Source organism: Natator depressus, chromosome 25, assembly GCF_965152275.1.
Source record: "Natator depressus isolate rNatDep1 chromosome 25, rNatDep2.hap1, whole genome shotgun sequence".
In the NCBI taxonomy this organism is placed as follows: domain Eukaryota; kingdom Metazoa; phylum Chordata; order Testudines; family Cheloniidae; genus Natator; species Natator depressus.
The window spans coordinates 8,094,208-8,205,496 of record NC_134258.1 but is presented as its reverse complement, the minus strand read 5'-3'; the positions used below and the strand labels follow the sequence as shown (position 1 = coordinate 8,205,496).

Sequence of the window (111,289 nt, the reverse complement as noted above, 5' to 3'; positions counted from 1 at the left end):
CCTAGGGGCTGCTTTCCCAGGCCATTTCAGACCCTCCTATGCAGTGTACAGAGAAACCAGGCAGCGAGCCGCCCACTCCTGAGTTTGCCCATTGCAAGGAGACGTGCAGGGTTTATAGTGCAATGCCACGCTGGTCTCGCGGCACCGCCAGGGCAAGAGGGTCCAGTAACGCAGCTGGAGCTCTCGCTGCCCCTTAAAAGAGCATGCCCCAGTAATCACAGACTCATAGAGTATCAGGGTTGGAAGGGGACTCAGGAGGTCTTCTAGTCCAACCCCCTGCTCAAAGCAGGGCTAATCCCCAACATGGTCCAGTTTTATACACACACTCCTCTGCCGTGAGCGGGAAGGGTTGCCAACCCTCCTGGTTTCGCCAGGAGGCTCCCGGAATCAGGCTCTATCTCCCGGAGGCTACTGAAGCCAAACCGGGAGATTTTAGGCCTGGCCCTGGGAGATTTTAGGCCTGGCCCCGCGCTGCTCCTGAAAGTGGCCCGCACGTCCCTGCTGGCCGTAGGTGGGAAGTCAGGGTGTCTCTGTGTGCTGCCCCCAGCACCGAATCTGCAGCTCCCATTGGCTGGGAGCTGTGGGGAGGGTGGGGGTAGGTGCCTGAGGGCATGGACAGCGTGGAGCCCCCCCCTCCCAGAGGCTGCAGGGATGTGCTGGCTGCTTCTGGGAGCGGCGAGGAGGGGGGGCGAGGGCAAGGCTGGCAGGGAGCTTGCCTTAGCCCCATTGCGCCACCGCCCAGGAACTGCCCGAGATGAGTGCCACCTGGCTGGAGCCCGCACCCCTCGCCCCCTCCCACACCCCAACCCCCCCGCCACAGCCCTGAGCCCTCTCGGGGAGCAAGTACCCCTTACCCCCTCCCGCACCCCAATCCTCTGCCCCAGCCCTGAGCCCCCTCCTGCACCCAAACTCTCTCCCAGAGCTTGCACCCCACACCCCCTGCTCCAGACTCAGCCCGGAGACCCCTCCCATACTCTAAACCCCTCAGCCCCAGCCCAGAGCCTGCACCCCAACTCTGTGCCCCAGCCCGGTGAAAGTGAGTGAGGGTTGGGGAGAGCAAGCAACGGGGGAGGGGGGAGGAGTGAGTGGGGCGGGGCCTTGGAGAAGGGGCAGGGAAGGGGCCTCAGGGAAGGGGTGGGGTAAGGTGTTTGGGTTTGTGTGATTAGACAGTTGGTAACCCTATTAGCATGTCTGATCCAGTATTGCCAGTCCCAAGCCTTCCAAAATCACGAGGTGGGTTCTGAAAATCATGAGATTTAAAAAAAATACATTTGGGGACCTTTTCATTTGCCTTCCCGTTTTTGAGCCTTTAGGATGTACTTGGGTCACACTTTCCTGCTTTTCTCTACAGCTCCGAGGACTAGAAACTGTCTTTAAAAAAAAATTAAAGCCAAGATTCTTATGTATTCACATCACTAGAGCTTCTGGGGCTTTAAAAAACAAAGAAACAAGCAAACAAATCCCATTAAAGCAAGATTTGTGATAAAATGCAGAAGTTGGCAACACAGCTGAGCATACCCCAAAATGAAGGCATGGCCTCAAACATATCTTATTAAGCCAGAAGGGACGACTGTGATCATCTAGTCTGACTGCTGTCTAGCCAGGCTTGCAAGGGTTGGATTTGGTATTGGTAAATGCCAGTAACTGTTGATTTCACCGTACCCACACAGATGAAAAATATTTCTATCAATAATAATCAAAATGTACAAAGTCAGAAAAATGATCCTTGAGAACTTAGAGTTTGATGTAAGGATTAGGGTTGCCAGGCTGGTTTTTGACTGGAACGCCCAGTTTGAAAAGGATCCTGGCAGCTCCGATCAGCACTGCTGACTGGGCCATTAAAAGTCCAGTCAGCAGCGCAGTGGGGCTAAGGCAGGCTCCCTGCCTGCCCTGGCTCCACATAGCTCCCAGAAGCACCCAGCATTTCCCTTCAGCTCCAAGGCAGAGGCGTGGCCACAGGGACTCTGTGCACTGCCCCTGCCCCGAGTGCCAGCTACACAGCTCCCATTGGCCAGGAACCGCAGCCAATGAGAGCTGCGGGGGCAGTGCCTGGGAAAGGGGCAGAATGCAGAACCGCCTGGCCTTGCCTCCTCCTAGGAGCCGGACATGCCAGCTGCTTCTGGGAGCTGCATGAGGTGAGCGCCACCCAGAACCTGCACCCCTCACCCCCTCCTGCTCCCCAACCCCCTGCCCCAGCCCTGAGACCTGTCCCACACCCAAACTCCCTCCCAGAACCCACACCCTCTCCCACACTCTGAACCCCTCAGGTCCAGTCCCACACCAGAGCCCACACCCCCAGCTGGAGCCCCTTGTGCCCCAGCCAGGTGCCCACCTCCACATTCTGAACCCCTCTTTTCTGGCCCCACCCCAGAGCACGCACCCCATCCCAAAGTCCGTCCCCCCTCCCACACCCTATCCCCCTGCCCCAGCCTGGAGCCCCCTCCCACACTCCGAACCCCTCATTTTTGGCTTCACCCCAGAGCCCTCACCTCCTCCTGCAGCCCAATCCCCTGCCCAGCCTGATGAAAATGAGCGAGGGTGGAGAAGAGTGAGCGACGGTGGGAGGGGGCATGGTGTGAGTAGGGGTGGGGCCTCGGAGAAGGGGCAGGGCAGGGGAGGGGAAGGGCAGGGGGTGGGGCAGGGTGTTCGGTTTTCTGCTGTCGGAAAGTTGGCAACCCTAGTAAGGCTATTTACTTTGTATATTTACATGTGATGTTGACAATTTGTGCTCTCATGGTTATAAAGCTTTAACTTTTTGAATCTCAAAGTCTATTGTCGTTAAATAATTATTGTTTCCCATAACCATGAAAATGTAAATAGATTAAAAACTGGAAAAAATGCTTAAAAATAAGCAGCAATATTATCCATCCAAATCATAACAAAATCAAAATCGAATGCTGCCAAACCTATGTATAACACAGGCCTTAGGGCATCCCTGAATTAATTCCTGTTTGAACTGACACATATCTGCTAGTGCAAATGTCCAATCTAGATTTAAAAATCAAATTTAATCTTACGAGGACATAAGAAAGTCCTTATAAAATATTACTAGAGCAGGCCAAAACGCGGCCCTCACGCTAAACTGTAGTTTCAAATGGGTATGGTATTCTTACTTCTCCCTGTTCTACACTCTTGTGTCAAACAACCACCAGGCGCCACCCCAGAGGTGGCTGCATTCAGCTCTCCTCAAGTAGAGTATTTTAAGGCCTGATCCTGCAGACATTCTCTGCCAGGCCCAGCGCTCTCTAATGTGAGGCGTTTACTTAATGGGATCATTCGTGATAGTAAACAATCCTACGCACAGCAGCAGAAGCTTTGGCAGGGTCAGGCCCATAGGCTGAGATGCTCCAGGGCACTCATGTACTTCCCTTTATACACACGAGCAGCCCCTCTGGTGTCTTACTAAGTAGGCGTGTTAAGTCTTTGCAGGGTTTGGGGCTTAGACTGTAAAACACTTTAAGGAGTGGACACTTTGCAACGAAAGGTGCGATTTAAAAGTAAGATTTTTTTTTATCTTCTTTGTTTGAACAGCCTCTGTCTCTTGGCAAAATCTAATAAAATTGAGGAGGAATAGAAATGTGATACACCTAAATCCCCAAAGCCGAAAGGTACATCAGCCAGATTATCGCGTAATATAAATGAACTTTATTTCTTTTATCCATTCGCTTTTTGATTTCTCTACAGTACACATTCTGCATTAAAGAGCACGTTCTCGGACAGAATGCCGGAGCATTCTGACTTCTTTGGCTAAAAAGTGAGTGAGTATTTTGGTTATTCTAAATATGTTTAACCTGATTACAAGATGCCCTGTCTGTAGGAAAATCCGACATATAAGCGATGCCTGTGGACACGGGATATTCCTATCCCTGTGACATCAACACACATGTCAGTCGGTTACAAGGTCAGCTGCTAAATTCGTGCAAAGCCAGAAAATACGTGCATAGTTCCAAGGCACTGACAGATGGGATGTTAGAAGCTGGTGTCACAACACCATGATTTGGTCCCATAGGGCCTCCCGTGCTGTCTCCTCTTTAGGAGTAGGATGGTGGGTCTGGCACAGAGGATGGGGACACAGGGAAAGAAAGGCATCCATCGTGGGGGAGGATGACAGGAAGGGAACTGGCCAGAGAAGGGGCAGGAAACCAGAAGGCCCTGGGCCCTGGGAAGAGGGTCAGCAGGCCAGCGGGTGGGGAACCAGGCTCGGGAGGAGGATCCGCCATTGACAAAAGGGGTGTTTGAAGTGAACTGGCCAAAGCCAGCCTTGAGGCAGGGGCCCTGGGAAGGAGTGGCAGGCACTTCCTGCCGCCAGCTTGGCTTTGAATCAGGAGCTGAACCATGCTTTGTCCGAAGAGCAGGATTTGGGCTGGAATTTAGCCCCGGCTCTCTCGGGAACCATGTTCTGAGTTGGCCCGGCTAGCAGGGGATGGTTAAGTGAAACAGACAGGGCAGGCGTGACAGACACCCTGGGGACCTCCCGAGCTGCTCTGGAGATGGGTCTGTACCAGACTCATGTCCTCGGTGAACCGGCCCAGAGCGGGCCTTGTCCCACACGCCAGTCAGTGCGGCACGTACTTCCTCTGCTCCAAGGAAACTCATCCCCAGCGTCTGAGGCTCACAGCAGGTTGAATCCGGCAGGAGCCCTTAGTGGGTAAAAAAGGTAACAAGGAGGATCATAGCATAGGGACCCTCTCCCATCCCAACCCAGCTCCTGTGTTTTCTGTCAGGTGAATTGCAGCGGCCTGAGCAGAAGGTGAAGGCAAAAGCAAGTCAAATCTTGACCCCGAGAGCTTCCGGCCGCGCCAGACACCCCCTCCGCTCACGGCTGCGTCCAGGGGGTGCCTGATACCAGCGGGCTCCAGGTGCTGTAGTCACCGTAGTCCGTGAAGTCCTTGGCTGCCACTTGCACATGGTGGATGGTTCTGGGGCGGATCCCAGTCAGGGTGAAGGAGGTCTGCTCATATGGCCCGATCTGGGAGGCAACACACGCAGCAGAGGTGGGGTTAGGCCAGGAACATGCCCCTCAGAAACTCTGCAGGGCCACATGCGAGCGGAGGTTGCTTAGTAGACTGGGAGGCAGGAAACAGAGCTCCTATACCTGGCTCTGCCACGCACTCACCCCGTGAACTTGGGCAAGCCGTGCCCCCTCTCCGAGCCTAGGTTTGCCCATCGGCAGCGTGGGTTTGATGATTCCAGCCTGCCTTTGGGAAGGGCTCTGAGATCCATTTCGGGAAAGGGCTGTATCAGAGTTACATGTTACCACGGATGTGACGCTCTGGGGGTCCCCAGCCGCCTACTGCTTCTAGGGGCAGTTTGGGGGTGAGGGGGTGGCAAAGCGAAGGTACATACGAGGAAGCACCGTGCTCGGCGCTGTACGAGATGCTGCGCAGAAAGACAGAGGAGGAGGAGCAGCTGCTGGATACTTAGGGCACCAGAGGAATTGCCTGAGTGGATCAGATCTGGGGCCCATCTAGCTCAGCTTCCCGCCTGAAACAGTGGCCAGCACTCGCTGCTTCAGAAGAAGGTATAAGAATCCCGCGGCAGGCAGCTGCGGGATAATCTGCCCCCAGGAGGAACAGAGCCAGGGGATGGAGAATTGGGGGGATAGGGATCCCCCCACCTCCCCATGAATCAGCTCAAAGGCTCTTCAGAATGCTCAGAAAAGCAAAGGGGCGACTCTCTGCCCTCGCGCAGACCCTGCAGGCCCGGTGTGGGCAGCGGGCAGGACGTGATTGGAGCAATTTCTATGCCAAAGCAAATAACGGCCTTGACCCGGACCTGGACCGTCGGCCCTGGGAGGGCAGAGAGGGCCTTTCCAGTGGGTGGAGTGCACTGGCTGCCCTCAGTGCCATCCGCGAAGCAAAGCGAACCACCAGCAACCCGCAAGCTGCTGGAGCCAAGAGCACTGGGGCGTCGCGGGCACTCACCGTTCGGTTGTTGTTGGCTCCTGCCCTCGCGTAGCGAATGAGGTACTTGAGCGGGAAGTACTGTGGGAAGGGCCAGGAACTGGGCGGCTGCCACTCCAGGAGCAGCTTCTTGCTCTCCCCAGGGATGGGGGAGACCCTCAGGTCTTCCGGGGGATCTGGCCGGACTAACAAGACACACAGAACAATCACACCCCGGAGCGTCTGGCGAGGCCGGCAGCCTGAGTCCTTCCGCGCCAGCAGCAGCTGCTTTGCCTGGCAGCGCCAGCTTAGGAGCCCAGCACAATGAGTGTCCCAGGGCTGCGCTCTTTGATATTTACCAGGGGCCCTGCTGGGGCCCCTGAGACCCCAACGTCCTCATGGTAAGGCCTGGAGCTGGAGACTGGCACCATACGGCGGGGGCAGGGGAGGTTTCCCAGGCACAGCCCCCCATGAGGGAGTCTCACCCCAGAGCGAGAGGGAGCACTTCTAAGCATGATCTGTCCAGTCCCGGCCTGCGGTGATGAGCTTTGGGAAGTAGCGCCTGCCCCTCGCACAGCAGGCTGAGAGCCAACAGCTCATTGCACAAAGGCCTCCAAGCAGCCAGCAGACCCGGGGGACTTTCCATCCCAGGTGAACCAGCAAGGACCCGGCCTGTTTTGGCTGGGATTTCCCATGGAACCCAAGAGGGGGTGGGTCTGTCCCGTAGGTCTCCTTTGAGATTCCCAGCCTCCAACCCCAATCCAGCCAGTGCCACTGGTATCTGAAACGCGACTGTCAGATTCACTGAAATAGCTTCTCTTTCTCTGGTGCCCCACACTCCATTAGGTAACCGTTCACCCTGGCCCCATTACCTGGGTCACCAAGTGCAGGGAAAGCACAACAGTGGAGGTGGCATGGAACCCAGGAGTCCTGACTCCCACTCCCGCTGCTCTAACCAAGAGAGGTTAAGTGATGGGCTCAGGGTCAGGCTGCAAATCACTGGTAGCTCTGAGAACAGAACCCAGGAGTCCTGACTCCCAGGGCCCAGCTCTAACCATGGTGCCATGCACCCTTATGCCCTGGAGCCCTGCCCCCCAACCCCCGGGGATCCCTGCCCTACTCCACCCATGGCGGCGTATCCCGAGGGGCCGTGAACTCTTACTGATCTGCTCCACGATGAAGGGGAAGAGGTTCATCGTCGCGCCCAGCGGGTTCACGGCCGTCACGTTCAGCACATAGGGGGTGATGGAAAACATCTGGATGTCGCTGATGGAGCAGCTGCTGGCCCCGGCCTCCGGCTGGACACACTTGTTCTCCTTGGCCCCCAGGCCATGCCTGCAGTGTGGACGGACGCAGTTCAGCGCCCTGCTGTGGAGACGCTGCTTTCTGTCCAGTGGGCTCCTGTTGCTCATAGAGGGTCTCAATCCTCTGCCCACAGACATACCCCGTGGGCTTTGGGCTACCACAGCTCACCAGGGCAAGCTGGGAGTCTGCGCTCGCCTCTCACCCCAGCTGATAAGTGACGCCCCAAGAGTCGACTGATTGCACCTGGGGACTGAACTTGGGGTGCACCTAGAGGTCAGGTCCTTTCTCCCTCCCTCACCTCCTTGTCCCCAGCTGGCCCCTGAAGGATTTTACCTGTACGTGGTGATGAAATAAGTCTCCAGGCGCGGTTCAGACTTCAGCTTCCAAGTACAGTTGACAGTCTCAGGGTAACTGACAGCCCAGCACTCAATGGCAGGCTTCTCGGGGGGCGCTGCAGGAGCGGGAGGGACGGACAGTCACACAGACATCGCAGCGGGAAGTCCAACTACATCCAGGGCAGCTCAGTCCTGGAGCAACACACGTCACCCACCCCACCCAGCCTGGCACTCTGTCCCTGGCGGGGCCCCACTGATCAGCCTGCCCCAGCCTTCGCTAACAGAAGCTGCTCTTTTAGCTCAGTTAGCAGAGGCATGTGCATCTAGAGCCCGAGGTCCCAGGTTCGATTCCCCCACTCCTGACAGCCTGTGACACAGCAGCTGTGGGTGCAGGGGCAGAATGAGAGACCCCCCCCCTCCAGGAAAGGAACAGCTCACTCACAGCCCACCCGCAGCCGAATCCTGCGCAGGGTCTTCCCAGTGCCCGGGTGGTGGCAGCTGTACTCCCCCTCCTGGGCCAGGCTGGCGTTCCGCAGCAAGAGCTGGTCCTTGTCTCCTCCCGCTGCGTCCTCGGACACGGCCACCTTGGTGCCATTCACTCTCCATTCCACCCTGGCGGCCCCCACGGGCCCGTCGCAGCGAAGAAGCAGGTCGGTGCCGAGCGCGCCGTGGTGGACGTGGCAGAGGCCTAGAATGCAAGGACCAGTTGTCACAGGGTGCCCGGCATGTTACCCGGAGCTCGGGCAGGCAGTGGGTGCTGCTTTGGGGTGGGGGTTAAAAGCCCACAGAGAAGTGAGGTGCTCAAATCCCATTACAACGTAGGGGAATTCAGAAGGGAGCAGGAGATCTGGTCTGATCCGCTGGGTATCACAGGCCGGAGAATTTAACCCAGTTACCCCCATCGTGAGCCCGGTAACTTGTTTGGACAAAGCATCTCTTCCAGAAAGGCCGCCAGAGTTGATCTGACGACATCGAGAGATGCAGAATCCACCGCGTCCCGTTAGTTAATCAGCCTCTCTGTTAGAGCTGGGGCCCCAGTTCTCACTAGAATGTGGCTGGCCTCTGCTCCCAGCCGCTGGGTCTTGTCCTGCTTTCCGCTGCTAGGTTGACTTGCCTAACTCCCTCAGCTGCTTTTGAAACCCTCACCCCAGGATTGTGACCCAGTGGCCAGGACACCAAACTGAGGAACCAGGACTCCTGGGTTCTCTTTTTGCCTTTGCCACTGACCTCATAGTAAATGACTGGCCCAGCAGGGGGAAGTTCCCAAGACAGGTGGTGCTGCCCGGTGTGATCCTGGCTGCATGGGGCCCCGACTCACTAGCTTGCAAAGCAATGTGACCCCCCCACCCAAAGGAGGCAGCCTCCCCTCCTCCCCGCCCTTCTCATTGTTAACCTAACGCGTCCAGCATCAGTCCCATGCCTGGGGTTATCCCCTTATTAGGGGCTGCCCACCCGCCAGCATCAGGCACAAGCCGATCACCAGCTGGGGTCAGGAGAAATTCACCTCCCCCCCCCCCCCGAGTCAGGCGCTCGGGGGAAGAGGGTTTGCTGCTGTCTCTGTTGCATGAGTCATTGGCTGGGTCCGAGTCAGGCGACTGGGGGAGATGGCGCATTGGAGTGCAAGGGACCATCTGCTCGGCAGATCCTGGCACCACAGAACCAACCCCGCAGCCCAGGGGCAGGAGAAATACACAAAGCCTTGCCGGGGAGCCACTGGGAATCGGCCCTTCCTCCTCGTACCCTCCTCTCCATCGCTCCCAGCCGTGCTGCTGCAGGGGGCGGACCAGGCCGGCAGGACCAAGGCGACGATCACCATCCACTTCATCTCCCAGCGGGCGCCGGTCGGCAGCACGGGCGCCTGGAGAAAAAGCCGTCAGGAGCGGAGCAAAATCAGGGCCTGAAAGTGGGTGTGGCTGGGAACGGACGATGTCTTCCCGAGAGGGGCTCGACCCTGGGGGGTTGGTGCGAGAGATTGATGTCATTTATGGAGAGGGTTTGGGCTGCACGAAGGCAGCATCGTATAGTGGTTAGAAGAAAGGCCCTGGGACCTGGGTTCTATGCCCAGCAATTGGGCAAGTCCGTTCCCCCTTCTGTGCCTCAGTTTCCGCTCCCCCTCTTTGTCTATTTAGGCTGTGAACTCTTCAGGGCAGGGCTCCTCTCTCTCACTGGGTGCCCTTCAGGGCAGGGCCCTGCTCCGGGTTGGGCCTCCTGCTTGCAACCGGCGTACGGCTAAACAACAATCCTGCGGTGAGGAAAAGCATCCTGCCAGCCAAGCGCGGCAGATCTGATGCTGGGGACGAGGCCCCCAGCTCGAATCCTGCGCCAAACGGCACATGCTGGCGGTTGTGCTCCAGGGGAGGGAATCCATCCGTCAGGCCACCCCACCCGGCTTCCACTGGGGTCGGGCCCCAGCACCTCTGCAGGAAGCTGCTGAATTTGTGCGAGTCCCATGCTCGGTGGCTGCTGCTTTGCTAACAGAGCGGGTCCCCAACAGGCCTCCCCCGGGGTGAAGCAGGTGTGTACTGCGGCAAGCCCTTTAGCCCAGCTGGGCTTCCCCCCACCGGAGGGCCCTGCAGCGTCTCCTAGGGAAGAAGAGAGGCTGGGCTGGGAGGAAACTACCCTGGGTCTCCTTCCACGGGGATCTGGAGACCCCAGTCACAGAGGGGACTTCGGACCACGCGCTTCCCCACCCCTGGCTTAACCCAGACTGAGCCCTAGACCCGCAATTTAACCCTTTCCAGACGACGTTGGCCAGCGCCCAAGGGGTTAACGGGTCCAAGGGGAGGGTGTGGTGCCGGCAAGAAGGAAACAGCACCAAGCAGGAGCTAGAGTCACGCGTGCAGGGCAGGCGTCTCCGCCGGGGTTTCCCAGGCTGGGTGAGTGGTTGTGGCTTTGTGGCCGAGAGGGGGCCCTGCGGTAAATGCTGCTCTTTGGCAGAGGTATGAAGAGCCTGCCGCTCTCTGCTAGGGGCCAGGATCAGGACACACCAGGCCAGCACGTGGGCCCCACAGTGAGGTCGGGTTGTTTTCCTGGCAGCCCAGCAAGGCAGGGACAGAAAAGGGGATTTTTTTGGCTGACACCGTCTTCTCGTGGCGAAACCACTCTTGGAGGCAGCCTGACCTACTGGTTAGAGCTCTGGCCCCGGGGGACCTGGGTTCTATTCCTAGCTCTGATGCTGGCCTGCAGGGAGACCTTGGGCAAGTCACGTCCCTGCTCCGTGCCTCAGTTTCCCCCTCTGTACAATAGGGGTGATGACAATGACCACTGAGGTTTGAGCTCTACTACTGGGAAATGCTAGATAAGAGCCAGGGCTCAGCATTAATGTTCCCCTGCGGCCCCGGAGCTCTGTCGTTTAGCGGGATGAATTCAGAGCTAGGGGCTCTGGTGGACAATCCTGCCTCTCTGCTAGGCAGGTCTCATGTGGACAGCAGCTCCCGGAGCAGCTGTTCTGTTCTCTCGTCCAGCCTCCACAGCCCCTTCTCCCAGACAGCCCTGCCGCCGCTACCCCTGCTCTGCCCGGGCACTTACCCCGCGGTGAGCCCACGTCTGAAAGCCTCCCCCCCAGTCAGGGATTTTAGCTTCCCCGGCAGGTAGGGTTACAGCCCGGGGCCCCAAGGCACCGGGTAAGTGAAGGGGCACATAAGGGGTCTGTAGTAGAGATAGGAATTGAACCCAGATCTTCCCGAGACCCAGTCCCATGCCCTGGCCACTAGACCACGCTTCCTACCCCATTCAGGAGGACAAGTGGCAGGGGGGATTTTGTCCTGCCTGGCACTGAGCTGAGGACCCAGCCCACATCTATGAAATCGCAGCAGTTTTCAGTCCCTGCCAGATCCAAACAGCTGGTGACCTATTTCAGGTTTCAGAGTAACAGCCCTGTTAGTCTGTATTCGCAAAAAGAAAAGGAGGACTTGTGGCACCTTAGAGACTAACCAATTTATTTGAGCATAAGCTTTCGTGAGCTACAGCTCACTTCATCGGTGACCTAGATTCTTACCTGGACATTCAGGGTGTGTGGGGGGGGGATCTGTCACTGGCCACCGCCCCCAAGCAACTCCACCACTGCGCTCAAGGGCGGACAGCAGCTCTGAGCAGGGCTAGAAGCCAGGACGGTGAGTTACTCACCCCTCTCCCGGGCACAGAGGAGGGCGTGAACGGCAGCGAATGTCATGGCTTCGCCCCGCGATGCTTCACGCCAGCCGCCCGGGCAACAAACAGCCCCACCTGCCACCAACGCCCAGAGGAAACCAGAGACTCACCTGACGCGCACAAATCGGCGTCCTGATGCCGCGCCGAACCGGAGGCAACTGGAGTCGCCTTGGCTCGGGAAGCAAAATCCCCGTCTGACCTCAGCCCGGCCGCTGCTCACTTCCTCGCACACAACACGCTCAGGAAATGCACCAGCCGTTCCCACCACGGTTCCCGGAGACAACTCGGAACAAACCCCAAAGCCCGCAAGTCCCCGCCCCGGGCCAGGCGGGGTTTTGGTGGCTGGGGTGCGTGGGCCCAGGTCTCTCTCGGAGATGCGGGGGCAGCTGGGGGGGGGTGTTTAGCTGGTCTTTGCCCTGCTGCCGCGGGGCAAAGCGTTTTTAAACAAGGGTTTCAGAAAAAGGCAGTGACCGGGTTATTCAGAGGCCTGTTGCTTGGACAAGGTTGGACCCTGCCCCTCAGGAGCCAGTGGAAATTATTGCCCTGAAACAAGAGGGAGCGGGGTTGTATGCACCGTAAGGTGGGGTTCGTGAGTCCAGCCCCCCGGCACGGGCAAAACTGTACTCGGGGCAGACCCACCCCAGGGGCCTGGATGTGTCTCGGGACAGCGCAGCCACTTGCGGCCAATAGGATTTTTGCTCAACTTTCCTTTTTTTAACTAAGTTGTTTTTAACTCCCAGGTGTGTCTGGGGGAAGCCCCTTCCCAGGTGACCCTCCCCCCCAAAATGGCTAGTCCTGGAGGAAACCATGAGCCCCCAAAATCGCCTTCTGCTCCCGAGTTCTTGCCCAATCAGCTCTCCTTCATCAAAGCCTGTCCCTGGAGTCTCCCCATACTTGCTTATCTGCCTGCTAGCACTGGGCTCCCCCACCTCGGCGGGGTCGGTCCCCAGCTGAGAGCTCCCTTGGAGCAGAATGGGGCCCAATCCCCCGCTGGGAGTGCATCCCCTGGGCTGATGCCACCGGGATCAATCCCAAAGTTTCCCAAATGTTGCCATTTCGTGGGGTGCTGTTCATGACGTTTCCCAGCTGGCCGAGTGGAAAAGGAGCATTTTTCGGCCACAGACAAAATGAGTTTGGCAGGGTCTCAGCCTAGTCCCTGCGAAAGGAGCCAGCGAGCGCTGGTTAACAGTCCAGCAGCACCGGCAGAGTCTGCTTGGTTGGGGCCCAGAGTGTGGCAGAGGAGGGTTGCAGCTGCGGGTCGGGATTTAGGGGCCCTGACAGAGCTGGGGTGACTTGGGGGGGAAGGGGGCTGCAGGCCGATGGACATTGGCAGTTAGTGGCGTGGGAAGGCTACAGAGGAGGCCAGGACTGGAATAACAGGTGGAGTGGGAGCTGCCGTCCAGGAGCGAGCGATGGGCTGAGCTAGGGGGGAAGAGTCCTGGGCTGGAATAGCCCCAAGCTGCAGCCCCCACCACTATTCCAGCCCTAGGCTCCCCCCACCCCCAGCTCTGCCAGCGCCCCTCACTCCTGACCTGCAGCCCCCCTGCTTTTCCAGCCCTAGGCTCCCCCCACCCCCAGCTCTGCCAGCGCCCCTCAATTCTGACCTGCAGCCCCCCTGCTATTCCAGCCCTAGGCTCCCCCCACCCCCAGCTCTGCCAGCGCCCCTCACTCCTGACCTGCAGCCCCCCTGCTTTTCCAGCTCTGCCAGCACACCTCAATTCTGACCTGCAGCCCCCCTGCTTTTCCAGCCCTAGGCATAACGCTGTCAGTGCACCTCCGCCCTGGCCTGCAGCCCCCCCCGCACCGTGGAGGTCCAGACAGGCCCATGTCAGGAGGGGCTCCAGCCTGGAGCAGCAGGTGCTGCAAGGCAGGAGGGCAGCAGTGGGACATTCAGCCCAACAGCTGCCTGCGTTTCCCTGGCACCAGCTCCCACGTGTACGACCCCCCACCCCCGCCCCCGCACGTGTCCCTTCCCCACGCAGGAAAACCAGCGAGCCTCTGCTGAGTGAGTATAAAGAGTTTATTGCTGTGGATGCTCTGCTGAGAGACGCAGGCAGGAGCTGGTGAGTTATCGCAGCCTCTCCCCATCCCTGCTCCCTCCTGCCCACGGAGCGAGGATGGGCCCCTCGCCCCGTGGCATCGCCCGGTCAGGAGCCTGCCTCCCCCATCCCGTCTCGGAGGCTGCCGAGGTGAAAGCACCCGTGGAAAGAGTCGTGTGAGCTGGGCCTACACCTTGCCACGAGGCACCTTCCAGCCACCTGCCCACGGGCACCTCCCAGCACAGGCTGCCCAGGAACAGGGAGCAAAGGTGCCGCCCCAGGGGTCACCCAACACACGTGTGCCTTGATCTTGGTGAGGAGGTGCGTGCAAAAAAGGGCCAGCTGGCCACAGGGCCTCGCCACACCGCTTGACGCTGGAGTCCAGCCGGTTCCGCGTGCGAATCCACTCCGCGCCCCTGCTCAGAACCAGGAACCGGGCCGGGCTCCCTCGCCCCGGGGAGCTCATCTGCCTTGCTCCTGAAGCCTCTGCATCATCAGGATCTGGTACAAGAGTCTCTGCACGTCTTCGTCCATGTGGCCCTGCAAAGGAGACGGAGGCGGGGAAATCACAGCGGTCTCCCCGAGAGCAGGTCAGCGGGTGCCCTGACTTACACCCTACACCAGCCCCACTGGCTAAGGCAGGGCAGGACTGTGCCGATTCCAGAGGCAGCCATCTCAGCAGGTGCCTGGCAGAAGCACGTGGCCATTGCCGGATGCTCAGTGAGATAATTCCTTCGTTTTGCTGGATATGGGCTCAGGGTGCAAGGTTCAGCTCCAGATCCCAGCTGCCCCAGAGGCCAGGGGGGGCCCAGAGCTGGGGAGCTGGTTCTGGCCCAGCACTACATTTCGGGAGCTCAGATGGAAAAGGTTGTTCCAGGGTTGGTTTCCCTGCTTTTCACATACACTGTCACAGCACGCACGCCTTGGACACGCTGTGCGTCCCGGGCACGGAGACGCAGACGTCGCCACGTGTGCACCACATGCCTTGGACACGCGGCGCGTCCCGGGCACAGAGACGCAGGCGTCGCCACGTGTGCGCCGCACGCCCTGGACACGCTGCGCGTCCCGGGCACGGAGACGCAGACGTCGCCACGTGTGCGCCGCACGCCTTGGACACGCGGCGCGTCCCGGGCACGGAGACGCAGACGTCGCCACGTGTGCGCCGCACGCCCTGGACACACGGCGCGTCCCGGGCACGGAGACGCAGACGTCGCCACGTGTGCGCCGCACGCCTTGGACACGCGGCGCGTCCCGGGCACGGAGACACAGACGTCGCCATGTATACCACAGGCCTTGGACACACTTCACGTGAGAGACACACCGTGGCAAGGAGCGTGCACTCGACATGCACGTGCACACCGGCATACACATGGCTCACAGGCTCCTGCCTTCTGCACAAGTGTCCTTCCACCCAGCATGAGCCGCCAGCTCCTGTCCAATGTGCACGGAGACCCTCCGCCCTTCCTCCAAACTCCCACTTGAGCTTCAAGGGACAACGGCAGGATTCCCCACCCCCAAGGGCATGGCACTTCCAAGGTCATGTCGTTCACGTGCTGGGGAGCTTGGGGGCAGGGACGGGAATGGAGGGAGACCAGGATGTCATTTCTGTAGGTCCAAACAGGCCTATTAAACACTGTCTGAAATGCTTGGAATTCAGTCACCCAATACACCCCCCCACGCCCACTTATATTGACACACCCATGTGCAAACACCCCCCCACTTCCACACACACGTATGCAAACACCCACCCACATATACTGACACACACTTATACTGACACATGCATCCACACACTTACACACACCCATGTGCAAACACACCCACTTATACTGACATACGGGTGCAAACACACTTATACTGACACACCCATGTGCAAACACCCACCCACTTATACTTACCCACATGTGCAAACACACACCCATGTATACTTACCCACGTGTGCCAACACACAGCCACTTATACTGACACACCCACATGCAAACGCACACTCACATATACTGACACACAGGTGTGCAAACACACACACACTTCTACTGATTGAGACACACGGACGGACACACCCGGAACAGCGAACACACATGCCCAATCACTGCGAGACGCTGCGCCCCCAGCCAGCCCTGCCCCCACGCACTGACCTGAATCGCACAGAGCAGATGGTTCCGGTAGAGCGAGACGACCTTGCGGTGGTGCGTCTCCGTCTCCTGGAATCAAGGCGAGAGGGGGGGGTCACGCTGCGGTCCCAATGGGACTGGGCCACTCTCCGCTCACGGCACCTCTGACCAGTGCCCCCCCGCCAGACACGGCACAGAGCTGGGGGAATCGGATCCTGCTCTGGCTCTCACACCGAACGCAGCCGAGGGGAACCGGTGTCACTCCCCTTCCGGCACCCGGCTAAAGCAGCTCCCTCAGTGCCGTAGAAAGAAGCGGATGTTTTAGCGGAGGGGTTACTGCTGGACCTCTGCTGTGACCAGGGACGGAAGGGCAGAAGGCATCGGGCCAAGACACACTGGCCCAGATCCTTAATGGTATGTAGGAGCCGAACTCCCATGGGAGTTAGGAGCCTATTATACCTTTGTGGGGCTGGGCCCCCGAGCCAGCATGGTCCATGCAGCCCTCGGAGCCACCGTCCCAGCGACTCCGCTGCTTCCACCTGCCCGGAGGGTGCCCCCAGGTCCCGAGCTGCACGTCACTTTCCAGACTCAGCCGAGCTCAGCACTTAGCCCCTGCTGTCCCCGAGCCCAACAGGGGACTAACACCACAAACCCCAGGCTCTGCTCCTCCCCGCTCCCCGGTCCCGCTGGTCCCGGATACCCACGGCCAGCTGCTGTTCCAAGGCCTTTATCGTGCTCTGCAGCTTCGCCACCTCTTGCAGATTCTGTGGGGCTGCCTTGGGCAGGGCCCCCACCTGGCTGGCGCGCTCAGACAGGCTGTTCAAGGCCTCCTTCAGCTTGAAGACTTCCTTGGACAGCTCGGTGATCTGCAAAGGCGAAGAGATCGGCCGGTCACGAAGGGCTGGCTGAGTTCACCGGGGCGGGTTCGAGTCTAGGGCAAAGTCTCGCACGATGTTAGGACACGCAACACAAGGGATTCCAAAGCCCAGCTTCCCAGCCCCCCCCCCTGCCCCGGCCAGCCCTCCGCAGACACGCACCCCTCCACAGAGCCAGACCTGCATCTTCATTCTCCCTGGGGCTGCTCGTTAACCCCTGGGTTGCTGCTGCTTCCTCCTTTGGGGGCACCCGCATGCCACTGGGGCATAGGCCCTTTGGGCATCAGCAGGGCATGATCTGCTCTGGGTGGCAGATAAACAGCTAAAGAACCAGCCGAACAAATGTCTGTTGCTGGCCAGCCAGCTCCTGTCCCTACCAGAGCTGGTGGGGGAGGTGGGTCGGTCTCTTTTGCCACAAATGTGCCAAACGATTTGTTTTCTTGGAGGTTTTTTGCTCTGTGACCAAAGATGGTGAAAAATTCTGTTTCATTTCCCGGGGGGAGCCTCCCCCGCTCGCTTTCTCCCCCCTTTTGGAACCTCTTTCCCGTGCAGTGTTCCTCCTTCGAAACAAACGTACATTCGGGGAACGCTGCACTGTCCCCAGACCCACCTCTCACCCCCTGACGTGGCTCTATCTCGGGCTGGGATCTGGGATCCCCAGACCCACCTCTCACCCCCCTCACATGGCTCTATCTCAGGCTGGGATCTGGGACTGCCAAACCCACCTCTCACCCCTCTTGAGTCCGGGCTGGGCGATGGGGTTGCCAGACCCAAATTTCACCCCTGTCCCATGGCTCTATTGTGGGCAGGGATAGGGGGTCCCCATCTAACCTGGCTCTAGCGTGGGCGGGGTGATGGGGAAGCCCAGACCCACCTTCCTGTCCTTCTCCTTGACCAGTTTGGCCGAGTCCTCGATGTGGCCGTGCAGCTCCTGGATCCGCCCGGACTCGGCCCGCAGGCTCTGCAGCTGCTTCTCCGTGGCGGCCAGCTGGGCCTCAGCCGCGTGCTTCTCGCTCTTCATGAAGAGGGCCTCGCGCTGCACCTGGAACACCTCCATGCAGGTCTTCTCGTGCTTGCGCTCCAGGTCGCTGAGCTGCAGGCTCAGTGCACTCGCCTCCGCCTGCAGGCTGCACCGCAGCTGCTCGTGCTCCTCCCTGGGGACCGTGCCCTCCCGAGTGCTGGCCAGCTCGCCCTGCAGCCGCAAGGCCTCCTGGGCTTTGGCGGCCAGCTCCTGCTCCAGCTGCTGGGCTCTGGCCTTCAGCTCCCGGACGCTGCCCTCCAGGGCCTCCTTGGCTCGGGCGTGCTCGGCCGGCGGGACCCAGTCCCGCCTGTACCGCTCCGCCGCATGCTGCAGCTCCCTCACCTCCCTCTGGGCGGCGCTGTGCCTCTCCTCCAGCTCCAGCAGCTTCTTGTTGGCCTCGGCCAACGACCCGCCCAGCTTCCCCGCCACCTCCTCCTGCTCCTGCCTGGAGATGCTCTCGGAAGCCAGTTGCTCCTTCAGGCCGCTCAGCTCCTCCTCCCTCTTGCCCTGATCCTCTTGGAGCTGGGCCTGCACCTCCTCGTACTGCCCCCGCAGCTCCGCCAGCTGCTCGCGGAGCTGCCGGCTCTCCTCCTCCAGCCTCTGGCTCTCTGAGAGGCGGCCCATCACTTGCTGCAGCTCCCAGGCTCCCTCCTGCACGCTCCTCCTCAGCTGCTCCGCTTCTGCCTCCGCGTGACGGCACCTGTCCAGCAGCGCGGCCTTCTCCGCCGCGGCTTCTCCCAAGGAGACGCCGAGGGCCGCCCTCGTCTCCTCGGCGGAGCGGCCTCCACCGGCTGCTTCTTCCCGGGCATCCAGGCACCCCTCCAGCTCTTTCACCCTCTGGTCTCTCTCCAGCAGGGCCTCCTGGGCTTTCTGCAGAGCTGCCCTCACCATCTCCAGCTCGCTCCCGGAGCTCTCAGCCGCCTCCGGCTCCTCCACAGACAGGATGCCCAGCTGGATCTGCTCCCGCAGGAGCCACACCTCAGCCACAGCCGCCTCGTGCTTCTCCCGCGTCTCAGCCAGCGTTTTGGTCAGCTCTTCCACAGCCGCATCTCCAGCCCCTCCTTCCCTGCTGCTTCCTTCTGCCTGCACCCCAGCCTGGCCTTTCCCCTCGGGTTCAGCTGGGGCGCTGCTCCCCTGCAGCGCCTGCTCTAGGGCCTGGATCTGCATCTCGTATTCAGCCTTCAGCTGCTTGTAAGCCTCCACCGGGACTAGCTCGCAGGAGGCCCCGTGGGGCCTGCCACCTTCCAGAGCCTGCAGGGCAGCCTGGGCCTCAGCGTGCTGTTCTCTGAGCTGGTCGAACTCCGACTTGAGGGAGTTGTAGAGGACGATGGGGACGAAGACTTCAGACGGGCAGACGTCACTCTCGTCTTTCTCGTAATTCTCCAGGATCTGCCAAGGGCGGGGGGGGGATAAAACAATGAGATTTCCTCACTGGGATCCTGAGCCCCCCCCTACATGGGGATATTACAGCAGCACCACACAACTGTGCCTGCCATACAGAGCTGCTCAGCTCCCCTGGCCCCGAGGTCCTGTACCCTCCGATGCTTCCTAGGGCCTGATCTCTCCTTCCTTCAATTACACCAGTCCAGGTCCACTGATGAGGGTGGAGTCACCCTGGATTTACACCAGCGTGGGAGGAGAAGCAGGCCCTGTAGTTTAACTGTACAGAGGGCTATGATACGGAGACAAACAGCAGGGCCTTGGAGCCGAGCGGGTAAGTACAAGGCAAAGGAGAAAAGATTAGGCTTTGATACGAACAGTAGGAGTTGGCAAAGGGAAGCCACCTAGAAAGCCTGCTCCAGAGGCCAGGAGCTGCATGGGAGAAGGCTCTTGCACCGTGACATTACAAAGATTGGGGGCAGATGGGGGAGAGAAAAGAGAAGAGGCTGGAACATGACTTCGGAAGCCGTTCCCAGCAAGTTCGAGCTGGATCCTGCAGTGCAGCAGGGAGCCTGCAGAGCCATTTGAGGCGGGTAACGGGGATGGCTGCATGGTCTGATGTCTCTGCACACGCAGTCAGGCAGGTGGCGGCTTCCTGCACCTCCCTGAGTCTGGAGAGATCATGGAGGAGGGAAGAGCCATTGGTGTCATCACCGGAGGGTCTGGAGGGCTCCCCCCGAGATGGAGCAGGCGCCGTGGCGACAGCAGGAACGCGTGCAGGCAAAGGGAACGGGGAGGAGAACTCAGTATGAAGAACACTGCCAAGGTTACAGACAGAGATGGGGAGAGGCTGAGGTCTTTGCCGTGCGCGAGGGGTGAGAAACCTGCCGTCCGCGTCTGTCACAAGGCAGCAGCCGCTGGCTCACCCACCCCCAGGCCCGTTGGGCCCCAACCTGGAACCGGCACACTAAGGAGATGCTGACCCTGGGAGGGGGGACTAGAGAGGGCCTCCGGGGGATGCTAGCAGGGGAAACCCAAAGCGTGCACCTGGCTGAAGGGGGGGATGGGCTGGTACCTGTATCTTCTCCAGCAGCTCCTGGTTTTGCATGGTGAGCGACTGCACCTGGCCCTGCAGCGTGGCCAGCAGCTCCTCCGTGGACAGACTCAGGGTCTTCCTGGACAGCAGCAGCTCTGCCCCTGAAAGAGCAGCAGAACCCCCGCCCCGGCCCCACAAAGACCCATCACTAACTAACCCTGGTCCTTGACCTGAACAGCCCCATCCCCACCCTGAGAGCTGCCCCCTGCCACACCAGGGCACTTCCCCCTCCACCACCTGCTTCCTGCAAAACCTTCCCAGGCATTAACCAGCACAAACCCAATCCTGCAAGGCGCCAAGGGCCCTCCTCTCCCATGGGAGCCACTCATGGACCCAGTGCGGCGCTCCACCCCCTGGCAAGGGCTGGGCCGGGTACACTGGTGGAGGGGTCTGCTACGTTCTTGGCGAATACAGCTGCGTCTCTCAGCCCAGGCAGCAGGAGCTCGTGCTTAAAGATTCGCAGAGCCCAGCGTCAATCCCCCCTCTGCAGGATACGCTCAGCCCCTCGCTGGGCCGTGCCCTCGGTGCGGAGCAGCACCGGCACCTGGCGGGCACAGGCCGGGCGCGATGACCAACCTGGGAATTCCAGCAGGTCCCCCTCTTCGTCCTGCAGCGTGTCGATGTCGTAGCTGGTGTTCTCCTTCTCGGTCTGGGGCACAGACAGGCAGGGAGTCAGGGACCCCCCCCAAGATCACAGCTCCCCCCCACGTTCCCTGCGCTCTCCCACGGCGCCAGTCACCGATACATGCAGCGGCTGATGCCAACATGATAGTGCCAAGACAAGGTCAGCGACTGGCTGATGCATTAAGACAAGGCCGCACTGTCCCTATCACAGCTGCGCCAGCATCAGGGAAAGTCCCACAATTCACTGGCCTCCTGCGTGACTCGGTAAGACCTAAAGCTCCCTGTCCCCTTCTCTCCTACCTCCAGCAAGGACAGGCGGCTCCGGAGCACTTCAACCTCCTTCCCCAAATGCTCCTTTTCCCCCTCACTGTCTGCCAGTTGCTGCTGGAGTTCCTTTAGCTGGATCAGAGAATTAGACACATCATTAGATCCGGACACTCGCGCCAATTCCCATCCGTACCTTCCAAACCAGGTGGGGTGGATCTTTCACAAGGCTCCATCTAGTCTAGTATCTTATTCCAATGGTGGCAGATCCCAGATGCTTTGGAGGACGGGGTAACCCCCACCCCGTTATATCCCTAACCTGGCACTGGCATCCCAAAATTTCCTCCTGACCCCCAGCTGATGACCAGCGTATGCCCTGAAGCATCCATATGAAGCCATTTCCCCTTCCCATCCCCCATTCAGAGCTCTCCGAGTCCAGTCTCCGGAGACATAACACCTGGCCTACCTGCTTCTCCATGGAGCGTAGGGAGCCCTCCTCCAACTCCAGCTGCTAGTGGGAACACAAGGAGAGTCCAAGACGGTTAACTCTGCAGCCTGGTCCTGCCCATGGTCACGCATCAGCAGGTCTGACCGTGGGCTCAGAGCCGCAGAATGAGCAGCCAGGCATTCCCAGCCACAAGACGTCCTCTCTCAATTTCCTCCCCACCCACCTTGCCAGTGCAAGACCCTCTGGCAATAGCCAAGGTGATGCCACAAGCAGCTCCCTTCCTTCCCATCCTCCTTCCACCAACCCGCCCAGTCACCCGGCTCCTCCCGGGGCGGGGGAATCACATCAGTACCTCCCGCTTCTGCTTCTCCTGCTGCTGTTCTAAGCCCTTGATCTTCTGCAGGAACCGAGCCCGTTCCTGCCTCAGCCGGACGATCTCCTCGTAGGCCTCCCTGTCCTCCTGTGGGGAATCCCAGAGGTGGGGCAGTCAGGGTAAAGCAGTGGGTACCCAGCCCACCCCATCCCGGTATCCCTGCCAGGGGATCCTCACCGTGTCAGCTGGGGTGGGGCGAGCCCTGGCAGGCTTGGCGGTGACTATCCGGCTGCTCCGCTCTGTGGAAGGGGAGCTGTGCTCCAGAGAGCGTGGGGCGCGCTTGAAAACAGTAACAGTCGTCACACAGAGAGAACGAGGAGCCGCCAGAAGGGCGGCTGGCTTAGCCAATAAGCCCCCAGCTCCGTTCCCGCAGAAGTCCCTTTATGCCTTCCACCTCCCCCCGAAATGGACAGAATGGCTTTACACACAGGTGCAGGGATCATTTCACCCGATCCCCCGATGCAGCCAGCTCTAGGGGGCAGCGGGACAGCTGTTTCACACCGCACGTTGGTTATGGAAATAAAAGCAGAGTCTTGGACCCAACTGCAACCATGAGGGGGTGGCCCTGCCAGCTGGAGTTTGGCCATGACACTGGGACTACTGCTGCGTAATCAGAGCACTGCGCTGGGACTCAGGAGCCCTGTGTTCTGCCCCGATCTTCTGGGTGACCTTGGGCAAATTGTGCCTCAGTTTCCCCCCCTAAAATGGGACAATGATACTGCTGACCTCCTTAGGTCTACACCTAAGTTTTGACAGATGGTACTTCCAGCAGCATGGGGCCTGCTAATGAGAGACAGACTCAGAGAAGAGCACTTCCTATTGACTCACCATCTCCCATCCAGCCACTGACCAGGCCTGCCCCTGCTTAGCTTAAGCGACATGGCAGGGTTACAACACTCAGTGGCCGGGCAGCTGGAGCCAAAGAGGGGCTCAGACAGCACTGGGAAATCCAGAGCAGGGGAGGGGGCTGGAGTTCTTGTTCTCCCCCAGAACCCCGTCATCAGAAAGACACTGAGCGGCGTATCCAGCCCTTGCCTGCTGACGCCACCCCCACCACCAGGAAGGGGCATTTACCCAGTGAACAGCATATGGGGAAACCCTCTTTGCAGACAAGCAACCGGACCAGGGCAAGAGAAATTAACTAGAACCCCCCATGCCCATAAGATCGACCCATGGCCCGCCAGTGCCAGTCTGCGGCTGGACCATGCCCCTTTGTCAGAGCCAGGGGCACAAGCTTCACAGGCTTCCTGTCTCTCTCTACTGCCAAGGGACACAAGTCGATCACACCCTTAGGAAAGGCCTGGGGGAAGAGCTCGCCTGCATTAGCAAGGTCCCATGGGGGCAGGTAAATGCCTTAGGGCTGCACAGGGGAAGGATGGCACAATGATTAGGGCATTAGTCTAAGGCTTGGACGGCCCCGCTTCAATTCCCTTCTCCGCCACAGACTTCCTGGATGACCCTGGGCAAGTCACCCAGGCCCAGGTCCTCGAAGGTATGTTGGTGACTCATTCCCACGGGAAGTCAACAATTTGATCTTGAGGGAGCTGGGCCTCAGTCTCCCCATCTGTAAAATGGGGCCCACAGCATGGAGGTGTCGTGAGGATAAACCTGGTAAGGATTGTGAGGTGCCCAGATGCGAGGGGGGTGGCGGCCAGATAAGCACCTTTGCAGCTCTATGGTCAAATCCCTTTACGTAGTCCCCCCCCCCGCAATCGCTACATCCTGGTTGTGCACAAATGCTGCAGCTGGCTTGGTTACTAAAGGGTGTGTCACCGCCACTGAGGAAGCTGCCTAGACCATGAAACACCAGAGCCCCCGGGAACGTCACAACACGCTCGGGGACACTCTCCTGCGGCTGCCTGCTGGGGTGTGGGGAGGGGAGGGGGAGGCAGAGCCGGTGGCCACCTCACCTGGCTGGAGGTGCCGGGGGGCGGTGGAGGGGCTTTCCTCTTTCTCGGGCTGCCGTTCCTCTCGTTGGGCGGAGGCTGGCTCGGCGACGCCGTCTGCGGAGACACCGACGGGAGAGGGCTCCGGAAGCTCTCCCAGCAAAACCCGACTGGGGAGGGGGCAGCAAGGACGGGAGCATCCCCAGGGGCTCCTAATCCCTCCAGCCACCCCGGCCCCTGAAAAGCCTCACGTTCCAGGAGGACTTCACGGGACCTCTGTTCTCCCGTGAGCCCGACGAGGGCAGCAGTCCGAGCCCGTCGAGCCCGTCCTCTGCCCTGGGACGCGGCCAAGCCGGGTCAGGACGGCCCAAGCCCCTGAGTGGTTGGAACGCGGGGCTCTCTGCTAGGCCAGGCCCCCTGCGTCTTTACCTGCGATGTTCGCTCAGCCGACTCCTCTTCTGTGGGCGGCAGAGGGGAGGAAACAGAAACCAGCAGGAGGTTAGAGAGGCCAGGGGCACTAGGCCACCCGTGGCCTGGTCCCCTCAGCTCGAGGGGGAGCAGACAGACAGACAGACAGACACCCCTCTGGGGCTCCGGGCTCCATGGTGCCATGTGGCAGATCCAAGCCTGGGACCCAACTCCTACCCTTCAGCTGACAGATGCACTCTCAGCCCGTGGGAAGCAAGTGCCGCCCGTCGCTCTCCAGCACCCCCCTCTGGCCAGTCCAGGGAGAGGCACTTCCCATCCAGAGTTTGAGCAGCAGGGCGAGTAAAAGGAGGGGTGCCCCGGGTAACCCTCACCCCCAGGGAAACACCATGCTCCCTGACCCCACCCAGTCACCCCACCTGCAAAGCAGGGACGTTGCCGCCTCCCCCTGGGCAGGGGCGAGACGCTGCCGCATGGGTGATCGCAAGGTGCTCTGAGACCTCGGGAAGGACGTGGCCAGGGCACCTTACCGCTGGCCCAGGAGTGGCGCTGGGAGGCGTCCTGCAGGTAGTGCTGGATCAAGGCGTTCCCCGTGGCCAGGCCGTAGCGGGCTGCGTCGTGGCCCCTGGCGTCCACCATGCCGACCCGCGCCCCGGCGTGGATGAGGACTTCCACCGTCTCCACGCTGCCGTTCTCGCAGGCCAGCATCAGGGCTGTTCTATAGCGGGGGTGGGGGGAGAGATGGCCCCACTCACCCTCCAGAGCCAGCGGCATGAGGCTGGTGAACTGGATGGGAACCCCCTTCTCTGCTGGGGCCAACTCTCCTAGCCCTTCTCTCCCCCTGCTCCTGCCCACTCTCCCCTCTCTGCCCTGAAGCCAGGAGTGCCCAGGTTTGCAATCAGGCTTGGGGCAGCCAGGATATCCCCCAGCAACAGGCCGGGAGCGAGAACCCCTGCCAGACTCCAGCAGGCATTGCACGGGGGAACCCCATCTCAAGGTGGGGCGTCACCCTGCCCACTCGAGGCAAAGGCAGGATCTACGCAGGCCATTTAGGTTACGGCTTTGTAAGATGCTTCCTCGCAGAGCCTCAGCCGGTGCCTGCTTGACTCATCCAGACCCCCCCACCCCACGTCAAGAGGGATCCAGGCCCTGAGCAGCTCACCCAGAGGTTGCCAGCTGGAGACCTCTAGCCCCTAGTCAGACCCAGGCGCTCACCTGGTAGGACTCACTTCTCTGCCATGAGTCTCCCCACCCCCAAACTTTAACCCTCGCCTCTCCAGCCCCCCTTCCTTCCAGGGCCTTTCAGAGCTCACCTGCCTTGCTGGTCTCTGCTGTTCACAGCAGCTCCGTGATGCAGCAGGTACAGGCACAGCTCTGAATGGCTCATCTTAGCTGCCAGGATCAGAGGGGTGGAGCCATCCTAAAGTTGGGGCATGGCGAAGGAACGTCAATGGGGGGGACAGGGTAAATGAGCAGCAGTGGGTAGCCTGGCTCAGATATAGTCTAGTCAGTTCAGGTTCTTGTACAGCCCTCCTCGCTGTCTGGTACCCGCCTCCCATCCGTCCAGAGCCAGACCCCACTGCAGACAGACAACGAGCCCATGGAGCACGCGCTGTCCCATCACCAGGCAGGGATGGACACCAACCCTTCCCTTAATCATAATGACACCTGGCTCTTCTACAGCACTTTCCAGCTGGGGACCTCAAAGCATTTCACAATCTTTAACCACCCCCCATGAGGCAGGGCAAGGCTATTATCCCACAGTCCAGGAAATCTAAACGACTTGCCCAAGGTCACACGGGAGGTTTGTGGCAGAGAAGGGAACTGAACCCAGGTCTCCCAACTCCTAGGCTAGTGCCCTAACCACTGGGCTGTCCTTCCTGATGCTGGACAAGATATTATTTTGTAAGGTGGACACCATGTGCAAAGAAAGCAAACTAAACAGAGACGTAAAACCCAGGGCCTGCTGCAGCGCATCTGGTGAAAACCCATCTCTGCGAGGGGCATAAGCTACATCGGCAGGAGAAGTTCTCTCACCAACATAGCGCTGTGCACATGAACGCTTATGGCAGTATGTCATAAATATAAAGGGAAGGGTAAACCCCTTTAAAATCCCTCCTGGCCAGAGGAAAAATCCTCTCACCTGTAAAGGGTTAAGAAGCTAGGATAACCTCGCTGGCACCTGACCAAAATGACCAAATGAGAGACAAGATACTTTCAAAAGCTGGGGGGAGGGAAAAACAAAGGGTCTGTCTGGGTGATGCTTTTGCCAGGGACAGAACAGGAATGGCGCCTTAGAACTTAGTAAGTAATCTAGCTAGATATGCATTAGATTATGATTTCTTTAAATGGCTGAGAAATTAAGTTGTGCTGAATAGAATTAATATTCCTGTCTGTGTGTCTTTTTGTAACTTAAGGTTTTGCCTAGAGGGATTCTCTATGTTTTGAATCTAATTACCCTGTAAGGTATTTACTATCCTGATTTTACAGAAGTGATTCTTTTTTACTTTTTTACTTCTTCTATTAAAATCCTTCTTTTCAGAAACTGAATGCTTTTTCATTGTTCTTAAGATCCAAGGGTTTGGGTCTGTGGTCACCTATGCAAATTGGTGAGGATTTTTACCAAACCTTGCCCAGGAAGTGGGGTGCAAGGCTTGGGAGGATTTTGGGGGGGAAAGACGTTTCCAAAGATGTTTCCAAAAGACGTTTTATCCTAATAAAAATAAACCCAGATAAACGTTTGGTGGTGGCAGTGGAAGTCCAAGGGCAAAGGGTAAAATAGTTTGTACCTTGGGGAAGTTTTAACCTAAGCTGGTAAAAGTAAGCTTAGGAGGTTTTCATGCAGGTCCCCACATCTGTACCCTAGAGTTCAGAGTGGGGAAGGAACCTTGACACAGTATAACTTATGTCACTCAGGGGGGTGGAATATTCACACCCCTGAGCGACATAAATTTTGCCAAGGCCGTAGTGTAGATATAGCCTTAGATGCAAGATTCCTCTTCGCTTCATGTCCTTTAACACCGGGCATTATTCTGTCTATCTCGGGTACATACACAGCAACATCCATTAGGAGCTGAAGGTAAAATAGATATATCTGTTATTGTTGTGTTCTGTTAAACAGCTGCTGCGTTCCACCCAAGAGGTGGCTGCATTTCAATGGTGGGTGAGGTGATCTCTGCACATCTGGTTCTCTGCTATATTACACCACCTTTCCAATGGAGCGGAAGGGGCACCTAGGCTTGTGCTGACTCTCTGTGCAGGGGAAATCAACCCCCTGAAGGTCAACAAAGCATAAACCTGATGGAAAGAACTGCCTCACCTTGTCCTTGGTATTCAAGGAGGCCTTGAAATCGCAGAGAATCTCTGAGCATGAGATGCAGCCACTGACAGCTAGAGAGGAAGAGAGGAACCGTGAACCCCTGCTCACTGCCCCTCCATAGCCCTCCCCCATGCCAAGATCTGGCCCAGAATGGCAAATACTACACTGGAGAGAGCGTACTCTTCTGTCTAGGCAAACTGGATCCCCATGGCTCCATCAGCATGGAATCTGGGCACATTCCTGGCCCTTACTCCCCTGTGCATTCACCCTTCTGCGCAGCCACCTGCCTTTGAAATCCTCACTACAAGTCAAGTTACCAGCAGGCGGTTTACCCAGCTGATTTGACACCAGCGTTTAAGATGTGGGCAGGGGGGAGTGGAGGATGCTCTGCTGACCTGCATGGTGGAGCGCTGTCCGACCGCTGCTGTCGGCTCCATCAACCGGGCAAGATGCCTAATGGGCAGAGAAGATGGTGAGAGAAGAACAGCTGACCACTACCTTCCCGGTGGGGTAGGGGTAAAAAAAAAAGAAGTGGGTAATTTGTCAGAGGCACCCCCGGGGAAGTACTGTGTGTCAGCAATTCTTACTCACTAGACCTAACGTACCTTTGTCATGCTATACACCCGAAAGGTTGCCTGTAATACATCCATGGAAAACTCATAACTCACTAATCGTTAAGATGTACGGGGTGTGTACAAAGAGTTATATGTACCAGAATTACATGCTTAAAGTGTGTTGGGCAAGCAATCCATAAGACCAGTCTGCTTTAGATAAAGGAACGTGTATTTGCTTGTCTGACCAGCCTGGTTGTCAGGCAGAGACAACGAAGGTATGTTTACATAACAGGTAAACCAAGCCATCAACCTAGCAAATGGGGGAGATAGCGTCCAGTGCAAAGACAAGGTGTCTGAACCTCAGATGATAAGCAGTTGACTCAGCGGATTGTTTACCTTACTGTATTATAAAAGTGTAGCAGGTACGGTCTTTTATGAAAGCCTGTGACAGGAGAGCAAACCTTGGTCTGGGCTTAGTTGTCAAAGAATACATTGCGAAGGTTTCCTGGATTATAAAAAGAAAGGGGAGAAAACCCCGTAGTGATCCATCACTAGGGGGATTCAAGGGGGCAGAGACCGTGAAATCACAGAAAGTTGGGTCCTTCAACCAAGGGGGCTGAAGTTCCTGGGAACTAAGTTTAGGTGAGAAACCTACTTGGGCCAAGACTGTAACTTTCTCAAATCAAGGTTTAGTCTTAGAGGCATCTTTTTATTTCTGTTTTGTTTATCTTTATTCCTTACATCTGGGATCACCCAAGCCTCTGACTTTTTGTTTAATAACCTTGTTTTACGTTTTCTGTAAACCAGTGCAGTGCTGTGATTGAAATCAGAGTGTTTGTCAAACTCCAATTCCATTAATGAGCTGCCGCCTATTGACTCTTCAGAGGGGCAATGAAGTTAATAATTTCTGTGTGTTCCAGGAGAGGGCTGGATGCTGGAGAGGCAGGTGGTTTGGGGGAAATTCAGGACTGGGGTCACTCTGCAAACAGTAACGGGGAGATGGAAGCCAGGGTGTGACCCACATGCTTGTCTGCTGGCTATCAGCCACAACAGTGCAGCATTCCAGGCACCCAGCGTTGCAGGGCCCCCAAAACGTCACAGGTAAACTAACCTGAACTAAAAAACACATTCCCCACATGAGAAGTGGGAAAACTCCCTTTTCCCGCTTTTACTCTCGACTACACTACTGCACCGTCCCCTCATTCACAGCACCAAGGCACTGCTGCTCTACCGTGACACCTTCTGCAAATCCCTGGCTGGCTCAGCAAGGCCCTGTCTGAGGTCACCCACACAAGGAAGGGTAACTGGCGAGGATCAAGGTTCCCTTTTCCATGCAGGTGCCCACAGTGTAATGCTAAGCTGTGGAGTTCTGCTGTGTCCAGTCACTCGTTGCTGGGTTCAATAGGGAAGGCAGAAGAGAGAGGCTGAGGGATGGGAGGTATTGACCTACACTCTATCTTGCTGACCTATTCATGTAATAGCCTCCGGAGGAGACCAAACAGCTCAGGGGGGTCATTCATGGACTGGACAGAGCTGGTCAGAAAATGGGTATGTTCCCATTTTTCTCACCAAAAATTTGCACGCTGAAAGATTTTTATTGAAAAATTTAAATGTCTCAAATGCTGCCACTGTGCCTCATGGGAGCTGTAGTTTGGGTGCCCCATGCTCGCATTCTCTTCTATAGGCAGCACTCCCTGGTCGGACTACATCTCCCATGATGCACCATGGTCTCCCTTCTTGGCGAGAGGCAGGCCCATCATGGGAGTCCCCGGCCATAGTGCATCAAGGGAGACATAGTCTGGCCAAGGAGCTCAGCCTATAGAGGAAAATAGGTACATGGCAACTGAACTATACCTCCCGTGAGGCACTGTGGCAGCATATCCCAATCAAAATATTTTGGTTTTTGAGGGATTCCGGTTTTTTACACACACACAAAAAGCCAAACAAACAAGTTTTCCCCGGAAAGCAGACACTTCACAAAACACTTGGTCAAAATCCCAATTTTCCATTGAAAACCAGTTTAGATGGAAAATGTTTGACCAGCCCTAGTATGGAGATTTCACTTCCAGATGGCAATTCCAACCCTGCCTAGGTTGTTCCCTAGACTGAACGGTCACAGGGACAATATCTCTACATGGCCAGGAGCATCCGCAGGAGGTGAATCTTATGAGGGCTGCTCTATTCCCCACAAGCTCCCTGTACCCTGATCTCCAGTGCTTCAACACCAACAATGAACACATCCCTCCCTGTTGAACTCCAGGCTCCCACTGCTCTGCTCTGCTCTTACCTGCAGCAGTTTGCTCACGCACTGCGGGTGGCCGTGTTTCGCAGCCAGGTGGAGCGCGTTGTACCCTGGAAAGAGACAGACTGGCAGGTCAAGAGGTAATCATAATGATGGCGATCCTTTATATGTGCACCCAGGGAGATCAAAACAAATCGTCAGCATGAAACAATTTATTCTCCACCCCCGCCCCCCGCCCCCCACCCCGAGGCAGGTAATCGACATCCATGGATCACGTCACCCACCACCAAATTGCAGCCACCTCTGGGGAAGGACGCAACAGCTAGTTAATACAGTAGTTCACAGCAGCGCTACGGGGTGGCTTAAGAAATGGGGACTCCTCTATCCAATAAGAAGTGCATGAGAAAAACAGGGAGACAATGTAATTTGCCAAGCTGGAATCTGACTAGGAATCCAGGGTTAACTCTCCTAGCATGAGGAGAAGCACCATGGAATCAGATCCGGAATCGCTCTAAGTGGTCAGGAGCCAAACAACAGGAAATCCAGCAGCACGGCGCCCCCTAGCAGCCAGCTGGGGCACTACTTTATTATCAGCTTGGGAGAAAGAGAAGAACATTCACTGAATCGCCAATACCCCTTTCCTGAAACACCTCAGTGGCCCATGGAGGTCTCCCATTCAAAGAGCAAACTAGCCAGACCTTGCTTAGCTCATGAGATGCAACAAAAGCCCGGCCCAAAACAGGCTGCAGGATCTCATTGAAGCTATTCCTATAGGGACAAGTTTCAGAGTAGCAGCCGTGTTAGTCTGAATGCATCCAATGAAGTGGGCTGTAGCTCACCAAAGCTTATGCTCAAATAAATCTGTTCGTCTCTCCTGTTCTTATTCCTACAGTGTACATTTTAAAATATTGAGACCATTTTTATTTTGAGTCCAAAGCATGCAGAGGAGACGCCCGTACCCCTCCTAAGAGCACAGTAGAACACGCTAGTATGTGGAAGGAGGCAGGTCCCGGACATGGCTTTTACACACACTGCCAGAACCACTGCCAGCAATTAGCAAGTGCATGATGATTCTTGTCCACTGCTCTAACCATTGCCGTTAGGACTGCCGTGGAATGCAGGGTCCCAAGATGCAGCCGGACTCTGACAGACACAAGATTTCTCATCACCCCTTTTGCCCGTGCTCAGCTCAAGCCTGCAGGGGAGTTTTTAAAGTAAGAATGGTGAGCGGCTTTGACACCTTCTTTCCGAGGATCACCAAGCTTACTCAGCCGCTGAGTCAGAGATTGCAGGGATTTGGAGAGATCCGTCCCTTTTATCCCGGGGAGGGTTGGCGAACAACCAGGAGATTGGACTAAAGGATCCCAGAGGAGCCTGCCACCCCTCAGAAAGGGGAAGCTTGGCAGCTCCACAGGAATGGGGTTGATCCTATGGCTGGGAAACACAGAAACTAGACAGGGCAGAGATCCATAAGGTCCCATTTAATTCCTATGCCCCTTGCACAGTACAGGAGCGGTCTCAGCAGGATGTTTTCTACTGCTTTGTCCAGCTCAAAATGGCCCAAGTCAACGTCCCCACTGTCACGTCACATAAGGGGGAGTCAGACCACGCTGCCTACCGGAGCTGTCTGTGGTCATGGCGTCCGCTCCATGAGCGAGCATCACTTCCAGGCAGTCCACGTTCCCTCTCATTGCAGCCAGGTGGAACCTGTGGCACAACCGGGGAGCTCCCGTCACCATTCATACTCCAGAGACCCCTCCCGCCACCACCTCTGCTTAAAAGGCTAGAATCCGAGAAGTTTCCATATTTAAAAAAATCCTTTAAAAACCCCAACTTGTTACTAATCTGTTTCCTTGCCAGTCTCTTCCTCTCTGGTTTATTTTTGTAGGGTTGCTGATCAACTCTTGGCCATGCCCACTGGTTTGTTACCATAGGGCCACTTGTGAATAGGGGAGCTGTGAGAAGCAAAGTGTGAGAGAGAGCAGCCTTAGGGTTGCTCTCACATACGCCACAGCCCAGGCAAGGCCCCACACTATGGAGAGGACAACGGTGCCTTAAAGCTATCACCCCAAACCCAGAGATGGGGGGAACTGAGACGCTGGCCCAGTCTCTTTAGCAGGGGAAGTGACTCACGCGGATTTGCCCTCCGAGTCCAGTTTGGTGGGGACCAGGCCCTTGCGGAGGAGTAGAGCCGTCACCTTCTCGGGGTCGTTGTAGTCCACGGCCTGTAGGAGCTTCTCATCATTCTTACCCCAGTTGTGGCTCTGAAACCCAAACAGGGGCAAAATCAGGGACTTTGGAGCCCTACTGCAGCCCACCAGAGGGGGAGGAGAAAAGGATACATCCAACAGAGGAAGTTGGGATGCTAGCCGGGGAACTAGGAGCTCCAGGGTTGATTCCCTGCTCTGCCACAGATTCCCTGTGTGACCTTGGGCAAGTCACTTAGGCCTAGATCCTGCTGTTAGGCACCTTTATACCTTGGAGGACCCGGGCCCTCTGCTCCCCATCGGTGCAATGAAATATCATCACTGCCCTACCACAGGGGGGTGCCGCGAGGATAAACACATTAACCCCGGAGGGGAGCTCACAGTACTGCAGGAATGGGGCAGATGAGCTCCGTAGGCAGGCTGATTGCAGGCTGTTCGGCTGAGCTTCCTTAGCCATAGTCGGATCTTAAGAGGGAACTGACACACCCCAAGCACGAAGGATTCCACTCAGTGCCACAATGGAGTCCCCACAATTGGCGCACGACATGGTCTCCGCAATGCACAGAAATCAGAAATGGAAAAGACTCCTCGACCCATCTGGTGCAGTCCCTCAACCAAGGCAGGGCTGGGCTGTCCCCTCTATTTTCTCAAGCTTAGTCCCATCTAGTTTGAAAGGGCCCGGATGATGGGGCTCCTTTCCCTGAGGGAGACCATTCCGCAATCTTAGAAGATTGTACTGATATTTACCCTACATTTTCTTCATTTTATCCAATTCCCCCTAGTGCTTTCGCCCCCTTCTGCTGGTCTAAATAATTCTGCTCTTTCCCTGGTGTTTACGCCCTTCACTACGTGGGGTTTCTTTCCTTGGGTGCCCTGAGACAGTGGTGACAGGCAATGGGTAAGAACCCAAATAAAGAGAACAACACAGGGGCAAAACTCTCCTTGAGTTCAGAGTCAGGCTCAGGCCCCCTTAGCCAAACTAGCCCAATTTGGGCCAGCTCTGTCAGAAGTGTCGGCTGACTTTGGGTGCAACAGCCCTGTTCCACACTGCACATCTAGATCAGCCTAGGTCTGGTCTACACTCGGAAACAAGGTAGTATAACGACCTCACAGGTGTGAAATATCCACACCCTTGAGCAATGCAATTAAACTAACCTAACCCCCTGTGCAGATAGAATTCTCCCATCCATCTAGCTACCGCCTTTTCACACCCCTAAGTGCCGTAGAGTTAAGCTGACCTAGCCCTGGGTCTACACGTAGTCGGGTCGATGGAAGAATTCTTCCACCCACCTAGCTGCTGCCACTCGGAGAGGGGGATTACCTACATCGACAGACGAGCCCCCTCCGTAGCCGTAGGAAGCGCTGTATTTTCCCTTAGCATAGACATGCCACTGCTCTTTCATTGCACAATTTCAGACACCTGGGGCCTGATTTCCAGAGCTGCCCAGCACCCGTCACCAAACCCCTCTGGAAATCAGAGGGCAACCAATAACCGAGGCCCTCAAAATCAGTGACTGCTTTTGAAAAACGGCTTTCCTTCTTTGACGCAGTGCTCACAAGACAGTCCCTCCAGCCTCTCTGCAGGTTTGCTGCTCTTCTCTGAACTCCCTGCGGTTTGGCTGGCAACCTGGTTCCGGGGAATCCCAGCTGACATCACGCTTTGATCTCCGTGCCTGCCAGAGAAGTTTTCTTTTTGTCTTGTAACCAGCTTTGCGTTTTACTTTTCTGTAAAACGCTGAGAATCCACTGGTCTGCGTTGCAAGCCGCCACCAACACCTGGAAACCAAGCGAGCTGAACTCTACCCAGAAAACTCACAGCAGAATTCATGGAAATCTGTGGGAACACGCCACTTTTCACCTCGCTCCCATTCCAGCAGATTAAAGAACACCTCTCATAGGTTTCATCCCTTGCTTGTCTCCCTGCAGTCAAGATGCAGCCACAGTTCCCCATTAAGGTCCTGATCCTGTAAAGCCTTACATATGTGCTTACATTTGCACATCACGGTGCACGCAGCTAAGCATGGGCACAAACTTTTGCAGACTCAGGGCCTAATCACAATCACCACCACCCCATCGGGGCTGCAGGGTTCCACATTTGCTCTCCCCGGGTACTGAAGTGCCGGGGTGCAGGTTTAATTCAATGACACCAAGTACTGGTGGAGGGGGAAAGCACTGAGGCTCCTAATTAAATCAAGAGAGTGGCTGCCTATAAAAGACGATTCAGCTGCGGTGAAAATGGAAGTCACCTTTAGAGAGCAGGGAATGTCGTCTATCCCTGCAGACCGGCTCCTAAACTACTCCTAATCCCAGGGCCCATGCTACCACTAGCCACCTTTGATGGTCCAGCCCTCAGAACCCCGGGCCACACTGACACCACCAAGCCGGATGGGTGCTGAGCCCCGCAATTCATCTTGAAATCAACAGAAGCCACAGACACCCAGCTCCTCTGGGGAGCACATCCCACGAGGAACAGCTGCCTTGTTCCTAAGGATCTCACTGACATGAACTCACGCTGGTTCCAGCAGCCTAGAGTAACCCCTGGGCAGGTAGGTAGATAGGGGGCAGGGAGTGGGGGGGATCAGCCTCCCGGGGATGAGGAAATTGATGGGTAGGCTGGAGATATAACCTGTGCTCCCCCGAGGTCAGACAGGGGCAGGGGCAAGACAAGGAGCCTAGGCCAGGGCACCATCTGATAGGGTGGGCAGGAGAGGGAATTGCAGGTGTGCTAGCAGGGATGGGATCCAGCTGATCCCCAGATAAGGCAGGCCCTGAGCCAGACCCCATGCTCTCCCCCACCCTGGCACAGGGGGAGCAGGTGGGGGGAGAAATGCAGCAGGTGTAGGTCTGGCCCAGGGGTCGGGGGTAGGAGGAGATGCAGGGAAAGGGGTGAAAGGGCAACCAGTGAAGCTGGGATCAGGGGCAGGGGGTGCACGGGCAGCCCAGCCAGGGAGCTGGGGGACAGGGGGCAGGGGCAGCCCGGCCGGGGAGCTGGGGGGCTGGGGGGGCAGGGGCAGCCCGGCCGGGGAGCTGGGGGGCTGGGGGGGCAGGGGCAGCCCGGCCCGGGAGCGGGGAGGCCGGGGGTGCATGGGCAGCCCGGCCGGGGAGCCGGGGAGCTGGGGGGCCGGGGGTGCATGGGCAGCCCGGCTGGGGGGCCGGGGGTGCATGGGCAGCCCGGCCGGGGAGCTGGGGGGCCGGGGGTGCATGGGCAGCCCGGCCGGGGAGCTGGGGGGCCGGGGGCAGCCCGCCCGGGGAGCTGGGGGGCCGGGGGGGCGTGGACAGCCCGGGGAGCTGGGAGGCCGGGGGCAGCCCGACCGGGGAGCTGGGGGGCCGGGGGGGCGTGGGCAGCCCGGGGAGCTGGGAGGCCGGGGGCAGCCCGGCCGGGGAGCTGGGGGGCCGGGGGGGCGTGGGCAGCCCGGGGAGCTGGGAGGCCGGGGGCAGCCCGGCCGGGGAGCTGGGGGGCCGGGGGGGCGTGGGCAGCCCGGGGAGCTGGGAGGCCGGGGGCAGCCCGGCCGGGGAGCTGGGGGGCCGGGGGGGCGTGGGCAGCCCGGGGAGCTGGGAGGCCGGGGGCAGCCCGGCCGGGGAGCTGGGGGGCCGGGGGGGCGTAGGCAGCCCAAGGAGCTGGGGGGCCGGGGGCAGCCCGGGGAGCTGGGGGGCAAGGGGTGTGGGGCAGCCCGGCCGGGGAGCTGGGGGGCCGGGGGTGCATGGGCAGCCCGGCCGGGGAGCTGGGGGGCCGGGGGGGCGTGGGCAGCCCGGGGAGCTGGGGGGCCAGGGGCAGCCCAGCCGGGGAGCTGGGGGGCCAGGGGTGCATGGACAGCCCGGCCGGGGAGCTGGGGGGCCAGGGGCAGCCCGGGGAGCTGGGGGGCAAGGGGTGTGGGGCAGCCCGGCCGGGGAGCTGGGGCCGGCCCGCGGTGCGGCAGATGCCCAGCGGGAGCCGGCGGCGGCCGGGCCAGGCAAGGTCGGTCGGGACGTACCGCGAAGGAGGCGGCGGCGCAGAGGCAGATCTGCTTCATGGTGCCCAGCAGCGGGCGGGCCGCCATCCACCCACCCAGCCAGCCCGGCCGGCCGGGACCCTCCGCCGCCGCCGGACCCCGGCGCTGCCGCCCCTCGGAGCCGGGCTCCAGGCGCAGCGGAGGATCCGCCTCCCTCCCTCGGCCGGCGGCGGGGGAGCCCGGCGGCGCCTGCCCCCTGCCTGCGGAGAGACCCGACTGCCGAGCAGAGCCGCCACGGGCGGGGGGGACTCCCCCAAACCGACCCCCCCACAGGGCCAGGGAACGGAGAACCCACCCACCCCCAACCGGGGAGCAGAGCCTCTTTCCTCCTCTCCCCCCCTAAGCCAGAGGAGTGGGGACACCAGGCATCAGGGACCTCCCCCAAAGCCAGGGAAGCAGAGGGGATCAGGAACCCCAGGCAGAAAGGACGCCCAAACCAAAGCCGGGGGAGCAGTTGCACACCCCCCCCCCCAAGGCAGGGGATCAGGAACCCAGAAAGGACCCCCAACCAAAGCTGGGGGAGCAGAGGCACCCCTCCTGCAAGGATTCCCACTCCAAATCAAAGGGACAGTGACCCCAGGCCATAGGGATGCCCACCCCCAAATATGAACGATTGCTTTACTAACAGCAACATCGGCTTGTTACCCTGTTGCTGACACTGGGGTCCCTGTTTCCATGTGGCTCTGAAGAAGGCTGAAGCAGTTTGGATGCCTACTTTGGCGTGATCAGAGTCAGGGGGCCAGGAATCACGGGCTTTGGCTGGTAAAATCCCCCTAAATCATGGTGTGATGGGATGCACTGGGACTTCCAGGACCCCGGTGAGCAAAGAGTTAAGCTCAGCTCTGCCTTGCACAGATGCCAAGGGGAAGGACCCTACATTAGTCGCTAGGAAGGAGTTGGGGGGAGAATGTCAGTGGGAAGGGAAGACTGGGCTTCCTGTCCAGAGGCACAGGGCTTGTCATGAATGTTACCCTTTGAGGAGAGGACCTGGCTGACAACCTCTTGTTTCCTGCTGAGCCATCCCACCGGTTAATAGCTTTAAAGGGCAATATTTCAAATTAACGGGATGTGCCTTTAAATGCCCACTGCGATCCCCACGCCTAGCACTAGGCATGCTTGTAATCCATAGAGCTACAAAGGAGGTGCGTATCTTTATTCCCCTTATGTAGACTGGGGAAACTGAGGCACAGAATTGCTAAGTGACTTTTCCAGAGGCAGACGGTGAGTCAAGGAGAGGGCTGAGACTAACATCTCAGGCACGTGCATCCTGCTTACACTATGCTACTCCACCTGGAAACTTTAAATTAAAAAAAAAATTAAAAAATAGTACCAACGTGAACCTATTTCTGTGGAATGTGAACTCCGTATTCAGTTCCTCAGATGAGAGCTCTGTGTCTGCTTGGTATGAAATCTGCAGCCCTGGCACCCAGACGCCAAGGTTAGAGTGCTCTCTCTCTGCCTTCTAATTTGAGGTTGTGTTTTTATTCCGAGCTCCATTCCTCTGCACATATGGGTGATCCACAGACAGCCTCCTCCTCCAAAAAAGGAACAGGAGGACTTGTGGCACCTTAGAGACTAACAAATTGATTAGAGCATAAGCTTTTGTGGGCTACAGCCCACTTCATCGGATGCATAGAATGGCACATATAGTAAGAAGAAATATATATACATACAAATAAGTTGCCATACAAACTGTGAGAGGCTAATTAGTTAAGATGAGCTATTACCAGCAGGAGAAAAAAACTTTTGTAATGATAATCAAGATGGCCCATTTAGACAGTTGACAAGAAGATGTGAGGATACATAACATGGGGAAATAGAGCGTCCCTTCTGCCTTCATCTTACAGCTGGGAGGGGAAGTGCCCTTTTATCCACACGGCATGCACAAAGCTAAAGCTGGCGCTCTGGAGTCCTCCTCTTTGTTGCTAAATAATTGAAGAGTGTTGATTTTGCCTCCTAGGCTTACTTCCGCCCCAGTGGAAACCTGACTCGCTTGGCTCTGCAGATCTGGAAACCTGAGTGAGAAACCTCTCCTGTACCATGGCAAGCCGGCGACCCTGTTCTGTTGGATGGATCCACCCAGAGCTCTCTGTGCCAGGTGGAGAGCAGACATAACTGCACGTCTGGCTGCTCAGTGAGTGCGTATCCATGATCTTTGACCATGCATTCTCGCTGTGTGAATGCAATACAAAATCCCCAAACCTGCAGCTGGCTCTGTCAGGCACAAGGATCTGTCCATGCAGAGTCGGCTGTAGAATCATGGCCTAAAATTCCACCTCCGCTCCCCACGCTCTCTCTCCTTTACTCTGCTTTGTCTTTCTTTTCTCCCCCTCTTTATTTCTTCCCCTTCTTTCGGTTCCTTTCTCTGGAACGATCCTGTTTCCAGCTGGAATTTGATCCATTGCACAGAAGCAGCCACTTCTGACAGCTGAATCAGTGATGGCACCCTGTCGCACTGCGATATTATAGAGAATGACCCTCTGTCAGGAAAAACCAGTCTATATGCTGGACTCCACAGAGAGTGGGAAGAAACAGCTTCTTCAGGCCATTGGCATGAAGCCCAATGAACCAAATCCTGCTCACCCTACTCCCAGGAGTGATGAGAATACTTCACACTTTTAGAGCATTTTGCATCCATTGGTCTCAAAACACTTGGCAAAGGTGAGTGAGCAGTATTATCCGCATTTTACAGATGGGGAAGCTGAGGCATAGAGGGGCAGTGACTTGCCCAAGGTCAAACAATGAGTCAGGAAGCTAACTGGGAACAGAGCTAGGTTCCCCTGGCTCCCAGCCTGGTGTCCTGTCTGCAGTAGTCTTTGTGACTTCAGTGGGAGCACAGTTGGGCTGACTGACTTCGATGGGACTACTAGCTGAAGTGTCCCACCCTGTTTGCAGATGTTAACCCTTTCCCAGCAGGATCAAGGGGGTTCTACTGGCTCATTGAGTCAAGGAGGTGGGAGTGGATCTTTCAAGAGAGGATCTAGAGAGTGGGCTGAGCACTCTGCAGGGAGGAACGCTCGGACCAGTCAAGCCCGGGCAAAAGGCACGATCTGAGCTTTGTGGTGCTGTTGTTAGTGTTTTGCTAATAAAGCCAAATCTCAGGGAGCAGGGTGGTACCTTTTGTAGAGCAGACTGGGAAAGAAACTTGCTCACACGACAGATGTAAAGGCCACAAACAAGCCTTGTGAGTTGTCTGCCTTTCTCTGTTTCCTGTCACTCTCCCATTGCTGTAGTATCTACACTGAAGCAGTGCAGCTGTAGCATTTCAAGTGAAGACCAGGAGACTCGCCACTGCCCAGAGGAGTCCAGCTACCCCTGGGCAACCCCATGGCACTCAGCGGAGTGCAGGGAGGTAAAGGAGGGCAGCGTTAGGCAGTGGATTTGGAATTTAGCAAACAGTTCGGTGGCCACGTGAGACAGCACAGATGCTGGCTGTGCCCCAGAAGATGGAAGGCCAGAACTAGAGTAACACATACAGGTGAAAAGAAAGACCAGTTGACTAAGGACAGCACAAGAGTAGGGGAGGAGGCCGTCATTCTAGCCTGGCCAGGACACTTTGCTCCAGTAGTCAATGGCGGGGGATGTTCAGATTTAGTTCTGGTGAACCCTTGGCTGGAAAGATAATGACTTCAGCATCCTCTTCATACAGAGGGGGCCCAGAGCGCCTCCCAAGCTGACAGTATGAAACACACCCTTTGTGACTCCTAGGTGACAGACCAGGAGTGGATAATGCTGCATCCAGTTGAAACCGCAGGGGGGAACTTAGGTTGCTCAAATGTAAATGACCCGAGCTGTCATTTGGCCGTGGGTGGCAATACCCTCACTCTTGCAAAAATGCCATGGGGTTCAAAAATGAATGATCGCAGTTAGGGTTTCCGCTTCATTTCTCATGGGAGAAACAGCAGCATAGTATCCGCTAGCATCATGCTGGGGCATCAATCTGGCAGTGCCACAAAGGAGAGCGCCCCCTACTGAAACCCCAGCCCCCCTTCAGCAATACTCACTTCAGTCTTCTTAAACTTGGCCTTCAGGCTTTTCATTCTGGCTTGAGTTCTCACGCTCTGTCTCTGTTTCAGGGGAAGTCTCTGAACAAGGAACATAATGATGTTTTAAGTGAAGCCTGGGCTCTCTATCAGAAGCTAAACGCCGGATGTAAATTCCAAAATTCCCACCTCTCCCCACATCCCCGACAGTGAGGCAATCAAAACCCTTTCAGTGTTTAAAGGTGGAGATGCCTCCCGTCATGATACATGACACCAGACCAAGCCACTCAATAGACTGCTGTGTACGAGCAACGGGAAGACATAGTGTAGCCTTCATGGAGGCTCAAGGCGGTGCTTGGCCCGATCCAAAAATTCAGACTCATGCAACCTTTCTTTATGGACTTGTCACCAAAATAAGCCAAACCTTAGGGCCGTGGTTCTCCACCTATTTACCATTGTGGGCTGCATATGCAGCTCTCTGTGTTATGTGGGCCACATCCACACAATATATATATTACCCGTATGGCTCTGAGGATGTCACATGGGCCGCAAGTGATCGCAGGCCATGGGTTGAGAACCACTGGCTTAGGGGATGCCAGTTGCTGATTTCAAATGCACATGTCCCTTCTCTTCCATTTGTTTGCTTGCACCAGCATCAACTGCCTCAAAACACTTGACGTTTGATTTCTTGCAGGAGGCCTGTACAGGGAACTGCCAGCCTGTTGCTCTGTGCTCTGCCACTGAGATGCATCATGGCACACTGAGTCGTGTGATCTTTCCATCAAGGTACCATTAGCCTGCACCCTGTGTTAGAAATGGGGTGTCTTGTCCTCTGGGCACATCATGTCGGGATGCACGCCACACCGTGTCCTGTTACCCTAGCCTCTGCCTTGTTCACTGCACTCTATATTACATAAACTTCTATTATAGAAGTTCTCTAGTGCCTTTCCCCTGGGGCTCTCAAGGCATTTTAGAGCCAATAAATGAAGCCTCAGAACACTCGTTAGTGTTAGACGTTCTTATTTCCATTTTACCGGTGGGGAAATTGAGAGATGAAGCTAAGAGTTGCCCAAGATTGACTGGCAAATTGGTAGCAGAACTGGGAACAGAAACTCTGAGTCCTGATTCTGAGTCCTCTGCTCTAACCACTAGATAGCACTCTCTCCCTCCTCATCCCACACCGGATTGTTAAATTTGCCTGGGCCGTGCCTTCTACTGCCAAGGCAACCTGCCAGAAGAGGAGCTGACTCAATGTAGCATGGCATATGGGCATTGCCTTGTAAACATCAAGCTCACTCTCTTTCATAGGGGGAATGTGCCTCCTTGCTAATCTCGCTATTCTCAGCAGTTTTGGAGGGTCCACTTCAGGACATGTCTCATGCCATGGGGGAAATGTCTCTCTGCAGTGTGATTTATATGGCTCGACCCAACACTTACTGAGCTCCAGCAGCAGAGATTCCCTCATTTCTGATCTTAAAGATGTGAAATCTGCATTGGAAGGGCTCGGCAGAACGGGGTGGCTATTCACTCAGCCCTGGGGCCTTTCCATCACCCCTCCCAAACCCCTTCCCTACCTTGCTGGTAGTGCTGAGCGCAGCAGGGTGGGCTCCTTCTCACTCACACTCTGTTCTGTGCCCAGGGCAGAAGAAAGAGAGACGTGTCTCCTTACTTCAGTCTCATTGAAGGAATCTCACGCTATCAGAAGTGGCCCAGCTGGAGCTAGCTGGTGTCACCACCAATGAGGATAGGCAAGGGGTGGGACTTAGCTGCAGTGGGAATTAAGTTACTCACCTGCTGCAGGTACAGTTACCTCTCCAAAGCAGGATGCTGCTCAGTACTGGATGGTGGCGACAGCATTTGACTGAACACCTTTCTGTGCATAGGGGCTGCCGAGCCCAGTTACTTCATCAGGAGCCATGGGTGCTCAGCAGCTCTCGACTTGTGACCAGGCCTGGCTGCTTGCTTTCACTTTCTGCTAGCTCCCAAAAACCAGGCTACATATTCTCTGTACCTTTAAGGACCTGGAGGGCAGCAGCAAAAGGAAATGATTCACCTGCACCAGGATCTTGTTCATTTAGGCCCAACTCAGAAGTTAGGAGCCTATGTACTTTTGAGGATCTGGGCCTTATTTCTTTAGACCGTGATGCTGCAAGCTGCTTCCTGTGGGTGGATCCCAGCACTTACACAGAGCCCCAGTGAAATCCATCGGCCAGGTTCTGTGTGGTCACAGACGCCCATCCATGAGGAGCAGCTTGGTGGATCACGGCCTTAGTTTGTTGCGTGAAATGTTCCCCTTCGGCATGAGTTCCAAAGGCCTGGATCCACAAAGGTATTTAGGGTCATAACTTCGATTGCTTTCAGTGGATATTAGGAACCTAAATACCTTTGTGACTCTGGGCCAAAATGTTTAACCATTTTATTAAATGATGTGTTTCCTTCTTCATAGCGCTCCCCAAGGGCTGAGTCTGCCTCACGCAACCCCACTGTGAGGTGGATATTATTTTCCCAAATTTACAGATGGAGAAACGGAGGCACAGAGCAGTGAAGTGACTTACCCAGGATCACTGCATGAAGCAGTGGCAGAGTCAGGAATAAAAACCAAGTATCCTGACCCTCCCCCCCACAGTCCCATAATCACTAGGCTCTAATCACTAGACAGTGCTATGGCCCTGCTTCTGTACTGATCACCGTGCAGATGGACCCCCTGCACCCAACACAGAGTTTCATGCAGGACTGGGGCCTGTGTTTTCTAATCATTGTTTTATTTTCCTATAACAACTGTAGCATGGTGGGCATGTTGTAGATGGACAAGGAGGTACTATCCCTGCCAAACAAAGGTACAGTAAAAATGTCTCTTGGGAAATATGATGGGAAAAACACACAAGAGCCTAGACTTTATTACGGTAAGGGACCTGCGTGTGTGCTTGCATTGTCCTTGGGAGATGTCTAGAAATAGCTTGAGAAGGCCAATACTAAAAACAGCTTTGTTCTCACCATATGGTTAATGGGAGAGAGCATGTGGGCCACATTTTAGGATCCCAGGAGATACATTTTAGGACTCTGTAGCTACATTCCAGGCATTCCACAGACCCCCTTAAATGCAGCCAGTCATCTTATGCGTCCCTTAGGCAGCAAAGCCAACGTTGGTGAATTTATTGCAAATCTTGTGATATTTGGGGTATTTCTTAAAGCCCCAGCACCCAGAGGCAAGTGTATGTGAGAATTTTGATTGCATGTGTTTTTCTTTTAAAGTTCTAGACCTCACAGTTATGGAGGAAAACCAGAAAATATGTCAAAACCCTATGGTTACCAACTTTCTACTTGCACAAAACTGAATACCCTTGCCCCGCCCCCTGCCCTGCCCCTCCTCTGAGGCCCCACCCCTTCTACAAGGCCCCGCCCCCCACTCACTCCATCCCCCACTCCCTTTGTGGCAAACTCTCCTCCCCACCCTCACTCACTCGCTCATTTTCACTGGGCTGGCTCAGGGGGTTGGTGTGTGGGGGGGAGTGAGGGCTTCAGCAGGGGGTGCAGGCTCTGGTGTGGGGCTGGGGAGGAGGGGTTTGGGTTGCAGGAGGGTGCTCTGGGCTGGGACTGAGGGGTTCGGAGGGAGGGGGATCATGGCTGGGGCAGGGAGTTGGGGTGTGGGAAGGGGTCAGGGATGCAGGCTCCGGGTGGCGCTTACCTCAAGCAGCTCCCAGAAGCAGCGGCATCGTCCCGCCTCTGGCTCCTAGGCGGAGGCGCAGCCAGGCAGCTCTGCGCTCTGCCCTGTCTGCAGGTCCTGCCCTGCAGCTCCCGTTGGCTGTGGTTCCCGGCCAATGGGAGCTGCGGAGCCAGTGCTTGGGGCGGGGGCAGCCTGCGGAGCCCCCTGGCCGCCCTTGCGCGTAGGAGCCGGATGGGGGAACATGCTGCTGCTGCTGCCAGGAGGCGCGCAGAGCCAGGGCGGGCCGGGAGCCTTCATTAGCCGGCCCGGCCAGCAGCACTGACCGCAGCTGCCAGGATCCCTTTTCGACCGGGCGTTCCCGTGGAAAACCGGACGCCTGGCAACCCTCCAACTTGTCCACCCCCCCCGCCCGGTTCAAAACACAGAGGGCAAAGCAACATCATCCAAAATCTACTGTTCAAATCCCTCGAAACCACCACGTCCCAGCCAGGCTCAGGCTCAGGCTCCGCGCGGCCTGGCCAGGGGCGGCCCCCGCCGGGGGCTCCGCGCCTGAGCTCGGCCCCGCGCCCGGGGCGGGCAGCTGGTGCCCGGAGCGAACATGGCGCCGGGCGGCGCGGTCCTGGCAGCTCTGCGCAGGCGGCTTGAGCGGTGGCGGCTTCAGTCCGCCCGGCCGGGCCGCTTCCGCCCTCGCCCCGCCCGAGAGGAATTGACAACAAGGAAAACTTTATTGGTCGCTGGGCCGGGGCCGGCGGGACGATGGCGGTGAACTACGCGGCCGGGCTCTCCCCCTACTCGGACAAGGGCAAGTGCGGCCTCCCCGAGGTGCGAGCGAAGGAGCAGCGTCCCCCCCCGGGCCTCCCACTGCCCCCCGGGGTCCCCTCCGCCACTGCCCCCCCCCGGGGCCCTGCGCTCCCCTCCCCCCCCGGGGCGGTCCCTCTCCCCCCCAAGGGAGCCCCTCCCCCCCACCGCCCTTCAACGGGGCCCTGCGCTCCCCCCCCCCGCCCCCCAACAGGGCCCTGCGCTTCCCCTCCCCCCCCGGGGCGGTTCCTCTCCCCCCCAACGGAGCCCCTCCCCCCCACCGCGGCCCTGCGCTCCCCTCCCCACCCCGCCCCCCACCGGGGCCCTGCGCTCCCTGCCCCTCCCCGGGGCCCCTTCCCCCCACCGCCCCCCAACGGGGCCCTTCTGGGCTCCCCCCCTCCCAACGGGGCCCTGTGCTCCCCTCCCGCCCTGGGGGCGCTTCCCCTCCCCGGCCCCAACGGGGCCCTGTTGGGCTCCCCTCCCCCCTGTGGGTGCTTCCCCTCACTCCCCCCCCCCATGGGGGTGCTTTCCCTCCCCTCGCTGACTCCTCACCTCACTGAAGCAAATTAGGTTTAAATCTGAACATCCTGAGGCCATGTACCTGCCAGCTCCCAGTGCCAGGCCATGGGGTTTGGCAGCCAGCACTGGTTTATCCTCATGCCGTGCTAATACACTTTTTTTCCCCTTCAGTCAACTTGTGATCTTGTACTCGGCGTGCCGTGCAGTTCAGCGTGGTGGCCTGGGTGCAATGGCTTATCCGCCTTTTGGTGTGCTGGCGTGGCGGGGACGCGTCTCTCTGGCTCTCCATTTCCATTTTCCTTTCCCCTCAGATTTTTGACCCGCCAGAGGAGCTGGAGAGCAAAGTGCGTGCGTTAGCAGACCTGATAAGGGGTTCTTCCAATGTAGTGTTTCACACAGGAGCCGGGATCAGTACGGCTTCCGGGATCCCTGACTTCAGGTAAAGGCACTGACTGAAGAAATATCAGTAATCACTGGAGCCGTGTGGGCTAGTGGTCAGAGCGACGTGCTGAGTTAGAACTTGGGGGCTCTATTCCTGGCTTTGCCACTGACTCACTATAGGCAAGTCACTTTGCCTTTCAGTGCCTCAGTTTCCCCACCTGTGAAAATGTGTCTGAGTTTGGCAAAAGGTTAATGGTTATAAAGTGCTTGGAGATCCTTGGAGGACAGATGCTGTAGGAGTGCAAGTGTTATTTTGCTGGGTTAGTGATCGTATTTGTGGTATTTATAGTGAAAATATTTCATTAATGAGAAACGAGTAGTTGTCTTATGGCTCCATCCCTGATACTTGGCCAGTTAGCCTGTGTGTTAAGTGCTGTAGGGAAAATAGTCCATTTCTTTAGTGCCTTATAACTGTTACTTTTGGAAAACTCCCTTTTTTCTAACCCTCTGATAAATGGAGGTGAGAGGTTTCCTCTCCTGTCTGTCTATAGTCTCTGCTCTAGTTCGCTCCCAAAGTCAAAAGCTTGCTATTTAGTGGCCAAAGTGGGCTGTGATGAGACACTGAAGTCAGTGAGATGATTCTCCGAGGCTAACACCCACACCTAACTTTCATCAACCCACGCAGTGAAAGTACTTGATATCTGGTGTCCTCTTTTTATAGCTTATTTGTGCATGCTGGTTAATAGTGTAACAACAATATAGAATAACCCCAGTAATAATGAACTTCAGAATGGGGGGGGGGGGGAATGAGGACGCTAGGTGAATGGAAATTAAAAGGTGAAATGCCTTCAAACTGCATGAAGACTATTTAAAAACGCCATAATAGAGGCTCAAACTAAATGTATAACCGAAATCAAAACGAAACGGTAAGAGGACTAAAAAAAATGCCACCATGGCTAAACAGCAGAGTAAAAGAGGCAGTTAGAACGCAAACAGGCAGCCTTTAAAAACTGGAAGTCAGATCCTGCTGAGGAGAATAGAAAGGAGCATAAACTCTGGCAAGTCAAGTGTAAATGTATAATTAGGCCAAGAAAGAATTTGAAGAGCAACTAGCAAAAGACACAAAAACGAACAGCAATTTTTTTTTTTTAAGTACATCAGAAACAGGAAGACTGCGAAACAAGCATGATGGAGGTGCTAAAGGCGCACTCAAGGAAGACAAGGTTGTTGCGGAGAAGCTAAATGAAGTTTTTGCATCGGGTTTCACTGCAGAGGATGAGCGGGAGATCCCCACACCCAAACTATTCTTTTTTGGCAACATATCTGAGGAACTGTCCCAGATTGAGGTGTCAGTAGAGGAGGTTTTGGAGCAAATTGATAAATTAAACAGTAATAAGTCACTAGGACCAGATGAGATTCACCCAAGAGTTCTGAAGGAACTCAAATATAAAATTGCAGAACTACTAACTATGGTACGTAACCTATCACTTAAATCAGCCTCTGTGTGACATGGCTGGAGGGTAGTTAATGTAATGCTAATTTTTAAAACAGGCTCCAAAAGTGATCTTCGCAATTTCAGGCTGGTAAGCCTAACTTCAGTACCAGCCAAATTGGTTGAAACTACTATAAAGAGCAGAATTATCGGACACATAGATGAACACAATATATTGGGGAAGAATCAGCGTTGCTTTTGAAAAGGGAAATCATGCCTCACAAGGTTTTTAGAATTCTTTGTGGGTGTCAACCATGCGGACAAGGGCCATCCAGTCGATATAGTGTCCTTGGAGTTTCAGAAAACCTTTGACATGGTCCCTCACCAAAGGCTCTTAAGCAAAATAGGCATTCATGAGATAAAAGGGAAGGTCCTCTCTTGGATCAGTAACTGATTAAAAGATAGGATACAAAAGGAATAAATTGTCTGTTTTCACAGTGGAGAGAGCTAGATAGTGGCTCCCCCCAGGGATCTGCATTGGGACCTGTACTGTTCAACATACTCATAAATGATCTAGAAAAAAGAGTAAACAGCAAGGTGGCAAAATTTGCAGTTGATACAAAATTTCTTAAGATAGTTAAGTCCAAAGCTGAATGCAGAGAGTTAAAAAAGGGATCTCACAAAACTGGCTGTCTGCGTGATCAAATGGCCAGTAAAATTCAGTGGTGATAAATGCAAAGTAATGCACATTGGAAAACATAATACCAAGTATACATACATAATGATGGGATCTAAAGTTAACGGTTACCGCTCAAAAATGAGATCTTAGCATCATCATGGATAGTTCCCTCAAAACATCTGCTCAGTGTACCATGGCAGTCAAAAAGGTAATAGAATATTAGGAACCGTTAGGAAAGGGATAGATAATAAGACAGAAAATATCACAATGCCACTATATAAATTCAATGAAATTAATAGGCAGCAGGTTTAAAACAAACAAAAGGAAGTACTTCTTTAAATCACACACAGTCAACCTGTGGAACTTGTTGCCGGGGTTGTTGTGAAGGCCACAAGTATAACTGGGTTCAAAAAAAGAGCTAGATAAGTTCATAGAGGGTAGGTCAGTCAATAGCTATTAGCCAAAGGTGGTCAGAGACACAACCCCATACTCCAGGAGTTCCTAAATGTCCAACTGCCAGAAGCTGGGAGTGGACAACATGGGATGGATCACTCGAAATTGCCCTGTTGTGCGTCTTCCCTCTGACATACCTAACACTGATCCCTGTCAGAGACCGTATACTGGACTAGATGGGCCATCTATAAGTCAGGGCTTTGCGTCAGGTACATTTCCACCTCCACAAACATGATACAGTTCTGTGGTGACCTAGAATCCTACTTTCAACGTCTCCAACTCAAGGAATATTTCCAACACACCTCTGAACAGCATACTAACCCACAGAGACCTTCCTACCAACACTGCAAAAAGAAGGATTCTGCGTGGACTCCTCCTGAAAGTTGAAACAACAGATTGGACTTCTACATAGAGTGCTTCCGCCGACGTGCACGGGCTGAACTTGTGGAAAAGCAGCATCACTTGCCCCATAACCTCAGCCGTGCAGAACACAATGCCATCCACAGTCTCAGAAACAGCTCTGACATCATAATCAAAAAGGCTGACAAAGGAGGTGCTGTCGTCATCATGAATAGCTCGGAATAGGAACAAGAGGCTGCTAGGCAGCTCTCTAACACCACATTCTACAGGCCATTACCCTCTGGTCCCACTGAGAGTTACCAAAAGAAACTACACCATCTGCTCAAGAAACTCCCTGAAAAAGCACAAGAACACACCCCAAGAAACCTGCACAGGGGTATTCTATCTGCTACCCAAAATCCATAAACCTGGAAATCCTGGATGCCCTATCATCTCAGGCATTGGTACGCTGACAGCAGGATTGTCTTGCTATGTAGACTCCCTCCTCAGGCCCTGTGCTACCAGCACTCCTAGCTATCTTCGAGACACCACTGACTTCCTGAGGAAACTACAATCCATCGATGATCTTCCAGAAAACACCATCCTGGCCCCTATGGATGTAGAAGCCCTCTACACCAACATTCCACACAAAGATGGACTACAAGCCGTCAGGAACAGTATCCCCCATAATGTCACGGCAAACCTGGTGGCTGAACTTCGTGACTTTGTCCTCACCCACAACTATTTCACATTTGGGGACAATGTATACCTTCAAGTCAGTGGCACTGCTGTAGTTACCTGCGTGGCCCCACAGTATGCCAACATTTTTATGGCTCACTTAGAACAACATTTCCTCAGCTCTCATCCCCTAATGCCCCTACTCTACTTGCGCTATATTGATGACATCTTCATCATCTGGACCCATGGAAAAGAAGCCCTTGAGGAATTTCACCATGATTTCAACAATTTCCATCCCACCATCAACCTCAGCCTGGACCAGTCCACACAAGGGATCCACTTCCTGGACAGTACAGTGCTAATAAGCGATGGTTACATAAACAGCACCCAATACCGGAAACCTACTGACCTCTATGACCTACATGCCTCCAGCTTTCATCCAGACCACACCACACGATCCATTGTCTACAGCCAAGCTCTACGATACAACCGCATTTGCTCCAACCCCTCAGACAGAGACAAACGCCTACAAGATCTCTATCAAGCGTTCTTACAACTACAGTACCCACCTGCTGATGTGAAGAAACAGATTGACAGAGCCAGAAGAGTACCCAGAAGTCACCTACTACAGGACAGACACAACAGAGAAAGCAACAGAACGCCACTAACCGTCACCTTCACCCCCCAAATAAAATCTCTCCAGTGCATCATCAGAGATCTATAACCTGTCCTGAAGGACAATGCCTCACTCTCACAGATTTTGGGAGACAGGCCTGTCCTTGCTTACAGACAGCCCCCCAACCTGAAACAAATACCAGCAACCACACAACAAAAACACTAACCCAGGAACCTATCCTTGCAACAAAGCCTGTTGCCAACTCTGTCCACATATCTATTCAAGGGACACCATCATAGGACCTAATCACATCAGCGACACTATCAGAGGCTCATTCACCTGCACATCTACCAATGTGATATATGCCATCATGTGCCAGCAATGCCCCTCTGCCATGTACATTGGCCAAACCGGACAGTCTCTATGCAAAAGAATAAATGGACACAAATCAGATGTCGAGAATTATAACATTCAAAAACCAGTCGGAGAACACTTCAGCCTCCCTGGACACTCAATTACAGACCTAAAAGTCGCAATTATTCAACAAAAACCCTTCAAAAACAGACTCCAACGAGAAACAACGGAACTGGAATTAATCTGCAAACTAGACACCATTAAATTAGGCTTGAATAAAGACTGGGAGTGGATGAGTCATTACCCTAACTAAAAACTATTTCCCCATGCTAATTTTTCCCCTACTGCTACTCACACCTTCCTGTCAACTGTTGGAAATGGGCCATCCTGATTATCACTACAAAAGTTTTTTTTCTCCTGCTGATAATAGCCTACCTTAATCAATTGGTCTCGTTAAGAGTTGGTATGGCAACCCCCATTTTTCATGTTCTGTGTGTGTTTGTGTGTGTGTGTGTGTGTGTGTGTATATATATATATATATTTCTACTGTATTTTCCAGTGCATGCATCTGACGAAGTGGGCTTTAGCCCATGAAAGCTTATGCTCAAATAAATTGGTTAGTCTCTAAGGTGCCACAAGTCCTCCTCGTTCTGTCTGTTGATTCCTTCTGTTTTCTAGGCCCATCTGTTCCTCTGAAACAGCAGGTGGTGCTGTTTTTCTGCAGACCCGTCTGAGCTGCCCCAGAAGCAGGGTATGCACATTCGCTGTCTGGGCAGTGCAATTCCTGTTATGCTTTTGGCTGCAAACTTTGTTTTTTGGCACAGTAAAATGTCCCATCATGCTTGTTCCTGGCTGGTAACTTTCACTTTCAGTAGTTGTGGCTTCTGTCAGCCTGTCTTGTTAGTGAGGGGATTCTGAGTCTAAATTGAATGGGGTTCCTCTGGAACATCCTACTAAGTGGTAATGTAATGGTGCCCAGAATCTCCTTGGTGGCTCCTCTGGACTGCGGACTTGTGCTTTTACTAGGAGGTAGGAGAGTATTACTATCCATGTTCAGATATGGGGAAACTGAGGCACGGAAGTGAATTGACCTGCCCAAGGTCCCATGGTAGGTAGCATGGTCTAGAACACACGTTGGCCTGTGTTCCTTCTGAAGGGTGTAAAGGTTGGGGGGGAGGAGAGTGTTTTAAGGGGATGTAGCCAGGAGTAATAGGACACAAGCAGGCTCAGCATTTGATCATGGAAAGATCTCAGACTGTGGACTTCTCTCAGGGGAAGTAATGGAAGTGGCATTGCTCAATTCATTTAAGATTGGACAAAGCACTGGAGAATATTCCCTACAGTATAATCCTGCCCCGGACCTGACTTAATAGGTCTCTTCAGTTTCTTGATTTCTGATTTGTGTCCAGCTAACCACATGGTGCTCCCAGCCCCCAACACACACACATTCCCCATTCAGGGATTCTGAGATACTCTTGAGGTTGAATCTAGAGGCCACTTAAAGGATAAGTGTATGTTACATGGCGGTAAATGAGGGGCAATTCGCGCAGGGGAGAGTCCTAGCAGGAAAATGAGCAAGTGGAGGGAAGATGAAGTGCATCTTTCTTTCTTACAGCCTCTTGTTGGCTGAACCTCCGGCTACAATCGACAGTCTCCTCAGCATTCAAGTTATATGTTAACTCCATGTGGTGTGCCTCATGTCACCACTGAGCAAGCCTCTGGATTTGGCCGAAATGAGACTGCTGTGGACTATGCCATTGGCTTCCCTTCCCATCTAGGCATCCCTCCTTCCTCATTTGCAGAGATCATGCTCTTACTGATATGTCAGGCAGTGGTTCCTCCCCCAGCTGCTCCTAAGTTAAGCCTCATGTCATTGCACCTCTATCATGCCCCGTGGTCCACAGGCAGCTTTGAGCGCTCCCCTGTCGGTTTTAGGCCCTTTAGGCCCTTTGGGCCTTGCCCTATGTTGCATGCTCTCTTTCCAGTACTGCCCGCTCTTCATGCCTGTATTTTCAGTATTGAATTTGATTTGGGTCAGCGAAGAAGTTTTCATTCTCATTTCCATCTTGCTAGTTACTTTTTAATGTTAAAATGTTGCCCGCAGTAGCATTGAATTAAGCACCAAGTTTACAGCTATAGGGCCCAGCCATGTTCTTGTCACATCAAGGACAGAAATGCCATGGTAGCAGGTCACCTTCATTTAGCAACTCACTTTGCTTTCTCCCCCTTAATTAGAGCTCACATGGTGTCTGCTGACTGCTGCTTAATGCCTGCTACTTCCAGTTATAACTTGATTTCTTTCCCTTCCTCGCCCCCCCCCAAACAGGGGGCCCAATGGCGTATGGACCATGGAGGAGAGGGGATTGTCCCCCAAGTTTGACACTACCTTTGAGAATGCAAGGCCTTCCAAGACCCACATGGCGCTGCTGGAGCTGCACAGAGTCGGCATCTTGAAGTTCCTGGTCAGCCAAAACGTGGATGGCCTGCATGTGCGTTCTGGATTCCCACGGTACTGCACCTCCCCTTATCCATCTCTCGACCCGGCAGGGCCCAGATGCTTGTAACAGGCATCAAAGCTTGCCGTGTTGTTGCTTTTTATCAAGTGCAGCTTTGCAGGAGTGTGTGTGTGGATGCTGCACAAATCTCGGCTAATGCTTGTAACAACAGAGGTATTAATGCTTCAGTGCTCTCCAGAGATGAAAGCAATGCCTGGGGCCCGAACCCCTTCAGCTTTAGAAGCAACATGGCTTCTTAATCATGTTTGTACTAAAACAGCTGTTAGTCCCACTGCTATAGTGAGTGTGTGGTTGGGGGGGACTGTGGGATGCCTATGGGGAAAATAAGCTGCATTGGATCTAAAGAGAGGGAGAGGCTGTGAGACTAGGACAGAGGCAGATCTAACAGCATCAGCACTATCGAATGCTCTTGTGGTAGTTCCATGGACGACCCTAAACCCAATTGTTGTTGCTATTTCTAAAGGCGGGGCCTTATTTTGTTTAAGGGCAGTGACCCATATAGTTCCAGGACTCCTTCCCAAAGCTGTGCTGGGACTCGCTACAAATGGATTTGACCTACCCTACAAGATCTAGCACCCACTCGCTGTGTTAGAGGGCAGACATTGGCTCATGTAAAGCAGCCGGTATTGTTAGCCATGGGAAGCATCATGATTGGCTGTGTCTGTAAGGACTGAATTTGTGGGCAGGTTACATCAATGCACTCTGCCATCACCTTCCCCTTGTGGGCTTACGGGAAGCTGTCATCTTAGCCTGCTAGTTCTACTCTGTGTGTGTCTGTAGGACTCTTTCAAGCGAAAATGGGAAAACTTCCATTTGGTCACAAGCTGATCTAAATTGTACTAATATTTACAGAGCACTGTTAGCGTGCAAGGAGCTGTACAGAAAGAATGTACAGAATTACATTGTGTCTGTAGGGAGGTGTCTTGGGATAGAGAGGGAATGAAAGTTCAGCTGATGGCTGCATAGCCTGCCTTACAAGAGCCGAATTTGCGTGCACATAGGAACAAAGTGCAACCACCCCTTAGAAGCAGGTGTGGCCTGCCAAGTCTAAAGATCCCAGCATGTGGTGTTCAGGATGGAACACTGCATGCTGGGATTTGTAGTCCGTGTGGGCGGCATCTCTGTTCAAAAGGAGGATAACTGAGGGCTGCGTCGTAAAATTTCTTAGACCACATATTGGCTACCACACCTCTTAAGTTGGCATGTCTGTGCTTCTGCTTAGAGCCAGGTCAGCTTCCCTTTACTAGTATGATGCTGACACAGATAATGTAATGCTTGTGACAAGTGCTGGATTGTTCGTCTTGGAGACTGAAGTCCCTTCTTGCAGATCAGATCCAGCAACCTTCCCCCAGGCCATCCTGTCCATGCGCCTCAGTGCTAATCTAGAGGGACCCATTGGAGAAAGGGGAATTTGGTCTCTGTAACCTAGTCAGACCTTGGCTTCTTTATGAAAACTGCCAACATGGGTGCAGTTTGTGGCCTGTTGTGGACACCTGTCCCTTGGAACTGGACTAAGAACATCAAATTCATTTCAAAAAGGCTAACTTGGCTGTCTTAACCCTTTCACTGCTCTGGGCAAGTACAGCTTCTCATGTGATTCACCTCCAAGTAGTGCATTTTGCAGTAGTTTTTGTTTTAGGTAAACTGGGTTTCATTAGGTAAGGTTAATAAACTCCATCCTTACCCCCTCTCTTCAGTGAGAAAACCTTTACTGGCACCTGACAGGGTCTGGAGTGCCTTGAAATTATGCTTTCCCGCATAGATCTGTAACACTTTAGAAGGGGCACAAGGGGGAGATAGTCCTGGGTTTCAGGTTAATCTTCGTTTTAGCAGCACTGTGGTTTACTTGATTTGTTTGCTTCTCTTCCTGCATTCTCGTTATAATAAAGTCCAAAACCACATGGCTGTGTGCCCCCAGCTGCGAGCTGTGCACTTGATTGATGTGTGGATGCAGTCTCTCCAATCCCCCCATGTATGGCGGTAGAGACCGAGCTGCACTTAGTCAAGTAAAGCCCGCTTCAAAGACGTCCTCAAAGGAACCTGCCTTTCCATTAGCTCAGTCTGGAAAAGGCAGCTTCTTCCTTGGACAGAAACTTTAATCTACAATAAAAATACCCCAGACAGAACATTTCTAGCACTTCAAACAAATGGGTTATTTGCCTTGTGTGCTGGAGTGCCTGAATCAGACACGGCTGGTAGATGAGAATGCAATTTTAATTCAAGAAAGAAAATATAAAGGAAGGAGGTGGTGAGGCGGGTGTGTTAATGGGAACTTGCTTCCTTAGAGAAGGTGCAGCTTACAAATAGCATGACATGGTGTTAGCTAAAGAGCAAATCTAGCAGCTGTCTGGCTTGAGAAGATATTTGCTTGTGTTCTTGTCCCCTGAGGAAGCTCAGAGCTTAATTCTTTTTCTTAGCAATACAAACGGCCCTTTGACAAAGTCAGACCGGAGTGATTAGAAAAAACACTGTTCTCTACAAATCTGATTAATTTTCTTTTGAATGTGGCAGAGCCAACTTCACACCTCAAGAACATTCTAATGAGAGCTGTGACTATGGGCTATCCTACAGGTTCTCAAACTTCATTGCACCACGACCCCCTTCTGACAACAAAAATTACTGCGCGACCTCAGGAGGGGGGACCGAAACCTGAGCCCATTTGAGGCCCGCCGCCCTGGGCGGGCAGGTGGGCAGGAGGGAGGGGGCCAAAGCCAAAGCCCAATCCCCACCGCCCTAGGCAAGGGGGGCCAAAGTCCAAGGACTTCAGCCCCAGGCAGGTGGCCTGTAACCTGAGCCCCACCACCCAGGTCTGAAGCCCTCGGGCTTCAATTTCGGCCCCAGGCGGTGGGACTCGGGCTTCAGCAAGTCTAACACCAGGTCTGGTGACCCCATTAAAATGGGGTCGTGACCCACAGTTTGAGAACTACTGGGCTGTCCCATTTGGTCCCTCTGGTCTCTCTCTTTTTTTATTTTTTATTTTTATTTCTGTGGCCTAGTGCGTACACACACTTGCAGCAGTTAAATTGAAGGGGTGAGGGGTTTTTTTAGCTGGTTTAGTTTAACTGGTGCAGTTTCTGTGTTGGGAAGGCCTGTGTGTCACTCTCAAGTACTGATATGAACACATGTTTGAAAGAAGTTTTTTTATGAGAGAAATACTAGACTATTATTTCCATCTATGAATGAAAATTTCAACAGTTCTAAAATGGTAAAAAGGAAGTGATTGAAACAATAGGAAAGCAACCGAACTGCCTAAAAAAGCCCAGAACAGAAGGGGAATACATTAAACCACTGGTTATTGAGGGGTGTGTGGCTAGTGGGTGGTGGTAACTGTCTTTGCGTGTTAGGGAAATGTGTGAACCTGTGAACTGTTAGGGCTTATTGTTAGTCTCTAAGGTGCCACAAGTACTCCTTTTCTTTTTGCAAATACAGACTAACACGGCTGCTACTCTGAAACCTGTTAGGGCTTGGTTTGCTAGAATCTAGATTACATGGACACAACTGATGATCGGGTCCTGTCCAAAGCAGGATGGCTCAACGTATTTTTAGGCTTCAGTATTGAATTTGGAAGGTGGCAGTTTCTCCTCATAGCTAAAGTAAATGTCAAAGCTAGTGACCAATATGGCAAATGGTCACTAATTGCCAAATCTGAATGTGTGAATTTCTGACAAAAAATGGGTAGATTGAAGGAAGTGGTAGAAAACAAGTGTCTGGAGTAGTGAAAATACACAATTCTGTCTAACTGACAATATTCACACTGCCAAGCGTTGATAAGTAGAAAGCATCCACACTCATCTTGGAGTGCAGGAAATCCATTTTTTTCTTCAAGATCAAAGGTCATTGAATGAAATTTTGCTCATTGAAGCGGAAAAGCAAAACGTTGAGTTTGAGCCTGCACGTGAGATGCTTTTCTTGTCCCAGGGCTGGGCTTTCCAGCAGCTCTACATGAGTTTCATTCAGGAACAATCTCTGTTCATCATTAACACCAAAAAATGGCAAAGATCAAACAGTGGCTATGCCATTAAAACAACTGAAAGGCAAAGACTTGACTTGATAAGAGTTGCAGCCTTCTCTTACTCTAATTTCACCATGTAGCAAAACCCGAGCAATTTGAAGAAAATATTGAAGCAGTTTGCCCTGGATATTCTTTTCCAGACAGACTTAAATGCCCAGGCCCACAGTTAAAATTGTAAGGGAAGAAACAAGAAAAACGACAGGAAGAACCAAAAGAATTAACCTTGCCATTAATGCAAGATGTTTGGTTTAACATGAGAAATGACCTGAACATAGCCAGATGCATCCATATGTTCTACTTAATAGTACTGCCTTTCATATGGGAACCACTCCTCCTCCTCAAAAGAATATTGTTTCCAAGTTGCTGAAGATACTATCTAAGAGTACAGAGAAAAGTAGGACAGATGCCTTTGCCATTTATCCGGACAATGATGATTAAGTGGGGAAAAGGTGAGCTCTCTGGAGCAGTCATCCTAAACTACTTCTGTATGGGGGTTGAGCATTGTAACAGCTTGACTATCCCCCCTCAGGGTAATAGTGTTATACCAATAAAATAGAAAACAGCAGGATCTTATTAAAGGGAATAAGGCAAAATGCCACATTTATTGTGAATACAGAAAGAATCATAGTAAGCAGTTAGTTATAGCTATAACATTCCATTCAATCTCATATTTATTTACACATTCATTCATACACACGCACAGGTTCTGCAAGGTTGTTATCATAGTTACCAGCCTTAGAGTTGCTCATGCCAAGCCACTGGCCAGGTGGCCTGGAAACAAGGAGGGAGCAGGGCCTTGTCAGATGCTCATCTGATGCTCCTGGAAGTTGGTTTGCAGAATCAGACCCCAAAGTTCTCAGTTTCTAGAGTCCATTTTTATAGGAATTTATTCCTTTGCCAGTCTATGGGAATTGTTTCATCATGCTGTTGCTGAATCAATCAGCAGATGGCACATTCCTGACGGCTCCGTGCTGCCAGATGTTACCTTGTTCTTTGGTTCTCCCATCCTTGAGGCTGTTGGGTGGATTCCAGTCTGCCCTCCGGGGGTCCTCTGGTTGTTTCCACTTGACACCTTCTTCGGCCGATCGACACTGGATTCTTAGGCTGGCACCTCCCTGATCATTCAGTTATTATCCACGCCAAGCATCCATCCACATACATCCTCTATCTCTGTTTTAATCGCAATTGTTAACAAAGTGAGATGAAGACAACAAAAGGGCGGGGAGTCTCCGGGTGCTGTTTCTGTTGTTACAGAGTATCGCTTTGAGTCTCTCTCGGTGTGAGTAGCTGTTGTTACAAAGCATTGCTTTGAGAACAGACTCTGTCTTAGGATGTACTAACGCAACTGGCAGCTTGCAAGTTTCACACAGAGAGGGAGAGAAACAGTAAAAACAAGAGACCAAAAACCAAGAGACCTCTTAATTAGTAATACCCCGAAATTTAAGCGAGGGGGAATCAAACTCATTTGTGATTTTAATACAGAACTTCTTTAATATGATCCACCATAACCGTAGGAAAGGAGCGAGTCAATACCTGTTGTCTCGGACTCCAAGAGTGGAAGAGGAGAAGGCCCTTAAAGAAACAGTAGCCAAGGTTTTTCCCAAGTATTAACTATTCCCCTGGGACTGTCGTCCCCTCTCCCATCTGCACTGTGTCCACTCTCAAAATCCCAGGAACCTTAAAGGGACACATCACAAAACAGATGTTGACTAATCTCTTTGTCCCTACTACTGTTAAGGGGACTGTCCCCCTGTTATAAGCTCATGTAAACCTCACTAAGGCCCTGATTCAGCAAAGCACTTAAGCCCGTTGACGTCAACGTGACTTAAGCATGCACTTAAGTGCTTTGTTGAACCGGAGCCTAAGGGTGTACGTCATGCTTGTCGAAGAATTATTGAAATTCTACAGTCAGCCTCGTGGCTGCTGGCCCAGCTTCCAGCTGCTGACTGCCGAACTCAGGGAGGCTGTGTCTTTGCATCTGCATCCGGCGAGCAGATGTTGAAAGTTGTACTGAGCACAAGGGGAACTTTGATCAAAACAAATCATGCACTTTCCACAACAAAGGACTTTACAAAGAGGCACTGATCTTACAGAAGCAGTGGAAGGCGGTTTCCGAGGTACTTGACAGATCAGGTTGCGCTACTCTCGCAGTCTCGGTGCAAATCTCTTGATGTAATTGACAGCGAAGAAGTGGAACGGCGCAAAGACAAAATAATCATAATTTTAAAAAAATCAGAGCAGCTCTGGACCCATTTCATTGCTGATCTCAAATAAAAATCTCAGGTCAGGTCCAGAACAGGGGGAAGAAATCGGAAATGTGGTTGGTGTATGCAATCTGAAACTCCTCCTTCCTTCTCCTCTAGCATTTCACAGTGAAAATTGTACCTCTAGTGTGGGGTGTGATGCTGTGCCACCGGGTGTTCCATCTAAATGGTGGCAGTATAATCACGGGAGAACAGTTCCGTTCAATTCCAAACTTTTTTTTTTTAAACGCCTGCTTTTAGCATTAGTCAAGCATGTCTCGGCACATTTGGGTTGGTTTGGGTGAAACTTCAGAGTGGACTAGGTGCTGAAAGAGCAAGCAGGTTGGTAAATGTGCATCATCTACATCAGAGGCCATGTAGCAAAGGGCCGGAGGCCTAACTAGTTAGATGCAGGATGGTCTAGTGCAGTGGCTCCCTGACTTCAGTGGCTCATGTGCCACCTTCTCGAAGAACGGTGAAGTGAATGGCTGGAATGTCAAGCTCAGGTAGCATGAGGGGGACAGAAGTCACCGCTTGGGAGCCCCTGTCTAGTGGATAGGGCACTGGACCGGCAGGCAGGAAACCAGGATTGTATTACTGGCTCTGCTGGTTGCCTGCTGTGACATTGGGGAAGTCACTTCCCCTCTCAATGCCTGTTTCCCCCTCTCGTCCTTTGTCTTGTCTGTTTGGATGGTAAATGCTTGGGGCAGGGCCTCTCGCTGCATGCATACACAGTGCACGGGCTACTATTAGTTGTATTCCAGTAGCAGCTAGAGTGGGAACGCTGTTGTGGTGTTTAACTTACAGAGCTGCTGGCTTTTCATTTGAACCTACTTAGATTGTGAGCTCCTTAGGGCAAGGACAGTCTCTCTCTGTTCCGTTTGTGCACCACCTCGCGCAGTGGGGCCCTGATCTAGGACTTGGACTCCTACATGCTACCACAATACAAAAAACATACAGAAAAAGACCCATTATTATTTATTAGGAGTCAATATACTAACAAAGGGAATCCCATCAGCTGCATTGGATTAGGCTTGTGGGTTTATTTGGTTTTGGGGAGCTGTGGGAAACTGGCAGCAAGGCTGAGGGCGCCAGCAGGAGATGGCGCACAAGGAAATAACATGGCTCACCTTTAGGGTCACTCAACCTATGGCGTTGCCATCACAGAAACCTTTGGGCCACATGGCCTGATCCCTTCCAGCACAGGAGTGTTTCATCCAGAACAACCCCTTTCACCAGAGTTAGACATTGTCAGAACCTTAACTAGAGACCAGGTGGGCCTGATGTATCCACGATGGCTGTAAATAAGAGTCTCTTGAGCAACCTGAGTCACCAAGGGGCAGTGTTGCCTCCGGGTTTCCGCTAACCTTTGCTGTTTCTTCTGCAGGGACAAGCTGGCCGAGCTGCACGGGAACATGTTTGTGGAGGAATGTGTGAAATGCAGCAAGTATGTCATCCCTGCCGGTCAAGACACACTCGTTTGTAAAAAGGCAGCGTGAGTGAGTCTCTCCACTGCCATGGTGCTGAGAAGCACTGTAGCCCTTGGGCGTGTCTCTGGGGTACAGATGGTCGCTGCAGTTCTGGATTCCCTTATATAACTGTTAGTTCTAGCATGAGTCAAGTTCGATCACTACGTGAGCTTCTGGCAGATAAGCCCATGATGCAGAGAGCACAGGGCGTGCGCTATGAGCAAATCCTGAATAAACACCTAAATCTTGCCACTTAGTGAAAGAACACTAACTCCTGCCCCCATAGAAGATCCTCACAGCTCCTGTAATCTGTTCGTCATATTGGTCATGCCCAGTTTAAATATCAATGGTCTCTCCATTGTAGCCAGGTCTTGTTTATACATGTTCGCCAAATATGAATAAGAGGTCACAGCAGTCTGGATTTTGCCTTTTGATTCTAGGAAATACAAATCCTAAATTCTGAAATTATTGCTCTAAACTCCTTGAGCGGGAGAGTGCCATGGGTAGAACAATGGTGTAGGGACAAATTGATCCCTGGTGGTTCACTTCACTAGTTACACTGGGGATGGATTTGGCCAATAATGTTCATCTCCAGCTTCTCTTAGCACCAAAGGGGCATGATTCTCCATGTTTTTCTGCCTTTATATCTTCCTTCCCATTACTCAGTCGCATGGTCTAGAACAGGGGTGGGCAGACTTTTTGGCCCGAGGGCCAGATGTGAGTGGGGAAATTGCATGCAAGGCCACGAATGTAGGGCTGGGGCAGGGGGTTGGGGTGCGGGGTGCAAGAGGGGATGCGGAGTACAGGAGGGGGCTCAGGGCAGGGGGTTGGGGTGCAGGAGGGGGCTCAGGGCAGGGGGTGCAGGGTGCAGGAGGGGTTCTGGGTGCGGGCTCCGGCCCGGCACCGTTTACCTTTAGCGGCTCCGGCGTGGCAGCAGCGCGCACCGAGGCTAAGGCAGGCTCCCTGCCTGCCCTGGCCCCGTGCCGCTCCCAGAAGCGGCCAGCACCACGTCCCTGCGGCCTCGGGGGCGGGGCGGGGCAGAGCAGAGGGCTCCGTGCACTACCCTTACCTGCGGGTACCTCCCCCGAAGCTCCCATTGGCCGCGGTTCCCCATTCCCGGCGGGTGCATTCTAGCATCTTTCTTATCAATGCACTTGCATGTTAATGGTTGTGAACAGACTCTTGTTTTGTATCACACCCTGAATTGCGTCCTTTCTCATTGCCTGTGAAGGCAGTACGTGCGGGACGCTGTCGTGGGCACCATGGGCCTCAAGCCGACCGGCAGGCTGTGTGACGTCTCCAAAGCAAGAGGGCTTCGTGCCTGCCGGTATGTATCCTGGAATGACAGCCTCGGGGGAAGGGAAGGGCAGAATTGCATCCTGCAGAAACGTACCAATTATGAAACTCCTGGACTCCACCATTTCCTGGATGTGTGTGTCTTTGGTTTTTACCACATGGCGCAGTCCGAGCGTACCTGGGGGGCTTCTCTAGGTACTCAAGGAAGGGCCAACGGCTCACATTTGCGTCTCTGTGTTAGGAGTGGGTGAGTTCCTACACTCAAACCCCTTCAGGTCAGGTTCAGTCTGTTAAACTCTCTCCTATGAAAAGCAGAGACTGTGCAGGAGATCTTCAAAGGTACAAATGGGAGCTTGGCACCCAATTCACATTGTCTGTCAATGGGAGTTGGGTACCTAGGTGCCCTTTGAAAATCTCCCCCTTCTGTTGCTCCCTGAATCCTGGCTACATGTGGGTCCGTTGCGGCTGAAGTGCGCTGCATTGTGGGATTGCTGTGTTGAGAGACGCATTCTCTCCCCTGTAGCAGTATGTTTGATTCCACTCTGTCCTGCTGCTGCTTGCATTAGGTATGTTAGCTTTGTTTTTAATTGTTTAGCTTTAAGGTGGAGATTCTTTGCAATGTGATTTTCATCGTAACCTGGGCTTAGGGCTGGAAAAGTGGCTCTGTGAAAATGGCGTCCGCAAATCTGCTCTGTGTGCATTTCAAATGCACTTGCCATCTTCAGTGACACACTTCTTACTGCTGCTCGTTCCTGTTAACGGAATATAGGTCTGGGCAAGAGCGAATGGGCCTGATTCTCCATGCCTCTGCACCTCCTAGGGTCATTTACACCAGTGCAAACTGGGTGTAGGTTACCACCGTTCTGACTTAGTAGCTCTTCACACCCAGTATGGACTGGTTTCAGTGACTGCACGTTGTCCAGAGCAACAGAAAGTCAATCTCATGGACTCCATTCCCGCTCACCCATCATCACAGAATTGTTAACAAAGTTCCAGTGGCAGAGCCACATTCTGACCTCAGTGCCGGGGGCTTCACAGGTGTAACTGACAGCAGAATCTGCCCCACAGAATCTTGTTTCCTGAACCCAGCTTGACTCTCAGATCCCCTGCAGAACTTATGCAGGCAGGAGTTAGAACATCCATCTTACAAATGGAGCTAATTGGACATGGAAATCAAGAGCCTCTCCTCAGCAGCTCTGCGGTTGGGTCCCTGTCCCTGATCTTTCCCTTGTCTGAGAGCAAAAGCTAACCCTGTTTCTTGTTGGATTTTTTTTTTTCCCCAGAGGAAAGTTAATAGACACCGTTTTAGACTGGGAAGATTCTCTGCCTGATCGGGACCTGAGTCTAGCAGACGACGCCTGCAGGTATTGCTTTCCACAGCACTGTGTTTTGACACCCTTTTGTTTAAAACCTGGTACTTCAATAAAACCACCTGATAACTCGTTCAGCATGAAACCTGTTGCTATGAGACCTCTCCAAGCTTCTTGCCATCTGCTGGGATGAATTAGGCTGTTCAGATACTTGGAATCTGACCTGCCATTCCCAGTTCAATGACCTTTTGTTCCAGGCTTTTAACCCTGGCTAATCCTTAAGAATGACTGTAGCTGGCCAGAATTATAAATTGCAAAGGAAGCGTGTTACTATTGGATTCCAGAAGTCAAAGGTGAATAAAGTGTATTGAGTGCATCCCCTAAGCAGATCCCCTTTTCCTCTTGAGACAGAGATTGTACCTGGCCTATCACCAAAAGGCTTTGCAGATAGTGGGGTAAATGAAACATTCAGAAACCAACAGCTTTTGCCAGCGAGGTGGTGGTTGGATGATCCCAGGTGCTTGTGGTATTCCCCAAGAGGGAAGGATATTTCCTGGGTCTCATTCCTTATTATTGATCAAGCATCTCAAGAGGACGTAGCAATGTATATTAAGTGACTAGTGCCAAGTAAATAAGTCCCTGCCTCTCAGATCTTGCAGTATAAAGGGACAGGAGGAAATGAAAGGATAATCGTTGCTGCTGGGGCTGGGTGGATATTTACAAGACTTTCCAAGGCCTGGTTCATTATTATTTATACTGACGTAGTGACCACATTGTGCTAGATGCTGTACAAACACAGAAGAGAGAGAGTCCCTGCCCCCAAGTCTGTTGCACGTCATTTGAAATGGGGTTTTGTTCCCTGGTTTCACAGGTTCCAAATCTGAACCTAAGTTGAGATGCAGTTTATTAAAACACTTGTAACGTATGGCTCGTCAGAGGGGCAGTAAGACCAGTGTGTAGCATTCTGGCGGGAGTCTGGCCTTTTGTCTTCTTAGAGAAGGGGACTTTAGTCATTGAAGCTGGCTCTGTTCCCTTTCACGGGTTCACTGTTTTATTTTCCACCTGCAGGAAAGCTGACCTGTCAGTCACTCTGGGGACCTCTCTTCAGATCAAACCCAGTGGCAATCTCCCCCTGCTCACGAAAAGGAAAGGAGGGAAGCTGGTCATAGTAAATCTGCAAGCAACGAAGCATGTGAGTTAAAATGCTTTGACCGGCGCCTTGAGCTCAGAGCTGCCCAGCTACAGTCTGACAGGCCTTGGTTTTATTCCAGCCATAGCACCCAGCACTCGTGGGTGCTTGATTGAATCCTGCAAAAGTGGGTCAGTCCAGGAGCCAGGCGGCCCGCTTACAATGCCAGCTAGAAGAAATCAACCTAGTTTAGTAAGTAAACATGCTGGGTCCCCATTACCAAAGACCTTAGATCTGTGATTAAAAATAAACCTTCCGGTGGGATCAAAACCCCTCACGTAATCCCAGGTGAATTGGAATCCTGAGTGTTAATTAAGCCCCCGAGTTAAGTCCTTGCTGCGAGACTATAGAATTTGACCAGTTTTATTTATGTTCCGACCTCCTTCGAATACCCGAATCATTAGGATCCTGTTACATAACCAAGGCAGTTTGTTTCCAAGACCTGCAAAGTATATCAAGGTTAGAGGTGGAAAAAACCACTCGGGTCATCTAGTCCCTGTCCCAGGCAGTGCAGGAGTCTTTCCTACAGAACTTTTTCTGTAGTGATTGAACCAGTCTATTTCACATCTTGGCTGAAAGGCTCTACATTTCTAGCTGTCTTGAGGGTGATACTCACTGAGCACTTCACGGGGGCGGTGTTCCTGAAATCCGCACAGATCCCTGTCTCTTAAACTCCAGGAGGAATAATCCTGCCTCCTTATACCGCCAACTCACCCCTTAGTTCTGCATCAAGATAATTGTAGGGCCAGTGTTGAAATCTGTCCCAAATGTTGCCTGGTCTGTGCGGAGCTGAGAGTTAATCCACGGTGTGATGCAAGTTGCTAGGCCTCGCCCAATTCACACGCGCATGCAGAGCCCTTGAAAACAAGAGCGAAATCGTTGAGGTCAGGTCTCCCTTGAGAGAGTCCTCAAATTGCTTGGTGTTTGGAATTCCCCTGAGGCGAGGCAGCTTTGTCCTCCGCCTGTCCTAACGGGGAGAGAGCAGCTGCATACTAGGGGCCTGTGGCTGAATTTGGGGCTTCTCTAGTAAAAGGAGGTCACCAGCTCCTGTCATCTGAGCGACCAGAGAGCTGTTGGATGGTGATCCAGAGCTGGTGGATCCGGAGCTGGGCTGGATTGTGGCCTGTTGTAGAGCTGAAAGGCACCTGCCCTCTGGATGCACGTGTAAATGCTAGGGCTGGAGTGACATCAGCTTCCTGAGCCGGTTTCCTGTCTCTTGGCCCTAGGACCGGCAAGCCGACCTGCGCATCCATGGCTACGTGGATGAAGTCATGACAAGGCTGATGAAGCAGCTTGGTCTGGAGATCCCCGAGTGGACGGGGCCGGTGGTGGTGGAGAGTTCTGAGCTTGTGAAGCCCGAACCAGCCCTAAAACTCGACCCGGATGCTCAGCGCCCAGCCAAGGAAGAGCCCTGCTCCCACCACAATGGCACGGCAGAGGGGGCTGATGGGACATGCCCGGGGCTCGGCACGGCACGCGAGGAGCACGGTGACCGTCTGAAACAGGAAAGTCCTGGCTCAGGCTGCAGCCCCGTAGCAGCCAAGAGAGTGAGAGTGGAATCGCTGCTCACCTGACTTACTCACATCTTGGCAGTTGGTCGTTGGTCTTAGCAGCTAGCCTGGGCCGCTTTTCCTACCGTCCTTTTTATACCTTGAAATATCACCTCCCTTTTTGTAAGTATTAAATATACTTCAATGGTGTGTGTCTGTGCGGCTGCATCGCCAGTCGTGGGCGGGCTGGTTTCCAGCTACCCAGCGGCGCTTATGTGTAGGGGTCAGTTGCTGCTGCTCCGTCCATTGTGAGGGTGGCTGGCTGCTGACCCACACGCTGCCGTCTGCCTTGCTTGGGGAAGGACTGCAGAATTCCCTCGACCTCTCTGGCAGATCTGGCCTAAGGGCTACAAGGTCTGGCTCGTCGTTGTGGGAGGCGCAGCAGGAGCTAAAGGATTCGTCCTTGAGTAAGGGGAGCAGCGCTTAGCCAGGCGACAGCACCGATGAGCTGAAGTCTGGATGGGTTCACGACCCCCAAATCCTGCGCTGCCCACGGCATGAGAACGGCAGCCTTGCCGTAATTAGGAAGTGTGGGTACGTCGGTTGCACGTCTCGTGAGCCGTTCACCCGAAGATCTCACGTTTACGCATGCACGCTTCTTGCAGGAGGGGTGACGCTCATTTCCCATTTGACAGATGAGCAAACAGAGATGCAGAGAAGTGAGGGTAAAATTTTGAAGAAGTCCCATGGAAAGTCGGTGAGAGTCAGGTGCCGCTTTAGAAAATGGGATACAGGCTTTTAAGTCAACAGGCACTTTTTGAAAATGTTACCCTGTGAGACTTGTCCAGGGCTCCTCCATGCCAGTGGCAGAGCCTGGCTTGTCTCCCTCATTGTCCTTTCCCTACTAACCCTCCCTCCCTGCTGCGTGGCATTAAATCCAATCACTGACGTCAGTCGGTCAGATCAGATCAGGTCAGTGGAAGAGCCTGACTTGCATCCGTTTCTTTGGCTAAGTCTGCGTTCTAGCCGGCTGAGTGCCCTCACAGGTCTGCTCTGTGGGGCCCTGGGAACACTTGCAGTCTAGCTGCCTGTTACTCTTCTTGCCTTGCAGACTTACTAGCTGAGGTTCCTAGCAGCGAAAGGGCAGCTGCTGTCCAGCAGCAAGAGGGATTCAGCCAGACTCCATTTGGCATGGCTCTGTGTGATTGTTAATGTGCGCTACAAGCAGGGATGTCTCTTCTTTGAGTATGGGCTGGTAGCGGGATGCTGTCGCCCCCAGAGCGCAAGAGGGGCAGCCGCCTTTGTTGACATAATGAGATGCAGCGATTGCCCTTTGAATGCAGCCTGGCCTCTGCTAAGGTAAACAGATGGTAATTGCAACTGGCTGATAAGAGACATGGCAGAGATTTGCTTTGTGGTCCGAGGGCCGCCTCCTTACATATGGTGTGATCATTTTTCTGATTGAAGGTGGGTTGTAGGGAACGCAAGCTGTGTGGTCCCAGCTGTCTCCACTCCCCTATTCAAGCCTGCCACTGGGGACTGAGTTTACTTGCAGCCATTTGTGTCTTAGTAGTAAAGAGAAATGGAAATGGTTGGGGGTGCAGGTGACTGGCTGCGGATAAATTCTCAGTATTTATGTTCCTGCCAGTTTTCCAGTGCAGTCTGGATGTTAAACAGCCCAGGTGCGGATCTTCTGAGCCACTTGGGAGAGTCTGGGTTGGGATGCAGAAACTTTCCTGGGAGCCAGTTTCCAGTCTCAGTCTCCTGGTCAGAATTTGAAATGTCCCAAAAACACAGCAGTGGGTACTGTAGGAGTCGCCTCGAGATGCTGTATAAAAATACAGCTTGACAAAGACTGTATCTGTTGGACAAGACTTACACTTCAGGCCCTGGCCATTTGTCACGTAAAGATCTCATGGTACTTGGTGTAAGAGTTTGAGTTAACCCCAGTGACCTGACGTTCCTCTCTGGTAGTTATTCTGCCTACCCCATTTTTCCTGTGGTTTCTAGGGGATATTATATTCTTCACTTCCTATCCTCAACTGCCGGGGGCATTCCTGTGCTCTGTTAAACTGCTGCTGGGATCCACCCCAGACATGGCTGCATTTCAGTAATCCCTACTCTTGCACAGCCCTTTCCTTCTTACCAGGGATGATGTGACCCTTCACTGAAGTTTGTAAAGCAATCAGAGATCCTTGAGATGCAGCTTATTAGCTACAGCAAGGAAGCAGGCCATAAACCTGCAGCTAGACAGGGATGACTGTGGGACAGGACTCCTCAAAGTCTGGTGTACAATCTACATGAGGCCTCACAGGATTAAAACACAGCTCATGGTCACCCCTTTGCCTTGCAGCAACAGGTGGGGTTCTGCTATTAAGGGAGTTACAACGAATGTTGGGGCTGGGCTCGTTTGTTTTAATATTATGTAAATGTACATGCAAACTAGGTGCAGTTCTTGGGACCCTGGCAAGTTACCTGTGTCCCCCCGTATGGCCAAAGTTTGGGCACCCATGCATCATGGGCACTCTTAGCTGGTGGCATCGGGCACCACCTTCAATGGGCACTGCAGCTGAGAGTTCCCTCCCTTGCTGATCTGATAGGGGGTGGAGTTGCATAGAATACCCAGAACACCTGGAAGCTTGAAGGCTGCCCAGTTCCCAATCCCTAATTTTTTCCCATTGGATTTTAAAGCTGCTGTATATGGCCTTGTTCCAACACCCCTGCAAGGGCCGTCTGCCTGGGGATTGAATCTGGATCGAAAAGCAGGAGGCCCGTGTTAGCAGTTACCCGGGGGTTCTGGGATAATAGTTTGGAGATAGGAGGATGCTGAGCACCTTTGACTTCTGCTGCCTTCCATGAGTACTGGGTAAGCTCAGCGTGCCTCAGGCCTGGGTCCTGCGTTAATTGAAAGCCTCGGTGGTGCTGGATTGAGGAGCTGCTAGTTCTGGGCCCCAGTGGCTCTGAGTGATTTACAGCCGTGCTCTCCAGCAGAGCTCCCCTTTGGAGTGTCCTTGTGTTTGGGCAGGGAGCCCAAACGTCTGATGAGCCTCATTCAAAGTGACAGGATAACTCGCTGTCCTGGTCTCCTTGCTGTGATTTCCCCTGCCCCTGCAATGCTTCCTTTTCCGCGTGAGCGGCAAGGTACCGGCCACATGGGTAATCTGCCGCGATGCTCTGTGTTGAGGGCAGCGTGGCATGGGGCTTGTGTGTGTGTGTGTGTCGTGCCGTGGGTGTGAGTGCTCACTAGGGCTGAAAGGCCTATGGTGTTCAGTCTCCAGACAGGTCTCCTCTCTATCTGATCAGCTGGCTGGCTGCTCAACACAATCTGGGCTGGGGACTGGTCCAAGGGAGGGTAAACCATTAGATTTTGCTGTCATGACACTACCCTTCTTTGAGTGTTGAGGGCTGCCTTCCTGGGTTCTCGCTATAATATGGGGCAGGACCACCAGCGAAGATCAGGATCCCATTGGGTCAGGCGCTGTACATACAGGGGAAGTGACTTCCTACCCTGAGCTACTGAAATCTAAACAGAGGAGACAAAGAGGGGTGGGAGGAGAAACAGGCACAGAGAGGGGAAGTGAGTTGCCCAGGTGACCTTTTTACCCTCTTCATTTTTTTAAATGGCACTTTAAATAGTGCAACATTCACCATGGATAGGGAACCAGATAAAAGGACCCCACGTGTTTAGGGTTGAGCACCAGTGTAACAGACTAGATACAAAAATAGAAAAGAAATCGGATTTGAGTTGAAAGAACAGGAAGAGAGTGCTATAAAAACCCACCCGCATGTCTGTGTAATGGATAGGGATACTGAAATGTATGTGTAATTGTAAATGAAAACCATGCCTGAACTAAAACCAGAAGCTGAGTTTTTCTCTCCAGTCTGTGGAAGTTTTTATTGCTTTGTTTCAGTAGCCTGTTGACTCCCTTAGAGGGAAAACTTAGCCTTTTCGACAGGCTTTGCCTAGTGAATCTCCGACTGTTGCAAAGAAAATGTGAAGCAAGTCTGACTCCTGCAGTAGTGTCTGCCTGAGTTTGCAGAGAGCCTGAAACAAGAGGCAACCCTGTGAATATCAGTGGGGGCTGAAGATGATCCCTTTAATGACAATTTTTAACTATTTCACTGCTCATTAAAGTATGTTAGAAGGGAGAGGAAGGATCATATAATGATTTACTCCAAATGATCAGAATTTGTTAATTTTTTTTATTCCTGTGTGTGGGCAGCATGAAGGACTAGCTCTGGGTCTGCATATAGAAGATGTATAAAGTAAGATACTGGCTTTGAATACCATGCAGGGGTTTCATTTTCCTAAATGACTTCCAAGTGTTTCCTTTTCAGAGCCCTGGGAAAAGCTCAGTGCTCTCCCTACAGAACATGGCCCCCAATCACTGGAGCACCTCACGGTCTTTAATGCGCTGTGCACCCCTGGACAGCGAGGAAGGGCTGTCATCCCATTTTACAGATGGGAGGGGAGGCCCACAGAGAAAAAGTCCCAGATCCTTAAAGGAGTTTAGGCATCTAATGACCTTTGAGCACCTGGGGCTAAGTGATAATCCTGAGGTCACCCAGGAAGTCTGTGAGCAGGGAATTGTACCCAGGCTCCCATGTTATGCCCTAACCTTGGACAATTCTTTCTCTCTACCTAGGTCAGAGGTTCCCAAATTGTGGGGTGTTCCCTCCTAGGGGGGCGCGGAGGAATCTTCAGGGGAGGGGGAGCTGGCAGGACCTGGGCCAGCTCCCATGGAGGGTGGGGAGGGAGTGCCATCCAGCCCCTCCTCCCGTGCTCTGCTTTGGTCCCACCTCCAGCCACCTACCTGGCCACGCCGCAAGCCTCAACACGGCTCTGTTCCTGGCCTGGGGCCAAGGCTGGGGGCAGGCCGGGAGTGGAACCGCAGCTGGCCGCGACCCCGGCTGCTGGCTCCCGCCCCCAGCCGCTGCCCCTGGCCAAGACCCACCCCAGCTGCAGCCCCCTTCATCCTGTCCACACACACACACACACACCCCGAGCAGCATCCCTGCTCCCAGCCCTAGGATGGAGGGGGGGCACAGAAGGGTAAGGAGGGGCATGACCCTCAAAAGTTTGGGGACCACTGACCTAGCTCTTTCTTCTGCTCACCAGATGAGTCTGGGGCATCACACCCTTCTCCCGAAAAGGCTCCCCCCAAATTCTAATGTCCTTTTCCTGGGGGGGAAAGAGATGTCTAGAAGATGCACCCTAACGTTTTCATTGGCAGCTGGCAGGCGGCCGGTGTACAAAACCTTCTCTGGCATGTGTCCATCAAACTGCCCCTGGAAGTCTTGCCAGGTTCCTGGGAAATCCAGTTAAATTCCACAGTTCTCTGACTTTGGCTGCTCTTTGTGCTGTCTGAGATTGGGCTGTGGATTCCATCCTTCCTGGAGATGATCTCTGGGGGCCGGGGGGCGGGGTACGTTATTAATCTTTCCCAGCGTGACATCTGAGAACAATTATTTGAAGAGGGTTGGTAAAATTTAACATGGTGTCTAAAGGCAAATTGACCTTGGACTGGTGCCATCTCCTTGGTGTGGAGATCATGTTGCTGACAGCGCCGGCGGATTATCCCAAGGGTGCAGAATTCTCTTGAAATGAGCGTTACGGTGACGTGGAATATTGACGTATTCCATGGGGGCTCCTGCTTGACTTACTGTGTCAACATCTTGTTCCTTGGCTGTTAAGCAGAACCGATGGAGTATTGCCCCACTCCCAGAGCTTGCATATCATCATCTGGAATATCACTTATGATTTATCTCAGTGGGAATGATCCAGAGGGTGGAATAGAAACACGAGCTGTCTGAGCAACAAGCTGCAAGCTCAAACAGGGCTCGCAGCTATTATTATTCCTTATTTGTAGTACAGGAGTGTCTGGGAGGCCTGGCCAGGGTTGGAACGCCACTGTGCTAAGGTGCTGTACAAACAGAGTGAGATGGTTCCTCCCCCCAAAGAGCTTACAGTCTAAATGGACATGGTGGGAGGGGAAACTGAGTCACAGAGAGGGAAAGTGAATTACCCAAGGTCACTCATCAGGTCAGTGGTAGTGCTGGGAGTAGAAGCCAGGTCTCCTACCTCCCAGTCCAGCACCCTACCTACTAGGCTAGTGGCTCTCAACTTTTGCAGACTACTGTACCCCTTTCAGGAGTCTGATTGTGAAACCCCAAGTTTCACCTCACTTAAAAATCACTTGTTCACAAAATCAGACATAAAAATACACAAGTGTCACAGCCACACTATCACTGAAAAATTGATTCTTTCTCATTTTTACCATATAATAAAATTAATCAATTGGAATATAAATATTGTACTTACATTTCAGATAATAGTATACAGAGCAGTGTAAACAAGTCATTGTCTGTATGGAATTTTAGTTTGTACTGGCTTTGCTAGTGCGTTTTATATCGCCTGTTGTAAAACTAGGCAAATACCTAGATGAGTTGATGGACCCCCCCGGAAGACCTCTGCGTACCCCCAAGGGTACCTGAATCCCTGGTTGAGAATCACTGGACTAAACTACACTGCAAGCCCATTTTACAGATGGGAGGGGAGGCCCACAGAGAAAAAAGCCCAGATCCTTAAAGGAGTTTAGGCATCTAACGACCTTTGAGCACCATTTCCATCAGAACATTCCCACTCTTCTGGCCCCCGGTTTAATAGATTCAACAGGTCACTGATCAGTAGCTTAAAAATATCTCCTGAAATCTTGAGCTTCTTAGAGAGAAGGGGGGAAAGAAACAAGTTGGTTGGAACAATGCCAGAGTTGCACGTAAGGTATTAATCCTGGGCAAGGTGATCGCAGCTTGCTGGCTCTTCGGGTTTCCGATTGCAAGGCTCCTCCCTCAGGAGGCTGCGCTTTGCTGAGGAGCTCGGTCCTGCTGCGGTTTAGGCCACCTGTCCAGGCAGGCAAAGGAAGCAGCCGTTTGCTCTACTTTCCTGTTCCTGGAGTGGAAGTATGGTCCAGGGGTTAGGGCATTATCTTGGGACTTGTGAGACTTGTGTTCAAGAGTCTGCTCTTCCACAGACTTCCTCTGTGACCTTGGGCGAGTCATTTCATTTTTCTGTGCCTCAGTTTCCCCCCCCCCCAGCCCGATCCATTGTGAATAATAGCTCTGCCCTACCCTGCAGGTGGAAGGGGAAACTGAGGCATGGAGGGGGGAAGTGAGTCACCCACAGGGGTGTTGGACGGATAAATACAGTATGGATTGTGAAGTGCTCGTACTATGGTAACGGGGACCAAGTAAGTACCTAAAATGCCTAGAATGGAACAAACACGGAGAGGAGCCCCATTGCTGTGAATTGTCGCTACTCCTGTGGATTGTCTAGCAGCAGGGGCTGTGTCTGGAATTTGGTCCCAAGAGTCTAACCGGTGCTCTGGGCCACGCATCAGACCCACTGGTCTGAGCAAGACTTGGCCGGATCCCTAAGGTGCGTCTAACACCCAACTGTGCAACCCAAGTACCATAAATCCATTTTCTTCACCTATCAGTCTGGGATAGTAGGAGCAGATTGGTGTCCCTGGAACAGCTGAGAAAGAGTTGAGCCACCTTAGACCATTGCCGACCGCCGTCTCTAGGGGGAGAGGAAAGAGTGAAGGAAGCCTTCTGCTCCGTGGAGGAGCCGTGTGAAGAACAGGAGAGGGCTAAGTGGGTAGGAGGTAGGAACAGGCAGCCTCGTTACAGATGCATCCCCATCTGCTGCTACTGGGTTGGTGGGGAGATCAGGCAGGCAGGGGAGAAGTGGCTCCATGCAGCCTGAAAATGGATTGGGCTCTGCATGTCAGATGGCAAACAGCGTCCATTGGCCTGGGCGCTTGCTGGGTGTCTGCGCTTAGCAGAGCAGAGTGTTGTCCTGCGAGGCAAAAACTCGAAGAAGATGTAACTAAACCCGAGCCTGGTGCAACAGGAGGAAACCATGCTGGTGCTTGTTTTCCAGGTGGAATTACGTGTGGAAGATCGGCCCAGCGCTCCTCCAGCCATCTAGCATGGACTGCATCATTGCAAGCTGCCATCGGCACTCAGCCGATGGGTCACCTCTACGAATGAGCCAAGTCTACTCTTTGTGGCCCACTTGTGATTTCGTCTCTCTGCCAGTGGGGGGGGCGCTGGCTGTGCCATGGGCATCTGTCCTATCGCAAGTACGTGCCCTCTTCCAAAGGCAGCAGCTGGTGAAGGCCTTTGACCGCTGTTGGCCTGCCTGGACTGTTATCTATCGAGTCAGACGCTGAAGGCTCCATACCCCCTTATTGACCCCCCAGTCATCCGGCCTCACCCCTGTTCTCAGTATCCACGTAGTTTAGGGGGAGAGATAGCATGTTTCAGGGGATTGTACTCCCAGTTTTGCCTCTGACCCACTGAGTGACATCAGGCCCCTGTCTGTGTCTTCCTCCGCTGCCCAATAGCTGTCTGGTCCATTTAGACTGCAAGCTCTCTGGGGTAGAGGCTGTCTCTTACTGCCCATTCAAGGCCTGGCACATGGGGGCCCTGACATCATGAGGTCTTTAGGAGACGGAGGGCTTCCAGATCCTTGCCGGACCCTCCCAGGCGGGGCCCAGCGCTTTGCGACATAGGAGCTAGGCAGTGATGTTACTGCTGGGGCCATTATACGTCTCCCTCTATTTCTGCACCTCGAGTGGCGTCACCTCCCTCTGTGATTGTCTCAGACTGCAGTGAAGGGTGGAATTAGCTTTTGATGGCTCCCGATGGAACAGAGAGCAGAGCTGCCAGCCGAACAATCCCACCGACAATGCATGAGAGGGAGCAGGCAGTTATCTCGTTACGTGGCACAGTTCCCACTTGCAGCCCTCACAGGGCAGGGCAGGCCGGTTGCCTAAGAGGGGGTCATTTCACAGGATCGATTTCCCCGAGGGCCGTTGTCTCATTTACACGGAGGGCATTTATATGTCTGTCAGCGTAAAGGGGCCTCGGGCTGGGGGAAGTGACAGAAGAACGGCCAGACTGGGTCAGAGCAAAGGTCCATTCAGCCCAGTATCCTGTCTACCGACAGTGGCCAGTACCAGGTGCCCCAGAGGGAATGAACAGCACCGGTCATCATCAAGTGATCCATCCCCTGTCGCCCATTCCCAGCTTCTGGCAAACATGCTGCTAGAGTATTGGCTGTAGCGGAAATGAGAATCAGATCCTGGCTGTTTAGTTGCCTGACATTTTTGTCAACATTTGCAAACTCCTTGCTGCAGTGACAGGGCTTCTGCATTTCTTGCATACGATCATGTTTATCCCCCTGCTCGCTTCCTTCGGCGGCTCAGCCCTACACATCTAACGCAACGGAGGTGACGCCGAGCCCGTGAACGGTCCGAAATCCCGGGTTCCTGACTTTTGCTCTGAGCCATTGCTGCACCTCAAGCCGGGTTCGATCCATCCTCCTGGCACGGCCTCCCTTCAGCGCTTTCTCAGGCTCACTGCTGTAGTTTCCAATACAGCAACCTCGGCTTGAGTGTGAACGATCTGTTTTGCTCACGCGGCTTAGAATCATAGAATCTCAGGGTTGGAAGGGACCTCAGGAGGTCATCTAGTCCAATCCCCTGCTCAAAGCAGGGCCAATCCCCAATTTTTGCCCTAGATCCCTAAATGGCCCCCTCAAGGACTGAACTCACAACCCTGGGTTTAGCAGGCCAATGCTCAAACCACTGAGCTAGCCCTTTCCCCGCTTCCCTTAGGCTTCAAGCACAAGGGAACGTCCAGCCCCCGGTTTGACGAGCTGCTGGAAGAGTTCTAGCTGCCGAGTGAGCAGCCCTCCGCCTCGAAGGTGGGGAGAGGTAGAACGAAGGGGCCTGCCAGGAGGTGTTTGTGGTGGGGGTCCAGGCCTCAGCACAGCGGTGGGTACGGGCTCAGGACCCGGTAACTGAGTGTATTCCAATTACCGAAGGTGCACCGAGAAAGCAGGGTGTTATGGAGCACCTACAAGCTGGACGGAGAGCGGGGAGCGGCCTTTGGAGCCGTCTTTCCCCATCAACCCGACTCCAGGATCTGGTCACTAGCAGAGCACGCTACACAACCCTCCTCTTTGCCACAGCGTTTCCACCAGCACTGGCAAACTATACAGCCCTCTCTGTTCCCCTGGCAGAGACGCTTCTCCGGAGTCTCAGGAAGCCTTCCCTGGAGTCCTCTAGTGCAATCACCCTGTGGATCTCCTTCACCTGGGAGAGGAACTTCAATATTGCAGTGCTGGACGCTACAGGAAGCCCTGAGCCAGGGAGGTGTTTGTCCCCCGAGGCTTCCACTGAAGTGGGACATGCCAGCCCCGGCCCAGAGAGAAAACGTTTGCCCCCTGCATGGCAGGTGAAGAGTGACCAGGCTTGCGGGGGCTTTCTGAGCATTGCAGGGGACTCGTTACTGTTTGTTGTCCGCAGTAATCTTAGCACAGGGCTCTGCCAGGGGCTTGCTGGCTGTGCCTGTCTCTTAAGCCAACGTTTTCCTAAGTGGCCAGCGATCTGGGGTCTCTAGGCTTAAGTGGCGGGCTGGGGAAAAAGCAGTTAGAGCCTCTCTGCGGGAGAGCAGCTGCCAGCCTTCAGTGATTGTTCCCACCCGCCATGGGGCCAGGCACTTGGGAGAAAGCGAGGAGCCCTCTCCCATTGATCGCCCCCCCCCCCCCGCATGGGCACCATCCACCAAACACTGGATCTGAGGGGAAGGGAAGGTTTGATTAATGCTGAGCACTAAGGGGGGGGACATCCCCTTCCCCCAGCAGCCACCGGGCAACGGCAGAGCAGTGTTTGTCACTGATAGCGTCCATCAAACTGAAATCTCGGGCAACTTCCCCTGAGACCGTGTCATCTCCTGGAGGGATTAGCTCTGTCGTTTCCCTGTGGGCTTTCTTTTCACCCCCACCACCCCCACTGGTGCGTGCATCAGGCCAGCAGCCAGAGACCCACAATGATGCTGTTACCCCTTTTGATCCAAGCAACTGGCCAAAGTTTGGGGCCTTACAGGTTGTTTCTGCTAGGAGAAGTCAGTGATGGAGTCAGGTCTGATGATGGGTCTCTTCTTGACATCTGTCCTCACTCGCAGGGTGGGATTCTGATCTCAGTGATGCTGGTAAACCCCACTGACTGCCAGGAAGTGACTCTGGCTGGACACTGAGATCAGAACCCGGGCCAGTGGCTGATGCTTCCCCAGGTCCAGGAGACGACCGCTTTCTGCCCTTGAGGTAGCAGAGTTGCTGTTGTAGAGTTGTGTTGTGTGTGTGTGGCTGGTTGGGAGTGGGGGCTGGTTTTCCCCCTCCTTCCCCCTGCAAATCTGCTTTGCTTAAGACTGTTGAAAAATCTGTAGGAAAATGAATTGATTTTTAGTTCAAAAAAGTTGATAAAAATGTCTTTTTTTTAAGCAAGGAGACAAAAAAATCTCAATTGAATTAAAAAAATCTATTAAAGAGTCTGATTTAGGGCCCAATCCTACGGGTGCTGAGCACGTTGGCCCTGACCAGGAAAAACTTCCTGTAGCAGCAGTAGGCCAATGGACCAGGCTGCCGAGGGAGGTTTTGGAAGCTCTTTTGCTGGAGATTTTCAAAAGGTGGCTGGAGCCATCTGTCTTGGATGGTTTAGACCCAACAAATCCTGCACCTTGGCAGGGGGTTAAACTGGCTGACCCTTGTGGTCCCTGCTGACCCTATGGTTCTCTGACCCAGCATTGCCCTTAAGCAGGTGTTTAACTTCAAGCACATATAAAGCCCTCTCGGTCAGTGGTACCACGTACGGGCTGGGAGGGAAGCGCATACTTCAGCCCTCTGCTAGACTGGGACCAGGATCAAGCATTTAGGGCTCAATCCCAGGTGAGGCCAGTCTGCCCCCCCCGCTGCACTCAACACCTTAACTTGCCAGTGACAGCAAAGTGAAGGGTCTGGTTCTCCTCTCACTGGATACAAGTCCAGCACTGCTCCCAATTTACACCTCGGGGACTGAGACAGGAATCATAGAATCTCAGGGTTGGAAGGGACCTCAGGAGGTCATCTAGTCCAACCTCCTGCTCAAAGCAGGACCAATCCCTAAATGGCCCCCTCAAGGATTGAACTCACAACCCTGGGTTTAGCAGGCCAATGCTCAAACCACTGAGCTGTCGCTCCCACCCTCTCCCAAGCTCTGGGGCTGCAGCTTGGTCCTTAACCTCTTCTTCATCCTTTTTCCCCCAGCCCACCCCTTCAGGCCCTCCCCTTATGGCATCTACTGCCTGGGGCAGAGAGATCTGACCCCTGGAGCAAAGGAGACAGCAAGTCAATCACTTTAATCTCCAGCTTAGAATTTCCCGGCTCCCGAGCTGCAGGGAAGTGTCACGTTCGAGGCGATTTGGCTGATCGCCGATGCTGTTTCTTAGTCTCGCTTAAACCACCGAGGGCTCTGATGGTGTTTTCCCAGCTGCCTGCAGCAGCCTCTTGAACCGAGCAGAGCAAAGCTGTGTGTGTGTGTGTGTGTGTGTGTGTATAGATATCCATCGGCTCCATCTGTGGCCACAGCAAAAGGGAGGCGAGGCAGATGCTTCTCCAGCCGTGCATTCGTGTGGGGATCGCATCAGAGGGTGACACATCACGTTCCCAGGTGGGATCGGAGACGAGCAATAAAATACTTCATTAGAATCAGGGCGCTGACATTTGGGTTTTACATTTATCCAAAAGGTTGCGGCTCCCCTGATCCACGAGCAGACAAGGGCTTCTGCTGTCAAAGCCGCTTGTGATTTCTGTTGCGTGCCTTGATTAATTCCCAGCCGCCAGCCTCTCCAGCACTCCTGCCCTCCCGCAGGGGCGCCTATCGGCTTCCAGTCCTTGATAAGGGAGCTGCACCGGACAGCACAGCCTCCAGCATCTCCGGGCTTGCCATGCTTGACGCTGTATGTCTGACAAGAGATTAAAGGGGACGGAGTGGAGTCTGAGACCACCCCACAGGCTCATAGTCACGGGGCTTTGCAACCGCAATTACGCCTCACCCACGCACTGGGTCACTCTCTTGATCCCCCTTTTATGGAGGGGAAACTGAGGCACAGAGCGGGGATGGGACTTGCCCTAGGCCACCCAGTGAGACCATGGTAGAGTCAGGACCAGAGTCAAGCTCTCCTGCCCCCCTGTCCTGTACTTTCACTGCTGGACCATGCTTCTGTCACCGTTCCCGTTACAAACCCTGGGCCAGATGCTCAGCTGGTGCCGACGGCTGGAGCTACGGCGAATGACACCAGCAAAAGCTCTGGGCCCAGGTTTTGCTTGGGGGTTATGCCAAGGGCCTAAGAGATGGATTTTCAAAACCTCACAGCTTCCACTTAGGCACCTAGATGAAACGGTCAGATTTCCCAAGTGCTCAGCGCCTCGCAGCTGCCCCGGCAAACAATGGGTGCTGAGCTCTCTCGGCAGAAACGTTGACTGTGTCTAGGCTGTAACTGGACACAGCCGGGGGCCTGACACTCAGCTATGCCAGCACAGCTCCACTGCCAGGAGCATTGGGACAACGGACTCGCACCAGACACAGGGCTCCTCCTCAGACTGCTGGGTGTGCATAAGGCAGATTGGAGCAAGAGAGACTGAGACAGCTCCTTCACCCTCCGAGAAGCCGGGAGGAGGTAGAACATCATGGCATGCCAGGGAGCAGAGGTCTGGGTGAAACTCCCTTGAAATCCCCAGGCCTGGATTCAGCCCATTGTGCTGAATGGGGTCACAAAGAGCGATCAGCGGGCGTGGGGAAGGGTTCCCAGGGGCAGGTTGTCCCACCTCTGGGTTTTCTTGCCACTTTCCTCTGAAGCATGTGGTGTTGGTCATGGCCCTCAGGTCTGCTGGGCCCAGCCAGGCTGATGTTCTTGTGACCGTGCATGCAGTGTTTGCCGCAGGGGTGCCACCCCGTGCTGCTGCTGTCTGGAGACGTGGCAGTGTCATGGTGCAAAACAGCGTAACGCAAGGACATTGTGGCCGTGCCCCGACCTTCAGAACGCCATGAGATTACTGAGTGATGGATTTAGAACAATAAATGTTGGGTTCTTTTTATTTCCCTTCTGGCTTTTGAGCCTTTCGGGTACCCTGGCTTCACGTTGTCAAGCTTTTCTCTGCAACCGTGAGGGCTTGAAACTTACTTCCCCGCCCCGGAAGCTGAGATTCTCCTGCAATTGCTTCATTCCAGCAGCTGGGGCTGTAAGGAAAACGGTAGAGATCGTGAAAATATCAGTGGGGTCCACAACACTGTGTAGACTTTGTGGTGCAGTGATTTTGTGGCTCTTAGGGGCTCCTCCCAAGGACCCCAGCTGCGTAAAGCTCAGCTGTGCCTCCAACCCGATCGATCTCGCTGCTGGAGGTGTAAGAGACTCCTAGGAGTGTATAACATGGTGCGCAGGGCGTGGGAAGTGTCCGTATTATTTTTATGAAAGTTGTATACATTTCTCTGCAGGTTTGATGGGTATTGTATTTCTGGCTAATCCTGTAGTACCCCAGGTCAGGGGCTGTAGACAGGAGGAGTAGACCAATACTTCCAATAGCTAACCACTCACCAGTAATTAAAGGACAAAGCGGAGAGCCTACTGCTTTGAAGTCTAACCTGACCCTCCCACCCTTCCGGAGCAGGTTCAGGGTCTCAGGAAGATCAAGGAGCTGTGAACTGGATCGAGGACAGCCCCTGAACTCAGAGTCCGACACTTAGAGAGATGTTGGCTGAGCCTCAGACTCAGAAAGGGTGGCTGGGACAAGTGGGCAAGGAGAGTACAAGAATGAGAAGAGATAAGACGCATTTGGGGTCTCGTTATTTTAGCCCTTTTCTCTCTGTGTGTGATGTTCCTAGGGCTAGATAAACCCAGCTCTGCTTGGAACAAGCTGTTCTCTCTCGCTGCGTTTAGCAGCTGTCACAGCTCCCAAAGGAGATTTTAGAGCAGGGACCAAACCCAGCCGGCCAGGCTGGAGGTAATACAGTTGGGAAGCAGTGGGGTGCTGTAACCTGGTGGTCAGATCAAATGTGGCGTGTACGGTGGGGTTCCCCTCAGAGAGGAGTGCAGGTGTAGGACGAAGTGCCCATGGAGAGAGAGATCCCGGGTGCAGCTCGCTCCTGCCCCATAACACACATGACCCTGGCTGCCTGCTCTTGGTGTTTGGAAGAAAAAAAGATTTAGGACATTCCCAAAGGGCTGGCATTGCCTGGCATCCAAGCCTGCATGTGCCAGAGCCACTCATGCAGGGCGCGCCGCACAACACCTGCTTGGGCAGCGGACCTTTGGAGCACAAGCCTGTTTTCATTCATGCTGTCTCGGAGTCCCCGGGCGATGCTCTGGAACTGCTCCCCATGAAGCCAGGCAGGACTCTGGGGAAGTCTCCTTTCTGGGAGCAGCCTGTCTGCAGGACCCACAGCTCACACAGCTTCCACCTTCCTGGGTCTGACCTTGGAGCATTCAGCATCCTCTGCCCCTCCGTGCGCTTCCCCCAGCGAGTCCGCTCAGGCGGGGCTCCTGGGGAAGCCAGAGGGTCCTGCACCCCAACTCCGCAGTCAGACATGACTCTCAGCCAGCCAGTAAAACAGAGGTTTATTAGACGACAGCAACATGGTCTAACACAGAGCTTGTAGGTGCAGAGAACCGGACCCCTCAGCTGGGTCCATTTTGGGGGGCAGTGAGCCAGACAACCACGTCTGCCCTTCACTCCATGTCCCAGCCAGCCCCAAACTGAAACTCCCTCCAGCCCCTCCTCCTCTGGGCTTTGTTCCTTTCCCGGGCCAGGAGGTCACCTGATTCCTTTGTTCTCCAACCCTTTAGCTCTCACCTTGCAGAAGGGAAGGGCCCAGGCCATCAGTTGCCAGGAAACAGGGTGTCGGCCATTGTCTGTGTCCAGACCCCTGCACACACCTGCCCTCTAGGGCTCTGCAATGATCATACACCCTTACCCCACCCCCTAGATACTTAAGAACTGCATAGGGGAAACTGAGGCACCCCCACACTATTCAGAGGAAACATTAAGAACAGTCCCACTTCGTCACACATGCCAATGAGGGCCTTTTACACAACTGCCTTTCCTGCATACCTGATGATGGGACATACGGGCACAGGCATGCAGGAGTCCCTGCTGCCCCCAGCCAGCCCCCCGGAACAGCTAGAAGAGGCATGTTGTTCTGTTTTCCTCATCTGCTAATTCACACACTTGCAATTAAACCTGACTTGAAATGAGCAATCAAGACTCCATCCTCTCCTGCCCCCTTGGGTTTGTGATTGCTAAAACAGGGCTTGAGACATAACCTTACTGTTCACAAGCCCTGCCCGCCCCCGGGGGCTGACCAAAGAGCCAGATTTCAACTCCCTGCTCCCCCACTGCATTAAGCCAGAGCCTGCTGTTTATTTTGAGGTCGTCTCTGTATGGGGAAGGGAGAAAAGGGGCTTAGGGCTCGTGGGAACAGGACTTCTCTGCCAGGCAGTCGGTAGGATCAGTGTGTGCGTGTGCGTGCTCTCTCGCACACAGTGACTTGTTTTCACTCACCAACACGCTCTCTCTCTCGCAGCCAAGCAGCAGTACAGAAGCGGTATCGCTTTCCCCAGTTGTGGGCCGAGACACCCGGCCTCTTTAATGACTTTACCGTTAGCCTTTCACACGCCACTTGGGTTTTGTCGCAGTGGCAGCAGTTGAAACACTGGAAGAGATCCCCCGCAACGGCACATCCCCTTCTTTGCGCGGCACAAAGGGCCCTTTGTCCCCAGAACCGCCACCTCCCGAAGCACTTGTGTCACAATCCGGAGCAGGGACGGCTGGGTGCCCAGCTCCGGCTCTGCTCTTGGGCGCTGCCCCGGTCTCGTTCCCCCAGGCAAGGGAGAATCGGACAGAGCAGCCGTCACCAAAACACAAATTCATGTCCACAGGACCATTCTGTCTTGGGTTTCTTGCCTCAGCTGGGGGTTTCCCAAGGCTCCTTGAGGAGCTGTCCGGAGTGCTGAAATCCTTCTTCGCTTGGGGCATCAACGCAAGACTTTAAAGGAAGAACAGTACAGAGGTGCTCCCCGCTCGCCCTCCTCCCCGCACCCTGCCTTAGCAACTCTTCTCTTTACCCTGTAAGTCTGTGACTTTCAGTGTACCAGAGGGGATTGAGACACTCGATTCCCATTCATTTGAATGGGAATCGGGAGTCCAAAGCCCTTAGACAGCTTGGAAAATCTCTGCCTAGACCTGATCTCCAGGGATTTTTGTCCCCTAAACCCTTGGATCCCACATACATTTAAAAAAAATTACTAGATCCCCCCACACATACACATACACAGCTCCCCCTTTAGTGTCATTATTTATATTCCAGGGGCCCCCAAAGACTCCAGTCAGCTCCCCATAGTGCAGGGGGCTGAATGAACAGACGCTACTGCCCCATATGTATCCAGATAGCACGTAGTGATTGCAGCCCCTTTGTGCTAGGGCTGTACATACACAAAGCAGGAGACAGTCCCTGTCCCGGAGAGCTCACAATCTAAATAGACAAGACGGACAAAAGGTGGGAGGGGAGATGGAGGCACAGAGTCAGGGAAAGACCCCAGTTGTCCTGGGTCCTAATCTGATGCCTCAGCCGTGACACCTCTAAATTGAGATGAGCGGAGCTTCACGCACAGGACAGAGGCTCAGGCAGTTCCCGCTCTGCTGGCAGGGCTGAGCCCTGCCTGGGGTGGGCTTTGCTGGCACGTTTGCTGAAGGAAGGGGTTACCTTGAGCAAGAGTCCCGTCAGCGCCTCTCGGAACTCCCTTCTCACCAGGCAGTAGAGGATGGGGTTGAGGCAGCTGTTGGTGTGAGCCAGGCACACGGTGATGGGGAAGATGTACTCCTGGGTGTTGTAGAAGGCTTCAGTGAAGGGCACCAGGTTGAATTTGATGAAGATGCCCCAGGCCGTCAGGGCTTGGTTGGGGAGCCAGCAGATGAAGAAGGAGAGCACCACGATGGTGACCGACTTGGTGACCTGGGACCTCATCTTGGAGTTGCTGCTGCTCATCCTCATCCTGCTCAGGAACCGGAGGAGGAGGATGTAGCATGCTGAGATGATGACCAAGGGGATGACAAAGCCCAGCAGGACCTTCTGGGTCTGGTACAAGCCCAGCAGGAACTGGGGGTCGATGTCTTTCAGCTCTGGGAACTTGACCAGGCAGAGCTCATCCCCGGAGACCCTATGGGTGGTGGAGAAGATGGCGTGTGGCAAGGTGGCTATGGCGGCAAAGAGCCAGATGATGGCACTGGCCACCTTAGCCAGGCACGTGGAGGAGGAGCCCTGGTTGGCCTTCAGGGACAACACCACAGAGCAGTAGCGGGCCACGCTCATGGCGGTGAGGAAGAAGACGCTGGCGTACATATTCATGGCCGAGACCGAGGAGATCAGCTTGCACATGACCTTGCCAAAGGGCCAGCTGAAATCCAGGGCCGTGTCCACCGCCCAGAAGGGCAAGGTCAGGACAAACTGGAAGTCGGTCACCGCCAGGTTGAGCACAAAGAAAGTCACATTGGACATTCTCCGGCGGCGCCTGGAGCCCAGGAGGAAGAACACCAGCAGGTTGCCCAGCACCCCCAAGGTGCAGACGGTGGAGTAGACAATAGCGATAGCGATCCGGGTGGCTTTGGTGCCGTCCAAAGGCAGGAAGGAGACCAGGTCCACCAGGCTGTGATTGGAGATATTCCTGTTGCCTCCTGCCAGGAGTTTCTCATCCGTGCTGCAGCAGCTGTGCTCAGACATGCTGGTGCTTGCTCCTGGCCTCTCCTCGCCTTCCTGTTCAGAGCCACGGCTCGCACTGGGCTCTGCTTTTTGCTGCTTCCACCAAGTTTCTGATCCGATCTCGCGGCACCGCTCCGTTTTGATCAGCCCACGCAGAGCCCCTCTCCCTGCCACGCAAACCTGCTGCCTGCTCCCCCAGCTAACTCTTTCCTCTCCTGCACTTGGCAGGGAAACAGCAGGAGAGGACGGTGTGCCGGAGCGGCTCCGACAAGGAAAGGGGGCGGGAGGGGAGAGGAATCGCAGTGTGGCCAGTGCAGCGCACTCTGTGCAAGGAGAGCAGGAGTAATATTAAGGTGACTTTTACCAACGTCCCTCATAGGATGATTATTTCTTCTTTGCACTACAGCAGCGCCCAGACCCCCTGACTTGGCGTCAGAGTCGCATTGCGTTCGATGCCATCCAGACGTGTAGTCAAATGACACACCTTGCTCGAAACAGGGGAAACTGAGGCACAGAGCCGGGAACTGAGCTGCTGGGTGACCTTGGACAAACGGCTTCCCCTCCCGCCCTTTGTTTATTTAGACCGTGAGCTCCTTGGGGCAGGGACGGTCTCTCACTGTGTGTCTAGGCAGCGCCTAGTGCCCCAGGGTCCATACCACCTCTAGGTACTACTGGAATATACCTGCTAATAATCTGACTAGCTGTGGTAGGTTTCTGGCCCCCCATCACCACCATATCTGAGCTCCTCCCAATCGCCAATGCATTTATCCTCCCAAGGGCAGTGCTGTGATCCCCATTGTACAGCACGGGGGCTGGGAGATTAGGGGATGCACCCAAGGACACACAGGACATCTGTGGCAAAGCAGGGGCTCAAACTTGTGTCTCCCGAGCACTAGGCTAGCTCAGCCCTAACCCCTGGCTCGTCTCAAGCAGGGCCTGGAGTTCTAGGGCAATGGCAAGGGTGCAATAGGTGGGTGAGAGAGACAATCGGAGGGTGGGGTGGGGGACAGGAGAGGAGGTGGCCTCAGCAGCATGAACCCATTTCAGTGCAGACGAGCCATGTGCAACACAGCCCTCCAGCTGCCTGTGTCTATTACTCTGTTCATACAGGTTTGCCAGCACCTCAGCCACGCCTCCACTGTAAGTTGTTGTTTGTATTGTCATAGCACGTAGGGGCCCCAGTCATGGCCCAGCACTCTGTTGCGCTAGGCGCTGTACAAACACAGAACAAAAAGGTGGTCCCTACAGTCTAAGTAAGAGAGGCCTTCCATTCCACTCCAGTTTTTATCTGTTCCCGCTATAGTATCCCAAAGCTTGTGGTGGGGAACTGCACCACCTGTCATTGCAATGCAGCCCCCTCTGGTGTGAAATGTTGGCAGCTGATTACCAGAATACAGCAAATCTACACAGTCGTGTATGACAGGCAGGTCACGCTTCACACCCACTTTGCTCTGGTGATAATTCAAGTTGCAGGGCAGCGGAGAATCTGGCCCGGTGTTCCTTTCACGCTCACTCAACTTATTCCTGATTTACACCAATGGGGGAAGAATCCAGCCCCTGCAGTTTGATCTCTTCTACTCTACCGATCAGCCAGTGTCGTCTTCAAACAACCCATGGAAGCGAGCACTGGGGGAGGCATTTCAGTTCACCAGGCTGAATTTCCAGGGGGTCCAGATCTTCATTTCCAGCATTCCCTGGTGGTGGCATTAGGAGTCAGAACTGGATACAGGAATCGTGAAATGCTTTTTGACCCAATTTAATCCTCTGAAAAAACCCACCATCTCCAGAAGAGAGACCCACTTTGTGGATAACCACTGCTCTCACCACACTTTAAATCCTCTGCCAGTCAGATTGAAAACCACATTCAATTTCCCCTCTTGCCCTCCTAATTTCACCTGCCAGCTTCTGGCTGGAGAGGCTGACTGCTTGCTATTTAATCTTAAATTACACCTTTGTCAAAAGCACTTCCCGTGAGCGTCAGAGGCATGTCACGAGCATAGCGGTGACCGGAGTGAGCTCCCAAGCCGCTCATCTGGGTTTGATTCCTCGCCAACATGACAGTGAACTGGGCTGTTCTGAAGAGGACAGTGATCAATTGTTCTCCTTGAGCACTGGAAGCAGGATGATGTAGTTGACTTAATCTGCAGCCATGGAGATTTAGGTTAGATATTAGGGAAAAACTTTCCAACTCTCAGGGGAGTTAAGCTCTGGACCAGGCTCCCAAGGGAGGTTGTGGATGTAGGCGGTGAGATATGAGCCTGTGGTGCCCATGCTCCACCAATATTCAGGAAGGTGGGCCCAGCTCCACCAAAGTTTGGGCTTATATTTTCAGAGCCATCCTGTTCATAGGATGGACCGGGGCTTTGGGGGGCTCCAGGCTTCAGCCTTGTCTTCACGGCTGTTTTGCCCCGAGGTAGCTAGCCCCAGTTGGAAGCTCACCTCTTTCTGCAGTGTAGACGTACCCTAATGGTACAAATTTCCAACCGGACATGTTTGCAAGGCCCTGTTCGCAAAAGGACTGCAGAGTAGGTGGTGTGTGGAGAAGAAATTCATGACTAATTTCCTGGCAGGGAAGGATGAAAGTGAGAATTACGGTTGAGATTCTCACCCCCGTAGCGTCCCCTTTGCACCGGGGAAAGGGGCCGGAATGAGGTAAAGGGGCTCTAAAAACTCCAGATCCCTCCTGGAGAGAATGCTCCCAGCACAGGAACTGAGCAAGACAGCCCCAGGCTGTCTTGGGAGGCTTCCCTGGCATACGGAGGGTGGGAGGGGGCAGAAGGAGCCCTGCAAAGCCTAGACCTGCTATGGGGCATCTCAGCTGCTCCAGGCTTTGAGCACCTCACGTGGGAGTATTGTAAATTAGCACAGCTCCCATTGCTGCCTAACTCCCTGTGCAGATTCCAACACAGCCCCGACTCCAGGAGGGGTAAAGGGGGCTTAACACGCCCCACCTTAGCCCCCCAGATCCTCACCCACTAAACGTGCTTTGGCACCCACAGGTATTCTTTGCTCCTTTCTGCCACCAAAAGCATCTGGGCATCTTCAGAAGGTAGGAGTGTCAGTTACCGTGAGCCTGCCCCGGCAGCTGCCCCAGAGCAGGAGCGGTGAGGAGAGTAAAGAGACACCGATGGATCAGCTAGGAGGGAAATGCTGCTAAGCCCTAGAGTCTTCCCTCCTGCCACGCTCACACCGAGTGCGTTCCCGCGCCCTGTAGGATGTCATTGAGATGGCCTGTGTTGGGCTACACTGTACAGTTAGGTCGACATGAGGCAGCTTATGTCCACCTAGTTATGTCAGTGTCTACACTACAGCCTTCCTCCCACCCGTGTAAGTGCCCTACGACACCGACAGAATAACTCCCCCTCCACGAGAGGCGTAAGGCTTATGTCAGCATAGTTAGGGCCAAGCCCTGTCTGTGCAGACACAGGGTCCCTTACCTTGTCTTGTCAATTTCAGGAAATTGACAAGTAAGCCAGGCAGCTAGAGCCCAGCTGTCTCAGGATCCCCTGGAGAGCTGGGTGGCTGGACCCGGCTCCTGGCTGGGAGCTGGGGTGAGAAGCCCCAGCAGCTCACCCTGCACATGCTCCCAGCAGGGAGCGGGGGGGGGGGGGACCCAAGAAGCCCCGGGTGGCTTCCCCCCACTCCCGGCAGGGAACACGGAGCAAAGGGGAGGGAACAACCTGCCGGGAGTCTGTGGGGCAGACGGGGTCCCAGCAGGAAGCTGCCAGGAAAGCTGATAGACCACCCTCCAGGTGAGGACACACACCACCGACCCAAGGACATGCACCACCAGTAATTACTGTGGTGGCTGTAAATCAACCTAATATAGGTCGACTTAGTTTTGTAGTGTAGACATACCTCATGAGCTTTCCCTTCAAAGGCGGCTCCATCTCACCCCCTGCCCTGTCCCCACCCCCACTCCTCTGTCCCCGCTGGGCCGCACTCTGGCGCACTCAGCCGGCTCGCTCCCTGCAACCGGAATACGAATGAACCCCCAAGGCTTCCGCAGCTCAGAACAAAATCAGTTACTTGCAAATTGATGCTCATTTCCACCCCGCCCAATGGGACTGGCAGCCTCTTCTAAGCCTGGCAAAGCGTCCTTGGGCGAGGCTGTAATTTTCATCCTCAAGCCCTTCTTATCCAGTGCAGTAATTACAGCTCTGGTGGCTGGTGCATTTTAATCAGCCGTCCCCCAACCCCAAGAGTGTGAGAAGCGGCTATTGGCAGTTTTGTACAAAGAGCCCTGGCTGGATACATCCACGAGCCAGTGACGTGCATTGCAAAGGGAGCAAGCCATGCCTGGAGTGATCCTTCCACACGGCACCTCTGCATTAACGCACCGCTTGGGATGTCACCCTGCGGTCCTTACTTGGGCAAAACTTCCATTGCACTCTAGGGGAGTTATACCTGAATAAGAGCAGAGCACAAGGACCTGACCCTGGGAGCTCCTCATTATTATGCTGGTGCCAAGAAGCCCCCAACCAAGATCAGGGTCCCACTGCGCCATGCGCTGTACAAACACAGAAGAAGAGGCAGCCCTCCCCGGAAGAGCTTACAATCTCAACAGACCAAGAGGGGAAGTGACTCACCCAAGGTCAAACAGCAGCGCAGTAGCAGAGCTGGCACTAAAGCTCCCTGGTCTCCTGAATCCCCATCCAGTGCTCTATCCTCTGGACCGCACTGCCCCATTGGGCGTTCCTGGAGCCTCCACACCTCTCCTTGGCTCTGGGAGGCGCTGAGGGGGCTTGGCACCAAGCTGGATTTGCCCCCATGCCTTTGCCGTCCCTTATGGCAGTGCTGGCTCTGAGTCAGCTGCTCTGCTTGGCTCCTCCTCCATCCATTTAATTTCGGGATGCAGACTGATGCCTGGGGACAATGGAGGCTGAGGACAAAAGCAAGGCTGGGCTGTGAACAAGCAGAGCAGTTCCTCTAGAGCGCAGACCCCAGGGGGCTGCCCGACCGGGAGTGTGCACACCCGGGGTACGGCAATCAGGCAGGAACACTGCATGCGGCTCAGGGACAGCGGCCTAGACCCTCAAAGGTATTTCGGCTCCTAATGGCCATTGATCTCAGTGGAGCCTAACGACCCTTTGAGGCTCGGGGCCAGATTGGGTGGAGCTCTGCTCCGCCTTCTTCCCCACTGATCCAACTTCTCTCTGCCACTCCCATCCCGTGACTGCCCTGCTCAACTTTTGCTGCGACTTCAAGGCCAAATCCCGAGGGTCCTTACTCGGGTTTCATTCTGGCACATTCTCTTTGCCGGAAAGGGGAGTTTGCCCAAGCACAGGGCTCCAGGGTCTGTCCCTTGCCACACACAGACACTGAAATGCAGCCACTTCTGGGGTGGGGCGGGGAGAGTGGAATCCAACTGGCTACCCCCCGGCAGGAGAGAAGGGAAATGTGAGCTAAGGACAGCAGGGTAAATCCTCTCTTTCATAACAGTGCCCAGCCCTGATTCCCTGTCTGTCAGTCATTTTCTCCCTCTCCTCTCCATGTTCTCCTGGCTTGTTTGTTCCCACCCTAGCAGGGAGAACCAGCCTCGCACTCTTCTCTCTCGATGCCAGTCAGGAGCTCAGGGTGTCTGTGGCAGACTCCATCTATCAATCAGGCATCGACGGGTAAAAGCCCCCCATAGCCATGGCATCTCACAGCCCCGCCTTACACCACTGCCACCTGGGTCCCACCCACGTTGTGGTTAGGGCCTCACCTGGTGAATGCAGAGGAACAAGGCACTGGCCCAGCAAGGCTGAGGTCTGTCTCCAGCCAGGGCCCAGGCCTAGTGCTAGAAGGGAAGGGAAAAGCTCCTCCTAATCCAGCGGGCCCCTTGCTCAGTGCTGCATGTAATGAAGGAGATGCTGCACCCGAAGCAGGTGGTGAGGTTACCTGGGGAGGGAGTGCGTCTAACGCCCAGAGCAATGGAGATGGTGCTACTTCCTGGCGTCGCTTTTCTAGAGCATCTCTACGCAAAGGCTCCCAAAGCACCCTGCCGCCTCCCCAGGCAGAACTCCCTCGCCCGCTGCTGGAACGCGCCCACCTCTGGGCTGCTCCACCTGCTTCTCCAGAGGAGGGCGGAGGAATCCCTCCTTGGCCAGCGGCGTGCGAGCGTGATCCAGGGTAGAAAGGGGCTGGGACGCCAGGCTTCGCTCCTTTGCAGCTGGACAAGTGGCAACACGGATACCTGGGCCCCACGTTTGTCCTCTGCTCATACTGTTCATCTTCGCCCTCCTGCGGACCCTCCTAGCCCCAGGGTGACTGGCCCCTTTACGTGCAGCGGGGCCACACCCTATAAGCAACCCAGGAGGACCCGATTAAAGAGCAAGGTGACAGCTGGGGCTAATCTTGAGCAGAAGTCAGGTGTGAATGGGGGGGGGGGGGGCTTTACAAGCAATGGGGGAGGATGAGGACAGCAAAGCGGCCCAGGGGTAAGTCTGTTGCCCTTCCCGAGCCGGAGAGCCAGGGCCGGGAGGCGGGAGAGGGCTGAGGGCCATAGACCAGTGGCGGGGCTAGTCTGCCAACCTTGGAAGGTCTCCTGCGGGGGAGGCCGGGGCGGCCGTCCTGCTGAAAGGGCAGGTGGGGACCAAGGAGGAGGCTGGGTGTGGCAGAAGATGCTGGAGCAGGGGTGTGCAGAGTGGCGTGGGACTGCCCCAGACCGGGCACACCATGCGGGGGATAAATACAGCATGAATTGGGCTTTCCAGGATGCTGGGCCGTTTATGGGGTAATCAACTGGCCCCAGGTAGGGTCCTACTGGACCCAAGAGTACTTGTGGTGGAGTCTCTAAGGGTGGGTCGACACGGCCATTACCAGCAGAGGTGGGAGGGTCCCAGAGCTCGGGACGCAGCCCAAGGGTCTGCACTCTTCGCCCGAGCCCTGCATGCCCAAGTCAGCTGGCGCGGGCCAGCCGCAGGTGGCTGATCGCAGTGTAGACACAGCCGACAAGACCAAACCTAAGGGACCTGGAGACTGAATCTGCTGCTTGTCTCCTGGCCCTGCCCTGCCCTGCCCTGGGGCGCAGAGGGGAGTCAGCCAGCAGTGGGGCTGGTTGAATGGGGGTGACTTGAACAGACGCCCTCTAGGACCGAAGGGGAAGTGCCTGCCGGTGGGCCTGCGACTCCCCCTTCTGCCCCTACCCCGACTGCCCCTACCTCTGCTGAGCGGCGGTTGCATTTGTGAGGCGCACACCTGCCCAGCCCATGACCCTCCGCTGGGATTTGCAGCCAGATCTCCAGCAAGGAAAGGCCAACGCCTCCTTATTCTCACTGCCCGGCTGAACTGCGCAGGGCCCCCCCACCCCGTACCTGCCCTCTCCTCCTTCAGTCCCACGGGTCTGCCACTCCCAAGGACCCATGGGCCCTCAGCCCCCACCATCCAGGAAGTGCTACCAGGTCCCTGCTCTGTTGTTCAGCCAGCTACAAACGTATGGTCCTGGACACATTTATCTGGCCCTGCCCGGGTATCCCTCTCCCTGCTGCTTGCCCCTCCCTGGCATTAGTCTCACCCCTTGCCCTGCCCCCCCCCCCAGTTCTGTGCTAGCTTCATCCACAACTGAGTGCCAAAGGGGACAGCGTAAAGCCGTGTGGGCACTGGTGGAGTGGGCAGCCAGGCCAGGGTTTCCTCCTTGCTACAAAGGAATCCGCAGGAGGAGGGAGCCCCTGCCCCACGGTGCCCCGCCCGCCCCCCATGGGGGCTGATTTTCAGAGCCTCTGCAGCTCCCATTGACTTGGGTGCTCAGCGCGTCTGAAAATCGGGTCAGAGGGAGAGCGCAGGGGAAGCGGCCTTGCGGGGGCGGGTGGAAAGCCGCGGGCAGTCAGGTGCTGGCCGTTGGCCGTCCCAGCGTTGGCCAACCCCGCACCCCTTCCTGCTTCCACCCCGGCCAAACTCCACAGCCCTTTCTTCCAAAATAGTTTATTAGGAGACGAAAACTCAGGCTTAAAAAAAAAAATCCACCCCCAAACACAGAGAAACACCAAATATCCCAGCTCCCTCGCCGGGCCCCCCTATGGCCGTGCGGGGCCCCCCTGGAGAGAATCGCAGCATGCGCCCCACTCTAGCCAGGGACACGGGCTTTTGCAGGCCTCCCTCTGGGGAAGGGCTCTGAGACCCCAGCCAGGGTCAGTCGCCACCACCTCAGAGGTACTCCCTATACCTCCGCAGTCTCTCTCCTATGCACGCACGCACTCACACGCGCACACACCCACGCACACCGCTCCAGACGCTCCCCCTCTGCCTGGCAGCTAAGCCGGATCCCAGCCCGGGGCTGACGGGGCCTGGTGCATCCCAGCTGCCAGGCACGGTCAGTTCTGCTTCGCCCAACTCGGGTGCGAGCTCTTGGCTCCTGAGGGGTTGTGCCCCCCCCCCGGCTGTGCCTGGCCATTTCAACTCCCCACCCCCTCCGTGTGCCCCGGGAGAGGCAGCGCTAAGAGCAGGCAGAGCTCGAGCCCCATCTCGCTTGCATCCCAGCCCCCTAGCCAGTGTCCCCGGGGCCTTCCTGGAGTATTAACCAGCTGATGACCGGGCGACGCTTTCCCTGCACACGCTGGGGAGAGCAACCCGTGGTTTTCCAGCCCTTCCCCCGCCCTTTTCACAAGGGGCCCCAGCTCCCCCTTGCGCCTCTCTCGGACAGGATCGAATCCCCTTTGGAAACCGCACAGTCCCCTTCCCTGCTGCCTCGGGATCACCCTCCTCCCCCCAGCCGCTCCAGGCTGCCCCAGCTGCCGGCAAAGTGGAGCTGCAGGGAGGCCTGGTTTCTGCCTACCTCCCCAGGCCTTCGAGGTGATTTTTGGGTGACGCACCCAGAAGCCACGGGCCGTGGGGCCGGGAGGGGAACGACCCATCCCTTTGCACGGAGCAGCTTGGCCCCGGCTGCTCTGTGCGGGTCCTCACCTTCCCTCCCCACGCCGAGGGGGGACAGAGAAGAGACACAAATATTGAGCAGGGCTGGGGGTGGACGGGTGGCGCTGGGATAAGTGTCTGCAGTCCCAGACGGGCGGAAAGGGGAAATGTCAGACAATTAGCAGGGAAACCTCCCAGCCCATGGAATCTACAGGGGACCGGGCGGGAGCCCCACACTTAGGCAGGGACCGTGCCCCAGCCCGGGGGGGTGGAAGGCTGATTGGGGCCGGATAGCCTTGTTCCCCTGCAGCCCTGTGCTGGGTGAAACGGCAGCTGCCCAGGGGCCAGGCTCCCCTCCCAGACGAATGCTGGAGCCTCCAAGGAGCCAGATGCTCCCCCTCTTTTTACCCCCCCCTTCTCTCTCACTCTTTCATCACGCGCGCTCTGCCCCATCCCCACCCCGGGCAGGCCCCCGAGGGCAGCACTCCCGTCAGTGCCCCCCGGCTGGGGTCCTGGCCAGCGGCTCCCAGCCCTCCCGCTCACGCCCTCGCTCCGTGGCTGGCCGGGCGTGGGGGAGACGGCGGGGGGCATTCACAGCTCCTCAGCTGGCTCCAGCCACACCTGGCTGGGCTGGCTGGGCTCTGTCCAGGCCAGCGAGGCCGCGATGGGGCCATCGTGATTGAGCGCCTCCAAGTCTGAGTGTCCGTCCTGCGGCAGGGCCCCCGTCCCGTTGGCTGGCGGAGCCTCTGCCCGGGGCCTGGCGGGCACGTGGCTGCTGAGGAATTTGCGGAGGACTCCCTGGGGCTCGCTCTGGGCCTCGCCGGCGTACTCCGTCCACACGGGCTTCTCCGGCTCCTTGGGGCTCTCGGCGCCATCCTTCATCAGTGCGTAGACCACCCGGGAGGAGGCATCGTTATGGAGAGACCTGGAAAACACTGCCACGGGGTGGCGGAGGGGGCACAAGCCCGATCAGTGGGGCATCTCCCAGTGCTAGCCACCCAGCACCATTCAGCAGGACCCCTCCTGCCCCCCGCCCTTCCCCCATAAGTTGTGAGAATCATGCTGCACCCGATCGTTCTTTACGGGGCACGGAAAGTGCTCCACCCAGCACTACCATGCAGCCACCTCTGGGGTGGAACCGGACAGCTGCGTAATAGCGTATGGCAATGCTGCCCCGGGATCGCGCTCCCCCAGTGCTGAAATGCAGCCACCTCTGGGGTGGGATGCGGCGACTGCGTTATAGCTCGCAGCAATGCCGCAGTGATCTGCGGCGCCAGGAATGAAAAAGAACCAATGTCTAGTCAAAACTCCATGGGGCAGTTAGGAAGGCAGGGTTACCCAGGTTGGCATTCAGACTGGACACTGCAAAAAAAACAAGTGCCAGGAGAATTTTAATTAAAGACGTCAGATTCCCAGTCCAGCTCCTGAATGGCGGGGGCAGGGGTACTGCCTGTGGACAAGGGCTTAACTTCAGCCCTGCTTACCCCTCCACCGATGTCGTCTCACATCACTATCCTCCTGCTGTTACATACTGAGAAACTGAGGCATGGACCTGGGGACAGTGCCTTGGTCACTCAGCGAGTCATGGCAGAGCTGGGCTTGAAAACTGGCTGTCCTGTCTCCCAGACCTTAACCGCAACACCATCCGTTGCAAGTAGGTGTGTGCAGGACCCCTCAGCTCCCAGGGAGCAGCCGGCATGTTGTGGACCCCTGGACTCCCACTGCATTCTGCACATTACCAGCACATACCTCTCACCGGCCCAAAGTCACCTTCCGGCTCCGCTTTACTGGGGGCGAAGGGGCTGATGGAGGGGAAGACGATCAGGGCGAAGGAGAGCAGCAGCACCTGCGAGCCAGAGGGAGAGAGATGTCAGCTGCCCCCCCTGATAGCCACAGTCTCCTGGGGGGCAAGAGGAGGGGAATGTGGGTACCAGCCAGGGGACCTCAACTTCTCTAGGGACACTGGGAGCAGGTCATGGGTCTGTGTCTGTGTATTTCCATCCCCATTCATACCCCAATGTCTGTCTGTCCATCCATCCCCATCCTCTGTCTATCCATCCATACCCCTGTCTGTTCATCCATCCATCCTCACTCATACCCTAATGTCTGTCTAGCTATACATCTCCATTTGTACCCCTCTGTCTGCCTGTCCGTCTATCCATCCCCATTCATACCCATCTGTCTGTCGTCCAGCCATCCATCCCCATTCATACCTCTGTCTGTCTCTCTCTCTTTCTATCCCCATTCATCCCACGTCCGTCTGACTCTCTATCGGGCCCCACACACTCTCCGATGTGTGTCTGTCGGCCTGTCCATCTACCCTTCCTTGTCTGTGCCCGTTCCCGTGGTGTCAGAGCGCCATCCTGTGGCCAGCAGCAATGGGGGGAGCGAAGCTCCATGGAGCCAGACCATGACAAAGCCCACCCCCAACACGGAGGCAATGGCAGAGCTGGGGATGCAGGTGCAGCCCCCAGCTGCTGCCGAGCCGGACCCCTCCACGGGAATAGGGGTCTTGTGGCTACATGGAGGCAGTGGGGGGAAGGGAGATGGATGGGGCCCAGGAGGTCTTGCCCAGCAGAGCCCCCTCCCCTCCGCTCCCCTAAGCCCAGCCCCCGTTGGGGGCATCTGCAGAGAAGGGAGCAAAGGGCAAGAGATCTCCACGCACCGCGATGCAGGTCCCCGTCTGGGCGGCTTTGTTAGTCGACTGCACCACGAGGGTCTGGAGTTTCCTCAGCTGCTCCAGAAGGGACCTGGACGTGGAAAAGACCCGGTCAGAGGCAGGCGCTGAATGGGGGGGCACTGCCCCCCGTGGGGCGCAGCCTGGACCCCCCAGGGGCAGACCCATCCCTCAGGGCACTTAGAACTAGAGAGCAGCCTGGACCAAAGCCCCCGACGCAAATGGCACCTGCCCCACACTGCCAGGCACCAGGGGGCAGCAGGGCTGAAGTGGGCGACTTGGGCCCATCTCTGTTCGCAGCCCCAGGGACGAGTGTAGGGACCCAGCCTGCCCTGATGGCCGAGGCGGGTCTCCAGGGGGGCTCTGGGTAGCTTTCACTTCCAGGGATGCTGGGGGAGGCCTCCCCTGGGCTCTCTGGGGCTCTGTTTTGCAGCCGGATCACCCGGTTATTCAGGTTAAGGGGGAGACAGGCAGCGCCCCCATCCCCCCCGGCAGCAGGGAGCTGGGGGCCGGACTCACGAGTTCTGCTTCTCCAGGTGCAGCAACTTCCTTTGCAGTTCCTGGTTCTGCGCCGTGCAGGCCGACATCCTGGGGGGGGAACCGGGAGGAGGCGTGAGCCGGTGGCGGGCTGAGCCGGGAACGGGGGGGAGGGGGGCAGAGATGGGGTGTGGGGGCACAGATGGCACCGCGGAGGGCAGGGCTGGATGGGAACGAGGGATCGGCATGAAGCAGGTTCCCGCCTCTCTAGAGAGCGGGCCCGAGCCTGCACCGCCAACATCCCAGCCCAGGGGCTTTTTGCCCCCGTGGCTCAGCAGTAAATGACTGCGTGAGGTGCAGGGCACAGGGGATTGGGGCCCGGAGACAGCCGGTGCCAGCCTGAGGCAGGCAGCTCCTGCTCTGTGGTGTGGAGCGAGTGGCTGGGGTCTCACCGGCTTTCCAGCCCATCGATATACTCCTTCTTCTTCTTCCGGCTTTCCTGAGCCGACTGCTTATTGCGGATCTTCCTCCGGATCTTCTTCAGCACCCGCTCCTCATACTGCCGGAGAGAAGGGCAGAGCCTGGACCACAGCGCTGGGGGTGGGACTCCCTGACTGGGGTCCTTCCCAGCCCCACAGCCCATCACCCTGTGGCCCTGGAGAATAGATACTACTGTGCGCCTCTCGCTGGGGGTGCTGGAATGCTCTGCAGGGAGCAGTTACCTGACCTCCCACCAAGGTGGGAAACTGAGGCACCAAGAGGGGAGGAGACTTGCTCAAGGCCCCCCAGTGGTTAGGACCCAGGAGTTCTGACTCCTCGTGCTGGGCTCTAACCAAACCCCCCCAGCTGAGATGGCCTAGCGGGGAGGGCAGGTTCTGGGGATTGCGAACAAGCCGGCCCCGCCGCTCTCCCTCCCCTAGCCCCCCAGGGCTGATCTCCCCTGTGTGAACAACCCGCTTCCCCCAGGGCCTAGGCATCCACCAAGACCTGTCCTACAACCCACCCCCACGGCCCATTCCCTCACCACCACCATCCCCCGCCGCCAGGCTCCTCCACTCCCCCAGGCCCTCGCTGGGGTCCAATTCAACCCTGGGGTAAGCGGGTACCAGCACACCACTGGAGTCGGTGGCACTGCCGTGGCCTACGCCAGGCCTGGATTTGGTCCAGGAGCCAACAGCAGGCCAGAACCTACGGCTGAGTCCACAATGAGCCCAGCAGGGACCCCCCGCCCCATGGGCCCTCCATGCCCCCCATCCCCTCCACGCCGACCCAGCTGGCTCTCCAGGCACAGGAAGGATACGGCTCAGCTGTAACGGTGACCCAGGGGGATCCCGTCCCTTGGCCTCTCCTTACCTTGGTGAGGGGCAGCTGGGTGGGCAGCGTGACCCCCTCCTTGGCCAGCAGCTTCTTCTCGTCCTCCGTCAGCGCCAGCTCCTGGCAGTGCCCGGGACCTTGTCTCAGCAGCGCTGGGGTCATCAGCTGCTGCTGCTGCGTGAGTGGAACCAATGTGGGACCCCCTGGAAGCGCCTGGCCCCCCCGCCCCCGTTCTGCTGCAAGAGCCCGGCCACAAAGCCACCCCCCAGCTGGGGGGACCATCCCAGGGGGCAGGGCGAGCCCACCTGACCCCTCTGCAGACCTCCAAGTGAACCAGAGATTTGGGGAGGGTCAGAAAAGTCCAAGGCTGCAGGGTGAGGATTGAGGGGCACTGGCAGAGCTGGGGGGCGGGGGCAGACCTGGAATAGCTGGGGACAAGGCTGCAGGGTCAGGACTGAGGGGCACTGGCAGGGCTGGGGGGTGGGCTGGAATAGCTGGGGATAGGGCTGCAGGGTCAGGATTGAGGGGCACTGGCAGGGCTGGGGGGTGGGCTGGAATAGCTGGGGACAGGGCTGCAGGGTCAGGATTGAGGGGCACTGGCAGGGCTGGGGGGTGGGCTGGAATAGCTGGGGACAGGGCTGCAGGGTCAGGATTGAGGGGCACTGGCAGGGCTGGGGGGGACGGGCCTGGAATAGCAGAGATATGACGGGAATGGACTCAGGTCCTCGGGCACTGCCCCCAGGGGAGGAAGCTTTTCACAGTCCCAGCTTGCCCTCCACCCAGCCCCAACGAGGGTTATCTACGCCCAACTTTCAACCCCCTAATTAACACGGTTGACCCAGTTCACCATTGCCCTGCAGCTCCTGCTGTCGTGTCCAACAGGGCCCAGGGGCTGGAAAACGCCCCACTCTGCTCTGGGGACATTTTACATCCCTTTGCATGGGTGCAAGTGACTGCACAAGATGCAGGGCAAGAGAGAATTGGGTTCTTTGGGCCTGACCTCCTGTAAGCCAGTAATTACAGAGCAAATGGGGAAGGATGGATGGATGTGGACAGGTGGATGGATACAGAGAGGTTGGAGAGGATGGATGGAAACTGGGTGGGGATGGATGGATGGATGGAGGGAGGATATAGAGGTGGATGGATGGATACAGTGAGATTGGGGAGGATGGATGGATGGATAGTGGGTGGGGACGGGTGGACAGATGGATGGATGGAGGGTGGATGGGAATGGATGGATGGATGGATGGATGGATGGGGGGATGGATGGATAGTGGGTGGAGACAGGTGGACAGATGGACTGATGGATGGACGGGGGGACAGGTGGATGGATGTGGGGATGGATAGTGGGTGAGGATGGGAGGATGGATGCACGGGGGGATGGATGGATAGTGGGTGGGGACAGGTGGATAGGTGGATGGATAGAGAGTGGATGGGAATGGATAGATGGATGGACAGGGGGACAGGTGAATGGATGGAGGATGGATAGTGGGTGGGGATGGGTGGACCAGTGGATGGATGGAGAGTGGATGGGAATGGATGGATGGATGGACAGGGGGACAGGTGAATGGATGGAGGATGGATAGTGGGTGGGGATGGGTGGACAAGTGGATGGATGGATGAATGGACAGACGGGGGACAGGTGGATGGATGGGGGGATGGATAGTGGGTGGGGATGGGTGGACAAGTGGATGGATGGATGGATGGACAGACGGGGGACAGGTGGATGGATGGGGGGATGGATAGTGGGTGGGGATGGGTGGACAAGTGGATGGATGGATGGATGGACAGACGGGGGACAGGTGGATGGATAGTGGGTGGGGATGGGTGGACAAGTGGATGGATGGAGAGTGGATGGGAATGGATGGATGGACAGGGGGATGGATGGATAGTGGGTGGGGACGGGTGGACAGATGGATGGATGGACGGACGGGGGACAGGTGGATGGATGGGGGGATGGATAGTGGGTGGGGATGGGTGGATGGATGGACGGAGGGATGGATGGATAGTGGGTGGGGACAGGTGGACAGGTGGATGGATGGATGGACGGACGGGGGACAGGTGGATGGATGGAGAGTGCCTGGGGATGGGCAGGTGGAATGCAAGGCCCTCACCATCTCACAGCTGCTGGACAGCAGCAGGTCCTTCACCGTCAGGGTGCAGGAAGCTGCGATCTGAGCGGGAGCAGGCAGGTCGTGACTCTTCTCCAAGAAAAACCCAGGATTCCACATGTCTGGGAGGAAGGACAAGGGGAGACGCGGGGTCAGTGTGATCGGTGCCCTGGGCCAGCCGACTGGCGTCCTGGTCGGGGCGTCAGTCCTGCTGTCCGGGCCTCAATCCCCTCCACCCCTTGCAGGACTCCCCCTCGCTCCCTCTCCTCTGCTGCCGGGCCCCTTGCTGGGCCTGCCGGGCCCCGGGCTCCTGCCGCGCCCCGTGGGAGCGAGTCACCACACGACACGCGGGGGAGGGGGAGGGAGCATCAGGCCCCCAGTGTGGAGCTGAGCCCGGGACTTGGGGGGCTCCAGCTGCCAGACCCCCACCCCCAGCTCCCCCCAACCTGCTCCGGCCGCAGGTTCCCCGCTGTGCTGCGACCAGCGGGATTTACCGCCATCTGCTGGCGACTCGCGGCGCTACCGGGAAGATCCACCCGCGCCGCAGTTCCACGGACGGGCTTGTGCGCTCGGGAAGGGGAGCGCAGCGCGCGCTGCGTGCACACCCGTCTGGGCCCCCCCGGTGCACGACCCCCCCAGCCCTGCACCCCGGGCTCCCCGCTGACCCCCGCAGCTCTGCACCCTGGGATCCCCACTGAGCCCCCCCCTCAGCTCAGCCCGCGCTGCGTGCACACCCGTCTGGGCCCCCCCGGTGCATGACCCCCCCCCAGCCTTGCACCCCGGGCTCCCCGCTGACCCCCCCCAGCTCTGCACCCTGGGATCCCCACTGAGCCCCCCCCCAGCTCAGCCCCCGCTGCATGCACACCCGTCTGGGCCCCCCCCCGGTGCACGACCCCCCCCAGCCCTGCACCCCGGGCTCCCCGCTGACCCCCGCAGCTCTGCACCCTGGGATCCCCACTGAGCCCCCCCCTCAGCTCAGCCCGCACTGCGTGCACACCCGTCTGGGCCCCCCCCCGGTGCACGACCCCCCCAGCCCTGCACCCCGGGCTCCCCGCTGACCCCCCCCAGCTCTGCACCCTGGGATCCCCACTGAGCCCCCCCCAGCTCAGCCCCCGCTGCATGCACACCCGTCTGGGCCCCCCCCTGGTGCACGACCCCCCCCAGCCCTGCACCCCGGGCTCCCCGCTGACCCCCGCAGCTCTGCACCCTGGGATCCCCACTGAGCCCCCCCCTCAGCTCAGCCCGCACTGCGTGCACACCCGTCTGGGCCCCCCCGGTGCATGACCCCCCCCAGCCTTGCACCCCGGGCTCCCCGCTGACCCCCCCCCAGCTCTGCACCCTGGGATCCCCACTGAGCCCCCCCCCCAGCTCAGCCCGCGCTGCGTGCACACCCGTCTGGGCCCCCCCGGTGCATGACCCCCCCCCAGCCTTGCACCCCGGGCTCCCCGCTGACCCCCCCCCAGCTCTGCACCCTGGGATCCCCACTGAGCCCCCCCCAGCTCAGCCCCCGCTGCATGCACACCCGTCTGGGCCCCCCCCGGTGCACGACCCCCCCCCAGCCCTGCACCCCGGGCTCCCCACTGACCCCCGCAGCTTTGCACTCTGCGATCCCCACTGAGCCCCCCCCCAGCTCAGCCCCCGCTGCGTGCACACCTGTTTGGGCCCCCCCCGGTGCAGGACTCCCCCCAGCCCTGCACCCCGGCCTCCCCGCTGACCCCCCCCAGCTCCCTTCACCCCGGGCTCCCCACTGAGCCCCCCCAGCTCCAGCTCCACCCCTGAACTCACCAAGGTCTATGGAGACTTCAGCGTCCCGCACGTCAGCCCCAGGCAGGCTGGGAGCAGGCTGGGCCCGGGAGGACTCCCGGTAGGGGTACGCCGGCTCTCCGGGCCCCGCATCCGAGTAGCCCTCCGGGCTGCCTGTGGGCACGTAGTGCTGGGGGCTGTCGAGCTGGTCTGAGTTCGGGTCCTCGGAGATGCCGCTGTCACTGGCTGCAGGGGACCAGGTCGGGGAGTCGGAGCAGGAGTCCCCCGAGCCCAGGATGGAGCTGAGGAAATCCTCGTTCTCCTGGGCACCGGGCAGCTGCTGGAGACGAGACGGAAATGGGCCCAGGAGACGAGTCACCCACGGGAGGGGGAAGCCTGGCATGGAGGAGGGCATCTGGCTGCCCATGGCCACGCCCTGCCAGAGCGTGAGCCAGCCTGGGGCGGGGGTTGGGCTGGGACTAGGACTCTTGGCACTAGTGCATGGGTGGGGTTCCCCGTGCACCAGGGTGCGGAGCGGCTCCTTGCACTAGTGCATGGGGTGGGGATCCCAGTGGACCCAGGAGTGGGGAGGGGCTCCTGGCACTAGTGCATGGGGTGGGGATCCCAGTGCACCCACGGGAGGGGGTGCGGTTCCCAGTGGGTCCAGGGGTGGGGCGGGGCTCCTGGCACTAGTGCATGGGGTGGGGATCCCAGTGCACCCACGGGAGGGGGTGGGGTTCCCAGTGGACCCAGGGGTGGGGCGGGGCTCCTGGCACTAGTGCATGGGGTGGGGATCCCAGTGCACCCAGGGGAGGGGGTGGGGATCCCAGTGCACTAGGGTGGGGAGGGGCTCCTGGCACTAGTGCATGGGGTGGGGACCCCAGTGCACCCAGGGGAGAGGGTGGGGACCCCAGTGCACTAGGGTGGGGAGGGGCTCCTGGCACTAGTGCATGGGGTGGGGACCCCAGTGCACCCAGGGGAGAGGGTGGGGACCCCAGTGCACCCAGGGGAGAGGGTGGGGTGGGCCTCCCTCCCAGCACTAGTGGTCTGCACTGGTCTGATTGGTCAGTGACTTGTTGGCCTCCCAGGCAGAGGGGTCCCTGGGGAACCCCGGGTCAGGAGCCAGGGCCAGTGTTCCCCTTGTTAGCACTACGAGCCCCATGCCCCTGCCTCCCGCGCTGGCCCCAACTCTGGGGGAGGGGAACTCACGCTCTGCTCTGGCCCAGGCCAGCCGGCCGAGCGGCCCCCGAACTCCACGTTCCGGAGGATCCCGTCCTGGCGGTCAAAGAGCAGGTCCAGCAGCTCCAGGCCGTTGATGCTGCCCATCTGGCAGCTGGAGGCCATGTCTGCTGCGGGAGAGATGGTGCTGTATGGCCAGGCCAGCTCCCTGGGCACTCCGGGGTGCAGAGCTGGGATGGTCTCAGCAGAGAGCTTGGGGAGCAGAGACCTGGGAGGGGGGGCTCAGTGGGGAGCTCGGGATATAGTGAGAGCTGGGATGGGAGGGGGAATCCCTCCTGCCCTGCCTGCCCTGGGGAACCATTTTCCCACCCCAGCTCCTCTTCTCTCTGTTTCATCAGCTCGTTGCCTGGCACGTGCTGTGTCCCCCCCCAGCCTTGGGATGGGGATTCCCTCCCCCCCGCCAGCCCTGCCCCCAGGCCCAGAAGTGGGGGCGGAGTCCCGGGGGAGTGGGGAGCGTTCCGGTTCTTTCCCCTCCCCTCAGCATTGGCCAGGGAGCCTCACCAGGCCTCTGCGGCTGGGTTTATTGCCGCTTCCTAGAATCTCCCCCCCCCGCCCCCGCCCCCGCCCCCGCCCCTGCCCCTGCCCCTGCCCAGCCTGACCGGAGCCACATTTACTGCTGGACTCTGAACCTCCAGCTTTTCTCGCCGTCTGAATCCCTGCGACTGCCCTGGCTGCCTCCAGCAGCGCCTCCAGCTGGGCGGGAACAACATTACAGTGCTTCCCCAGCGTAGCGTAGGCAGGGGCTGGCCCTGGGCGGCTCCCTTGGGGCCCACGCTTAGGGAAAGAGAGGCCACTATTTCCCAAGGGGGGAGGAGTGATTCTGGGGGGCTGACTTAGGTCACCATAAAGGGGGCTGCTTTTCACCCGCCCCTCTGACTGTCAGGCCCTTTAAAGTGTCTCAGGTGGGGCACCCAAAGTTGCTAGTCACTGCTGAAAATCTTGGCTGTTGTGTAGACACAAACAAGTGGCTGGGGGGGCGTGTCTTTGTGTGTGTGTGTGTGCATATGTGCGCACCAGTACCCTCTAATGGAGGAAATCCAAACACCTGGTCTGTGTTTCATAGCCCCTATACTGCCAGCACCGAAGGGAGATTCTCCATTAGCTTAAGAGACAGGAACTGTCATTGCATAGCCAAGTTCTCTCCCTGTTGCTATGCTGGAGTTCCCAGGGGCTGTGGGGAGCAGCGCAGGGACACCCAATAAGTCCTAAGTGGCTATGGTCTATTCTCTTGCTTTGCACCACTCTGTTGGGCAGGGGTTGGCATTTTGATAGCTTTGAGCCTCTCCACTACCCCCGTCTCTGCCATGCAGGAGGGAGGCCCCAGGGCCAAGCTGGTGACTAATAAAGGTCCCTCCAAACTGCTCCAAGCATGGGGGCTTCACCCTGTGAGATCCCCGGAGATCAGCTATTCTCCATACAGCGAGTCTCTGGAAATGGGCAGATGCCAGACTCCCTCCTGCGCATGCGAATCCCCCTTGCTGAGCCCCTGGAGACAAGAAGATGGTGCTGGCAAGCCCCCAAAGGCTGGTTGTCAGGAGGCACCACTGACTTAGAGGACGGGACCGTCCCAGCCGCGGGGAGAGGGCCCCTGGCTGGAGAGAAGTGTCCAAAGCACCCAAACTTGGCTGGGCTCTGAGAGGCAAAGCAAGAGGCCCTGAAACCTGGAGCACCCTTGCCACATCCCAGGCCACGGCTTGCACCCATAGGATGGTCCTCGGCCTGCCGAGTCCTTTCTGGTGGCCCCTGAGGCTGCCAGAGCAGATGGAGGTGGACAGAGGAGTGGGAGGTGTTAGCGGCTGGCTTTGGGAGGTTAAGAGGAGAGGGGACTGGGCAGCGGAAGAAGGGGAAGGAATGAGCCAGAGGCCCAGGGCTGTGTGATGGGCTCACTCGGTGCCCATCTGAAATAATGAGCAACTAATTGTTTCCTGGTAACCAGGAACCTCTGAGCTGACCCCTGCCTGGGACTCACTCCACAGCTACAGAACTGGGGTGATTTCGTGGCTGTAAATTTTCTTTTGCCCCATAGCATGGCCCTCCACAGGGTTCTGGGGCTGCCCGCAGGGTGCACAGGAGGTGGGATCAAGTTGAGTGCCTCTCAGCTGACACCCCCGCCTCCACAGAGAGCCGGAAAACAGCTACTTGACTTTGGGTCCGTCCCCCTCCAGGGGCAGGAGCTGGCTGACCTTGGGGAGGGGACAGCAGATGTGAACCTGATCTTACACTTGATTTTAGCCAAATCTGCCCCTAACTTGGGCTCTCATTTCCATGGTGCAAATCCAGAGCTGAGGGGGCTGCCTCTGCGTTCGCTTGTGTCGTACACCGGGAGGAATCTGAAATGGGTGGAATTGCACCTGCACGGGGCCAGCACAGGGCCAAGGAGGATCAGGCGCACTGCAGAGCTCCTCCCAGTCTACCCCAGCCTAAAGCAAACCGTGGCCCGTTAATTCTTTATTTCTGCAAACGCAGCCCTTGGGCTCTGTAGTAACGGTGATGATGTGTTTCCTTCCAAACGTTTTTCCGATGCCAAACAGCTTTCCCTTGGGAAAGGGCCAATTTTGAAGAAATTTGGGGGCCTTTGTTGAAAAACCTGAAAACCTTTCCCTCTTCAGACACTGAATCATTTTGCTTGGCCACAAACCCAACGGTTTTGGTTGGAGTTTGGCTGGCCAAAAATGTTTCAGTTTGGCGAAAACTTCGGACGGCAAATCTTGACAAACTCTTGTTTTGTTTTCATTGAAATCTTTTGCGGGTACCCAAAAAATCAGTTCCCAGCCAGGTTTCAGAGGAGCAGCCGTGTTAGTCTGTATTCGCAAAAAGAACAGGAGGACTTGTGGCATCTTAGAGACTAACAAATTTATTTGAGCATAAGCTTTCGTGAGCTACAGCTCACTTCATCGGATGCCAGCCAGGCGCGTTCTGTTGCTACGAGGTCAGATTTTCAAAAGAGCTCAGCTCCTGTCGAGGTACTTAAATTCAGGACAGATATTCCAGATCTTAACCCCCAGCTGTCCCTGTTTGCTACAAAGGGCCAGCTGAGCTCTTGTGAAAATCTGGATACTTAGCTGGGGGCCCAAATGGGGAGTGGTGATGATTCATTTGTATCATACCACCTACGACCCATTTGTTGTGAAAATTCTGGCCCTAAGAAACAAACAGGTACCAGTTAATCACATTTTATAGGTGTTGGACGAATATTCAGTGACTGGATCTGGACTCAATGCTTACAGTGGAGATGCCAAATACCAGTGTCTGATGACAAGTTTGAAAAATATAATGGAAAAAACCCCACCCCAACCTGAGGCCGACCTTCTAAGGTAGCTGCTTGAGTCTGGGTGGGAAGTTGCTAATTAATATGCTATTAACAGCAATTGGTTGTTATTAAATCAGTTTTTGGCCAGTAGATTGCTCTGTCCCCTGTCCCGACCTTTGTCCTGTTGTTTGTGCTGCACTGATAGCCAGACGTAGGGCTGCTAGGAAAAGACACAGAAAGGACAGATTTCTGGAGGAATTAGCCCATGAACTCACCTTTGTCTATAGCCAAGTCCCACTCCAAGGGCCTCTGCTGATGTGAACTGGGGGTTCCCGGCGAACCCCTGGAAGTGCTGGTGGCTGGGATGTATCTTTTCTCTCTCTCTGCTTCTCCCCAAAGCTTCTTTCACTCAGTGGCAAAGTTTAAACTCCAACCGAGCAGAAATAAGGTCAAAGATTGCAAAACCCTCCCCAGTTCTGATTGGACAGCGGGGCGAAGGGCTCTGTGCTGATTGACAGCTAGAGGGGAGCGGTAATGGCTGGGGGGAGCTGGGTAACTATTACCAAGATGTTTCTGTTGTTCTCCAAGCCGGGGTGGGCACTGGGCCCGGCGGTGCAAAGTCCCAGCCCGCTCCATCTCTCTGTGAACTCTCACCCACTTTCAGGAACGATTTCCCTTTTGCTAGACCAACGCATCAGCACTAAACACATTTTCTGGGTGTCAGAAATAATCCTGGGGCATTTGGAAGACGTTGTCTTGGACTCGTGCCCTTATCTTATCCCGTATCATAAACACGTTGAGCTGCCTTTCTGGCCTTCTGAGGCCAGGGCACAGGACAGGACACCTGGAGTCCTAGGTTCTACCCCCAGCTCTGGCCCTGACTTGCTGTGTGACATTGGTCCAAGTCACCGAACCTCCGTGCCTTGGTTTCCCCACCTGTGAAATGGGGATAATGGTACTTACCTTCTTAAGCACTTTGCGATCAATGGATGTAAACCTCTAAGGAGTAGAAAGTTATTATCCTGCTTTGTCTTCTTTCTCCCTCAGTGGGCAAAATTCCCATATGGTACCAGGTGATGGAATGGGCGGAACTAACATCCTGGGGTCTGACCTGGCTCTCTCTTCTACTGCCTGGACATTGACTTTAATGGAGTCACTCCAGATTTACACCAGCATCAGTGACAGCACAATCAGGCCTCTTGTATATGGGACGATAGCTGTTCTCCCCAGTAATTCAGTGGCTGAGCTTACCATGTTCCCCAGATACTAAAGTAATGGTCACACTGGAAATCAGAGGAGACAGGCCACACGTCCTGAACTTCATAGAGCAGTCTGTTTTTTGATGGGTCTGTTCCATGTCTGTCCTGGGGCCGGTTTTGTTCAACTTCTTCATTAATGATCTGGAGGATGGGATGGATTGCACCCTCACCAAGTTCGCGGATGCCACTAAGCTGCAGGGAGAGGTAGATATGCTGGAGGGTAGGGATAGGGTCCAGAGTGACCTAGACAAATTGGAGGTTTGGGCCAAAAGAAATCTGATGAGGTTCACCAAGGACAAGTGCAGAGTCCTGTGCTTAGGACAGAAGAATCCCATGAACTGCTATGGGCTGGGGACCGACTGGCTAAGCAGCAGTTCTGCAGAAAAGGACCTGGGGATTACAGTGGACGAGAAGCCGGATATGAGTTAGCAGTGTGCCCGTGTTGCCAAGAAGGCTAACGGCATATTGGGCTGCATTAGTAGGAGCATTGCCAGCAGCTCGAGGGATGTGATCATTCTCCTCTATTCGGCACTGGTGAGGCCACATCTGGAGTATTGCGCCCAGTTTTCAGCCCCCCACTACAGAAGGGATGTGGACAAACTGGAGAGAGTCCAGCAGAGGGCAATGAAAATGATTAGGGGGCTGGGGCACATGACTTACGAGGAGAGGCTGAGGGAAGTGGGCTTACTTAGTCTGCAGAAGAGAAGAGTGAGGGGGGATTTGATAGCAGCCTTCAACTACCTGACGGGGGGTTCCAAAGAGGATGGAGCTCGGCTGTTCTCAGTGGTGGTAGATGACAGAACAAGGAGCAATGGTCTCAAGTTGCAGTGGGGGAGGTCTAGGTTGGATATTAGGAAACAGTCTGTCACCAGGAGGGTGGTGAAGCACTGGAATGGGTTCCCTAGGGAGGTGGTGGAATCTCCAACCTTAGAGGTTTTTAAGGCCCGGCTTGACAAAGTCACATGGCTGGGATGATTTAGTTGGGGATTGGTCCAGCTGTGAGCAGGGGTTGGACTGGATGCTCTCTTCCAATCCTAATCTTCTATGATTCTATGGAAATGAGCAGGGTGTTGAGGCTGGCCGATAAACAGAGAGCAAAGATGGTAGCAGATGAGGTGCAAGGTGCAGCCTGGGATGAGGGGGCCTGTTGAGAGGAAGGTCGGGCTTGGGGGCTTGGATTCTGGAGAATCTGGGTTCAAATCCTGGTGCTACCACAGACTTCCAGGTAAGGTGGAGATAATGATACAGATTTGCCAGGGGAGCTGGGAGAATAAACAATTGTCAGGTGCCTGTTTACTGCAGCCACAGGGGCCAGAGAAGCTCCTAGACTGATGAGGACATTTTCGGCTGGTGTGGTGGGCAATGGGAGGAGTGATGTGGCCCGGAAGGTGATTTTCTCGGTGCAGATTGTGGGAGATGTTCACGAGGTGTTATTGCATGGTGCCGGTTTGCCCTTCGGTGCTCATACAGGGGGGAAACACCTGTTTCAGAGGCATTTCCAAAAACCACGCACGGAAACCTCCGAATCTGGGCAAGTGGATGCTTTGGGCTGTGGCTACGGTGCTTCCCGTCTGGCGCTAGGAGAGCAAAGGTCTGGTCCTGCTCTCAGTCATGTGGTAAGTCAGAGAAGGGCCATGGAAGCCCAGGCCTGAGATGTAATAGCCAGTTGCCAGCCCAGCCCAGCTCCATGCTGTCACAGGGGAATAGTAGACTTGGCAATTGATCCTGATTGTGCCTCAGGGGTGGTGGGGGGGAGTGCTGGGAAGGGAGCAAGGGGAGAAATATACCAGCATCCCCTCCGACTGAGTCCCAGCAGAGGGATCCCGAAGCCCAGATGAGTAAGAAGCCTTATGACTGGGGTGTGGCGCAAGGCGCCAGGGCCGGGGGGGGCAAGGCCATGAGTGAGATGCAAGGTTGGCGTCTAGCGGTGTTATCTCATTGCACAACATCGTCAGATTAGCAATCAATGGCCTGATCCTAAGAGGCATTGGAGGCCCTCAGCATCTGTGGATGTCCCAGGGAGTTGCAGGCGCCCAGCACCCCATGGGAGATGCGGAGCAGTGCACAGGAGCGGGCCTTACGGGAGCGGGATTAGGGATTGAAGCCCAGCGGCCACGCTCAGGTGAACACAGTGGAGACTGCCCACTAGGCACCTGCTTGGCAGATCTGGAGGGTGAGTTTAGCAGATCGCCTCACCCCCAAAACCCACTGATCCCATCTCAGAGATTACGCTCCTGCCTGCCTCTGCTCGGAAGCAGATTCCAGTCAATATTGGCAGGGAAGGCGTAAGACTAAACAGGATCTATTCAAATTCAGGGCCCCTTAGATCACTCCCAAGAGGGAATGTGGGGCTGCTCTCTTGGGCAACAGTCCAGGGGGTACACAGAGCTCCCCCACCGCTGAAGAGAGACAGAGCTCTAATCCTGCTTAGTGGGAGCATACAGGTTCATACCCCCGCTCCCCGAGAAGTTGTGATTTTTTAAATCCTGTTCCCCAGGTGCTGTCAGCTCCCACAGTGATGCAATAGCATCGGGGCAGGAGCTTCCACTGAGCAATGTCCTCAGGTGTGTGATTTTATTGCCGGGTTACTGGAACCCAAGGCACTTGGTGCAAAGGTCGCATGTTTCAGCTTCACATTCTGCAGGAGGCAGCTAGGGGAATAAATGACAATTATTAGAGAGCCTGGGACCTGGAACATAATGGCAGCAAAGAGCAACTAAATCCAGGCTGCTGGGGGCATCCTCCCCTGGCCTCCAACCAGGATGGTGGAAAAACCAACAAAGAGACTCCCACCTCCATCCTGGGTTTGCTGCTGAGCCTGGCACATGCTGGGCCTGGACTTCGGGCGCATAGCCTGTGCCGTGGGGATGCCCATGCTTAGCAGTCAGCGTCGATTAAAGCTCAGTTATACATCTCACTCGAGAACCTCTGTGCTCAATAGCATCCCTTCTTCTTCGCCCATAGCAGAGAATAAGGAAGAAAGAAAAAGGCTTAGGGCATTTATAGGTGTCCCGATTTTATAGAGATGGTCCCAATTTTTGGGACTTTTTCTTATATAGGCTCCTATTACCCCCTGCCCCCTTCCCGATTTTTCACATTTGCTCTCTGGTCACCCTAGGCATTTAGAATATATGGCTGGCCAGCCTCCAACACCCATATGCCTTAAAGTTCATGCCTTAAGTCACTGGAAGTGGAAAGGTCTTTCAGCTGAAATGCAAAATCAAAGGCCTGCAGGCTTTGTGATTAAAGAGCCCTTGACGCTTTTTGCAAGATTTGTACTGTTAAATGCAGGCTCCTAGCCAGAGGCAGTTCTATTCGGTCTCCCTACATATCCCATAAAGTGTCCAGTGGATACTGTATTCTCCTTCACTTCCTGTCCTGAGCTGTTGTGTAGCATTGTTGTTTGCTGTTATACAGCAGCTGCATCCCACCCCAGAGGTGGCTGCATTTCAGTGGGTTTTCAGTAGTTTGCACAACATCCTTAGTTCCTGAGCACAGTGGAAAGGCCATCTGACTACCCAGCAGGCTGAAAAGCCGAGCAATCTCGGGCAGATGCAGCTGGATTATGCTTCCCCAATTCACCAAGCTCCTAATTATCCACAAATTTGTGTCATTCCCACAACAAATAATCAGGGCTCTATTGTAACACATCTTAATTTTTGCAGCTCTCCTAGCTACAAAAGTATCCAGTAGCTTTGTAGTAAAGAGACCTAAAGGCAAAACAAACATCTGGATCAAACCAGATGGGAAACCAAGGGGCTGTGATGTAAAACCAAGGGACTGTGCCAAAGGCCAGAAGTAAAATT

At 55.3% G+C, this 111,289-nt stretch overlaps 5 protein-coding genes across 14 annotated transcripts; 1 reads left to right on the top strand and 4 right to left on the bottom strand.

The window, feature by feature from the left end:
• Positions 1–3,651: 3,651 nt before the first annotated feature.
• Positions 3,652–11,942, bottom strand: EBI3 (Epstein-Barr virus induced 3). 2 transcript variants are annotated; one of them, XM_074939300.1, is made up of 7 exons: positions 11,782–11,942; positions 9,263–9,473; positions 7,965–8,210; positions 7,521–7,638; positions 7,045–7,217; positions 5,925–6,088; positions 3,652–4,969 (listed from the first exon to the last, which is right to left on the bottom strand). In XM_074939300.1, exons 2-7 carry the CDS (start codon positions 9,345–9,347, stop codon positions 4,817–4,819), a joined length of 939 nt encoding a protein of 312 aa, XP_074795401.1. In that variant the 5' UTR covers positions 9,348–9,473; positions 11,782–11,942; the 3' UTR covers positions 3,652–4,816. The 2 variants fall into 2 exon arrangements, with proteins under 2 accessions (XP_074795401.1, XP_074795400.1); XM_074939299.1 differs by having other exon boundaries at positions 9,263–9,380.
• A 2,085-nt stretch (positions 11,943–14,027) lies between these two features.
• On the bottom strand, positions 14,028–44,283 carry ANKRD24 (ankyrin repeat domain 24). Of its 3 annotated transcripts, XM_074939697.1 has the most exons (22): positions 44,194–44,283; positions 42,300–42,529; positions 40,530–40,610; positions 32,463–32,593; positions 31,948–32,036; positions 30,375–30,439; positions 27,929–27,986; positions 27,534–27,604; positions 25,528–25,634; positions 24,745–24,932; positions 24,218–24,246; positions 23,813–23,905; positions 22,080–22,181; positions 21,882–21,989; positions 21,548–21,592; positions 21,118–21,216; positions 20,770–20,842; positions 20,173–20,294; positions 17,571–19,106; positions 16,526–16,687; positions 15,846–15,911; positions 14,028–14,250 (listed from the first exon to the last, which is right to left on the bottom strand). In XM_074939697.1, exons 3-22 carry the CDS (start codon positions 40,563–40,565, stop codon positions 14,173–14,175), a joined length of 3,258 nt encoding a protein of 1,085 aa, XP_074795798.1. In that variant the 5' UTR covers positions 40,566–40,610; positions 42,300–42,529; positions 44,194–44,283; the 3' UTR covers positions 14,028–14,172. The 3 variants fall into 3 exon arrangements, with proteins under 3 accessions (XP_074795798.1, XP_074795795.1, XP_074795796.1); XM_074939694.1 differs by lacking the exons at positions 40,530–40,610; positions 42,300–42,529; positions 44,194–44,283 and adding an exon at positions 36,508–36,561; XM_074939695.1 differs by lacking the exons at positions 40,530–40,610; positions 42,300–42,529; positions 44,194–44,283 and adding an exon at positions 36,508–36,561 and having other exon boundaries at positions 21,548–21,589.
• A 560-nt stretch (positions 44,284–44,843) lies between these two features.
• Positions 44,844–70,089, top strand: SIRT6 (sirtuin 6). 4 transcript variants are annotated; one of them, XM_074939699.1, is made up of 8 exons: positions 44,844–44,994; positions 45,801–45,928; positions 52,748–52,930; positions 60,580–60,639; positions 61,893–61,988; positions 63,241–63,321; positions 64,336–64,459; positions 65,683–70,089. In XM_074939699.1, the coding sequence occupies exons 1-8, from the start codon at positions 44,929–44,931 to the stop codon at positions 66,028–66,030; spliced, it is 1,086 nt and encodes a 361-aa protein (XP_074795800.1). In that variant the 5' UTR covers positions 44,844–44,928; the 3' UTR covers positions 66,031–70,089. The 4 variants fall into 4 exon arrangements, with proteins under 4 accessions (XP_074795800.1, XP_074795799.1, XP_074795802.1 ...); XM_074939698.1 differs by having other exon boundaries at positions 60,580–60,687; XM_074939701.1 differs by lacking the exon at positions 52,748–52,930.
• Positions 70,090–83,486: 13,397 nt separating this feature from the next.
• On the bottom strand, positions 83,487–90,796 carry LOC141977973 (relaxin-3 receptor 1-like). The gene is made up of 2 exons (XM_074939809.1): positions 90,616–90,796; positions 83,487–84,904 (listed from the first exon to the last, which is right to left on the bottom strand). Exons 1-2 carry the CDS (start codon positions 90,794–90,796, stop codon positions 83,487–83,489), a joined length of 1,599 nt encoding a protein of 532 aa, XP_074795910.1.
• Positions 90,797–93,805: 3,009 nt separating this feature from the next.
• Positions 93,806–106,649, bottom strand: CREB3L3 (cAMP responsive element binding protein 3 like 3). Of its 4 annotated transcripts, none has more exons than XM_074939550.1 (10): positions 106,500–106,649; positions 102,945–103,081; positions 101,778–102,075; positions 99,996–100,114; positions 97,921–98,052; positions 97,020–97,126; positions 96,610–96,678; positions 96,079–96,163; positions 95,163–95,259; positions 93,806–94,348 (listed from the first exon to the last, which is right to left on the bottom strand). In XM_074939550.1, the coding sequence occupies exons 2-10, from the start codon at positions 103,077–103,079 to the stop codon at positions 94,005–94,007; spliced, it is 1,386 nt and encodes a 461-aa protein (XP_074795651.1). In that variant the 5' UTR covers positions 103,080–103,081; positions 106,500–106,649; the 3' UTR covers positions 93,806–94,004. The 4 variants fall into 4 exon arrangements, with proteins under 4 accessions (XP_074795651.1, XP_074795649.1, XP_074795650.1 ...); XM_074939548.1 differs by having other exon boundaries at positions 93,807–94,348; positions 97,921–98,055; positions 102,945–103,084; XM_074939549.1 differs by having other exon boundaries at positions 93,807–94,348; positions 97,921–98,055; positions 101,778–102,072.
• Positions 106,650–111,289: the final 4,640 nt, after the last annotated feature.

Excerpts from the sequence above, each read along its gene's own strand:
- EBI3 (XM_074939300.1), bottom strand. The coding sequence starts at position 9,347 with ATGAAGTGGATGGTGATCGTCGCCTTGGTCCTGCCGGCCTGGTCCGCC. Across the intron at positions 8,211-9,262 it reads TGGGAGCGATGGAGAGGAGG|GCCTCTGCCACGTCCACCAC; the intron begins GTACGAGGAGGA and ends CTTGCATTCTAG. Across the intron at positions 6,089-7,044 it reads CTTCATCGTGGAGCAGATCA|TCCGGCCAGATCCCCCGGAA; the intron begins GTAAGAGTTCAC and ends GTGTCTTGTTAG.
- ANKRD24 (XM_074939694.1), bottom strand. The coding sequence starts at position 36,546 with ATGAAGCAGATCTGCCTCTGCGCCGCCGCCTCCTTCGCG. Across the intron at positions 27,987-30,374 it reads GCGTGAGCAAACTGCTGCAG|GCATCTTGCCCGGTTGATGG; the intron begins GTAAGAGCAGAG and ends TCTGCCCATTAG. Across the intron at positions 19,107-20,172 it reads AGCTGCTGGAGAAGATACAG|ATCCTGGAGAATTACGAGAA; the intron begins GTACCAGCCCAT and ends CGCCCTTGGCAG.
- SIRT6 (XM_074939698.1), top strand. The coding sequence starts at position 44,929 with ATGGCGGTGAACTACGCGGCCGGGCTCTCCCCCTACTCGGACAAGGGC. Across the intron at positions 52,931-60,579 it reads GTGCGTTCTGGATTCCCACG|GGACAAGCTGGCCGAGCTGC; the intron begins GTACTGCACCTC and ends TTTCTTCTGCAG. Across the intron at positions 64,460-65,682 it reads ATCTGCAAGCAACGAAGCAT|GACCGGCAAGCCGACCTGCG; the intron begins GTGAGTTAAAAT and ends TCTTGGCCCTAG.
- LOC141977973 (XM_074939809.1), bottom strand. The coding sequence starts at position 90,796 with ATGAACAGTATGAGCAGAGGACAAACGTGGGGCCCAGGTATCCGTGTT. Across the intron at positions 84,905-90,615 it reads GCAGGTGGAGCAGCCCAGAG|AGTGCGCTGCACTGGCCACA; the intron begins GTGGGCGCGTTC and ends CTCCTTGCACAG.
- CREB3L3 (XM_074939548.1), bottom strand. The coding sequence starts at position 103,079 with ATGGCCTCCAGCTGCCAGATGGGCAGCATCAACGGCCTGGAGCTGCTG. Across the intron at positions 102,076-102,944 it reads GGCCTGGGCCAGAGCAGAGC|CAGCTGCCCGGTGCCCAGGA; the intron begins GTGAGTTCCCCT and ends TCTCGTCTCCAG. Across the intron at positions 96,679-97,019 it reads ATCGATGGGCTGGAAAGCCG|GATGTCGGCCTGCACGGCGC; the intron begins GTGAGACCCCAG and ends TTCCCCCCCCAG.